Source organism: Camellia sinensis, chromosome 4 (assembly GCF_055761805.1).
Source record: "Camellia sinensis isolate YWXY chromosome 4, ASM5576180v1, whole genome shotgun sequence".
In the NCBI taxonomy this organism is placed as follows: Eukaryota; Viridiplantae; Streptophyta; class Magnoliopsida; order Ericales; family Theaceae; genus Camellia; species Camellia sinensis.
The window spans coordinates 64977005-65121183 of NC_138964.1; the positions used below are offsets into that span (position 1 = coordinate 64977005).

General features: G+C 38.6%; 1 protein-coding gene, 1 long non-coding RNA gene and 1 pseudogene across 5 annotated transcripts; 1 reads left to right on the forward strand and 2 right to left on the reverse strand.

The window, feature by feature from the left end:
• Positions 1 to 26892: 26892 nt before the first annotated feature.
• Positions 26893 to 86037, reverse strand: LOC145824692 (uncharacterized). Of its 2 annotated transcripts, XR_014366647.1 has the most exons (5): positions 85607 to 86037; positions 80628 to 80804; positions 80442 to 80554; positions 54223 to 54287; positions 26893 to 26989 (listed from the first exon to the last, which is right to left on the reverse strand). It is a non-coding gene; the product is annotated as an uncharacterized LOC145824692 (long non-coding RNA). The 2 variants fall into 2 exon arrangements; XR_014366648.1 differs by lacking the exons at positions 26893 to 26989; positions 54223 to 54287 and adding an exon at positions 80068 to 80215.
• On the forward strand, positions 49272 to 53904 carry LOC145824691 (receptor-like protein Cf-9). 2 transcript variants are annotated; one of them, XM_082925078.1, is made up of 3 exons: positions 49272 to 50379; positions 51368 to 51946; positions 53768 to 53904. In XM_082925078.1, the coding sequence occupies exons 1-2, from the start codon at positions 49335 to 49337 to the stop codon at positions 51916 to 51918; spliced, it is 1596 nt and encodes a 531-aa protein (XP_082781204.1). In that variant the 5' UTR covers positions 49272 to 49334; the 3' UTR covers positions 51919 to 51946; positions 53768 to 53904. The 2 variants fall into 2 exon arrangements, with proteins under 2 accessions (XP_082781204.1, XP_082781203.1); XM_082925077.1 differs by lacking the exon at positions 53768 to 53904 and having other exon boundaries at positions 51368 to 52114.
• A 51939-nt stretch (positions 86038 to 137976) lies between the features above and the next one.
• LOC114286988 (isocitrate dehydrogenase [NADP]-like) lies at positions 137977 to 140856 on the reverse strand (annotated as a pseudogene). The gene is made up of 4 exons (XR_014365900.1): positions 140722 to 140856; positions 138629 to 138732; positions 138397 to 138431; positions 137977 to 138303 (listed from the first exon to the last, which is right to left on the reverse strand). The product of XR_014365900.1 is annotated as an isocitrate dehydrogenase [NADP]-like (transcript).
• Positions 140857 to 144179: the final 3323 nt, after the last annotated feature.

A 144179-nucleotide genomic window follows, 5' to 3' on the forward strand; every position in this document is an offset into this window, starting at 1 on the left:
GTCGCAGGGTGGTGTGGCTAGATCGACCTTTCCAGTGCCGAGTGCAGGCTCCGGGAGAGGTAGTCAGGTGGATTTCACCTGTTACAAGTGTGGCCAGCTGGGTCACAAGGTTTCGGTTTGTATAGCGATCCCGGGTTTACCCTTGTTGTACAGTGATCCGGACATGTGTCCGTGGATGTTGGATGTTGTTTATTATCTTGTTTGCATCCTTTTTACTTTGTATATTGAGTATGGGATGTGTTGGGCAGGTTTGTTACAGGTTGGTTGTGTTTGGGAGCCTAGTGTTGCTGCCCAGATTTTTGGTCCTTCGCTCGAGCGAGGAGTCTGTCGCTCGAGCGAGAGTAGTGTTGCCCCGGTTCTGGACCTGAGAGTTGTAGTTTCTGGCTCGAGCGAGCTTTTCGTGGCTCGAGCGGTCTGGGTTTTTCTTCGCTCGATCGAGAACTTCTTGGCTCGAGCGAGAGTTTTCTGTGTCTGGTCGCTCGAGCGACCAATCCTTCGCTCGAGCGAGCGTGTTTTATATCAGCGGACAGCAGCGTCTAAAACATCACTTTTTCAGTCCTTTTCTTTGATTAAACCCTAAATCCGACACCCTCTCTCTCTAAACTTGCACTCTCTCTAAGATTTGATCTCCCTAGGGTGTGAATCTAGCCTAGGGCCTTTGTTAAAAAGATAGAGGGCGTTGAGAGCTTCGATTTAATCTGAAAAAGTTTGGATTTGGAGCAAGTTGATCTTGGAGTCTTCATCTCCTTTTGGGCTAAAACTTCGAGGTAGGGATATCCTACTCCTCTCTATGGGTTTTGTCTTTAAATTTTGGTATTTTGAGATGTTGGGCTTGGTTTGGTAATTTTGTGAAAGTTTGGGGCTTTTGTGTAATTTTACAAAAGTTGGGGTTTTATTCATAATAAACCTAGATGCATGTTTGGCATAGAAAAATAGAATGATTGTTGAATCATTGATGAAAATGGGACCTAAGGGTTGAAATGGTAATTATGGAAAATGGCCTAATTACATTGTTTAATTAATTAGGATAATTAATTGGTGAGAAATGAGGAAATGAAATGTTGATTGAATATCCATTTGTGCATTTATTTTCTGTTTTAGAAATAACTGCTTTGGGCTATCGGTGGAGGATAGTCGAGATTGTTGTAGACAATGCATGATGATTAAGTAAACGGAAACGAATCAATGGAATGTGTCATGGAACTTGACAGTTGATAGAATACATTAATTGTATGTATTGTGTGATTGTATATAGAACCAATGTGTTTATATACGTTATGTGTAGAGGAGGAGATAGGGGATGTACTCCGCGGTTTAGGGGAAGATAGGGGATGTACCTCTAAACCGGATAGGTATTGGGAGGAGATAGGGGATGAACTCCGTAGACAGAGCTCATATGCTTGTCTAGAGAAGTGAAGATAGAGCTCATATGCTTATCTTTGTGAAGTGAAGTGTGGATACAGCTTGTATGCTTATCTGTGGATATTGTTGATATACATATCTGTTGTAGAATGTGGATACAGCTTGTATGCTTATCTGTGGATATGATAATAGAGCTAGTATGCTTATCTATTGAAAAGGGAAAATGAAAAGTAATTGGGACTTGTAAGTCGTTGACATAAATATGTAATTTATGTGATTGTATCAGTGTTGACCAACTATCAATTGCTAATGTTTTAGCCATTGTCCATGGTTGGTTTAGTGTATTTCTACTGGGCTGTGGCTCACCCTATATGGGAATATCATTTTCAGGTACAGGAAGCATGCCACCTCCAAGGACATAGCTGGGAGGCTAGTGGCGGGCATAGTTTTGTCGTTTTACTTTTGATGTATTACATGTAATTTCAAGCCAAGGGCTTAATGTGTAAACGAGTTAGAACTCTTTGTTGTAACCAAGTGTTAACTTGGAAAGCTGTAAGCCCGTAGGGCATTTTGTTATGAGGTTAACATGTAATACTTATGTAATGGAACTCTAATGAATGAAAGAATGTGGTTAGTTTATATGTAAATGCATGCCTTATCTGATGGGTTTATTGTTATTATTTTGAGGGCGTTACAACTTGGTATCAGAGCGTACCGGGTTCGAATACTTTGGGTACGTGGGAAGTGATTAGGATCACAATGGGTTTGTCTCGCTTGATAGAGACTTAGATGTAGTATCATATGCTATGTGCTTAAATGCTAACATGCTTATGTGACTATGTGGGTATGGGATTTAATTTCTAGGATGTTGATTGGATCCTTGAGTTTCTGGGAGTCTTGTTGGAAAAGCACTTGATCAATGCTATTTCTAACCGGAACTCTAGTAACGCCTCGGGACTATCATTATCCGGAAATGAAATTCGTGAGTGCTTATGTGTTTATGTGCTTATGTGGAGTGAATTACAGTTGTCCACGCATTAGGACGTGAGTGTTTAGTTTCGGCACACCTATGAATGTGCTAACGTTCTGTGTTACCTTTATTAGGATGTCAGGACGAGGAAGAGGTGCTAGGCGTGGTAGACCTGCAAGGCAGGAAGTACCGTCACAGGGTGAGATTCCGGCAGTGCAGGAGGGAGTTGGGCAGGCCAATGTGGCCGAGCCAGTGGGTCAGCAGGCTATGGGTGCCTTGGCCAGAGAGATAGCGGGAGCTTTGGGTATTCTTAGAGCTGGGAATCAGGCAGCTGAGACAGGGCCTTCCTTCTTGAAGAGGGAGTTCTTTCGGTGTAATCCGGACGAGTTTATCGGGGATCCTAAAGAGCCGCTTAAGGCAGATGAATGGCTCGAACAGACAACGAAGACGTTTGAGATGCTTGGCATCGAGGACGGAGCACTGAAAGTGACCTTGGCATCCTTCCAGCTGAAGGGAGATGCGGGTCAATGGTGGAAGTACGAGAAAGCTCGTGTTGGTGGTACTTGGGTGGCGTTTGTGAATGCTTTTCAGGAGAGGTTTTTATCAGCAGCAGCTAGGGAGAAGCTGAGGGATCAGTTTAGCCGGCTTAATCAGCAGGGCTTGTCAGTGGCCGAGTTTGAGGCTACTTTTACCAGTCTGTCTAGGTTTGCACCTGAACTGGTGGCGTCTGAGGAACGCCGTTGCTATGAGTTTGAGCGGAAGTTGAGGCGGGGCCTCAAGTTGAGAGTTGGTGGGTCTTATATTCGAGACTATAGACACCTAGTGGATGCTGCAGCTCATATGGAGCTTATGATGCAGGAGGAGGATGAGGGTCAGAGAGGCTCCAAGAGGAGCCAGGATAGTCAGAGTGATGGCAGGAGACAGAAGGGTAATAACCCTCAGCAGTCTCAGGGTGCAGTCTCTAGATCGACCTTTCCAGTGCCTAGTGTAGGCTCGGGGAGAGGCAGTCAGGGAGAATTCACTTGTTACAAGTGTGGCCAGCTGGGTCACAAGGTTTCGGTTTGCCCGCAGAAGGGTGGGGGTCAGAAAGCTGCTTCTTCTTCAGCTAGACCGCAGAGTCAGAGTTTGGGCAGGGGGCAGCTCTTGACTTGTTATCAGTGTGGACAACCTGGGCACATGAAGAGGTTTTGCCCACAGTTGGGTGCCACTTCGGGAGCGTCTGGTTCTAGGCAGACGCAGGGTTTTCAGCCAGCTCAGTCTGTGCAGGCCTCGAGGGCCAATCCGGGAGCTTCGTCATCCCAGTCTGTGCAGCAGTCTTTTGCTCCGAGAGGTGAGCAGGTAGACCAGGGGCCTACGGGGCGCGTGTATGCTGTTACCGCGCAGGATTTAGTACCAGCTCCATCAGTAGTGAGAGGTACTTTTCTGTTTTGCAACTCAGTTGCTAATGTGTTGATAGACACGGGTGCATCTCATTCTTTTGTATCTGCTGCATTTGCATCTGTTTTGGAATTGGAGTTAGCACAGCTAGCATCTCCTATTTGTGTGGTATCGCCTTTGGGTGGTGAGTTGATCCTGAAACAGGGTGTTAGAGGATGTGATATAGAGGTCGCCGACTATAGGCTTCCTTTTCCGTTTGTTGTCATGCCCATGAAGGGTTTTGATGTTATATTGGGTATGGACTGGTTATCATCATATCGGGCTGTTATTGATTGCTACCGCCAGAGGGTTACATTGTGTACCTTGAGCGGGGAGTGGTTCCATTTCTTGGGAGACCGGGTTGGTAGTGTTTTACCACCGGGGTATGATTCGCGAGGGCGAAGTGAGCTTAGTAGTCTACTTGCTAGCTTTGAGAGTGGTGAGCGTGGTGAGACCCAGCATGTATTACCGAAGGTGGTTTGTGAATATTCGGATGTCTTTCCCGAAGATCTTGTTAGTTTGCCACCTCACCGAGAGATAGAGTTCTCTATTGATTTAGTGCCTGGTACGGCGCCGATTTCTATGGCACCTTACCGTTTTGCTCCAGCAGAGTTGGTTGAGTTGAAAGTTCAGCTCCAGGAATTGCTAGATAAGGGTTTTGTTCGCCCTAGTGTTTCACCGTGGGGAGCGCCGGCCCTCTTTGTTAAAAAGAAAGATGGCACCTTGAGATTGTGTATTGACTACCGGAAGTTGAATCGGGCTACGGTTAAGAATAAGTATCCTATGCCCCGTATAGATGATTTGTTTGACCAGTTGAAGGGTTCCCGTTGTTTCTCTAAGATAGACTTGAGATCGGGTTACCACCAGTTGAGGGTCAGGGATGAGGATATTCCGAAAACGGCATTCCGTACGCGGTATGGCCATTATGAGTTTCTGGTGATGCCATTTGGGCTTACCAATGCACCGGCAGTCTTTATGGACTTGATGAACCGGATTTTCCGGGAGTTCTTAGACCGATTTGTGGTCGTCTTCGTGGACGACATTCTTATTTATTCGCCTTCTGAGGAGGAGCACGAGGCACACTTGAGAGTGGTGCTTGAGTTGCTTAGAGTCCATAGGCTGTATGCCAAGTTTGGGAAGTGTGAGTTCTGGCTGAGGGAAGTCAAATTCTTAGGCCACGTGGTATCCGGGGAAGGGGTGTCTGTTGATACGTCCAAGGTTGAGGCAGTGCAAGGTTGGGCACAGCCTAAGAGTGTGTTTGAGATCCGCAGTTTTCTGGGATTAGCTGGGTATTATCGTCGGTTTGTGAAAGATTTCTCCAGGTTAGCGTCACCGTTGACTAGACTGACTCGGAAGGGAGTCAAGTTTGTGTGGAGTGAGACTTGTGAAAAGTCGTTCCAAGAGTTGAAAGTTAGATTGACCACCGCTCCGGTATTGATTATTCCGGAGAGAGGGTTGGGTTATGCGGTTTATTGTGATGCCTCACGAGAGGGTTTGGGTTGTGTGTTGATGCAAGAGGGGAAAGTGGTAGCTTACGGCTCACGTCAGTTGAAAATACACGAGAAGAATTACCCCACACATGACCTAGAGTTAGCAGCTGTGATCTTTGCCTTGAAAATCTGGAGGCACTACCTTTATGGTGAGAGGTTCGAGGTATTCTCGGATCATAAGAGTTTGAAGTATCTGTTTACACAGAGAGACTTGAATCTGAGGCAGAGGAGATGGATGGAGTTCATCGAGGATTATGATTTTGAGTTACATTATCATCCGGGAAAGGCCAATGTTGTGGCCGATGCCCTTAGTAGGAAAACCATTAGTGATGTAGCTTGTATAGCCATCCGGGAATGGGAGATGTTGGGAGCACTTGGCGAGTTTGATTTGCTACTGGGCGAATCTGTTGAGGCTGCGGCCTTGTTTTCTGTTGTTGCGCAGCCTACACTTGTGATTAGAGTGTTAGAGGCACAGAGAGGTGACCTTGAGGTAGAATCCCTCCGAGAGAAGATCTCTAGTGGGAAAGTTGAGAAGGGTTTGACGGTGTATCCCGACCTGAGTGTGAGATACCGAGACCGTTTGTTTGTACCGGAGGCTTGCCGAGAGGAAGTACTCCGAGAGTTTCACCATTCGCGCCTTGCGGTGCATCCGGGAGGTACTAAGATGTATCAGGATTTGGGTCGCCAGTTTTGGTGGCGGGGTATGAAGAGAGATGTGGCTGTTTTCGTATCGAAATGCCTTACTTGCCAGCAAGTGAAGGCCGAGCATCAGAGGCCAGCGGGTTTGTTGCAACCCTTGCCTATTGCCGAGTGGAAGTGGGAGCATGTCACTATGGACTTCGTTGTAGGTCTTCCGAGGACTCAACGGGGTAGTGATGCTATTTGGGTGGTTGTAGACCGGTTGACTAAGTCGGCGCACTTTATTCCTATGCGCGTGAGAGATTCGGTAGATCATCTTGCCGACTTGTATATTCGGGACGTAGTGAGATTGCACGGGGTCCCAGTGACGATTGTCTCAGATAGAGATCCTCGTTTTACTGCTAGGTTGTGGCAGAGTTTGCAGAGTGCACTGGGCACTAAGTTGACCTTTAGTACGGCTTATCATCCTCAGACTGACGGGCAGTCCGAGCGTACTATTCAGATCCTCGAGGATATGCTTCGGGGTTGTGTCCTGGACTTCAGTGGGACGTGGGAGAGGCACTTGCCATTGGTAGAGTTTGCCTACAACAACAGTTTTCAGTCTAGCATCGGTATGGCACCGTTTGAGGCCTTGTATGGCCGACCGTGTAGGTCTCCAGTTTGTTGGGCCGAGGTGGGTGATGCACCTTTGTTGGGTCCGGAGTTGGTTAGGGAGACGACGGAGAAAGTTGAGCTTATCCGTAGGAGGCTTGTTACAGCCCAGAGTCGACAAAAGAGTTATGCCGACCGTAGGAGGAGGCCTTTGGCGTTTGAGGTAGGTGATCATGTCTTTCTGAAGATATCACCTAGGCGAGGCTTGATGAGGTTTGGGAAGAGTGGAAAGTTATCCCCTCGGTTTATTGGTCCTTTTGAGATCCTTGAGAGGATAGGTGAGGTTGCTTATCGGTTAGCCTTACCGCCGCAGTTGTCCGGAGTACACGACGTGTTTCATGTGAGTATGCTTCGGAAGTATGAGCCAGATCCATCACATGTGCTGGATTGGACTGATTTAGAGGTAGATGAGGATGCCTCGTATGAGGAGAGACCGGTTCGGGTCTTGGATAGGCGGGATCAGGTCCTGCGTGGCAAGACCATTCCTTTGGTGAAAGTCTTGTGGAAACATCACGGAGTGGAAGAAGCCACTTGGGAACGTGAGTTGGAAGTCCGAGAGAAATATCCGGACTTGTTTGTTGATATGTAATCTTGTATTTAAATTTTACATTTTGTTGAACTTAAGAGCTTTTATATATGTCTTAAGTTGTGAAACATTGAAAATGTTTTAGTTATTGGAAGTATGTTTTGGAACTTGCCTCATATGGAAGTTGAATGTAACATTATAGGTGTTAAGTATATTGTTGACATTGGAAAGTTGGTGCATAATGTTGATGCATGTTGATAATACATATGTTGTTTACATATTGTGATATGTCTCTTGTTAAAGGGATGGGATGACTGGTAATGGGTCGAATTGTTGAATGTTAAATTGTAACATTGTTTAAAATGGAGGAAAACCTGTTTTTGAAAACTTGTGCTTAATTTCGGGGGCGAAATTCTTTAAGGGGGGGAGGTTATAGCGATCCCGGGTTTACCCTTGTTGTACAGTGATCCGGACATGTGTCCGTGGATGTTGGATGTTGTTTATTATCTTGTTTGCATCCTTTTTACTTTGTATATTGAGTATGGGATGTGTTGGGCAGGTTTGTTACAGGTTGGTTGTGTTTGGGAGGCTAGTGTTGCTGCCCAGATTTTTGGTCCTTCGCTCGAGCGAGGAGTCTGTCGCTCGAGCGAGAGTAGTGTTGCCCCGGTTCTGGACCTGAGAGTTGTAGTTTCTGGCTCGAGCGAGCTTTTCGTGGCTCGAGCGGTCTGGGTTTTTCTTCGCTCGATCGAGAACTTCTTGGCTCGAGCGAGAGTTTTCTGTGTCTGGTCGCTCGAGCGACCAATCCTTCGCTCGAGCGAGCGTGTTTTATATCAGCGGACAGCAGCGTCTAAAACATCACTTTTTCAGTCCTTTTCTTTGATTAAACCCTAAATCCGACACCCTCTCTCTCTAAACTTGCACTCTCTCTAAGATTTGATCTCCCTAGGGTGTGAATCTAGCCTAGGGCCTTTGTTAAAAAGATAGAGGGCGTTGAGAGCTTCGATTTAATCTGAAAAAGTTTGGATTTGGAGCAAGTTGATCTTGGAGTCTTCATCTCCTTTTGGGCTAAAACTTCGAGGTAGGGATATCCTACTCCTCTCTATGGGTTTTGTCTTTAAATTTTGGTATTTTGAGATGTTGGGCTTGGTTTGGTAATTTTGTGAAAGTTTGGGGCTTTTGTGTAATTTTACAAAAGTTGGGGTTTTATTCATAATAAACCTAGATGCATGTTTGGCATAGAAAAATAGAATGATTGTTGAATCATTGATGAAAATGGGACCTAAGGGTTGAAATGGTAATTATGGAAAATGGCCTAATTACATTGTTTAATTAATTGGGATAATTAATTGGTGAGAAATGAGGAAATGAAATGTTGATTGAATATCCATTTGTGCATTTATTTTCTGTTTTAGAAATAACTGCTTTGGGCTATCGGTGGAGGATAGTCGAGATTGTTGTAGACAATGCATGATGATTAAGTAAACGGAAACGAATCAATGGAATGTGTCATGGAACTTGACAGTTGATAGAATACATTAATTGTATGTATTGTGTGATTGTATATAGAACCAATGTGTTTATATACGTTATGTGTAGAGGAGGAGATAGGGGATGTACTCCGCGGTTTAGGGGAAGATAGGGGATGTACCTCTAAACCGGATAGGTATTGGGAGGAGATAGGGGATGAACTCCGTAGACAGAGCTCATATGCTTGTCTAGAGAAGTGAAGATAGAGCTCATATGCTTATCTTTGTGAAGTGAAGTGTGGATACAGCTTGTATGCTTATCTGTGGATATTGTTGATATACATATCTGTTGTAGAATGTGGATACAGCTTGTATGCTTATCTGTGGAAATGATAATAGAGCTAGTATGCTTATCTATTGAAAAGGGAAAATGAAAAGTAATTGGGACTTGTAAGTCGTTGACATAAATATGTAATTTATGTGATTGTATCAGTGTTGACCAACTATCAATTGCTAATGTTTTAGCCATTGTCCATGGTTGGTTTAGTGTATTTCTACTGGGCTGTGGCTCACCCTATATGGGAATATCATTTTCAGGTACAGGAAGCATGCCACCTCCAAGGACATAGCTGGGAGGCTAGTGGCGGGCATAGTTTTGTCGTTTTACTTTTGATGTATTACATGTAATTTCAAGCCAAGGGCTTAATGTGTAAACGAGTTAGAACTCTTTGTTGTAACCAAGTGTTAACTTGGAAAGCTGTAAGCCCGTAGGGCATTTTGTTATGAGGTTAACATGTAATACTTATGTAATGGAACTCTAATGAATGAAAGAATGTGGTCAGTTTATATGTAAATGCATGCCTTATCTGATGGGTTTATTGTTATTATTTTGAGGGCGTTACAGTTTGCCCGCAGAAGGGTGGGGGTCAAAGAGCTGCTTCTACGTCAGCTAGACCGCAGAGTCAGAGTTTGGGCAGGGGGCAGCCCTTGTCTTGTTATCAGTGTGGTCAGCCCGGGCACCTGAAGAGGTTTTGCCCGCAGTTGAGTGCCACTTCAGGGGCGTCTGGTTCTAGGCAGACGCAGAGTTTTCAGCCCGCTCAGTCTGTGCAAACCTCGAGGGCCAATCCGGGAGCTTCGTCATCCCAGTCTGTTCAGCAGTCGTTTGCTCCGAGGGGTGAGCAGGTAGACCAGGGGCCTACAGGGCGCGTATACGCTGTTACCGCGCAGGATTTAGTACCGGCTCCATCAGTGGTGAGAGGTACTTTTCTGTTTTGCAACTCGGTTGCTAGTGTGTTGATAGACACGGGTGCATCTCATTCTTTTGTATCTGCTGCATTTGCATCTGTGTTGGAATTGGAGTTAGCACCATTAGCATCTCCTATTTGTGTTATGTCACCTGTTGGGGGTGAGTTGGTTTTGGAACACGGATGTAGAGGTTGTGATATAGAGGTCGCCGACCGTAGGCTTCCTTTTGCTTTTGTTGTCATGCCCATGAGGGGTTTTGATGTTATTTTGGGTATGGACTGGCTATCGTCATACCGAGCTGTTATAGATTGTTACCGTCAGAGGGTAACTGTGTGTACTCCGAGCGGGGAGTGTTTCCATTTCTTGGGAGACCGGGTTGGTAGTGTTTTGCCACCGGGGTATGATCCGCGAGGGCGGGGAGAGCTTAGTGGTTTACTTGCTAGCTTTGAGAGTAGTGAGTGTGATGAGACCCAGGTTGTGTTGCCGAGGGTAGTTTGTGAGTACTCGGACGTCTTTCCCGAGGATCTTGTTAGTTTGCCACCTCATCGGGAGATCGAGTTCTCCATTGATTTAGTGCCCGGCACGGCGCCGATTTCTATGGCACCTTATCGTTTTGCTCCAGCAGAGTTGGTTGAGTTGAAAGTTCAGCTCCAGGAGTTGTTAGATAAGGGCTTTGTTCGCCCTAGTGTTTCACCGTGGGGAGCACCGGCCCTCTTTGCTAAAAAGAAAGATGGGGCCTTGAGATTGTGTATCGACTACCGGAAGTTGAATCGGGCTACGGTTAAGAATAAGTACCCTATGCCCCGTATAGATGATTTGTTTGACCAGTTAAAGGGTTCCCGTTGTTTCTCTAAGATAGACTTGAGATCGGGTTACCACCAGTTGAGGGTCAGGGAAGAGGATATTCCGAAGACCGCATTCCGTACGCGGTATGGCCATTATGAGTTTCTGGTGATGCCATTTGGGCTTACCAATGCACCGGCAGTCTTTATGGACTTGATGAACCGGATTTTTCGGGAGTTCTTAGACCGATTTGTGGTTGTCTTCGTAGACGACATTCTTATCTATTCGCCTTCGGAGGAGGAGCACGAAGAACACTTGAGAGTGGTGCTCGAGTTACTTAGAGCCCATAGGCTGTATGCCAAGTTTGGGAAGTGTGAGTTCTGGCTAGGAGAGGTGAAATTCCTAGGCCACGTGGTATCCGGGGAAGGGGTGTCTGTTGATGCATCCAAGGTTGAGGCAGTGCAAGATTGGGCACAGCCTAAGAGTGTGTTTGAGATCCGCAGTTTTCTGGGATTGGCAGGGTATTACCGTCGGTTTGTGAAGGATTTCTCCAGGTTAGCGTCACCATTGACTAGACTGACTCAGAAGGGAGTCAAGTTTGTGTGGAGTGAGACTTGTGAAAAGTCGTTTCAAGAGCTGAAAGTTAGATTGACCACCGCTCCGGTGTTGATTATTCCAGAGAGGGGGTTAGGTTATGCGGTTTATTGTGATGCCTCACGAGAGGGTTTGGGTTGTGTGTTGATGCAAGAGGGGAAAGTGGTAGCTTATGGCTCACGTCAGTTGAAAATACACGAGAAGAATTACCCTACACACGACCTAGAGTTAGCGGCTGTGATCTTTGCCTTAAAAATCTGGAGGCACTACCTTTATGGTGAGAGGTTCGAGGTGTTCTCGGACCACAAGAGTTTGAAGTATCTGTTTACACAGAGAGACTTGAATTTGAGGCAGAGGAGGTGGATGGAGTTCATCGAGGATTATGATTTTGAGTTGCATTATCATCCGGGAAAGGCCAATGTTGTGGCCGATGCCCTTAGTAGGAAATCCATTAGTGATGTAGCTAGTATAGCCATCCGGGAATGGGAGATGTTGGGAGCACTTGGTGAGTTTGATTTGCTACTGGGCGAATCTGTTGAGGCTGCGGCCTTGTTTTCTGTTGTTGCACAGCCTACACTTGTGACTAGAGTGTTAAAGGCACAGAGAGGTGACCTTGAGGTAGAATCCCTCCGAGAGAAAATCTCCAGTGGGAAAGTTGAGAAAGGTTTGACGGTATATCCCGACCAGAGTGTGAGATACCGAGACCGTTTGTTCATACCGGAGTCCTGTCGAGAGGAAGTACTCCGAGAGTTTCATCATTCGCGCCTTGCGGTACATCCGGGAGGTACTAAGATGTATCAGGATTTGGGTCGCCAGTTTTGGTGGCGGGGTATGAAGAGAGATGTGGCTGTTTTCGTATCGAAGTGCCTTACTTGCCAGCAAGTGAAGGCCGAGCATCAGAGGCCAGCGGGTTTGTTGCAACCCTTGCCTATTGCCGAGTGGAAGTGGGAGCATGTCACTATGGACTTCGTTGTAGGTCTTCCGAGGACTCAGCGGGGTAGTGATGCTATTTGGGTGGTTGTAGACCGGTTGACTAAGTCGGCGCACTTCATTCCTATGCGCGTGAGAGATTCAGTAGATCATCTTGCCGACTTGTATGTTCGGGACATAGTGAGGTTGCACGGGGTCCCAGTGACGATCGTCTCAGATAGAGATCCTCGTTTTACTGCCAGGTTGTGGCAGAGTTTGCAGAGTGCCTTGGGCACTAAGTTGACCTTTAGTACGGCCTATCATCCGCAGACTGACGGGCAGTCCGAGCGTACTATTCAGATCCTCGAGGATATGCTTCGGGGTTGTGTCCTGGATTTCAGTGGGACGTGGGAGAGGCATTTGCCATTGGTAGAGTTTGCCTACAACAACAGTTTTCAGTCTAGCATCGGTATGGCACCGTTTGAGGCCTTGTATGGCCGACCGTGTAGGTCTCCAGTTTGTTGGGCCGAGGTGGGTGATGCACCTTTGTTGGGTCCGGAGTTGGTTAGGGAGACGACGGAGAAAGTTGCGCTTATCCGTAGGAGGCTTGTTATAGCGCAGAGTCGGCAGAAATCTTATGCTGATCGTAGGAGGAGGCCTTTGGCGTTTGAGGTAGGTGATCATGTCTTTCTGAAGATATCGCCTAGGCGAGGCTTGATGAGGTTTGGGAAGAGTGGGAAGTTATCCCCTCGGTTTATTGGTCCTTTTGAGATCCTTGAGAGGATTGGCGAGGTTGCTTATCGGTTAGCCTTACCGCCGCAGTTGTCCGGAGTGCATGACGTGTTTCATGTGAGTATGCTTCGGAGGTATGAGCCAAATCCATCACATGTGTTGGATTGGACCGATTTAGAAGTAGATGAGGATGCCTCGTATGAGGAGAGACCGGTTCGGGTGTTGGATAGGCGGGATCAGGTCCTGCGTGGCAAGACCATTTCCTTGGTGAAAGTCTTGTGGAAACATCACGGAGTGGAGGAGGCCACTTGGGAACGCGAGTTGGAAGTCCGCGAGAAACATCCGGACTTGTTTGTTGATATGTAATCTTGTATTTACATTGTGATCTGTTGTTAAACTTAAGAGCTTTTATATATGTCTTAAGTTGTGAAACATTGAAAATGTTTGGTTTATTGGAAGTATGTTTTGGAACTTGCCTCATATGGAAGTTGAATGTGACACTATATGTGTGAATGTATTGTTGAAATTGGAAAGATAATGCGTAATGTTAATGCATGTTGAAAGTACGTATGTTGTTTACATATTGTGAGATGCCTCTTGTTAAATGGAGGGGATGACCGGTAATGGGTCGAAGTGTTGAATGTTAAAGGGTAACATTGTTTAAAATGAAGAAAAACTTGTTTTTGAAAACTTGTGCTTAATTTCGGGGACGAAATTCTTTAAGGGGGGGAGGTTATAGCGATCCCGGGTTTACCCTTGTTGTACCGTGGTCCGGACTTATGTCCGTGGATGTTGGTAGTTGATTTTTATCTTGTTTACATCCGTTCTTAATTTGTATTTGAGTTATAGGATGTGTTGGGCAGGTGTGTTGCAAGTTGGTTGAGTCTAGAAACCAAAACTTGTTGCCCAGATTTTGGCCTGTCCGCTCGAGCGGGGATTTTGGCGCTCGAGCGGGGAAAACAACCGTCCAGTATTTCCTGTGCAGTGTTGGACGCTCGAGCGTGAGATTGGACGCTCGAGCGGGAGTGTTGTGTGTGACGCTCAAGCAAGGGAAGTTGGCGCTCGAGCGAAGGCCTGGTTCTGTAAAAGTGCTGGGAGTATGTATCCGGCGCTCGAGCGGGAGTTTGGACGCTCGAGCTGGGGTCTGTGAGTGACGCTCGAGCGGGAGTTTGGACGCTCGAGCGGGGTGACTTTTATATAAGTCCGAGATCCGACTTTTGGATCACTTTTTCAAGATCTTTTCCCTCTCTTACTTTCCAAAAAGCCATTTTCAGAGCTTCTCACTCTAAACCGGCCCTTCTCTCTTAGATTTGATCTAGTAAAGATCGTTTGCTCACCTTTTGTCTTCACGAAAGTTGTGTTGATCGTCGAGGGCTTCCTTTTGATCTGAAAATTTCGAGATTTGGAGCATTTTGATTTTGGTCTTCATCTTCTTTGGGGCTCCGAATTTGAGGTAGGGATAACCTACTCCTTTCTATGGTCTTTGTCTCTAAATTTTAGTATTTTGAGATGTTGGGTTTGGTTGGGTAATTTTACGAGAGTTTGGGGCTTTTGTATAATTTTACAAAAAGTTGGGGTTTTATTTATAATAAACCTAGATGCATGTTTGGCATAGAGAAATGGAATAATTGTTGAATCATTGATGAAAATGGGACCCTAAGGGTTGAAATGTAAATTATGGAATTTGACCTATTTACATCATTTGGTTAATTGGGATGATTAATCGTTAGAGAAGAGGAAATGAAATGGAAATGATGATATGGGAATATACGGAGTTAAAGGGTGTAGTTGAATTACTCGTCACTCACCGAATTGTAATGTTGATTAAATGTCCATTGTGCATTTATTTTCTGTTTAGAGATAACTGTTTTGGGCTATCGGTGGAGGATAGTCGTGATTGTTGTAGTCAATGCATGATGATTAGGCAAACTAAAACTAATCGATTGAATGAGTCATAGTGTATGACGGTGAATTGAATACATTAAATTTATGTATTGGTTGATTGCATATAGAACCATTGTGTTTATATGTGTTGTGTGATAGAGGAGGAGATAGGGGATGTACTCCGCGGTTTAGGGGAAGATGGGGGATGTACCTCTAAACCGGATAGTGTTGGGAGGAGATGGGGGATGAACTCCGTAGACAGAGCTCATATGCTTGTCTAAAGAAGTGTAGATATAGCTCATATGCTTATCTTTGAGAAGTGTAGATATAGCTCGTATGCTTGTCTAGAGAAGTGGAAGATAGGGTTAACATGCTTATCTTTGTGACATGTGGATGTAGCTTATATGCTTGTCTGTGAATGTGGGATATTGTTGTTATACATATCTGTTGAAATGACGATAGAGCTAACATGCTTATCTGTTGAAAAGGGAAAATGAAAAGTAACTTGGACTCATAAGTCGTTTATCATATAATGTAATTTATATGGATGTATCTGTGTTGGCCATCTATCAATTGCTAATCTTTTAGTCATTGTTCATGGTTGGTTTAGTGTATTTCTACTGGGCTGTGGCTCACCCTATATGGGAATATCATTTTCAGGTGCAGATAGCATGCCACCTCCAAGGACATAGCTTGGGAGGCCAGAGGCGGACTTTTTGTGTTGTCTTTACTTTTGATGTATTACATGTAATTTCAAGCCAAGGGCTTAAATTGTAAATGAGTTAGAACTCTTTTGTTGTAACCAAGTGTTAACTTGGAAAGCTGTAAGCCCGTAGGGCATTTGCTTTTGTTGTTAACATGTAATACTTTGTAAGGATTATTTCTGATTAATAGAAGGATGTGAGTACTTTTACTTATCAATACATGTCTTTATTGTTGGGTTTAATGTTCTTATTTTGGGGGCGTGACAGTAACAAGTTAAACATGAAGATTTTTCTTTTGCAGGTAAATTAAAATGTCTCTTATCTAAATCTTATTCCTCAATTTTTATTACAACGTTTCTTACTAGTATTTTCCTTTTGTTTACCTATAACCAAACATGGGGCAATGTGACTCACATTTGGTTTGCATTAATTTTGGTATTTGAAGCTCACAGACACACAGACACTTGATTAATCTGATTTGGTTTTCCCTTGATCATGGCACATGTAATTGTTACTTTCTTTTATGAACAAATTATCAATAGTTCCTAGAAAGATACAGTACTTGTTGAGAAATGCAACAGTGTAGAGTTGTATTGGACATATTTTGTTATTTCAATACATCAAATCCAGAAAATGAAGAAATTGATTCAGACTCAAGAAAATGTTTTTGGCTAATGTAATGGCATCAGAAGAACAATCGTCATTGAGACAAATTATTGTGGTTAGGGGTGGAGCCATGATTTTTATGTTAAGGGGCCATATTAATACTATGTTATTAGGAGATTAAAAAATGAATGATATACATTTTAGGGTAAATTACATTGACCTCCATATGGTTTGAAGAAGATATCATAAGCCCTATAGTTTTGTTAGAAAGTTAGAATTATTAATTTTATAATTGTTATAATTTGAAATGTCAATTTTATTGAATAAGTGCTAATGGTTATTTTTTTTTTATAATTTTTTTTACAGATTGCTTTTGCATGGGCTATTGTGGATATTTATTTTTATTGTACGAAGAGCATTTGTTCAATATATGGACGACATTTATTTTTGTGCAATCTTTTGTTGTGGAAATCCAGTGTTTTTGGATGTAATATTTAATTTAGATGGATTATACGTAGTTGGTATGGATTTAAACGATATTTGGAATATGATACAAGTTAAAGTTTTTGGGTAGTTGATAATGAAATAGGTGTTATTGATAATAGATTTAGATTATAATTGATAGATGTATTATTTTGTATATGTAAAAATTACAGGCTGCATTGATAATTGATAATAGAATGCATGTAATTTAAAAATTAATAAAAATATTCAATTTGTGCGTTTTAAAAAAAATTAATAAATAGAGTTTTTGGCGACTAAACATTTAGTAGCTAAAAAATAAAAGAACTTATTGGTGACTAAATAGTTAGTAGACAAAAAAAATGAAAATTTCTTGTGACAAATTAGTAGCTAAAAAGGAGCACCATAATTTTAGTGATTAAAAAATTGGTAGCTAAAAAGTTGAATTTTTTTTTTTCTTTTTGGTGACTAAATATTTTCTTTTGAGTGACTAAATTTTTAGTTGCCAATTGATGACTTTGGCGATTAAAAAAAATTAGTCGCCAATTCTTTTGCCGACAATTTGTCAACGACCAAACAAGTGACCAAAAATTTTAGTCAGCAAAAATCTTTGGCAACTAAAAAAATGACTTTTGTCGACTAAAAATTTAGTCGCCAAAAGTGTAATTTGTTGTAGTGATCCAAGTGAAATTTCAGAAATATTATCATTATATTACGTAGTTGTAGAATCTTTTATAAAATGATGTCAGTTTTAGGGTTTGTTTTCATTTGTTACCAATTTTTCAGCTTGTCTTATTGTCACGCCCCACTTTTTATTGCTCGGAACTCATTACCAAAAACCATGATCATAAATTCCATTTCAGAGATAACACGCAGAAGCCCAATATATTTACTAGAAATACATCAATAAGAGTTCTCTCATTCGGTTACAAAATGAATGCATCATGAAAGTACAATTAATTAAGTTACCCGTTGGCTTACATCATTTAAATCAAGAGGAAAGGATTTAACCCTTTTACATCAATGGCACTCCACCTACACATAGAAAGGCCTTGTGGGCAACAAATAAGAAAGATCCATGACCTTGTAACACATCTCGCTATTCACCTGAAAAAGATTAGCAATGTGGGATGAAGATATAGTCTAGTAGGGATCTCAACATGATCCTAAACAATAACAACTTACAGATAGTTATGATCATGAAATGCTAATCTCATACCATACAATTAATGTGACATTTTATAGCCAAAGCATACATACATAATTACTTTTCTCGAAAACGTTCAATTTATCCAACAACACCAAGGTTAACTTTTACCACCCATTTCCCATCTAAACAATTATTACATGAGAACCATATTTTCCACTTATGACAAAACACCTCCCAATAACCGATTCATTTCTTTAAAAGAAAAGACACATTCACCCAATCCGATTTCCTTCACATTAGTAATACCCAATACACAACAAAATCTGTCTCCACCCGTTCCTCACATTTTTCAATCATTAAACTCGAAATTCAACGAGATACCTTTAACAAAATAATTCATGGTGGGAACTCCCTCAACCACTCCCTAGCACATCCAATTACTCATGAACACCTCTACTCAACATATTAGACAATTCAACCTTACAAAAATCATAATCGTCATGACACATGACGCACACAATCAAACTGAAACAACAATGATACATAATCTCTGCTCTACCTGCCTGAAGCATGGTAAGCCAATAGTACATCTCTCCACAATAACATGCCAATTTACCAGACACCAGTTGGAAGGGAATGGTACCTCTGCCAATTCTCCAGGCATTAATTGGAAGGGAATGGTACCTCTGATTCTTAGCGCAACACACATAGCCAATTCTCCCGGCGCTAACTGGAAGGTAATGGTACCTCTGATTCTCAGCGCGTTACACATTTTTTTCAGTCGTTACTTCACACAACATTCATAGATAAGACAAGTGTACTACAGACACATAATCATTTTATCATTCACAATGTCATCCTCCACCAAGGACAAAACCTTTAACGATGTATTAAACCTATATTGCCATTAACCAATTCTCATGAAACTTAGACCCAATTACAACAATAGTAGAATAAAATACATTTTTGATTCAATCTCAAGTTGATTTCCGAAATTCTCATAGTGTTGGCGTTTCATTCTTCCATTTCTAGATCAATTATATTACTCTTCCACATTAATATTTCTCCACCCTTGCCTCCATCCATTTATTTCATTTCACAAAAAGGATATGACCAACTTAATTTTTCCTTCATTTTAAATAAGGTATTTCCAATCATTGCTAACAAAGTGATACTTTACTCAATTTCTACTTAACGGCAATGTAACCCAATGATGTTCTAGTTTCATGGTTAATTCCATTCTCTTCAATGTACACATTATCAACTCATTACAATCAATTTGAACAACACAACACTAAGTCAATGTTAAGAATTTATGAGGCTCAATTAATCTCTAATAATTCAACAATTCATTATTTAAATACCTAAATTGATATCATGTTATTTCCACAATTAAAATTCTTTTTGTCAAATGAGCATCGTTGTTAGAAGTTAGGGCTTCACCTCTCCCTCTACATAAACAAATTAAACCATTACCCAAAATTAATCCTACAACAATGAATCTCCCAAATCTCAACCTCACACAACCCATCTTAGATCCCCATTCATGATTTTAAAAAAAAATATCCATCACCACATGGTTTTTATGCAATACAAACTTACCACATGTCTATCTATAGGTGAAGTATTGAAGAAAATAAAAAAATCCCTACCTTAAGAGAGAAGAGGAGAAGGAGCTCAAAAATCAACTTCGCCAGAAAACGATCTCCACCGGTCAAGACGAAGCCCTCGACATGCTCATCATTTTGATATAAGGGACTAGCATCAAAATCCCAATGGATTTTTGGGATCAAAAGGAAATGCAAGGTTTTGGAAAGTTTGGGTAGAGAGAGATGAGAGAAAAAAGAGAGAAATATTGTAGAGAGAGAGTAATATAATCAGGTATGGAGGAAAAAGGGCCAAAAAGTGCAAAATATAGCTGATAAGTACGAAAAACGGAGCAGAAAACGCGCCTGGCCGCACGTGCAGCGCCCACTCTCGCACGTGCGGAGCAGCCTCCCACATATGCGGCCACCACCTCCGCACATGCGGTCTCCCCCGCACTTCCATACATGCACCTGCCTTTTAGGCAGTGTGCACACAACACAAACCTCTCCTTCCCGCACGTGCGGCTTGACCTCCCGCACATGCGGCTTGACCTCCCGCACATGCGGCCCTAGCCCTCCAGTCCCGAAAAACTCTGGCTTCTCCCTCGACCCTCTGGTGCCGACCCCGCACCCTCTGAAACGAGTGAAAACTCTGACTTGGGACAACCACAACAAAAAATAATTTAGGAAAGAAAAAATTTTCAACGACAACATACTCGGCATCTTAACAATGGTAAATCTAACATAATCTCAAGAGTGCAAAGCAAAATACGCCCCGGTCATCACACTTATCCTCCCACATTGGTGTTTCACCTTGTCTTAAAATGAGGCAAAACTGTACTCATTTGTGTGGCAAAAAATGATAAGTTCATTATACTCCCCATAAGAGACTTGAACTATTAAATGATCATGAAGTCATCAAGTTGTGTGGTATAGCGATCTTGGTTTTTCCTCTCTTTATTTATTGTATTCCGGACTCAATTCCATGGAGGTGTTGTTGTCTCATTCTCATTTCCATCCTTTACTCATTGTATTTGAGTCTTGGGTTGTGTTGGGCAGGTTTGAAATAGGTTGGTTGTGCTTTGAAACCACAAGTTGATGCCCAGAATTTGGCCTTCACGCTCGAGCGGGGCTTTTGACGCTCGAGCGGGCCCTTTGTTGTTGCTTCTTCGCTCGAGCGGGAGTTTTGACGCTCGAGCGTGAATCTCCATCTCCCAGTATTTTTCTCTGCAGGTCTTCGTACGCTCGAGCGGGAGTTTTGACGCTCGAGCGTGACCCTTTGATTTTGTTTCTCTGCTCGAGCGGGGAGTTTGATGCTAGACCGAGGACCATCGCCTGCAAAACTTCTGTGAGTGTGCATCCGACACTCGAACGGGCATTTTGACGCTCGAGCGTGAGTCTGTGTCTAACGCTCGAGCGGGGGTTTCCACGCTTGAGCGGGGCGACTTTTATATCACTTCGGGATTTCACTTTTTGGATCACTTTTCAACATATTTTCTCTCTCTTACTTTTCGAAAACCACCATTTGAGAGCACCTCACTCTAAAACCTTAACTTCTCTCTAGGATTTGATCTAGTTAGAGTGATCTCTTACCCTTGAGCCTTTGCAAAAAGTGTAGAGCTTGGTGTGGGCTTCCTATCAATCCGAAAATTTCTTGATTTGGAACACTTTGGGATTTCTTCATCATCTCCTTTGGGTTTCATCTTTTGAGGTAGAGATAACTACTCATTCTTATGTGCTTTAACATAGATGTTGAGCTATTTGTATAGATGGTTTGATTTGGGAAGTTAGGGTTTGAGATGTGTTATATTGAAAAGAGGGGTTTTGTCTTTTTGACTCATATATTTGTATTTTGGGTCTTAAAATGATAGTATTGATGTTATTGAAGTTATTTTGGGCCTTTGGATCAATATTGAGAAAAGGGAGAAAAAGGCCTAAATTGTTATGACAAATTAATCCGTGTAATTAATTTGGGAAATTATGGAAACATGAAATTAAGTTAGAATCCATGAAATTGGCATAATATGAGATGGAATAGTGGAGTTGGATTTATTAATCACTCACCTTTGAAAATTGTTGATAAATTATCTGTTGATGTAATTATTTTCTGTTTAGAAATAATTGCTTTGGGCTATCGGTGGAGGATAGTCTTGATTGTTATAGACAATGCATGATGATTAGGCAAACTAAAACTAATCAATTGAATATGTCATCGATTATGACGGTTGGAATAATACATCAAATTTATGTATTGATTGATTATGTATATGATATGTGTTTATATACATTGTATTGTGTGGGAGGAGATAGGGGATGTACCCCACGGTTTAGGGGAAGATAGGGGATGGATTCCTAAACCAAATATTGTTTGGGAGGAGATAGGGGATGGACTCCATCGATACAGCAAATATGTGTATCTATTGAAGTATTGATACAACAAATCTGTGTATCATATATGAAGTACGGAAGTATTTTGTTTGAGATTGATACAGCAATTATGTGTATCTATTGTGAAGTAGGAATGTTTAATTTGAGTTGTTATCTCAATTGAAATGGAAGTACTGTTGATATGAGATGTAATCTCATTCAAATTATTTGGCCAAGTTCTGAGCCATAGTTATGAATTGAGAAATTGGATAAGAAATGGAAAGTGAAATGAAACATAGACACATTTGTCATGTAACTGAAATGGGATATGAATTGATTTATGTGAGTTAAACATTTATCAAATATTAATGTTTTAGTTATTGCTCATATTATGTTTAGCATATCTCTACTGAGCGTTGGCTCACCCTATATGGGACATCATTTTCAAGTATAGGTAGCATGCCACCTCCAAGGACGTAGCTTGAGAGGCTTAGTGGCTGGGACATCTTTTGTGATTACATTTTTGTATTACATATGTATCAAGCCAAGGGCTTATTATCTGTTTTGAGTTAGCACTCACTCTTTTTGTAACCAAGTGTTGGCTTGAAAAGTTGTAAGCTCGTAGGGCATTTACTTTTGTTGTTAACATGTAATACATTTTGTAATGAATACTCTGATGAAATGTAATTATGCTTTATTCTCTTATGTCAAAAATATATGATTGATGGGTTTATTTTGAGTGCGTTACATGTGGGACTGGTATGGTTCACGCTTCAATATAAAACAAAACAAAACAAAAAATAAATTGCTTTTGGAATTCATGAGAGAAGCAAACTTAGGACCTTTTTGCTTTGTAACCCACAAAAAGCTCCTATACCACACTCCCTCTACTTTTTAGCTAGGTAAGGAATCCCATGTCCCTACTATAATGTCTACTACTTAACCAAAAATAGAGGAAACCTGCTCCAAAAGCCTTTTTTTCAATTCTTTAGGCCCTTTTTTATATAAATGTTGTATATGAGAGAAACTAGGTAAAATTAAAGGTAAATCAAATATCTACAAAGCTTTACTTGCAAAGACTGACAGTTATCTTGTGATTCTTTATACATATTGCCAAACAATATTTCAATTGGTTTTGCTTTCATAAAAACAAAATCCACAAATAAAATTTAAGATGTGATAAAAGTAAATAGCAGGACAATAATGAATCAGGATCCTATAGTTTAAAAAAATAGTAAATAAATTTTCTATTTTGTGAGACAGGTAGTTTGACCATATCCAAGCTTATATATAGTAGATTTTAATAACTTTTAGGAACTAGATTGTTAATACTAGTAGTTCAAAGTGCTTTAGAGCAAAATTTTAAATAAACTAAAGCATAGCACAACCATCAGACTTGTCAATATCAAATTCATAAATATACTGGACTACTTTTGTTGCTTCTTCAAAGGCTAACCTTACCATTCAAATCACAATCAATCAACATCACAAAGATTATGAAACACACAGGGAACTTTGAAAATGTTTAATCATAGTGAAAATCAAATTCAAATCTAACTTGTAATGAAAAACACTATACAGATTGAAATTGTAATCAATATATACAAATTATAATGAAATCAAAACATACATTCACAATGTATGCTGTATTGAAATTAGAAAGTTGAGCAGAACGAAAACTATATAATTGATTCTTTGCAAATTATACCCAAATCGGAAGAAGAATGAAAGAGAGAAGGGGAAAACCTTGGCCCAAATCCACTGCTCTAAGAGAATCTCTCAATAAAACAAGCTTGTTGTTCTTCGTTGCTTCCACACTGGTTGAATGTTCGCTAGTGGAATACCTTGTGGAATTAACTCTGTTTATACGTTGAAGGTAAAATACTTCAAATCTCCATCAATATATTTATTATTCAGCAGGAGAGATCAAGCCTCTATATCAACCAAAAAAAATCCTAAATCTAGAACAAAAATCACAACCTATTTACTCGTTTCCCATAAATCAAACTCCTACAGCATTAAAAATCTCCTTAATGTATTTTTTTTCCAAACATAACACTTCAATCAATATAACACACAAAAAACTCATTAATATACTTTTTTCCAAACATTACACTCTAATATAACACTTCAATGTAACATCAGAAAATCACACTAATAGAAATGTAGATTTCAACACTCCACAGTTAATACTTTAGTCACCAATCTCTCCAAAAAGAATTTTGTACACCCCATCTTTCCATTCTCATCCCAAAAACGAATCAAATAATTTGATAAATGAATCACAAAAGGACATTTCCTTAAACTCAAATGGCACTAAATCAAATAAATATTACTTTCTAAATCAAAAAGGACTAATTGGTTCATAAGAAAACTCTTAGTATTACATGGATTAACATTCTCCCATATGTGATTTATGGGTAAAATTTTCAATTATTTAACATATATTATTATTATTGATGAATTTTTGTTTTATTTTACATTAAAAATAAAATCTTACAATTCTCAACATAATTTTTATGATTCAATCCAAGGGCCTCTCACAATGATTCGATTTTAACAGCGTTGGTCTACCGAGTTAACTAACCAATGGTGTTACATACACCAATTAATATATCAATTAGTGTATCAACGTATACTAAGACATTGTCATTTTAAAATTATAGATTTTATCCATTATTCAAACCATTAAGACTTAAAATCTCTAAAATTATATCAAATTATCTATTAATATACTAATTAATATATCAATTGATATATATAGTTTTGTTATTAACCACAACGTGCTTCAATAATCAAGGAGCACTTCACCAATAAGGCCGGCATTGAGCGAGATATGACATGTAAAACACATTTGGAAAGATCCTCTTCATACTTTATGAAAAGCTCTAGGTGGAAAGATCCTCTTTAGTCTTCTTTTTATATTGGAGAATGTTATTTGAATATGTGATGTCTGTTACGGATCTAATTTTAATTATTTGGATGGTTTATCTATTAAGTTATATTTAGTTAAAATTTTAACGGTAATATTATAAATTTAAACTTAATTACTCAAAAATTAGTTAAAATTTTTATCTTGTAGTTCATATTCATTCTACACATAAATCCCATACTACACAAATTTAATTTTCACCATATAATCACCCACCCAAAAAATTATGGGTGAATGTCTCGCACCATAACATTTTTTAAATTTTAAATTGATTTGATAATTATAATCATATAATTTCTTTATATTTATCTTAAAAAACAACTGTCATTCATTTTTAATAAATAAATAAATATGAAAAAATTATTTAAATATGATTATTGGATTTTTTTTTTTTTTTGATAGAGCATTTGACACTCCATAATGTGAATAATGGAGAAAACTAGTATAGTAGTATTATATTGATTAGGGTGGCGCTTACAGTCCCTACATTTTTTTTTAATTTTTTTTAATTTTTAATTTTTTATTTTATGGAATTCCATTTGTTTGAATCCGCATTAATAAAATTTAAACATTGACAAAATTTCTAGGACCCAACGTAATACCAAAACTATCCCACCTCTAAAACATTACAAACTACTTAGCTGCACACCCCATAATAATTTGGACAATCACTAAAATATAATCTAACAAATTCGTTGATTTATAAATAAAGGGGATTTTTCTCTAAAATGTAAATATTTTGATTTAGTAAAGAGGAAATGAAAATGATGTTGGGTTTTATGGAATTGAAATGATGATGATGATAATGATGAAGATTTGACTTTGAATTTATTGATTTATACCCCTTTGGGATGGACTTTCACCAATTTTCTCTAAATATATATATAGAAAACTAATGTCAAATCTTCTTTTTATAAGGCTTAAAATTGCACTCGAGTTAAGTGTTCAATTCATTCTCTTCCAAACTGCAGTTGACAACGTATTAGAAGAAAAAAAAAATTACACTTGGCACCTCTTATCTATGCAACCAATACAACATTCAATAAAGTTGTTGAATTGTATATGTTTTTTTTTTAAACTTTGTTACATGATTATAGGATTGGACACAACTCTTTTACATTAGGTGATATTTATATATTTTGGGTTTAAATTATAAATTTGGATAAGAATTTGAAAAAGAGAAGGAAAAATGTAAAAATAATGTGAATAAAATTTAAACTAATTTTTTTCCCCCATAATATTGTATTTGATTCTATAACTAATTCTATATAGCTAGAAGTTTTCATTTTTATTTGAATCAATTGAATAGGAAGCAATGTTAAATTTTAAGTTATTAATATGTGGATTAGTTAGACAAGAAACTTCATGGAATCACCATGTGAAACTTCTTGCCCTTCGGCATGGCAATAACCTGACCAATTATTAAATGTGATAGACTCAACTCAAAATTATAAATTCATTTCAATTTTATTTAAATTCACTTAATGTCACGACCCTAAACTGCCCCTAGTAGGATGGTGCCGTGATGGCCAGTAATCCGAGATTACCGAAGGCCAATTTTCAAAATCCACACACAACAGAGTATAAATATACGGGGCTCACAAGTACGGAAGCAATACATACAAATCAGATTAGTCCATGAGAGTTGTGCGTAAGTCAAATGAAATGGCAAACATCTTCACATGGGTTACAACTCAGTACAAATGAAGTAAAGTACTTAATACATCTTGATCAAAAGGCTTCTCAAGCCGACGTGTGCAAATTACAAGTATTACAAGTCGAGAAGCATAATTTTCAAGACTGCCGACGTGATTACAAGTCAAGCCGACATAACCAAAAATCCAAAACAAGCTCGCGAATCACATCTAGGCGTCACCGCCTTCTTGTTCATCACCTACATATATATAGAGAGGGTGAGCTTGGATACTCAGTGAATGGTACAAGTAATAAAGGGGTTTGCATGAATAATAGCCGAAGTCTTTTCAAAACGATACATATCAAAACTTTATATAACAAGGGATGAACCTCGTCCATCTAGCAAATCTTTAAAGCTTCAAGGGATGCTTACTAGCATCAACATATTACAAATGATAACATTCCGGACAAACAACCCACACGATAAACCGTCAGTGGCAAAACAAGACAAAGCAAAGGAGATATCTCAACAAGGGTGCTACAAAAGTTTAGAGTCCTCTACCACAAAGGACCTATGTTACAAAAGCCCGTAGCCCCCTAACACGAGAGTACCGCGAAAGTTTAGAGTCCTCCAGCACGAGGGACTTTCAAAACAAGATATGCAGTTGCATTATAGTCCCCTGGCACTAAGGACTTTCCGAGAATATCATCAAAACAAGATAGTGCTTGATATACAAAATAGGGACAATCATTCATGCTTAACAAATACTTTTCCAAAACGAGCAAGGCAAAACTTTATCAAAACTTAATAACATAACTTTATTAAAAATACCACTCACATAGTTCTTCAAACGTCGGGGTCAAGGCAAAAGTCCGAGTCCTACAAACACATGGCAAAGTCTATTAAACGTACTTTCAAACAAGATTCTCATGCAAACGGATGATCTCGGCGTTCATCAAAAACTAAGTTAAATCAAAACAAAACACTGTTTTTCATCTCGGGGAAATATGCTGGGCATCAACCAGGTCTTGGCCGAGGTCCCATACCTTCTCGCCGAGGTGTGGTTCCGACGGCCACATTCAAAAGCGAAGTCGGGAAAATCTGGGTTTCCCTTTGAGGAATATGAAGAACATGAAGATGGGGAAGATGAAGAACATGCATGCTAAAATCATAACTTGTTATTACAAAGTCTGAGATTTCGTGCTATGAGTTCGAAAACATGGACCTGGGCACCCATATTCAAAGGTCTTGTGAGAACAAACACAAAAACATGGTTCTAGATGCAAACTTTGGGATCAAAACAAGACTTTTCTTCAAGAACACAAGAACACTATTTTCTCTTACTAAAACCGACTTTAAATCAAGGCAAGGCGTGTAGAACAGGTTCGATCATGCAATGCAGCTAGATGACCAATAAGAATAACAAGAGTAGATTAAAATTCTAACCTCAAAACCCGAATTTAACGGTTCAAACTCCAACGATCAAGCTTGGAAGTTCACTCTCTTACTCAAAGGCTTCACCTTCTTCTTCCTAGAGTCTCTCTCTAAAAGGCAAGATTTGATACAAAATGATATGTTTCTCTCGACAGTCACTGACTTAACCCCCTGCTGGGACACGTGACATCGGCTGATTGGCTCTACTCAAAAAGGTGACTGGCTGACAAGACAAGACTATGACAAAGTGTATTCAACAAGCTAGACGACAAGAGCACTCCGGCAAGTGATGACCTCGGCTAAGGGCAAAGCCTCGGCAAGTAGGGTGACAACGACATCGGCTTGGAAGGACAACACTTGACTAAGTTGTGCCACACCTTGGCCTAGATGTGCCACACCTTGGTCTAGGTCATACCATTCCAGGAACAAAATCACTAAGTGCAAGGATCAGGGATCTAGAACGCCTAGATAACAGCATCTCGGCCTAGATGACGCACATCTCGGCCTAGGTGATGCACACCTCGGCCTAGATGATGACATCTCGGCCAATATGCCAGGGTGAAGGTGGAGGTCAACCGAAGTGGTTCCAAGATAGTTCTAAGTGTGGAAAGGTTCCAAGGTGTCTAGGCTTAAGATGACCTCGGCAACACACCAGGTAAGAACACAGCATGCAAGCAACACTCAAGCAAAACAAGATAGGATTTGCAAATGCACATAACAAAACAAGATCATACATAAGTGTATGCAAGTATGACTAAGTTGAAGGGAGGGTTGTTACACTTAAAATAATAATTTAATCTAACAAATTGCATCTTATAAATCTAATCAAAATTTAATTTAATCTTATAAATTTTACTACCGTTGTATATTTTTTTTTCTTTATTTATAAATTATGTCCTCTCTATTAAAAAATAAATAAATAATGTAATCCTTTCAATTTTTTGGATTGATTTATACGCAACTTCCATTACATCATAGTGATGTGATCATTCGCTAGCCCCAAAAATTTGCTTTTGTGTGGTTCCAAAATTGGAATATTTGAAAATTCTTTTAAACTATTATTTTTATAGAAATCCCAAAATTCTATTTCGCCTGGTTCCAAAATTGTAATACAAAACTTCTTTCAAACTATCACTTTGTACATCTTAATATTTAAATGAAGGATGTTTATAAATTTTATACATCTTAATATTTTAATTTAAAATTTATTTTCTTATTTGTAAGCAATATTAATAATTAAATTTTTTATACAATATTAATAATTAAATTTTTTTGTAAATAAATTATTAAGTGAATTAATGATTTTTAACGATATGAGAAATATTTTTTGATGAATAATTTTGATAATTTTATTGTTGCATAGGAGAGTAGTTAGATTTTTTTTTTTAAAGTTAAATTAAAAAATTAAACAAAGAGTAGTAATGATGAGAACTTTAAGTGTTTTTAACATTAAAAATTGAAATTCTTACTGATGAGTATATCATTGCAAAAATATTTATTTTCATGATATATTTTCATGATTTTTCTTGATTTGAATATGACAGAGCTATGTGAGTTGATCAAGATTAGGACTGCTTTGTGGATGAAACCATTATTAAAGCTGTTCAACTTTTCAGTCCAGAACTTTATTTTCAATCTGAGGCAGATCAAGATGTGTTTGGGGAGTAGAGTTTTAATCTGAAGTTGGGGTGGTCACAGTAGAGTTTTGATCTGAATGTGTGTTCAATCTGTTTCTTCGTTTTCTGTCTTTGTTGGTTTCTCACCAACATTTAAGGGGTGCTAGCATATGATCGGGTAGCCCTCGCGGTATAGCGACCCCGGTCTTTTCCCATCTGATTATTGTATCCGGACTTAGGTTCCGTAGATTCTGTCATTGTATATTGTTGTTGTTGTCCTTTATTTTTTCTCATTTGGAATTATGGGATGTGTTGGGCAGGTTTGTTTCAGGTTGGTTGGGTTTAGAAACCAAGTCTTGCTGTCCAGGTTTTTGGTTGTTCGCTCGAGCGAGGAGTTTGTCGCTCGAGCGAGATGTCTTTTTGGTTCTTCGCTCGAGCTGGGGTTTGGTCGCTCGAGCGAGAGTTGGCGTCCAGTATGGACCTGTAGCTTTGCGTTCTTGGCTCGAGCGAGATTTTATTCGCTCGAGCGAGTTAGTTCATCCTTCGCTCGAGCTATAATTCCTTCGCTCGAGCGTGTGTCTGGTTACAGACCTGAGGGTTTGAGTTCTTCGCTCGATCGAGCTTTCTTTCGCTCGAGCGAGCTTTTGGGTTGTTGGCTCGAGCAAGGCTTCCTTGGCTCGAGCGTGGTTTCTCTGTGTCTGGTCGCTCGAGCGACAAAGTCTTCGCTCGAGCGAGCCTGTCCAGTTTATATACACAGTAGCGGGATTTGATCAGTCTTTTTCATCTTATTTTGATTCCAAACCCTAGGTCCGACTCCTCTTTCTCTCTACTCACCTTCTCTCTTAGATTTGATCCATTTAAGGAGTGTTTCTACCCTAGATCCTTCATTAAAAAGATAGAGTGAGTTGAGGGCTTCCATTTAATCTGAATAGTTGGCGATTTGGAGCACTTTGGTATTTGGGGTATCATCTCTGTCTTCTCCATTTGGGTTGTTCTCTTCGAGGTAGGGATTTCCTACTCCATTTTATAGGTTTTGCTCTAAGTTTTGGTATGTTGATATGTTGGGTTTACTTTGGTAATTTTCGGGAAAACCCTGGTTGTAATATTGAATTAATTTGTATAATTAATTTAAGGGATTTGGGGAAATATGGCTAAATTCATGGTATTGGGGAAATTATTGAGTAAATGGTGTAGTTGGTTAGTTTAATCACTCACCTATGAAAATGTTGGAATTATGTTAGTTGATACAATTATTTCCTGTTTAGAAATAACTGTTTTGGGCTATCGGTGGAGGATAGTCGTGATTGTTGTAGACATTGCATGTGGATTAGGAATAACTGAAACTAATCATATTGGTTAAGTCGTTAATTTTGATTATTGCACTGATACAGAAAATACGTGTATTGATTGAGCATTGCATGTGCATTTGCATTTATATTGTTTTGTGTGGGAGGAGATAGGGGATGTACTCCACGGTTTAGGGGAAGATAGGGGATGGACCTCTAAACCGGATTTTGTTTGGGAGGAGATAGGGGATGGACTCCATTAGCATCACTTTTATGTGTGCTTATTATATAGAAGTGTTTTTATTGATACAACACTAAAATGTGTATCAATCTGGAAGTATGAAGTGTTGTGAATTGAGCTTGAGTCTCATTTGTTTGTTGATATTGGAAGGATGTGAATATGGTATATGTAATTCACTGTTGTAAGTTTGGCCAGGTTCTGAGCCATGTTGATAAAATTGGAAAGTAAATTGTATCTTAGACAATAGTGTCATGAGACTGTAAAATGACGTGGTTGATTATCTTGGTTAACCATCTGTCAAATACTATTGCTTTATTCATTTCTTATATGTGGTTTAGTATATTTCTGCTGGGCTGTGGCTCACCCTTTATGGGAACATCATTTTCAGGTTCAGGTGATAAGCTACCTCCAAGGACTTAGCTTTGAAGGACTTGGATTCTGAAGACTATTTTTAGTTGTTTGTTTTTGGTTGTTAGTACATGTAAACATTCAAGCCTAGGGCTTTTCTTGTATTGAGTTAGAACTCATATTTTTGTATCCAAGTGTTGGCTTGGAAAGATGTAAGCCTGTAGGTCATTTTATTCGATGTTACATGTAATGCTTTATTTAGTAATACTCTGATGAATGAATTAATAAATTGTCTTCTTTAATTAATGCATGTCAATGATATTTAATGGGTTAATTTTGAGGGCGTTACAACTTGGTATCAGAGCGTACCGGGTTTGAATACTTTGGGTACGTGGGAAGTGATTAGTATCACATTGGGTTCGTCTCGTTTGATAGAGACATAGTGTAATGTTATATGCTTATGTGATAACATGTTTATGTGATTATGTGGGTATGGAATGTAGTTTCTAGGATGTTGATTGGACCCTTGAGTTTCTAGTAGTCTTGTTGGAAAGGCACTTGATCACTGCTGCTTCCAATCGGAACTATAGTAACGCATTGGGACTATCATTATCCGGGAATGAAATTCGTAGGTGCTTATGTGATTATGTGCTTACGTGGAATGAATTATTGTTGTCCATTGCATTAGGATGCGAGTGTTTAGCTTCGGCACATTTATTAATGTGCTAATGTCTTTGTTTCCTTTATTAGGATGTCAGGACGAGGACGAGGACGCGGTAGGCGTGGTAGGCCGGGCAGGCAGGAGGTGCCTGTGCCAGAAGAGATTCCGGCTGTTCAAGAGGGAATTGGCCAGGGCAATGTGGCCGAGCCAGTAGGCCAGCAGGCTATGGGTGCTCTAGCCCGAGAGATAGCAGGGGCATTCAGGGAGTCAGTAGGTATTCTCAGAGCTGAGAATCAAGCTCAGGTTGTTGTTGCAGATGCAGGACCTTCCTTTCTGAAGAGGGAGTTCTTCCGGTCTAATCCGGATGAATTTGTGGGTGATCCTAAAGAGCCGCTTAAGGCAGATGAATGGCTCGAACAGACAACGAAGACGTTTGAGATGCTTGGCATCGAAGACGAGGGGTTGAAAGTGACCTTGGCATCTTTCCAGTTGAAGGGGGATGCGGGTCAGTGGTGGAAGTTTACTAAGGGGCGTATAGGAGGTACGTGGGAGGCTTTTGTGAATGCTTTCCAGGAGAAGTACTTATCTCCAGCAGTTAGGGAGAAGCTACGAGACCAGTTTTGTCAGCTTAAGCAGGCGAGTTCTTCAGTGGCCGAGTTTGAGGCTGCATTTACTAGTTTGTCCAGGTTTACACCTGAATTGGTGGCGTCTGAGGAACGCCGTTGTATTGAGTTTGAGAAAAAGTTGAGGCGTGGCCTCAAGCTGAGAGTTGGGGGAACTATGATTCGGGATTATGGGCGTATGGTTGATGCTGCAGCCCATATGGAGATTATGATGCAGGAAGAGGAGGAAGGACAGAAGGGCTCCAAGAGGAGTCAGGATAGTCAGAATGATGGTAGGAGACAGAAGGGTTTTAATCCCCAGCAGTCTCAGGGTAGCTTTGCTAGATCGACTTTTCCTGTACCGAGTGCTAGTTCGGGAAAAGGCAGTCAGGGAGACATTACCTGTTTCAAGTGTGGCCAGCTGGGCCACAAGTCTCCAGTTTGTCCTCAGAGGGGAGGAGTTCAGAGAGCAGCATCTTCTTCGGCTCGATCACAGAGCCAGAGTCAGAGTAGAGGTCAACCACTCTCGTGTTATCAGTGTGGTCAGCCAGGGCATATGAAGAGGTATTGCCCACAGTTGGGTGGCACACCTAGTGCATCTGGTTTGAGGCCGATTCAGGGTCAGTAGTCAGCTCAGTCGGGTCAGGCCTCGAAGGCTAATCAGGGGGCTTCATCGTCCCAGACAGTGCAGCAATCTTATGCTCCTAGGGGTGAGCAGGTTGATCAGAGGTCGTCTGGGCGCGTGTACGCTGTTACCGCGCAGGATCTTGTACCGACTCCATCAGTTGTGAGAGGTACCTTCTTGTTTTGCAACTCGGTTGCTAATGTTTTGATTGATACGGGTGCATCTCATTCCTTTGTGTCTGCTGCATTTGCATCTGTTTTGGAATTGGAGTTAGCACAGTTAGCATCTCCTATATGTGTAGTGTCACCTCTTGGGGGTGAAATGATTTTGAAACAAGGTGTTAGGGGTTGTGATATAGAGGTTGATTATCATAAAATCCCATTTTCCTTTGTAGTTATGCCTATGAGGGGTTTTGATGTTATTTTGGGTATGGACTGGTTATCGTCATACCGGGCAGTTATTGATTGCTACCGCCAGAGGGTCACTTGTTGTACCGTGAGCGGAGAGTATTTTCATTTTCTGGGGGACCGGGTTGGTGATGTGTTGCCACCGGGGTATGTTCCGCGAGGTCGGAGTGAACTTAGTGGTCTACTTGCTAACCTTTCGATTAGTGAGGGTGATGAGACTCAGATTGTGTTACCAAGGGTGGTTTGTGAGTACTCGGATGTCTTTCCCGAGGATCTTGCTGGTTTGCCACCGCATCGGGAGATTGAGTTTTCTATTGACCTAGTACCCGGCACGGCGCCGATTTCTATGTCACCCTATCGTTTTGCCCCAGCCGAGTTAGTTGAGTTGAAGACTCAGCTCCAGGAGTTGCTAGACAAGGGTTTTATACGTCCTAGTGTTTCGCCGTGGGGAGCACCAGCCCTCTTCGTTAAAAAGAAAGGTGGTGCTTTGAGACTGTGTATAGATTACCGAAAATTGAATCGGGCTACGGTTAAGAATAAGCACCCTATGCCTCGTATAGATGATCTGTTTGACCAGTTGAAGGGTTCCCGTTGTTTCTCAAAGATAGACTTGAGATCAGGTTATCATCAGTTAAGGGTCAGGGAGGAGGATATTCCGAAAACGGCATTCCGTACGCGGTATGGCCACTATGAGTTTCTGGTGATGCCATTTGGGCTCACTAATGCACCGGCAGTTTTTATGGATTTGATGAACCGGATATTCCGGGAATTTTTGGATCGTTTTGTAGTCGTTTTTGTGGACGACATCCTTATCTATTCGCCTTCTGAGGAGGAGCACGAGGCACACTTGAGGGTGGTGCTTGAGTTACTTAGAGCCCATAGGCTGTATGCCAAGTTTGGGAAGTGTGAGTTCTGGCTGAGAGAAGTCAAATTCTTAGGCCATGTGGTATCCGGGGAAGGAGTGTCTGTTGATACATCCAAGGTAGAGGCAGTGCAGGATTGGGCACAGCCTAAGAGTGTATTTGAGATTCGCAGTTTTCTGGGATTAGCTGGGTATTACCGTCGATTTGTGAAAGATTTCTCCAGGTTAGCATCACCGTTGACTAGATTGACTCGGAAAGGAGTCAAATTTGTATGGAGTGAGACTTGTGAAAAGTCGTTTCAGGAGTTGAAAGTTAGACTGACTACCGCTCCAGTGTTGATTATTCCAGAGAGAGGGTTGGGTTATGCAGTCTATTGTGACGCCTCACGAGAGGGTCTGGGTTGTGTATTAATGCAAGAAGGGAAAGTAGTTGCCTATGGTTCACGTCAGTTGAAAATTCACGAGCAAAATTACCCTACACATGATCTAGAGTTAGCAGCTGTGATATTTGCCTTGAAGATTTGGAGGCATTATCTTTATGGTGAGAGATTTGAGGTATTCTCGGATCATAAGAGTCTGAAATATTTGTTTACACAGAAAGACTTGAACTTGAGGCAGAGGTGGTGGATGGAATTTATAGAGGATTATGATTTTGAGTTGCATTATCATCCAGGAAAAGCCAATGTGGTGGCCGATGCCCTTAGCAGGAAACCTGTTGGTGTCATAGCTAGTATAGCTATCCGAGAATGGGAGATGTTGGGGGCACTTGGGGAGTTTGATTTACTTTTGGGCGAATCCGTTGAGGCTGCGGCCTTGTTTTCTGTTGTTGCACGGCCTACACTTGTGACACGAGTGTTAGAGGCTCAGAGAGGTGACCTTGAGGTAGAATCTCTCCGTGAGAAGATTTCCGGTGGGAAAGTTGAGAAGGGTTTGACGGTGTATTCCGACCTGAGTGTGAGATACCGAGACCGTCCGTTTGTGCCGGAGTCTTGCCGAGAGGAGGTACTCCGAGAGTTTCATCATTCACGCCTTGCGGTGCATCCGGGAGGCACTAAGATGTACCGGGATTTGGGTCGTCAGTTCTGGTGGCGGGGTATGAAGAGAGATGTGGCAGTTTTTGTATCTAAGTGCCTTACTTGTCAGCAAGTGAAGGCTGAACATCAGAGGCCAGCGGGTTTGTTGCAACCTTTGCCTATTGCTGAGTGGAAGTGGGAACACGTCACTATGGACTTCGTTGTGGGTCTTCCGAGGACTCAGCGGGGTAGTGATGCTATTTGGGTGGTTGTAGACCGGTTGACTAAGTCGGCGCACTTTATTCCTATGCGTGTGAGAGATTCGGTAGATCATCTTGCTGACTTGTATATTCGGGACATAGTGAGATTGCATGGGGTCCCAGTGACGATCGTCTCAGATAGAGATCCTCGTTTTACTGCCAGGTTGTGGCAGAGTTTGCAGAGTGCCTTAGGCACTAAGTTGACCTTTAGCACGGCTTATCATCCTCAGACTGACGGGCAGTCCGAGCGTACTATTCAGATCCTTGAGGATATGCTTCGGGGTTGTGTTCTAGACTTTAGTGGGTCGTGGGAGAGGCACTTGCCGTTGGTAGAGTTTGCCTACAACAACAGTTTCCAGTCTAGTATCGGTATGGCACCATTTGAGGCCTTGTATGGCCGACCGTGTAGGTCTCCTGTTTGTTGGGCCGAGGTGGGGGATGCACCTCTGTTGGGTCCGGAGTTGGTGAGGGAAACGACGGAGAAAGTTGAGCTTATCCGTAAGAGGCTTGTTACAGCACAGAGTCGTCAGAAATCTTATGCTGACCGTAGGAGGAGACCTTTGGTGTTTGAGGTGGGTGATCATGTTTTTCTAAAGATATCACCTAGACGGGGTTTGATGAGGTTTGGGAAGAGCGGGAAGTTGTCCCCTCGGTTCATTGGTCCGTTTGAGATCCTTGAGAGGATTGGCGAGGCTGCTTATCGTTTAGCTTTGCCGCCGCAGTTGTCCGGAGTACATGACGTGTTTCATGTGAGTATGCTTCGGAAGTATGAGCCGGATCCATCACATGTGTTGGATTGGACCGATTTAGTGGTTGATGAGGATGTCTCGTATGAGGAGAGACCGGTTCGGGTATTGGATAGGCGGGATCAAGTTTTGCGAGGCAAGACCATCCCTTTGGTAAAAGTTTTGTGGAAACATCATGGAGTGGAGGAAGCCACTTGGGAGCGTGAATTGGAAGTCCGTGAAAAATACCCGGACATGTTTATTCATTTGTAATCCTGTATTTAGATTTGTAATGTTGTTGAACTTAAGAGCTTTACATAAGTCTTAAGTTGTAAAATGTTGAGTATGTTTTGGTAAATGGGTGTATCTTGAAACTTACTTCATTATAGAAGTTTGGTATAGCATTGCATATGTTGATTACATTGCTGAGTGTGTTGTATATATCATGCGATTTAATATGATATGAGAATTGTTAACGTTGAAAGGAATAATGCATAATATTGATACAGGTTGAAATATATGTTATTTTGTATATGTTATGAGATGCCTCTTGATAAAGAGATGAAGTGACCAGCATTGGGTCAAGCTGTCTATTATTGTTTTATAATATCATTGGGAGTTGAGAAAAATCTGTTTTCAAAAACTTAAGCTTAATTTCGGGGACGAAATTCTTTGAAGGGGGGGAGGTTATAGCGACCCCGGTCTTTTCCAATCTGATTATTGTATCCGGACTTAGGTTCCGTAGATTCTGTCATTGTATATTGTTGTTGTTGTCCTTTATTTTTTCTCATTTGGAATTATGGGATGTGTTGGGCAGGTTTGTTTCAGGTTGGTTGGGTTTAGAAACCAAGTCTTGTTGTCCAGGTTTTTGGTTGTTCGCTCGAGCGAGGAGTTTGTCGCTCGAGCGAGATGTCTTTTTGGTTCTTCGCTCGAGCTGGGGTTTGGTCGCTCGAGCGAGAGTTGGCGTCCAGTATGGACCTGTAGCTTTGCGTTCTTGGCTCGAGCGAGATTTTATTCGCTCGAGCGAGTTAGTTCATCCTTCGCTCGAGCTATAATTCCTTCGCTCGAGCGTGTGTCTGGTTACAGACCTGAGGGTTTGAGTTCTTCGCTCGATCGAGCTTTCTTTCGCTCGAGCGAGCTTTTGGGTTGTTGGCTCGAGCAAGGCTTCCTTGGCTCGAGCGTGGTTTCTCTGTGTCTGGTCGCTCGAGCGACAAAGTCTTCGCTCGAGCGAGCCTGTCCAGTTTATATACACAGCAGCGGGATTTGATCAGTCTTTTTCATCTTATTTTGATTCCAAACCCTAGGTCCGACTCCTCTTTCTCTCTACTCACCTTCTCTCTTAGATTTGATCCATTTAAGGAGTGTTTCTACCCTAGATCCTTCATTAAAAAGATAGAGTGAGTTGAGGGCTTCCATTTAATCTGAATAGTTGGCGATTTGGAGCACTTTGGTATTTGGGGTATCATCTCTGTCTTCTCCATTTGGGTTGTTCTCTTCGAGGTAGGGATTTCCTACTCCATTTTATAGGTTTTGCTCTAAGTTTTGGTATGTTGATATGTTGGGTTTACTTTGGTAATTTTCGGGAAAACCCTGGTTGTAATATTGAATTAATTTGTATAATTAATTTAAGGGATTTGGGGAAATATGGCTAAATTCATGGTATTGGGGAAATTATTGAGTAAATGGTGTAGTTGGTTAGTTTAATCACTCACCTATGAAAATGTTGGAATTATGTTAGTTGATACAATTATTTCCTGTTTAGAAATAACTGTTTTGGGCTATCGGTGGAGGATAGTCGTGATTGTTGTAGACATTGCATGTGGATTAGGAATAACTGAAACTAATCATATTGGTTAAGTCGTTAATTTTGATTATTGCACTGATACAGAAAATACGTGTATTGATTGAGCATTGCATGTGCATTTGCATTTATATTGTTTTGTGTGGGAGGAGATAGGGGATGTACTCCACGGTTTAGGGGAAGATAGGGGATGGACCTCTAAACCGGATTTTGTTTGGGAGGAGATAGGGGATGGACTCCATTAGCATCACTTTTATGTGTGCTTATTATATAGAAGTGTTTTTATTGATACAGCACTAAAATGTGTATCAATCTGGAAGTATGAAGTGTTGTGAATTGAGCTTGAGTCTCATTTGTTTGTTGATATTGGAAGGATGTGAATATGGTATATGTAATTCACTGTTGTAAGTTTGGCCAGGTTCTGAGCCATGTTGATAAAATTGGAAAGTAAATTGTATCTTAGACAATAGTGTCATGAGACTGTAAAATGACGTGGTTGATTATCTTGGTTAACCATCTGTCAAATACTATTGCTTTATTCATTTCTTATATGTGGTTTAGTATATTTCTGCTGGGCTGTGGCTCACCCTTTATGGGAACATCATTTTCAGGTTCAGGTGATAAGCTACCTCCAAGGACTTAGCTTTGAAGGACTTGGATTCTGAAGACTATTTTTAGTTGTTTGTTTTTGGTTGTTAGTACATGTAAACATTCAAGCCTAGGGCTTTTCTTGTATTGAGTTAGAACTCATATTTTTGTATCCAAGTGTTGGCTTGGAAAGATGTAAGCCTGTAGGTCATTTTATTCGATGTTACATGTAATGCTTTATTTAGTAATACTCTGATGAATGAATTAATAAATTGTCTTCTTTAATTAATGCATGTCAATGATATTTAATGGGTTAATTTTGAGGGCGTTACACGCGGTGCCAACCTTGTTGGGATGGCGTGGGTCTGCTGTGACGCTTTTTGCTTTTTCCCTCTTTATTGATATATCTTCTCTGGTTGCTTGAATATTCATCAATAAAATTCTTTTTTGGTTGATCAAAAAAAAAAAAAAAATGAGAAGGTAGTGGATGAGACAAATATTGAACAGGCCATGGTAGTGAAATTATTAAAACATCTTCCTCATTAATCAAACCATCGAAAAGTTTAGACCTACAATTGCAAACTCATCGTGTTTGCACCCACTGCTAGTAATAATATAAAATTTACTTGCATTTTTATGGTAAATCAGATAAAATCAATTGTTTTACAAGTACATTATATATATATATATATATATATATATATATCTTTGTATGATCAAAACCAAACGATGTATAAATAAATAAATAATAATAATAAAAAAACCAGAAAGAGGAGGGTTTGAGGTAGAGATGAGAAAGAACAATTTGTCACACTTTTATAATAAAGTAGGCTTTGTATTGTCAAATACTTACGAATAATTACTTTAGTTGAAGATAATTATTAATTAGAAATTAATATAAACAAATGATATACATTGTCAGGCAGGTAGGCCGGTGATATAAAAATATGAAAAAAAAATAAGTGACAGACGCCAGTCTTTATTTAAGAATGTTACTTGAATTCACATTGTTTTTAAGAAAATTCTAGTATGTACCACCTTTATATCGTAACAAAAGCTGTACTAAAATAAACACCACCTATGCTCAACCTTTATAAAGCCAAGTCTTCCTTGACGAGTGAAAAGTTATGGAGTCCAGCTGTGTAAACATCAATGAAGACTGACTAGTCAAACTCACTTTACTTGTTTGCAGGCTTTGCATTGTGTAACGCCCTCAAATAAACCCATAATAACCATAACATTAACATGCATTTATAAAAGAAAATGAATCATTTGAGTTAGTCATCAGAGTATTCTTATTGAAAGACATCACATGTAACATCCTGCAACATCAAAAATAAATGCCCTAAGGGCTTACATCTTTCCAAGCTAACACTTGGACACAAAAAAGGATGAGTACTAACTCATTTACAAGTTAAGCCCTAGGCTTGAATGTTTACATGAAATCTCAAAATAGCAAAATAAAACCTATAACTAAAGACAAGTCTTCAAAATCCCAAACATCAAATCCTTCCAGGCTAAGTCCGTGGAGGTAGCTTATCACCTGAACCTGAAAATGATGTTCCCATAAAGGGTGAGCCACAGCCCAGTAGAAAAATACTAAACCAAATATAAGCATTGAATAAAGCCATAGCATTCAATAGATGGTTAACCAAGATAATCAATTTTATCATTAAACATGTCTAAGACACATTTCACTTTCCATTATTATCAACATGGCTCAGAACCTGGCCAAACTCACAACAGTGAATTATATATCATATTCACATTACTTCCAATATCAACAAAACAAATGAGACTCATGCTCATATCAAAACACTTCATACTTCCCATTTGATACACATTTTAGTGCTGTATCAATAATCATGTAAAAACACTTCAATATAATAAGCACACATAAAAATGGTGCTAATGGAGTCCATCCCCTATCTCCTCCCAAACAAAAATCCGGTTTAGAGGTCCATCCCCTATCTTCCCCTAAACCGTGGAGTACATCCCCTATCTCCTCCCACACAATATGCAAATGCAATGCTCAACCAATACACGTATTTTCAGTATTAATTCAATAGTCAAAATTAATGACTTAACCAATGTGATTAGTTTCAGTTATTCCTAATCCACATGCAATGTCTACAACAATCACGACTATCCTCCACCGATAGCCCAAAACAGTTATTTCTAGACTGGAAATAAATATATCAACAATTCAATAGGTGAGTGATTTAAATCATCCAACTACACCATTTAATCAATGAATTCATCAATTTCATGAATTTAACCAAATTCCCCCAATTCCCTTAAATTAATTTTACAAATTTATTAATAAATACAACTAGGGTTTTTCCCAAAATTATCTAAGTAACCCCAACATCTTAAAATACCAAAACTTAGAACAAAGCCTATAAAATAGAGTAGGAAATCCCTACCTTGAAGATCACAACTAAAATAGAGAAGATGAAGATGATGACCCAAAATCCAAAGTGCTCCAAATCCTCTCTTTTTCAGATTAAAAGAAAGATCTCGCGAAGCTCTACCTTTCTTCCAAAGGAACTAGGGTAGAAGACCACAAGGAATAGATCAAATCTTAGAGAGAAGGTGAGAGTAGAGAGAGAAACTCTCAAATGGCGGTTTTTAAAGGTTAAGAAAGAAAGGGTAGGTCAAAAAGTGATCCAAAAAGTGAAATCACGGACTGATATAATCGACTCTACGCTCGAGCGTAGAAAGCCCCGCTCGAGCGTAAGACACAGAATCATGCTCGAGCGTGAAGAAAGCCGCTCGAGCGTCATTTGCACCCTTCCAGAAGTTTTGCAGGCGCTGGTACCCGCTCGAGCGTCAAACTCCCCGCTCGAGCGGAGGAGCAAAAACAAGGGATCACGCTCGAGCGTAAAAACTACCGCTCGAGCGGAAGAACTGCAGAGCAAAATACTGGGGGATGGAAAATCACGCTCGAGCGTCAAGATTCCCGCTCGAGCGGAGAAGCAACAACGAAGGGACCGCTCGAGCGTTAAAACTTCCGCTCGAGCGTGAAGGCCAAAATCTGGGCATCACCTATTGGCATCCAAAATCAACCAACCTGTAACAGACCCGCCCAACACAACCTATACTTCAAATACAAAGAGATTAAAGGACAACAACAACCAATAAGTAATGACAGGATCCACAGAACCTAAGTTCGGATACAATAATTTAAAGAGAAAAGACCGGGGTCGCTATAACCTCCCCTCCTTAAAAGAATTTCGTCCCCGAAATTAAGCACAAGGTTTCGAAAACAAGTTTTTCTCAAATTCCAACCATATGATAACTCACTAATAAACAACTTGACCCAATACCGGCCATTCCATCTCTTAACAAATATATTTCAACCTGCATTAACACTATGCAATTTTCTTTCAATTTCAACAATTTTCAATATATTCAATATATACAATGTTCCATTAAACTTCCATTTCGAGGCAAGTTCCAAAATATTTCCGTTAACCAAAACATTCTAAATGTTTTACAGCTTAAGACATATATAAAAAGCTTTAAAGTTCGACAATATTACAAAATCTAACTACAAGATTACAAATCAATAAACATGTCCGGATATTTCTCGCGGACTTCCAGCTCACGTTCCCATGTGGCTTCCTCCACCCCGTGATGTTTCCACAAAACTTTCACTAAAGGAATGGTCTTGCCTCGCAAGACTTGATCCCGCTTATCCAAGACCCTAACCGGTCTCTCCTCATACGAGACATCCTCATCAACTACTAAATCGGTCCAATCCAATACATGTGATGGATCCGGCTCATACTTCCGAAGCATACTCACATGAAACACGTCATGTACTCCGGACAACTGCGGCGGTAAAGCTAAACGATAAGCAGTCTCGCCAATCCTCTCAAGGATCTCAAAAGGACCAATGAATCGAGGGGACAACTTCCCGCTCTTCCCAAACCTCATCAATCCCCGTCTTGGTGATATCTTCAAAAAGACATGATCACTCACCTCAAACACCAAAGGTCTCCTCCTACGGTCGGCATAAGATTTCTGACGACTCTGGGCTGTAACAAGCCTCTTACGGATAAGCTCAACCTTCTCCGTCGTTTCCCTCACTAACTCCGGACCCAACAGAGGTGCATCACCCACCTCGGCCCAACAAACAGGAGACCTACACGGTCGGCCGTATAAGGCCTCAAACGGTGCCATACCGATACTAGACTGGAAGCTGTTGTTGTAGGCAAACTCCACTAATGGCAAGTGCCTCTCCCATGACCCGCTAAAGTCAAGAACACAACCCCGAAGCATATCTTCAAGGATCTGAATAGTACGCTCGGACTGCCCATCAGTCTGAGGATGATAAGCTGTGCTAAAGGTCAACTTAGTACCTAAGGCGCTCTGCAAGCTCTGCCATAATCTGGCAGTAAAACGAGAGTCCCTATCGGAGACGATCGTCACTGGAACCCCGTGCAACCTCACTATGTCCCGAATATACAAGTCGGCAAGATGATCTACTGAATCTCTAACACGCATAGGAATGAAGTGCGCCGACTTAGTCAACCGGTCTACAACCACCCAAATAGCATCACTGCCCCGCTGAGTCCTCGGAAGACCTACAACGAAGTCCATAGTGACATGCTCCCACTTCCACTTGGCAATAGGCAAGGGTTGCAACAAACCCGCTGGCCTCTGATGTTCGGCCTTCACTTGCTGACAAGTAAGGCACTTAGACACGAAAGCTGCCACATCTCTCTTCATACCCCGCCACCAAAACTGGCGACCCAAATCCCGATACATCTTAGTACCTCCCGGATGCACCGCAAGGCGTGAATGATGAAACTCTCGGAGTACCTCCTCTCGATGAGACTCCGGCACAAACAGACGGTCTCGGTATCTCACACTCAGGTCGGGATACACCGTCAAACCTTTCTCAACCTTCCCACCAGAAATCTTCTCACGGAGGGATTCTACCTCAAGGTCGCCCCTCTGAGCCTCTAACACTCGAATCACAAGTGTAGGTTGCGCAACAACAGAAAACAAGGCCGCAGCCTCGACGGATTCGCCCAGAAGCAAATCAAACTCTCCAAGTGCACCTAACATCTCCCACTCTCGGATGGCTATACTAGCTATGTCACCAACAGGTTTCCTGCTAAGGGCGTCGGCCACCACATTGGCCTTTCCCGGATGATAATGCAATTCAAAGTCATAATCCTCAATAAATTCCATCCACCTCCTCTGCCTCAAGTTCAAGTCTTTCTGTGTGAACAGATATTTCAGACTCTTATGATCCGAGAATACCTCGAACCTCTCACCGTAAAGATAATGTCTCCAAATCTTCATGGCAAATATCACAGCTGCTAACTCTAAATCATGCGTAGGGTAATTCTTCTCGTGAACTTTTAACTGACGTGAGCCATAGGCAACCACTTTCCCCTCTTGCATCAACACACAACCAAGACCCTCTCGTGAGGCGTCACAATAAACTGCATAACCCAACCCTCTCTCCGGAATAATCAAGACTGGAGCAGTGGTCAGTCTAACTTTCAACTCCTGGAACGACTTTTCACAAGTCTCACTCCAAACAAATTTGACTCCCTTCCGAGTCAAACTAGTCAAAGGCGAAGCTAATCTGGAGAAATCTCTTACAAACCGGCGATAATACCCAGCTAATCCCAGAAAACTGCGGATCTCAAACACACTCTTAGGCTGTACCCAATCTTGCACTGTCTCTGTCTTGGATGTATCAACAGACACCCCTTCCCTAGAAACTACATGGCCTAAGAACTTTACCTCCTCTAGCCAGAACTCACACTTCCCAAACTTAGCATAAAGCTGATGGGCACTAAGTAAATCAAGCACCACCCTCAAGTGTTCCTCGTGCTCTTCCTCTGAAGGTGAATAGATAAGGATGTCGTCCACGAAGACGACTACAAAACGATCTAGAAATTCCCGGAATATCCGGTTCATCAAATCCATAAAAACTGCCGGTGCATTGGTGAGCCCGAATAGCATCACCAAAAACTCATAATGGCCATACCGCGTACGGAATGCCGTCTTCGGAATATCCTCTTCTCTGACCCTCAACTGGTGGTAACCCGATCTCAAGTCTATCTTAGAGAAACAACGGGAACCCTTCAACTGGTCAAACAGATCATCTATACGAGGCATAGGATACTTATTCTTAACCGTAGCCCGATTCAATTTCCGGTAATCTATACAAAGTCTCAAAGCACCACCTTTCTTTTTAACAAAGAGGGCCGGTGCTCCCCAAGGCGAAACACTAGGACGTATAAAGCCTTTATCTAGCAACTCCTGGAGTTGGATCTTCAACTCAACTAACTCAGCTGGGGCAAAACGATAAGGTGCCATAGAAATCGGCGCCGTGCCGGGCACTAAGTCAATAGAGAATTCAATCTCTCGATGCGGTGGCAAACCAACAAGATCCTCGGGAAAAACGTCCGAGTACTCACACACCACCATTGGCAACACAATCTGAGTCTCACCGTCCTCACTAATCGAGAGGTTAGCAAGTAGACCACTAAGCTCACTCCGTCCTCGTGGAACATACCCCGGTGGCAAAACATTACCAACACGGTCCCCCAGAAAATGAAAACACTCACCATTCACGGTACAACAAGTGACTCTCTGGCGGTAGCAATCAATAACTGCCCGGTATGACGATAACCAGTCCATACCCAAAATAACATCGAAACCTCTCATAGGCATAACTACAAAGGAAAATGGGATTCTATGGTAATCAACCTCTATATCACAACCCCTAACACCGTGTTTCAAAATCAATTCACTCCCAAGAGGCGACACCACACAAATAGGAGATGCTAACTGTGCTAACTCCAACTCCAAAACAGATGCAAATGCAGCAGACACAAAGGAATGAGATGCACCCGTATCAATCAAAACATTAGCAACCGAGTTGCAAAACAAGAAAGTACCTCTCACAACAGATGGAGCCGGTACAAGATCCTGCGCGGTAACAGCATACACGCGCCCAGATGACCTCTGATCAACCTGCTCACCCCTAGGAGCATAAGATTGCTGCACCGACTGAGACGATGAAGCCCCCTGATTGGCCCTCGAGGCCTGACCCGACTGAGCTGGCTGTTGACCCTGAATCTGCCTCAAACCAGATGCACCAGGTGTGCCACCCAACTGTGGGCAATACCTCTTCATATGCCCTGGCTGACCACACTGATAACACGAGAGTGGCTGGCCTCTACCCTGACTCTGGCTCTGAGATCGAGCCGCAGATGATGCTGCTCTCTGCACTCCTCCCCTCTGAGGACAAACTGGAGACTTGTGGCCCAGCTGGCCACACTTGAAGCAGGTAATGTCTCCTTGACTGCCTTTCCCCGAACTAGCACTCGGCACAGGAAAAGTCGATCTAGAAAAGCTACTCTGAGACTGTTGGGGATTAAAGCCCTTCTGTCTCCTACCATCACTCTGACCATCCTGACTCCTCTTGGAGCCCTTCTGTCCTTCATCCTCCTCCTGCATCATGATTTCCATGTGTGCTGCAGCATCAACCAAACGCCCATAATCCCGAATCATAGTTCCCCCAACTCTCAGCTTGAGGCTACGCCTCAACTTCCTCTCAAACTCAATACAACGGTGTTCCTCAGACGCCACCAATTCAGGTGCAAACCTGGACAAACTAGTAAATGCAGCCTCAAACTCGGCCACTGAAGAACTCGACTGCTTAAGCTGGCAGAACTGGTCTCTCAGCTTCTCCCTAACTGTTGGAGATAAGAACTTCTCCTGGAAAGCATTCACAAAAGCCTCCCATGTACCTCCTATACGCCCCTTAGTGAACTTCCACCACTGACCCGCATCCCCCTTCAACTGGAATGATGCCAAGGTCACCTTCAACCCCTCGTCTTCGATGCCAAGCATCTCAAACGTCTTCGTTGTCTGTTCGAGCCATTCATCTGCCTTAAGCGGCTCTTTAGGATCACCCACAAATTCATCCGGATTAGACCGGAAGAACTCCCTCTTCAGAAAGGAAGGTCCTGCATCCGCAACAACAACCTGGGCTTGATTCTCAGCCCTAAGAATGCCTACTGACTCCCTGAATGCCCCTGCTATCTCTCGGGCTAAAGCGCCCATAGCCTGCTGGCCTACTGGCTCGGCCACATTGGCCTGGCCAATTCCCTCATGAACTGCCGGAATTTCCTCTGGTACCGGTACCTCCTGCCTACCCGGCCTACCACGCCTACCGCGTCCTCGCCCTCGTCCTCGTCCTGACATCCTAATAAAGGAAACAAACAAAGACGTTAGCACATTAATAAATGTGCCGAAACTAAACACTCGCGTCCTAATGCATTAGACAAAAATAATTCATTCCACGTAAGCACATAATCACATAAGCACCTACGAATTTCATTCCTGGATAATAATAGTCCCGAGGCGTTACTATAGTTCCGGTTGGAAGCAGCAGTGATCAAGTGCCTTTCCAACAAGACTACTAGAAACTCAAGGGTCCAATCAACATCCTAGAAACTACATTCCATACCCATATAATCACATAAACATGTTAACACATAAGCATATAACATTACACTAAGTCTCTATCCAACGAGACGAACCCAATGTGATACTAATCACGTCCCACGTACCCAAAGTATTCAAACCCGGTACGCTCTGATACCAAGTTGTAACGCCCTCAAATAAACCCATAATAACCATAACATTAACATGCATTTATAAAAGAAAACGAATCATTTCAGTTAGTCATCAGAGTATTCTTATTGAAAGACATCACATGTAACATCCTGCAACATCAAAAATAAATGCCCTAAGGGCTTACATCTTTCCAAGCTAACACTTGGACACAAAAAAGGATGAGTACTAACTCATTTACAAGTTAAGCCCTAGGCTTGAATGTTTACATGAAATCTCAAAATAGCAAAATAAAACCTATAACTAAAGACAAGTCTTCAAAATCCCAAACATCAAATCCTTCCAGGCTAAGTCCGTGGAGGTAGCTTATCACCTGAACCTGAAAATGATGTTCCCATAAAGGGTGAGCCACAGCCCAGTAGAAAAATACTAAACCAAATATAAGCATTGAATAAAGCCATAGCATTCAATAGATGGTTAACCAAGATAATCAATTTTATCATTAAACATGTCTAAGACACATTTCACTTTCCATTATTATCAACATGGCTCAGAACCTGGCCAAACTCACAACAGTGAATTATATATCATATTCACATTACTTCCAATATCAACAAAACAAATGAGACTCATGCTCATATCAAAACACTTCATACTTCCCATTTGATACACATTTTAGTGCTGTATCAATAATCATGTAAAAACACTTCAATATAATAAGCACACATAAAAATGGTGCTAATGGAGTCCATCCCCTATCTCCTCCCAAACAAAAATCCGGTTTAGAGGTCCATCCCCTATCTTCCCCTAAACCGTGGAGTACATCCCCTATCTCCTCCCACACAATATGCAAATGCAATGCTCAACCAATACACGTATTTTCAGTATTAATTCAATAGTCAAAATTAATGACTTAACCAATGTGATTAGTTTCAGTTATTCCTAATCCACATGCAATGTCTACAACAATCACGACTATCCTCCACCGATAGCCCAAAACAGTTATTTCTAGACTGGAAATAAATATATCAACAATTCAATAGGTGAGTGATTTAAATCATCCAACTACACCATTTAATCAATGAATTCATCAATTTCATGAATTTAACCAAATTCCCCCAATTCCCTTAAATTAATTTTACAAATTTATTAATAAATACAACTAGGGTTTTTCCCAAAATTATCTAAGTAACCCCAACATCTTAAAATACCAAAACTTAGAACAAAGCCTATAAAATAGAGTAGGAAATCCCTACCTTGAAGATCACAACTAAAATAGAGAAGATGAAGATGATGACCCAAAATCCAAAGTGCTCCAAATCCTCTCTTTTTCAGATTAAAAGAAAGATCTCGCGAAGCTCTACCTTTCTTCCAAAGGAACTAGGGTAGAAGACCACAAGGAATAGATCAAATCTTAGAGAGAAGGTGAGAGTAGAGAGAGAAACTCTCAAATGGCGGTTTTTAAAGGTTAAGAAAGAAAGGGTAGGTCAAAAAGTGATCCAAAAAGTGAAATCACGGACTGATATAATCGACTCTACGCTCGAGCGTAGAAAGCCCCGCTCGAGCGTAAGACACAGAATCATGCTCGAGCGTGAAGAAAGCCGCTCGAGCGTCATTTGCACCCTTCCAGAAGTTTTGCAGGCGCTGGTACCCGCTCGAGCGTCAAACTCCCCGCTCGAGCGGAGGAGCAAAAACAAGGGATCACGCTCGAGCGTAAAAACTACCGCTCGAGCGGAAGAACTGCAGAGCAAAATACTGGGGGATGGAAAATCACGCTCGAGCGTCAAGATTCCTGCTCGAGCGGAGAAGCAACAACGAAGGGACCGCTCGAGCGTTAAAACTTCCGCTCGAGCGTGAAGGCCAAAATCTGGGCATCACCTATTGGCATCCAAAATCAACCAACCTGTAACAGACCCGCCCAACACAACCTATACTTCAAATACAAAGAGATTAAAGGACAACAACAACCAATAAGTAATGACAGGATCCACAGAACCTAAGTCCGGATACAATAATTTAAAGAGAAAAGACCGGGGTCGCTATACATTGCACCTACATTTGCCTATAAAAGCATTTGGCCTCTCCCCTGTTAACAGTCAGCAAGCATTACAACCTTTGTTTTTGAATCTAGGAGCAAAGATGGTCTCTAACAATCAACTCTTTCACCTCTTTTTGTTTCTTTGTTTTTTCCAGATTACATGTTTGCATGCCCAACTCTGCAGTCAAGAACAGACCTCTGCATTGCTCCAATTTAAGAAACAATTTTCCTTCAATAATGATGCTTCCTACGGTAACTGTGCTTATTACGGAATCGATTCTTACCCGAAGATGGAGTCGTGGAAGGAGGGTTCTGATTGTTGCTCATGGGATGGGGTCGAGTGTGACAACAACACAAGTCAAGTAATTGGCCTCGACCTCAGTTGCAGCTGGCTCCTAGGCACCATCCACCCCAATACCACCATCTTCTACTACTTTCCTCACCTCCAAAGCCTCAACCTTGCTTTCAATGACTTTGGTATGTCTCCAATCTCATCTGAATTTAGTCGATTCACCAGATTGACACACCTCAACCTCTCATGGTCTAGTTTTTCTGGCAAAGTCCCTATAGAAGTCTCCTCTCTGAGCAAATTGGTCTCGCTTGATCTCTCTTACAATGATGGTTTGAGGTTGGAAGAACCTGGATTTGAATTACTTGTTCAAAACTTAACCAAGGTAAGAGAACTTAATCTTGGAGATGTAAACATATCTTCAATGGTCTCGAATTCCTTGCTCAATCTCACTTCTTTAACACATCTCGATCTTAGTCGGTGTGGATTGCTTGGAAAATTTCCTGACGGAATATTCCAATTACCACATCTGAATAAGCTGAGTATATTGTATAATCTTGCTCTCACTGGTTATTTTCCCGAGTTTATAAACTCGAGCAGTCCTCTCCAGCACTTGGACCTTTCACACACTAATTTCTCTGGAGAACTACCTGACTCAATTGGGAATTTGAAGTCCTTGAAAGTGTTGAATGCCCGTGGTTGTAGACTTTATGGATCCATCCCTACGTCACTCGGAAACCTTACGGAAATGACTGACTTAGTCATCAGATGTAACAATTTCACTGGCATGCTCCCATCTTCACTTTCAAACCTTGGAAATCTCGTCTGCTTGGGAGTTCGGTGTAATAATTTTGAAGGTAAAATCGCAGATTTTTTACGTAATGTAAAAAGTCTTCTTTATTTATATATTAGTTCAAATAACTTCAGCGGTCCATTCCCATCTTTGGTTGCAAACCTAACAACACTTGTTGGCTTAGAGTTGTCAAATACTCAGCTAACAGGACCCCTTCCATCTTGGGTCTTCAGCTTACCAGCATTGAATTACTTCAACCTACATGGTAGGTTTCCAAGAGTTCAAATCCACTCATTTAATTGTTGTTGATTTGAGCAATAACAACCTACATGGTAGGTTTCCAAGTTCAACCTTCAAACTCGTGAATCTTACTACTCTCATTCTTTCATCAAATAATTTCAGTGGTGAATTAGACATGCTCTGTCATGCAATTTCCCTTGAAATTCTTGTCCTGTCTAGTAATAACTTTAATGGTTCTATTCCACAATGTTTAGGAAATTTCAGCATAGGTTTCTCTGTGCTTGATCTGCGGAAGAATAATTTTTTTGGCACCATTCCTGATGCATTTGTAAAGGGAAATTCCTTCGAAACAATCAACCTTGATGGAAATGGATTTGAGGGCCCAGTACCAAAGTCTCTAGTCAATTGCAAAATGCTACAAGTGCTAGACCTTGGACATAACAAGTTCTCCGATAAATTTCCATATTGGTTGGAAAATTTAACTTCGCTACAAGTTCTAATTTTGAGATTTAACAAATTCCATGGACCTATTCCGAACTCAGAGTGCAAATTTCCCTTCCCCAACTTGCGAGTTATGGATTTATCAAACAATTATTTTACTGGTCCATTGCCAAGAAAATATTTCAAGAATCTCAATGCTATGATGAATGTCGATGAAGCTAGTTTTGAATTGAAATACTTAGGGATGCCTGGTAGTTCAATGTATTACTATAATGATTGTTTGACTATAGTAATCAAAGGATCAACCATAGAAATGGTAAAAGTCCTAACCATTTTCACTGCAATTGATTTATCGAGAAAAAATTTTGAAGGTGAGATTCCAAAGATCATTGGAAGGCTAAATTCAATCCGAGGGCTCAACTTATCTCACAACCACCTTACAGGTCATATACCAGCAGCTCTTGTTAATTTGACAATGCTCGAATGGTTAGATCTCTCTTCCAACAAACTCACTGGAGAGATCCCTCAACAACTAAGAAATTTGAAATTCCTTGAAGTCTTTAACCTTTCGCAGAATCAACTAATAGGACCAATACCACAAGACAACCAATTTGGTACATTTTTAAATGATTCCTACATTGGCAACTTGGCATTATGTGGACCTCCATTGCTTAATACATGCAATCCAAGGACACCACAACCACCACCCTTGATGTTTCAACAAGAAGACAATACTTCAAGTGGATTCAATTGGGAAGTCATATTACCGGGTTATATATGTGGGCTTGTGTGGGGACTTGTTATGGGATATCTTATGTTCTCTAGAGGAAAACCTCAATGGCTTGTGAGGATCATTGAAGGTGAACGAAACGAAAGCAGAAAGAGATTTAAAAAGCATGCTCACAAGAACAGAGGAAGGTGAAATTAGCCAATGCAAATGGTGTCCTTTGGTAAGTATTACAATGAATTTCTGCATCCTTTTGCTTGATCATGAAAAATTATGGCTTGGTTATGGTTGTTATCTAGTCTATTTTTAGTTTCTTAGCAGTTTATTTGTATCATACATAATAAAGCTAGTTTATTTCCTTTGATGTTTATACAAAGCACTTGATTGGAAATCATCATGCGAAAAATTAAAAAATAAAATCATGGACGTAATAAATGAATAGTGAAAATAAAGGTTTGTTATTGACTCTAATAGCTGCAATTGACAAAAGGTACAAGACTTGGACACTTTTTTAATAGTTTTTCATTTTCTTTTTAAATTTACTTTTATACCCTAAACTATAGTCACTTTTTCTACTTCATTTTTATATTATTAATTGCATCTATTTAGTCTTTATTGTTCATGATTTCAGTTCATATGGGAGACAATTTGTCCAAATCATTAATGCTAAATATCTAATCTAATGGTTAAAAAAATAATTTTACAATTTAGACAACCAAAAACCCAGATTTCTCTCTGCTTCAAATAATGAATAAGAAAATGACTGCCCTCCTAATTATAGTGGGTTAACACTTAGCTTATTTTTATTAGTAATTCATTAGTTATATGAATAAAAAAATAATATGTTTACCTTGTTTGGTTTAATTCACTTTTCAAAAAATTGAGGTTTTTTTTTTTTCCTTTTTAGTGAATTTTTTTAAAAATATTTTAGGCAATTTTTTTATTTATTAAATATATCTAATTTAGATACACTTAAAAAGTATAATATTTATAAAATAAAAAATTCACCAAAAAAAAAATACAAATATATATATATATATATATATTAAAATTCAATACATTTTTATATTTTATTATACAGTAAACTATAGTCGCATTTTTTTTACTTCATTCCTAATTTATTAGTTGCATCCATTTATTGTTTCTTATTTCAGTTCATATGGTTTAATTGGATACAATATCCGCAAATCAGCAATAGTGAAAATTTAATCTAATGGGTAAAAAAAATAATTTAAGAATTTAGAAAATTTAAATGGTACAACTAACCCCTATTTTTTTTCTTATTCACACTTACTAGACAGCTCACCCTTTACAACTAAACACTTATATTCCTCTCTACCTCTGATCTCAAATAATGAATAAAACAAATATGTTTTTGGTTGTACAGTTTAGAGTAAATTACATAGGTCTCCCTTAATATTTGAAGAAAACAAGCCCTCTTTTATGTTTTGCTTTCTATTATTAATATGGGAAAGAGTTTTGTCTAATTTGCTATTGAATTACGAGTGTGATAATCGGTTCGTAAGATACATTATAGATCTTATTTTGATGATCTGAATCGTACAATTTGTAAAAATAAAATAAAATTGTGTAGACCATTTAGGATAAAATTTAGATTAATGCCATATTTATATCCATACAATTTTTTTCATATTGGTCTTTAAAAAAATGAATGGACAATTTCAAAATTATACTTGTCATTCATTTTTTTAAACAAATATAATGAAATCATATAGTTATGAATATAATGAATCTATTTTTTTTTTTTAAATTATCAAAATAGGATATGCGGTGGCTCTATAAATCCCAACAACACCCCTCTAGTAAAATTGTGGATGGGAGAGAATCCTTTCCCATTAAAATTGAGCAACACCGAAAGTGTTTTCATTGTTTTCATTTTTTTTTCATTGTTATCATACATTAATTGAAGCTATCTAATCAGCATATACATGGTTTTCAAAATATATTTGGGTGACATGCATGTCAAATCCAATATGCTCAGGGAATTCAGTAACTGTAACAATCTTTGATTTGTGTCATGTAGTTGCGTTGCATTTCAATTTGATCCAAGTGGCATAGCTTTTTGGAGCCATGGCAAATTTTGGTCAAGCTGATGCATTACACAATGTTGGGAAGTTGCAGATACAATATCAAAGATTAGAATGTATATGTATGTTAGTGAGCGTGTGTCTACTTGATAAGTGTGCTGTTAAATTTGTAAAATATAAATTTTAATTTTGATTTAAAAATGAGTATGTTGTGTGCTATTATTAAGTAGTAAAGATATTGTTTCCCATACTGAAGATCTAGGATTGGAACTTTTTGCATGGTTTGTATTTTCTCATGTTTGGAATAATGGAAAACGAAAATCAATGAAAAATATTTTTTATTATCAACAAAAAAACAAAGTCAAGTAATTGGCCTCGATCTCACTCAAAGAAGCATTTTGCAGGTAGAACATTGAGGCTGAAACACTGACAGTGGTAGAGGGTCACTTACCTCAAGTGCTAAAAGAATCCCAAAACTAACTTCAAAATACCACGATCCACTTCAATCTCATAGTCCTAATAAATATAACACCACATAAATAATTATAGAAGGATTACACTCCAGTGTATTTATAAATAAATAAAAAAATTATAAATACATTAAAATCTATAATTTTAATTATTAATATTCATAAACTTTGACTACTAATATGTAATTATTTTTCTAAATTTACACTGATATATAATTTCCCCAATAATTATCAAAGAAAACATTGCCTAATGTGTGTTCATGCAAAGTCTAGGATTGTTCATTGTCCACAACAGTCATCTATTCTATCTACTTCAGGTCTTGCAAACGCCCTTAACCCATACCCACTTATAATAATCCAATCACCTTTGCCGATTAATATTAATGCCCATACACTCACCAGTTTGATTAAGCAATTTCATTCGTAAGTTCCTTTTTCAGTTTTTCTATTTTTTTCTTTTTTTTTTCAACTATGGTTTCTATGATATCCAACCAGCCATATATATATAGAAGCAAGTGATATGAATCCCACACAACACACCTTGGCTCCTTGCTTCTTGCACCGACCCAAGCAAGGTACAAATGTTGCCATGCTCTGCTACCTCAGGCACTTCTCACGGGTTAATTGCCAAAAACTACCCAAACATCATACATAATTTGTGGGCTCTAGCCAAACCCTAAAGAAATTTAACCCGAAATTGAAATACAATAAATAATAGAAAGGAGGAGAGGTTGTACTAGAGTTCTTACCTTTAAGAACAAATAGATTGACCTAGTACCAAGAATTGATTCTTCAACCTTTTTTTGTTGGAACCCTCAAGAGATCCCCTTCTTTGGACTTTTTGAGAATAACTATAAAACCTAGCGAGGTTATTAACCTAATTTTTTTAAAATTACAAAGTTACCCTCTTCATATATTAGTTACATGCATGTCTTGGGTATTACATTAGGTTTTAAGTCTACCATTTCTTTTGAGATCACAAATTAACACTCAAGAGAAAGCTGGTGATGATACTTTTAAGATGGTGTATAAATTTTGAAGGGGCTTCAGCTTAAATATTTTTCTATTTCTAGTATGTATACTCTGAATTTAAGTTAAGATGTTCATAATTTATTATTAAACTTTACTAAAAACCAAAAAAAAAAAAGGAAAAGAAAAGAAAATTTATATTAGTCATCGTCACAACATGAGTTAAAAATGCGTTGATGCTCAACTTCTAATTGCACTTCGGCTTATTTGCTCTGGGTTCTAGGTAGGTTTTCTCTTTCAATTTACCACCATTTTAATGGAGGTACTAATTAATTGTTAAGAAGGTATGGTTACTAGTTACTAGTCAACCCTTCCACTTTAGTCATAAAGTATTTGAGTTACCAATTCTTTTTTAGTATATATAAATTATGTTATATGATCAAATCTTATTTTTGTCAAAAATAACTTGCATATCACTCTGGAAGTGGTCATAGGAATCTGTTACTTTGATAATCAGTTTGGTGGCTTACTGATCTTTGAAATTTCAATCTCTTCACAGTATTGATGACAATGTTGGCTTACTGACTGGAGCTAATTTTGAAGACATAACTATGATCAACCATAGTGGTAAGGATAGACGCAGGAATGGGGTAGGAATCATAATTGCCAAGGGTCTTGTGGAAAGTATAGTGGCGGTCACTAGGAAAGGAGATATGATTATGCTAGTTAAACTAGTTATTAGAGGGAATATAGTGAACATTATTAGCGCATACGCCCCTCAAGTAGGGTTAGATGATCAGACTAAGAGGGATTTTTGAGAGCAAATGGATGAGATCTTACAGGAGATACACGTAGGAGAGAACCTGGTTATAGGTGGAGATTTTAATTGCCATGTGGGCATAGATAAACTAGGTTATGAAAGGGTGCATGGTGGATATGGTTTTGGTGACAGAAATGAGGCTGGAGAGAGTATCTTAGATTTTGCGTTGGCTTCTGACCTGGTGGTGGCCAATACTATGTATAAGAAGAGGGAGGAGCATTTGATAACCTTTAAGAGTGGATTAGTTAAGAGTCAAATAGATTACTTCTTAGTGAGAAAAGTGGACCCCCCAAAATGCAATAATTGTAAGGTGATTCCTAGAGAGAGTCTGGTCTCTCAACATAGGATTTTGGTACTAGATTTATGTGTTTAGAGGACAATACCAAGCTAAGAAGGCTGGTGGGCGTCGTAGGACGAGATGGTGGGACCTAAAAGGGGATAAACTAGAAATATTTAAGAATCGAATGGATAAGGAAGGTACTTGGGACTTAGAAAGTGATGCTAACACTATGTGGAACTCGATGGCCAATTGTATGAGGAGTGTAGCACTTCAGCCCTTTAAAGCTTTTGGTAAATGTATTTGAACCCTTTACTTTATTTTGGGAATCTTTGGTGTTGTTGTACCTCAGTTTTGGAGGTGTACAAATTGATTTAAACTTGTTGGGTTTGGTTGTTCGCACTTATTCTTGTCAAAAGTTCTTTGGAGACTTAGAAATTCCATTCTAGGGTCGACACCAGCCTTCCTAGGGTCGACCCTTACCTGTTGATGAAGTTTTGGAGGTGTTGCTGGAACATAGGGTAGACACTAGTCTGGGATGGTGTCGACCCTCTTCTGCCTGTGTGTTGGTTGCTGGAAGATAGGGTAGACACCAGTCTGGGATGGTGTCGACCCTCTTCTGTCTGTGTGTTGGTTGCTGGGAGATAGGGTAGACACCAGTCTGGGGTGGTGTCGACACCTGAAGTGCAGTCAGCTTTCCCAGATTTTGTTTTCCTCTTTGGTGTCGACACCACTGTTGCCGGGGTCGACACCTGCGACTTTTTTCCAGATTTTTCTCACGGTTTGGACCTACTTTTTGGGGATATTTTGACTAGATATTTTGAGTTGACTTTGGGGCTTATATCTATTTTTGACCTAGTACTATATAAAGGCCCTCACTTAACCTTTTCTTTCACTTTTTCTTCCATTTCCTCTCTCTAAACCGTGAAACACCTTCTCTCTCTCTCTCAAAAAGCACTTTTTACTCAAAGATCCTTAGATCTACTTGGTTGAAGACCTCTACTCATCTTGCTCCTTTGAGATAAAGTGTAGAGCTTGTTGAGGGCTTCATTTTGATCAGAGCAAAGCTTGGTTTCTCTTCCGTCGACTTTTGGGTTTTTCTTCCTTCTTCCCCTTCTAAACTTGAGGTAGGGATTTCCTACTCCATTCTATAAGTTTTGTTCTAAGTTTTGGTATTTTGATATGTTGGGGATACTTTGGTAATTTTGGAAAAACCCCTAGTTGTTATAATAAATTAATTTATATAATTAATTTAGGAAAAATTGGGGAATTTAGTTGAATTCATGGAATTAATGAATTTATTGATTAAATGGAGTAGTAGGTTAGTTTAATCACTCACCTATGGAAAATGTTGGAATTATGTTAGTTGATACATTTATTTCCTGTTTAGAAATAACTGTTTTGGGCTATCGGTGGAGGATAGTCGTGATTGTTGTAGACATTGCATGTGGATTAGGAAAAACCGAAACTAATCACATTGGTTAAGTCATTGATTTAGACTATAGCGACCCCGGTCTTTTCTCTTTAGATTATTGTATCCGGACTTAGGCTCCGTAGCTCCTGTCATTATTTATTGGTTGTTGTTGTCCTTTAATCTCTTTGTATTTGAAGTAAAGGTTGTGTTGGACGGGTCTGGTACAGGTTGGTTGAATTTTGATGCCAATAGGTGATGCCCAGATTTTGGCCTTCACGCTCGAGCGGAGGTTTTAACGCTCGAGCGGGCCCTTCGTTGTTGCTCCTCCGCTCGATCGGGAGTTTTGACGCTCGAGCGGGATTTTCCATCTCCCAGTATTTTGCTCTGCAGTTCTTCCGCTCGAGCGGTAGTTTTTACGCTCGAGCGTGATCCCTTGTTTTTGCTCCTCCGCTCGAGCAGGGAGTTTGACGCTCGAGCGGGTGCAGCGCCTGCAAAACTTCTGGAAGGGTGCAATCGACGCTCGAGCGGCTTTCTTCACGCTCGAGCATGATTCTGTGTCTTACGCTCGAGCGGGGCTTTCTACGCTCGAGCGTAGAGTCGACTACATCAGTCTGTGATTTCACTTTTCTGATCACTTTTTGACCTACTTTTCATCTCTTAACTTTTAAAAACCGCCCCTTGAGAGTTTCTCTCTCTACTCTTACCTTCTCTCCAAGATTTGATCTATTTCCGGTGGTCTTCTACCCTAGTTCCTTTGGAAGAAAGGTAGAGCGTCGCGAGAGCTTTGTTTTAATCTGAGAAACTTGGGATTTGGAGCACGTGGGTCTTTGGTCTTCATCTTCCGTCTTCTCCATTCGGGTTATTTTCTTCGAGGTAGGGATTTCCTACTCCAATTTATAAGTTTTGTTCTAAGTTTTGGTATAATGATATGTTGGGGTTACTTTGATAATTTTGGGATAAACCCTAGTTGTGTTAATTAATTAATTTGTATAATTAATTTAAGGGAATTGGGGAATTTGGTTAAATTCATGAAATTGGGAAAGTTATTGGTTAAATGGTGTAGTTGGATAATGTAAATCACTCGCCTATTGAATTGATGGTATATTTATTTCCAAATCTAGAAATAACTGTTGTGGGCTATCGGTGGAGGATAGTCATGCTTGTTGTAGACACTGCATGTGGATTAGGGATAACTAAAACTAATCATTGATTAAGTCATCAATATTGACTGCTGAATTAATACAGACATTATGTGTATTGATTGTGTGTTGTATATGTTATGTGTATGCATACATTGTTTTGTGTGGGAGGAGATAGGGGATGTACTCCACGGTTTAGGGGAAGATAGGGGATGGACCTCTAAACCGGATTTTGTTTGGGAGGAGATAGGGGATGGACTCCATTAGCATCACTTTTATGTGTGCTTATTTTTATTGAAGTGTTTAATTGATACAGCACTAAAATGTGTATCAAACTGGAAGTATGAAGTGTTTTGATTTGAGCCTGAGTCTCAATTGTTTGTTGACATTGGAAGAATGTGAATATGATTTATATAGTTCACTGTTGTAAGTTTGGCCAGGTTCTGAGCCAGATTGATAATGTTGGAAAGTAAAACGTGTTTTAGACATTAGTGTCATGAGACTGGATAGTAATGTAATTGATTATCTTGGTTAACCATCTATTAAATACTAATGCTTTATTCAATGCTTATATTTGGTTTAGTATATTTCTACTGGGCTGTGGCTCACCCTTATGGGAACATCATTTTCAGGTCCAGGTGATAAGCTACCTCCCAGGACTTAGCTTGGAAGGATTTGGATTTTGAAGACTAGCTTTAGTTGTTTGCTTTTATTTGATGAATAATCAAGCCTAGGGCTTTATTTGTATTTGAGTTAGAACTCATATTTTGTGTCCAAGTGATGGCTTGGAAAGATGTAAGCCCATAGGGCATTTAATTTGATGTTACATGTAATGTTTTTATTTAGTAATACTCTGATGAATGAATGAATAAATTGTTTTCTTTAAATAATGTATGTCAATGATATACATATAATGGGTTTATTTTGAGGGCGTTACAACTTGGTATCAGAGCGTACCGGGTTTGAATACTTTGGGTACGTGGGAAGTGATTAGTATCACAATGGGTTCGTCTCGTTTGATAGAGACTTAGTGTAATGTTATATGCTTACGTGATAACATGTTTATGTGACTATGTGGGTATGGAATGTAGTTTCTAGGATGGTGATTTGACCCTTGAGTTTCTAGTAGTCTTGTTGGAAAGGCACCTGATCACTGCTGCTTCCAACCGGAACTATAGCAACGCATTGGGACTATCATTATTCAGGAATGAAATTCGTAGGTGCTTATGTGATTATGTGCTTACGTGGAATGAATTATTGCTGTCCCATGCATTAGGACGCGAGTGTTTAGTTTCGGCACATTTAATAATGTGCTAACGTCTTTGTTTCCTTTATTAGTATGTCAGGACGAGGACGAGGACGCGGTAGGCGTGCTAGGCCGGGTAGGCAGGAGGTGCCTGTGCCAGAGGAGATTCCAGCAGTTCAGGAGGGAGTTGGCCAGGCCAATGTGGCCGAGCCAGTAGGCCAGCAGGCTATGGGCGCTCTAGCCCGAGAGATAGCAGGGGCATTCAGGGAGTCAGTAGGCATTCTCAGAGCTGAGAATCAAGCTCGGGATGTCGTTACAGATGCAGGACCCTCCTTTCTGAAGAGGGAGTTCTTCCGGTCTAATCCGGATGAATTTGTGGGTGATCCTAAAGAGCCGCTTAAGGCAGATGAATGGCTCGAACAGACAACGAAGACGTTTGAGATGCTTGGCATCGAAGACGAGGGGTTGAAGGTGACCTTGGCATCTTTCCAGTTGAAGGGGGATGCGGGTCAGTGGTGGAAGTTCACTAAAGGTCGTATAGGAGGTACATGGGAGGCTTTTGTGAATGCTTTCCAGGAGAAGTTCTTATCTCCAGCAGTTAGGGAGAAGCTGAGAGACCAGTTCTGCCAGCTTAAGCAGTCGAGTTCTTCAGTGGCCGAGTTTGAGGCTGCATTTACTAGTTTATCCAGGTTTGCACCTGAATTGGTGGCGTCTGAGGAACGCCGTTGTATTGAGTTTGAGAGGAAGTTGAGGCGTGGCCTCAAGCTGCGAGTTGGGGGAACTATGATTCGGGATTATGGGCGTATGGTTGATGCTGCAGCCCATATGGAGATCATGATGCAGGAGGAGGAGGAAGGACAGAAGGGCTTCAAGAGGAGTCAGGATGGTCAGAGTGATGGTAGGAGACAGAAGAGTTTTAATCTTCAGCAGTCTCAGAGTAGCTTTTCTAGATCGACTTTTCCTGTGCCGAGTGCTAGTTCGGGGAAAGGCAGTCAGGGAGACATTACCTGTTTCAAGTGTGGCCAGCTGGGCCACAAGTCTCCAGTTTGTCCTCAGAGGGGAGGAGTGCAGAGAGCAGCATCATCTTCGGCTCGATCTCAGAGCCAGAGTCAGGGGAGAGGCCAGCCACTCTCGTGTTATCAGTGTGGTCAGCCAGGGCATATGAAGAGGTATTGCCCGCAGTTGGGTGGCACACCTGGTGCATCTGGTTTGAGGCAGATTCAGGGTCAGCAGCCAGCTCAGTCGGGTCAGGCCTCGAGGGCCAATCAGGGGGCTTCATCGTCCCAGTCGGTGCAACAATCTTATGCTCCTAGGGCTGAGCAGGTTGATCAGAGGTCATCTGGGCGCGTGTATGCTGTTACCGCGCAGGATCTTGTACCGGCTCCATCTGTTGTGAGAGGTACTTTCTTGTTTTGCAACTCGGTTGCTAATGTTTTGATTGATACGGGTGCATCTCATTCCTTTGTGTCTGCTGCATTTGCATCTGTTTTGGAGTTGGAGTTAGCACAGTTAGCATCTCCTATTTGTGTAGTGTCGCCTCTTGGGGGTGAATTGATTTTGAAACATGGTGTTAGGGGTTGTGATATAGAAGTTGATTACCATAGAATCCCATTTTCCTTTGTAGTTATGCCTATGAGAGGTTTCGATGTTATTTTGGGTATGGACTGGCTATCGTCATACCGGGCAGTTATTGATTGCTACCGCCAGAGGGTCACTTGTTGTACCGTGAGCGGAGAGTATTTTCATTTTCTGGGGGACCGGGTTGGTAATGTGTTGCCATCAGGGTATGTTCCGCGAGGACGGAGTGAGCTTAGTGGTCTACTTGCCAACCTTTCGATTAGTGAGGATGATGAGACCCAGGTTGTGTTGCCAAGGGTGGTTTGTGAGTACTCGGACGTCTTTCCCGAGGATCTTGTTGGTTTGCCACCGCATCGAGAGATTGAATTCTCTATTGACCTAATGCCCGGCACGGCGCCGATTTCTATGTCACCTTATCGTTTTGCCCCAGCCGAGTTAGTTGAGTTGAAGATTCAGCTCCAGGAGTTGCTAGATAAGGGCTTTATACGTCCTAGTGTTTCACCGTGGGGGGCACCGGCTCTCTTTGTTAAAAAGAAAGGTGGTGCTTTGAGACTTTGTATAGATTATCGGAAATTGAATCGGGCTACAGTTAAGAATAAGTACCCTATGCCTCGTATAGATGATCTGTTCGATCAATTAAAGGGTTCCCGTTGTTTCTCGAAGATAGACTTGAGATCGGGTTATCATCAGTTGAGAGTCAGGGACAAGGATATTCCGAAGACGGCATTCCGTACGCGGTATGGCCACTATGAGTTTTTGGTGATGCCATTTGGGCTCACCAATGCACCGGCAGTATTTATGGATTTGATGAACCGGATATTCCGGGAATTTTTAGATCGTTTTGTAGTCGTTTTCGTGGACGACATCTTTATCTATTCACCTTCAGAGGAAGAGCACGAGGAACACTTGAGGGTGGTGCTTGATTTACTTAGAGCCCATCAGCTTTATGCTAAGTTTGGGAAGTGTGAGTTCTGGCTAGAGGAGGTGAAGTTCTTAGGCCATGTAGTTTCTAGGGAAGGGGTGTCTGTTGATACATCCAAGACAGAGGCAGTGCAAGATTGGGTACAGCCTAAGAGTGTGTTTGAGATCCGCAGTTTTCTGGGATTAGCTGGGTATTATCGCCGGTTTGTAAGAGATTTCTCCAGATTAGCTTCGCCTTTGACTAGATTGACTCGGAAGGGAGTCAAATTTGCTTGGAGTGAGACTTGTGAAAAGTCGTTTCAGGAGTTGAAAGTTAGACTGACCACTGCTCCAGTCTTGATTATTCCGGAGAGAGGGTTGGGTTATGCAGTCTATTGTGACGCCTCACGAGAGGGTCTTGGTTGTGTGTTGATGCAAGAGGGGAAAGTGGTTGCCTATGGCTCACGTCAGTTGAAAGTTCACGAGAAGAATTACCCTACGCATGATTTAGAGTTAGCAGCTGTGATATTTGCCTTGAAGATTTGGAGACATTATCTTTATGGTGAGAGGTTCGAGGTATTCTCGGATCATAAGAGTCTGAAATATATGTTCACACAGAAAGACTTGAACTTGAGGCAGAGGAGGTGGATGGAATTTATTGAGGATTATGACTTTGAATTGCATTATCATCCGGGAAAGGCCAATGTGGTGGCCGACGCCCTTAGCAGGAAACCTGTTGGTGACATAGCTAGTATAGCCATCCGGGAATGGGAGATGTTGGGTGCACTTGGAGAGTTTAATTTCCTTCTGGGCGAATCTGTTGAGGCTGCGGCCTTGTTTTCTGTTGTTGCACAGCCTACACTTGTGACTCGAGTGTTAGAGGCTCAGAGGGGCGACCTTGAGGTAGAATCCCTCCGTGAGAAGATTTCTGGTGGGAAGGTTGAGAAAGGTTTGACGGTGTATCCCGACCTGAGTGTGAGATACCGAGACCGTCTGTTTGTACCGGAGTCTTGTCGAGAGGAGGTACTCCGAGAGTTCCATCATTCACGCCTTGCGGTGCATCCGGGAGGCACTAAGATGTATCGAGATTTGGGTCGCCAATTCTGGTGGCGGGGTATGAAGAGAGATGTGGCAGTTTTCGTATCTAAGTGCCTTACTTGTCAGCAAGTGAAGGCCGAACATCAGAGGCCAGCGGGTTTGTTGCAACCCTTGCCTATTGCCGAGTGGAAGTGGGAACATGTCACTATGGACTTCGTTGTGGGTCTTCCGAGGACTCAACGGGGTAGTGATGCTATTTGGGTAGTTGTGGACCGGTTGACTAAGTCGGCGCACTTTATTCCTATGCGTGTTAGAGATTCAGTTGATCATCTGGCCGATTTTTATATTCGGGACATAGTGAGGTTACACGGGGTTCCAGTGACGATCGTTTCAGATAGAGATCCTCGTTTTACTGCCAGGTTGTGGCAGAGCTTGCAGAGTGCCTTAGGCACTAAGTTGACCTTTAGCACAGCTTATCATCCTCAGACTGACGGGCAGTCCGAGCGTACTATTCAGATCCTTGAGGATATGCTTCGGGGTTGTGTTCTTGACTTTGGTGGGTCGTGGGAGAGGCACTTGCCTTTGGTGGAGTTTGCCTATAACAATAGTTTCCAGTCTAGTATCGGTATGGCACCATTTGAGGCCTTGTATGGCCGACCATGTAGATCTCCTGTTTGCTGGGCCGAGGTGGGTGATGCACCTTTGTTGGGTCCAGAATTAGTGAGGGAAACGACGGAGAAAGTTGAGCTTATCCGTGAGAGACTTGTTACAGCCCAGAGTCGTCAGAAATCTTATGCCGACCGTAGGAGGAGACCTTTGATGTTTGAGGTGGGTGATCATGTTTTTCTGAAGATATCACCAAGGCATGGATTGATGAGGTTTGGGAAGAGCGGGAAGTTGTCCCCTCGATTTATTGGCCCTTTTGAGATCCTTGAGAGGATTGGCGAGGCTGCTTATCGTTTAGCTTTACCACCGCAGTTGTCCGGAGTACATGACGTGTTTCATGTGAGTATGCTTCGGAAGTATGAACCGGATCCATCACATGTATTGGATTGGACCGATTTAGTAGTTGACGAGGATGTCTCGTATGAGGAGAGACCGGTTAGAGTTTTGGATAAGCGGGATCAAGTCTTGCGAGGCAAGACCATTCCTTTGGTTAAAGTTTTGTGGAAACATCATGGTGTGGAGGAAGCCACTTGGGAACGTGAGTTGGAAGTCCGCGAAAAATATCCGGACATGCTTATCGATTTGTAATCTTGTATGTAGATTTTGTAATATTGTCGAACTTTAGAGCTTTATATATATGTTTTAAGCTGTAAAACATTGTGAATGTTTTGGTTAATGGAAATATTTTGGAACTTGTCTCGAAATGGAAGTTTAATGGAACATTGTATATGTTGAATATATTGAAAATCCTTGAAATTGAAAGAAAATTGCATAGTGTTAATGCAGGTTGAAATATATGTTTGTTTTGCATATTGTGGCATGCCTCTTAGTTAAGAGATGGAATGGCCGGTGTTGGGTCAAGTTGTTTATTAGTGAGTTATCATATTGTTGGAATTTGAGAAAAACTTGTTTTCGAAACCTTGTGCTTAATTTCGGGGACGAAATTCTTTTAAGGGGGGGAGGTTATAGCGACCCCGGTCTTTTCTCTTTAGATTATTGTATCCGGACTTAGGCTCCGTAGCTCCTGTCATTATTTATTGGTTGTTGTTGTCCTTTAATCTCTTTGTATTTGAAGTAAAGGTTGTGTTGGACGGGTCTGGTACAGGTTGGTTGAATTTTGATGCCAATAGGTGATGCCCAGATTTTGGCCTTCACGCTCGAGCGGAGGTTTTAACGCTCGAGCGGGCCCTTCGTTGTTGCTCCTCCGCTCGAGCGGGATTTTCCATCTCCCAGTATTTTGCTCTGCAGTTCTTCCGCTCGAGCGGTAGTTTTTACGCTCGAGCGTGATCCCTTGTTTTTGCTCCTCCGCTCGAGCGGGTGCAGCGCCTGCAAAACTTCTGGAAGGGTGCAATCGACGCTCGAGCGGCTTTCTTCACGCTCGAGCATGATTCTGTGTCTTACGCTCGAGCGGGGCTTTCTACGCTCGAGCGTAGAGTCGACTACATCAGTCCGTGATTTCACTTTTCTGATCACTTTTTGACCTACTTTTCATCTCTTAACTTTTAAAAACCGCCCCTTGAGAGTTTCTCTCTCTACTCTTACCTTCTCTCCAAGATTTGATCTATTTCCGGTGGTCTTCTACCCTAGTTCCTTTGGAAGAAAGGTAGAGCGTCGCGAGAGCTTTGTTTTAATCTGAGAAACTTGGGATTTGGAGCACGTGGGTCTTTGGTCTTCATCTTCCGTCTTCTCCATTCGGGTTATTTTCTTCGAGGTAGGGATTTCCTACTCCAATTTATAAGTTTTGTTCTAAGTTTTGGTATAATGATATGTTGGGGTTACTTTGATAATTTTGGGATAAACCCTAGTTGTGTTAATTAATTAATTTGTATAATTAATTTAAGGGAATTGGGGAATTTGGTTAAATTCATGAAATTGGGAAAGTTATTGGTTAAATGGTGTAGTTGGATAATGTAAATCACTCGCCTATTGAATTGATGGTATATTTATTTCCAAATCTAGAAATAACTGTTGTGGGCTATCGGTGGAGGATAGTCATGCTTGTTGTAGACACTGCATGTGGATTAGGGATAACTAAAACTAATCATTGATTAAGTCATCAATATTGACTGCTGAATTAATACAGACATTATGTGTATTGATTGTGTGTTGTATATGTTATGTGTATGCATACATTGTTTTGTGTGGGAGGAGATAGGGGATGTACTCCACGGTTTAGGGGAAGATAGGGGATGGACCTCTAAACCGGATTTTGTTTGGGAGGAGATAGGGGATGGACTCCATTAGCATCACTTTTATGTGTGCTTATTTTTATTGAAGTGTTTAATTGATACAGCACTAAAATGTGTATCAAACTGGAAGTATGAAGTGTTTTGATTTGAGCCTGAGTCTCAATTGTTTGTTGACATTGGAAGAATGTGAATATGATTTATATAGTTCACTGTTGTAAGTTTGGCCAGGTTCTGAGCCAGATTGATAATGTTGGAAAGTAAAACGTGTTTTAGACATTAGTGTCATGAGACTGGATAGTAATGTAATTGATTATCTTGGTTAACCATCTATTAAATACTAATGCTTTATTCAATGCTTATATTTGGTTTAGTATATTTCTACTGGGCTGTGGCTCACCCTTATGGGAACATCATTTTCAGGTCCAGGTGATAAGCTACCTCCCAGGACTTAGCTTGGAAGGATTTGGATTTTGAAGACTAGCTTTAGTTGTTTGCTTTTATTTGATGAATAATCAAGCCTAGGGCTTTATTTGTATTTGAGTTAGAACTCATATTTTGTGTCCAAGTGATGGCTTGGAAAGATGTAAGCCCATAGGGCATTTAATTTGATGTTACATGTAATGTTTTTATTTAGTAATACTCTGATGAATGAATGAATAAATTGTTTTCTTTAAATAATGTATGTCAATGATATACATATAATGGGTTTATTTTGAGGGCGTTACATAGACTGTTGAATTAATACAGAAAATACATGTATTGATTGTGTGTTGTATATGACGAGTGTTTAATACATTGTATATGCATTTTTGTTTGGGAGGAGATAGGGGATGTACTCCACGGTTTAGGGGAAGATAGGGGATGGACCTCTAAACCGGATTTTGTTTGGGAGGAGATAGGGGATGGACTCCATTAGCATCACTTTTATGTGTGCTTATTTATATAGAAGTGTTTTATTGATACAGCACTAAAATGTGTATCAAACTGGAAGTATGAAGTGTTTTGATTTGAGCTTGAGTCTCATTTGTTTGTTGACATTGGAAGAATGTGAATATGATATATATATATATAATTCACTATTGTAAGTTTGGCCAGGTTCTGAGCCATATTGATAATGTTGGAAAGTGAAACGTGTCGTTGACAATAGTGTCATGAGATGGGATAACGATGTAATTGATTATCTTGGTTAACCATCTATTGAATGCTATTGTTTTATTCAATGCTTATATTTGGTTTAGTATATTTCTACTGGGCTGTGGCTCACCCTTTATGGGAACATCATTTTCAGGTTTAGATGATAAGCTACCTCCAAGGACTTAGCTTGGAAGGACTTGGATTTTGAAGACTATTTTCAGTTGTTTGCTTTTATTTGTTATTACATGTAAACACTCAAGCCAAGGGCTTAACTTGTAGTTGAGTTAGTACTCATATTTTGTGTCCAAGTGTTGGCTTGGAAAGATGTAAGCCCGTAGGGCATTTACTTGATGTTACGTGTAATGCTTTTCAATAAGAATACTCTGATGAATGGTATAATGGTTGGTTTTCTTTTATTAATGCATGTTAATGTTATATATATTATGAGTTTATTTTGAGGGCGTTACAGGAGAATCTCAAGGGAAGTGCTTCGAGAGTCGAAAGGAACGGGACCCAGTTCTAAGGAAACTTGGTGGTGGAGGAAAGAGGTTTAAGCAGTAGTTAAGGAAAAAAAAGAGTGCTTTAAAAAGTGACAGAATGATAGAACTGAGGAAAACCTTAAGAGCTATAGATTAGCTAATAAGGAGGTCAAGAAAGTAGTAAGAGAGACCAAGTTGAAAGTATATGATGACCTATACACTAGACTAGATAGTAAGGAGGGAGAAAAGAGGGTATACAAACTTGCTAAGATACGAGAGAGGAAAACAAGAGATTTTAATCAAGTAAAGTGCATCAAGAGTGAGGATTCTAAGGTATTGGTGAAGGATGATGAGATTAAGGAAAGATGGAAGAATTATTTTGAGAAATTATTAAATGAGGAACATGGAGGTACGACAATAAGGGAAGAAATAGCCAATAATACGATAAACTAAGACTATAGGTTCTATCGCAGGATTAGGAACTTTGAAGTATAAATTGCACTTAAGAAAATGAAATCAAATAAGGCTTTAGGACCCGATGATATCCCTATTGAAGCTTGGAAGTGTTTGGGTAAAAAGGGAGTTGGTTGGTTGACTAGGTTGTTTAGCAAAATTTTGTTGACTAGGAACATGCCAGATGAGTGGAGGAATAGTATTTTAGTGCCAATCTATAAGAATAAAGGTGATGTCCAGAATTATAACAACTATAGAGAAATCAAGCTAATGTGTCATATAATGAAAGTGTGGGAGAGGGTGATGGAACGCCGATTGCGAGATGTTACAGAGGTGTCAGAGAATCAATTTGGGTTTATGCCTGGTAGGTCAACAATGGAAGCGATCTATCTTTTGAGGAGAGTAATAGAAAAGTATAAAGAAAAGAAAAGAGACATGCATATGGTGTTTATCGACCTTGAGAAAGCATATGACAGAGTGCCCCGGGATATAATATGGTGGGTGTTAGAGAAGAAATGGGTGACAAAAGGTTACATTAACGTGATTAGGGACATGTATGAAGGGGTGGTGACCACCATTAGATTGCCATCTGGAGAGACAAATGAATTTCCTATCATTGTAGGGTTACACCAAGGATCTACCTTAAGTCCTTATCTTTTTGCTTTAGTTATAGTTGAGTTGATGATAAATATTCAGGATGACGTGCCATGGTGCATGCTTTTTGCAGACGATATTGTGCTAGTGGATGAGACTAGAGAAGGAGTTAACACAAAGTTAGAGATTTGGAGAAAAGCTCTTGAATCTAAAGGATTTCGGATAAGCAGAACTAAGACAGAATACATGGAGTGTAAATTTAGTAATAGTAACAATGAAAACAGAGGAGAAGTGAAGATTGAGAATCAAGAATTGCCTAAGAGTGAACATTTTCGTTATCTAGGGTCGATTATCACAACAGGGGGAGAGATTGATGCAGATGTGGCCCATAGGATTAAGGTGGGATGGTGTAAGTGGAGAAGTGCGTCTGGGGTATTGTGCGATAAACGAATACCCACTAGACTAAAAGGTAAGTTTTATAGAATGGCTATTAGACCAGCTATGTTGTATGGGACGGAGTGTTGGGCAACCAAGAAACAGCGTGTAGATAAGATGAGTGTGGTTGAGATGAGGATGCTAAGGTGGATGTGTGGTAAGACTAGACAAGACAGGATTAGGAATGGGTGTATTCGGGAATGGGTAGGAGTAGCACCGATAGAAGATAAGTTGAGAGAGAATCGTTTGAGATGGTTTGGTCATATTCAACGGAGACCAACAGAGGCAGTAGTGAAGAGATGCGATACTGTAACGATAGATGGAAGTGTTAGGGGACGGGGTAGGCCTAGATTAACGTTGACTAGCATTTTAAATAGAGATATGAATCTACTTGATTTGACTAATGATATGGCCTTTGATAGGGCCGCGTAGAGAAGAAGGATTCATGTAGCCGACCCCATTTGATGGGACTTAAGGCTTGGTTTGGTTTGGTTTGGTAACTATGATCAACCATAATAATAAGACAGGCAGATGGATTTCTTCATTCAGGTATAGTTTTTTGTTTGTTGTCATGCTGTTGTGATTAGGTCTGGAACAATCAGCTCACTGTTCTTTGGTAAAACTGATTTAGATTTGTGGGTGTTTTCTCATCTAAACTTAAACTGGATTTATGTGCTTTTGTAACTGATTCACTTTGCAAAATCTACCTTGACTCAGAACTTTTAGATTAGACTCAGAATAGACATCCATGTATAGATTATTAGATACGAAGCATTCACAATTTTTTTTTATGCTGGTTGTTCATTACCATTTCTATTTAGCCTTACATGTTTGTAATGAAAGAATAAAATGAAAAATGAATCATCATCCTACCCATGCAGATGTATATTATAGCGATCCCGGGTTTACCCCTGTTGAACAGTGATCCGGACATGTGTCTGTGGATGTTGGTAGTTGATTATTATCTTGTTTACATCCTTTTACTTCGTACTTAAGTTATAGGATGTGTTGGGCAGGTTTGTTACAGGTTGGTTGAGTTTAGAAACCAAAACTAGTTGCCCAGATTTTGACCTGTCCGCTCGAGCGGGGGTGTTGGCGCTCGAACGGGAATTGCACCCATCCAGTATTTCCTGTGCAGTGTTGGACGCTCGAGCGTATGGTTGGCCGCTCGAGCGGGGTTGTGTGAGTGCCGCTCGAGCGGGGAGTTGGAAGCTCGAGCGGAGACCTGGTTCTGTAAAAGTTCTGGGAGTGTGTATCCTCCGCTCGAGCGGGATTGTTGACGCTCGAGCGGGAGTCTGTGAGTGACACTCGAGCGGGGTGTTTGACGCTCGAGCGGGTCGACTGGGTTTAAGTTCCGTGTTTTGAATTTTCAAATCACTTTTTCACTTTCTCTTCTCTCTCCTACTTTTCCAAAACCACCATTGTTGAGCCTCTCACTCTAGAACTCTACCTTCTCTCTAGGTTTTGATCTAGTAAGAGTGATTTGCTCATCTTTGGCCTTTACAAAAAAGTTGTTGATCGTCGAGGGCTACATTTTAATCTGAAAATTTCGAGATTTGGAGCACGTTGGGTTTTGTCATCTTCTCCCTTGGAGCTCCGAATTTGAGGTAGGGATATCCTACTCTTCTCTATGGATTTTGTCTTTAAATTTTGGTATTTTGAGATGTTGGGGTTGGTTTGGTAATCTTGTGAAGATTTGGGGCTTTTGTGTTATTTTACAAAGGTTGGGGTTTTATTTATAATAAACCTAGATGTATGTTTGGTATAGAGAAATGAAATAAATGTTGAATCATTGATGAAAATGGGACCTAAGGGTTGAAATGGTAATTATGGAAAATGACCTAATTACATTGTTGATTAATTGAGATAATTAATTGTGAGAAATGAGGAAATGAAATGGAATTGTTGAGATTGGGAGTGCAAGGGGTTAAAGGGTGTAGTTGAATTGTTTATCACACACCGAATTGAAATGTTGATTGAATATCCATTTGTGCATTTATTTTCTGTTTAGAAATAATTGCTTTGGGCTATCGGTGGAGGATAGTCGTGATTGTTGTAGACAATGCATGATGATTAGGCAAACGGAAACTAATCAATGGAATGTGTCATGAAAATTGACGGTTGTTAGAATACATTAACTGTATGTATTGAGTGATTGTATATAGAACCAATGTGTTTGTATACGTTATGTGTAGAGGAGGAGATGGGGGATGTACTCCGCGGTTTAGGGGAAGATGGGGGATGTACCTCTAAACCGGATAGTGTTGGGAGAAGATAGGGGATGAACTCCGTAGATACAGCTCATATGCTTGTCTAGAGAAGTGAAGATAGAGCTTATATGCTTATCTTTGTGAAGTGTGGATACAGCTTATATGCTTATCTGTGAATGTGGGATATTGTTGTTATACATATCTGTTGGGAATGTGGATATAGCTTATATGCTTATCTGTGAATGTGGGATATAGTTTTATACATATCTGTTGAAATGATGATAGAGCTAACATGCTTATCTGTTGAAAAAGGGAAAATGAAAAGTAACTTGGACTCATAAGTCGTATGACATAAATATGTGATTTATGTGAATGTATCAGTGTTGGCCATCTATCAATTGCTAATCTTTTAGTCATTGTTCATGGTTGGTTTAGTGTATTTCTACTGGGCTGTGGCTCACCCTATATAGGAATATCATTTTCAGGTACAGGTAGCATGCCACCTCCAAGGACATAGCTTGGGAGGCTAGAGGCGGACATACTTTTGTCGTTTTATTTTTGATGTATTACATGTAAATTCAAGCCAAGGGCTAAATATGTAAATGAGTTAGTACTCTTTTGTTGTAACCAAGTGTTAACTTGGAAAGCTGTAAGCCCGTAGGGCATTTTGCTTTTGTTGTTAACATGTGGTACTTTTGTAATGAAACTCTGATGAATGTAAGGTTGTGGGACTTTTATATATCAATGCATATTTATTTGATGGGTTTAATGTAGTTATTTTGAGGGCGTTACATGTATATTATCTCCTATTTGTTTTTAATGTGTTCATGTTCCCACTTTTGTCATGTAGTTGTTAGAATCAACGGTCATGCATAGATGGATGCGAATCTATAAGTGAATCTATTGTGGAATAGAATTTACAATAAATCTTATGATTCACACACTACCATAAAAACAAATAAAGATCACACTTTTTTTTTTGTGTGATCTATGCTATTTAATCACACTTTTTAAATTTTGTCAAAGTGATCTTTGAGAGTGTGATTAAAAAGAGTCATTTTTAATTACACGTTTTAAGTATGATTAATAACGTTTTTAATCACACCTTTCAAGTGTGATTAATGACATTTAGATCACATCTTTTAAATGTGATTAAAAACTAATAAAACCTGTGATAATTAACATTTAGATCACATCTTTTTAGTGTGATAAATAACATTAAATCACATCTTTTAAGTGATTAATAACTAATAAACCTTGATAATTGTCACGCCCCAATTTTTATTACTCGGAAACATTACCAAAGCCTTAAAATTAGGTCCATTTTTTTTTTTTTCATAAACAAATATCTATTACACTTGGGTAATAGGAATACCATGATACATGCTCTTTCTCTCTCAATGAACATTACAATGACAATCATACATGTCAAACTCTTATTGTGCTACAAATAAATAAATACAAATATAAAATCCACTTCCTTTACACCTACTATGAAGTCATACAAATGGACTCAAGAACTTCATACATCTTCAATCAAATAATCCAAACATTCTTCCGGTAAAAAGATAAAACAACGGGGTGAGCACTAATGCCCCAGTAGAAATCTCATAGTCCTCAATCAATAACTAACACACAGATAGAAATGATCATGCATGCAGGGCGATACCATATAGTAGAGTGACATTTCATAATCTCAAAATATCATAAGTAAGGTATCTTTTTCTCAAAAAAAAGTATTTAAACACTTTTAAGAAAAACCTTCAGCCATTAAAATCATCCCTTAACTTTAGAAAACCATAGATCCTTGTAAAACAACCATATTTAAGACACAACATCATTTAAAGGTTATTAACCAATTCCCAAAAGATTTCTCATTTAATTTTCCATTTTAATACTTCTCTTTTCCTTTCATTCTTCTTTTCTACTCTTCATTTTTAATTTAAAATCCCATAACTTCAAGTTCAGGTTCCTTTTTAACTCACCAACAATTCTCCTATACTCAATTCACATCGTTAATTACACCCGCAAAGTTTCATTTCAAGATAACACAATGTTAATAACCCCTTTCAATTCAATCCTTTATTTAATTATAGAACAACGCTTACAATTTACTTCTATTAACACCACTACTTCATTAAGTTTACCATCAGTCTATAATCCTCATATCTTTTTTTTTTTTTTTTCCGTTATTTACAAATAATGCCTATGCACATTTCCTCTTTAAACCAAATTATCCATCAATATGTAATTTCGCAAATTCATCACAAGCAACAATAACATCATCAACTCAACACATAGTTCAACACAATCCACCTTTTGCCGACTTACAACGGCGGGATAGCGGGCACCCAATTCATTTCGAAAACCAACCATTTTTGTAATTAATTTCCATGTTCTGTAGAGAATTCTCACAAGATATATATATAGTTATGCTTTTTCCTCAACACAAAAGTAAATGTAAATGCAATGCCATGCCAAGGGAAATCAATGAGGAAAAATATTCAGTTCAATACATTGTTTCAAGTCGCCATGTTCTCAATATTATCATATGATTTCATCAATTTCAAACTTCCAATATTAATTCAATAGGGGCGGTAAATACGATACTGGTAATCCCTAGGCTGGTGTCTGCAAGTAGGCTCAACAAGCACTACCAAACTGTCATTTTTACCGGTGCTAACCGGAAGGCTCGATACCTATCTGCGCGGCTTTCGGGTCTTTCACCTTGGACACTCAGGCCAACTTATCAAATTCATCTACACCCCCTATCTGGACTTACCAACGTATTACGCCATACACATTTCCATATTTCTCATACAAACCATTTTCTGTCATGAATGCAAATCTCCTTGATTTAGAACCACCATGCACAATAATAAATGAAATGATATGCGATTGCAAAAATTTCCATGGTTCATAACATTCCTTCTCAAGTCAACCATATACCAACAACTTCCTCATTTCACAAGTCATAGCAACATGGTCTCATCCAGGACTACACATGAATTTTTCAAAACCATTTCTCTAACTCAATATATTTAAAAGATTACCATTCTTTGCAAAACACATTATGAAATTTACACCCATTCATCTTTTATTCAAAGAAAGAAAGAAGTTTTATGAACATTCCCATGTTCCCCAAAATCTCTAAATTTCTAGTATTTTCACAAAAAACCAAACATTTCCCATCCCCATAAAGAAGCCCCATTGAATCATCCTCTTGAGTTGAATGACTAAACAAGCCCACTAGGAATTTAATAAAATGATTTGAGATTAAGCCCATTTTTGGAAACTCTACATCTTAGATCACAAAACCAAAATCAACATAATCAATACAATTCCACGTAATCATCACAATTCAACATAAGCAACATGATTCAACTTGATTCAACTCAACATCATTAAATATAGGGGAATTGACTAGTAAATCCTATTTTGTGGACTTGTAATTCATAAGGTCCTGAATGTTTTCTTAGTGACTGGATGGTCCCTTAATTTGTTTGTTGACAATTTTGCCACTGCTAGTATTACTGATTGACATTTGCTGTGGGTTTGTGTGGGAGAAGATGAATGGGTGTTTGTGTGTCATGCTGATCGAAAAAGTACACTAATACTTTTTTTAATTTAGTAAGTGTGTAACACTCACAACATGAGACGTGGGTTGTGACGTGAACAGAAGTAAGTTGACACTTTTTTTTTTTTTTTTTTTTGTGAACCAAGTAATTTGACACAGTTTGAACAAGCAATTTAATACGTGTAACTGTGTCACGTTTCAACTTCTCCACAGTTTGACACTTTGTTTTTCAATTGCCATTTGTGACGTTTCGACGTGAACCAAATCATTGGTTGGGTTCACACATAATCCAATCCACATCGTACTGGAAGTCGACCCTGTGACCCACACGTTGGTGGGTCAAAACATTTTGGAAAGCCACGTTTGGAAAGCAGACTTCATTTTTCATAACCACAAATTGGTAGACCACATCAGTTTGTTGAACCACTTTTTGATGGCCCGCGTCAATTTGTTGAACCACATTTTGGTTTCCCACTTCATACTGCAAGTCCATCCCGTGAAGTCCCACATTTTAATAACTCAACAATGTCGAAGCCTTTCAAGTCTTCTTCAATGGCTGGCTAGTTCGTCATAGAACGAATCGAAGAAGAAGAAGATGAATTCAGATTTAGAGATCTAATCGCTCGAGTCTCTGCTCACTACAAACAGTACTATGCCGAAAAATCGAGAGCAATTCGACAGAACGTGTTCATCGTTTTGTCCCCGACTTGGTTGAGCTCGCTGGAGCGCTCGTTCCTGTGGATCGCGGGGTTCAAACCAGGACTCGTTTCTCAACTCGTTGAGAAGTACGTGGTGGATCTATTGACGGAGCAGAGGAGGAGATTGGAAAGATTGGCGGCGGAGGTAGGAGGAGAAGAGAGGGAATTGGAGGAGGAGGTGGTTAGGGTTCAGGCGAGGATGGCGACGCTGGTGGTGGTGGAGGCGGCGAGGACGGCGGTGAACGGAGATGCGAATCACGTGGAATTAGTGATCGGGAGGCTGAGATCGGCCATGGAGGAGCTTGTGGAGTGTGATGATAATCTGAGAGTGAAGACAGCGATGATGGTAATGGGGATTTTGAATGACAGATCCGAATTGCCAAACGTAGATTAGGAAACGTATCCCACAAAATTTGCATTCAATCCCATATATACACCTGTAGAGAAAAAACAAAATAGGGTTAAATCCGTCTACACACATCACATAAATTTAAAACGGGACTTGATTGTTCACAAAACATATCAAACAGGACTTGTCCATCCAAGAGAATAAACGTGGGACCAGATGGAGTAACAGATTGATAAATAGGACTTTCTGATAATTTCCCCTTAAATATAATTCAACATAATTCAAGAGAAATTCTTAAATCCCATTTCAACATTTCATAATCGAGTTTATGTCATCTATATCATTAATAAATCATTTCCCCCAATTTCCTTTCTCATTATAACATGATTTACAACGCTCATAACAAAGTTCATTCGCAAATTTTAAACATAATTTTCAAACATAACCAAATTCCAATTAAACTTGTACATATATAATTCAACCTACCAATTTCATGATTCTACTTTCAATTTGGGCCAAAATATTGATTATTATCATAAATCAACCTAGGGTTTCAGGAAAAATCTAGAAATTTCAAAAAATATCCAAATTTCTTAACCCATTACTTTTTATTCCAATCTTCCCATTTATCATACACCCTAGGTCCATAATCCATAAACCATAATCTAAACCCAATAACAGAACCCCAACATTTCAAATCCTAACCCCAAAATTTCATAATTTACACTATATGCTCAAAATGTAGATTTTGCATTTATATACTCCAAAATACTACAAATCTATCTATCAATGTAAGCATTGAAGGAGAACTAGGACCCCTACCTCTTGAAGCCAAGAGATGACGACCCAAACATCAATGGCGACGAAGCCACGAACCAATCGGACCAAGAGGAAGCTTCTGATGAGATCTACACTTTGCTTAAGGGACCAAGGTGGAACAATCACTCTAGGTGAGTAGATCTAGAGGTTTTGGTGCCAAAAGCTTGAGTTTAGAGAGAGAGAGAGAGGAGCACTCACGGTTTAAGAGAGATGAAAGAAGAGAAGAAGTGGAATGAAATGTATTTGGAGCCTATTTACAGCTGTAGACAAGTAGCCCCAAGGTCAATAAAATAATATGCCCAAAACCCCCCCAAAGGTAAGGCCCAAACCAGCCCAAAAATCTGAAAAAAAAACACGCGGGTGTCGACCCTATTTTCCCGCCACCAACATACACAGATTCGGCAACACAAGAGGGTCGACCCTTTCCCAGACTGGTGTCTACCCTTGTGGACAGCAACAAGAGGCAGGTGTCGACACCACCAAGGCTGGTGTCGACCCTATATTCCAGCACACTTCCAGAAACATTACAACATGCAAGGGTCGACCCTTAGGAAGGATAGTGTAGACCCCAAGGCAAAATTTTTAAGTTTCCAAGGAACATTTTGACAAGAACAAATGCAAACAAACAAATCCAACGAGTTTAAATTGGATCATACTCCTCCGAAATCAACATGCAACAATTCCAAAGACTCCCAAAAGAAAATAATTGAATTAAATACACACTCCAATGGATTAAAGGACACGGGTTTTACAAACTCCCCACCTTAGGAAATTTCGTCCCCGAAATTTGCATCCGTTCTAACAAAAATAGCAACAACCTTATGCTCACCAATTCTTAACAACTCCTAGTTCACAACAAAGCATGAGCACCCATACATAACCACCAAACCTTGACTACTTTCAATTACACCTCACTTCAATTCTAAACCCAAGAATACAAAGTGTTGTAATAATAAATATTTAGATCACATCTTTTAAGTGTAATTAATTACTAATAAAACCTGTGATAATAAATATTTAGATCACAAATTTTAAGTGTGATTAATACCTAAAAAAACCTATGATTAATAATGAAATAAGATCACACGTTATATACATTTCTCATCACAGTTAACGCGTGTGATAAAAAAAGAGTTCAACATATTTGCAGAATAATCAATATTATTTTTGTACACGCATTTCAATAATGTAATACACGCTATATACTATACTTTGAATCACAACCATATTGAATAGAATAACGTCATATATTTCATAAATGAAAGTTAAATATGTTCAAAAGTATATACAAAAGAATTAAATAAAAAGTTTTAAACTGTGCTTACATATATTAAAAAATGAAAAAGCTTGAAAAATTAAGTTCTTGAATTCTTTGACCATATTTTGCATCCCTCCAAAAAATTTCTAACCTGAAAAATAAAAACATAAATTAATTCAAAAACCACTAAAAGTATATGAATAAACTAACTATGAAGTAAGCAAAAAAAACTAATATCCATACACCAAACAACCTGCATATTAACTTTCATCCTCAACTTCTATCATATCAAGCTGATAACAGCCTCAAACATACAAACCAAAAAAAGTATCCAAATCATAAGATTCACTAATCTCTAAAATACGACTTTAAACATCCAAAAAGTATAACTACAAATCGTAAATCAATTAGTCTAATATTTAGTCCAAAAGAATGAATTAACTAGGTCATGCAACTGGACTTCCTATTGCATCTTGAAGATCATATATTTCTTGAAGCTTATGAATTGACTAGGCCATGGAACTGTATGATTTAAACCTGAGTGTTTCTAATCCTATCATATTAACACATGTATTATTACAATAAGCCATATTATGCAAAATATGACATGAATGAGCTGGTAACCTAAGTTTGTATGCCAGCGAAAAGAAAAGAAAGTGATACATCATCAGGCTATTCAAATCCCTATCATCCATGAATAGCACTCACAGGCCACAACTCTATTATATTGACTTAATCTCAAGCACAAAAAATGTGCAATATATTAGTACTTCAAGCATGTGTCAGATAGTTCTGTAACTATGAAGTGAACTTGCAATTACTTGCACAAGTTAGTTTAAACCTCATTAACTAGCACCACTACTCCACTCACATTGACTTATTCCCAAGCACATAAAAATGTGTAATATATCAATCAGTACTTTGAGCATGCTATCATATGCTACTGCACAAATTAAAGGAAAAACCTATAATGTATTTGAGATTTTGCATAAACCTGAGCGTTTCTAATCCTAGGCTACTGCACAAATTAAGGGAAAAAAGGAATTCCAGAAGTAATGTTTCAGAGGCTAAAATAGAAAAAGGTTACACAAAAAATACACCAAGAGTCTACAACATTAGATGTCACAGACCCAAAACAAAGCTAGTTGGGCATTAAGAGAGCTAAAACACAACCAAAATGACCAAGAGATGTTCACAGAGATCACAGTGCAGCCATGCAGAGCACAAAATGCTAGAAAAGGCAGAGCAAAACTCTCTCTCACGCGCGCACACATGCAGAAAGACCCAAAAAGAAAAACAAATAAATAAAGAATACAGCAAGACTACTACTTTCAGACAGAAATGGCAGAAGAATTTCCAGAAACAAACCCAAGTGAACACATCAATTTTGAATTCTCTTCTAAGCTGTCTTTCCTATGTCAATTTTCTTTTAGTTTACTGGATGCTTCTTAATGAAATAATCTACATTGATAGTGCTTTTTAAATAATCTTTATAAGCCAAACAATAGAAATGAAAAGGATAACAGAATCCAACAAGTGTTGAATATCCAAAGGAGTTGTATATGTGACAAAACACATGCCTACTAGTAGGGGAAAGTAAAACCTGGATGTTATTTGATACAATATTCTGACAAGTCTAGTTTCTGCTCAAAACTCTGTTACATTGTGGCAAATCCAATAAGAAGAGGTTCGAGAAGCCCAACAAGACAGCTCTTTATCTAAACCCCCTTTTCTGTTTCAGATTTATCTTTGTTAGGTTTGTGAGCAACAATCGATCATTCAATGCACCAAACAGCATTGTACAGAAGTTCATCTTGATGGCTCAGAAATGCAGTGGTATAGTACAAAGTTGCAATTGTTGATACATAGATCAAACAAGAGTAGAGAAAATAACATGATGCTGAGGAACCTCAAATATGAAAGTAAAAATTTTAACTAACTGAAACGATGTATGATACCTGCATTGGGCATACTAATGGAAAGAATTGTCCTCACTTTTCCATCCCACCCAAGCATGCTGATTGCAGTGGCAGTTGAAAATAGAAGTGCAGGTCCAACCCAGAGAAGGGATCTAAAGTAATCATAAGTTAAGGACCCAAACAATTTTAATAACTATTAATCATGTCATATAACAAAAAGTGTACCTATTAGAAAAGTAGCCAATATGCAATAAGTTTTCCATCTAAGGATATTAAAGGAAGTTCCTTATCAAATTTTGTAGAACTGCTAGCCAATATATCTAGATCTGCTGAAACAATTAGAACCCTTTGAGTTGTTAATACTCCTGCGACATAGCCTCATAGAGTTTCTTGCTAGTGAACCTGGAAAAGAGAGTCAGAAGAAACAAGAAACAGTTTTCTAATTATTTGTACATTCAATTCCAAGGGAAAAATTAATAGAGAGAGAGAGATAGAGAGAGAACAGCTGATCAGAGTAGATCCACATGGACGGTCAATTAGTTGAAAGCTCACTTTCTAGTCAGTGGTAACTAATTCATGGTATTTGGAAAGCTATATGACCAGCCATAGTAGCTATTTTATATTAATAAGAAAAAAATTATAAGAAAAAATTCTGAGGACCCCATAGGAGCTATTTTATATTAATAAGAAAAAAATTATAAGAAAAAATTCTGAGTACCCCATGCTAAAGTCACTGATATTCTGCAGCACAATGGTGTAGTTAGTAGTGTTAAAATTTGATATAGGTACAAGAATTAGATTTGGAATAGCAAAGCCCAAAAGGCCAACTCTGATCTGAGCTATATGACCAGCCATTAGAGGGGAACATTATACTCAACAAATCCACTCTATACAAAATTTCTTTAAAACTAGAACAGGTAAAGGAGAAGGAAGAGGAATGAGAGCATCCTTTAAAGAACTTACGATTGAAGCAAAGAGAACAAATTATCTGACAGAAGACGGTGTCTACTAAAAGAAAGCAGACAGAACAGAAATGCAAAAACAGGAGCAATTATGAAAGAAAAAGTGATTACATCTAAATAATCTCTGCAACTTTTTTCTAATTCTAAGCCCTAGACAATGGACAACCCCACAATTATGGAATCTTTCAAGCCTCATCCTATCCAACATGATAAAGATCATAAGCAACTTTACTTTTTCTTTTTAACAAAAACCAATAGAATTTTTGGGAATATATTATTTCGCAATAATCATTAAAAAAACTCTCAATGTCAATGACATCATACTTATATAGGAAGGTGTATTTGTAAGCATCCATGTTAGAAAACTGTTAAGATGTTTCTAAGCCATAGCTGACCCTATTTCTGCAAGAATGCAAACAATGATTTGGAAGTTCGCATGTGTGACCCATCTTCAACCTCACCGTGAAAGACAAGCAAATAATCTTCATAAGCAAACAATGATTTGGAAGTTCGAATTTTTGAAGAAACACTCACTGTCTTCAATATCACCTGAGAAGTAAGACTTTTTTTGTGGGTTTTGATGATTATTACAATTGATCCAATTACATGAAAATGCCCTGCATCACTATACCACCAACTTGGAATTTTCTATTTCTTCCAAGTTTGAATGGAAAATCCATAACAGCAAAATGGGAAACACCAATTTATAAAATACTTATACAAATCTCAATCACATCCAATCTTTATGGTTTTTAAAATTTTACTAAATTTGAACAAAATATAATTCTTAAAATTTAATGATTTGATTCATTCTTAATTTCATAAAAAAATTATTTTTTAATTTACCATAAGTTTCAAGAAAAGATTTTTTTTAAATTTATTTTTTTAACTACAAATTTGAATTCAAAGAAAAAAGTTGTGAAGGATTGCTCTTACAAATCAACATCAGAGGAAGGTCATATGCAAATTCTATGGTGGTTCAATCAAAGATGATGTAAACTAGCTTATAATGATAAAACATAGATCAAATCCCCAGTCACCAATTCTCTCATCTTATCATGTTTAGAGAAACTCATGATGTAGTTAAAATAATTTGAGGCATCAGGATAATGGATAATTGGGGTATAATCCGATAGAGCATTATGTGTGAACATAGCAAACCCACTTTGCAAAATGCCGCTGTAATTTGCTAAAAATAGATTAATAATACGGAAAAAATAAATAATAAAGTACTATGTTAAGTGGCGTTTGGCAAATGCTTTTTCAATGGCCAAACAGGGGCAGATTAAAGAGATCCATGTATGTGTGTTATCATTGCTACCATGATTCTCACAATAAAGCAGAGACAATTGGTAGTTTATTAAGAGGGAGTTAAAGCTTCAAGTCAATTATTGGAATCTCTATATACAAGTCTTAAAGTCAAGCGCAACTTGCTAAGAGCATCTATGGTAACTTCTGTTTAAAAAAAGAAAAAATCAAAGTTGAACAGGTAACAACTGTAGGACAGATATGTCTATGTAAAAATATATAGAAAAGATGAGTTGCTAAGATTGCCGGTGAAGGTGAAGTCTGATGATGATCTAGCAGCAGCTGCTGCTGAAGCTGTTGATGGAAGGCCAGGCTACTGCAGAGATAGGTTTTATCATGTTTGAAACACTTTCCTAGTTTGAAGAATTATATACGAAAAAATTGGTCGTATCTTATCTTCTTTTTTTGTTTTTTTTTTTGTTTTTTGGAAGAATTATATACCTTTTGTTGCAAGAGTAGTCTGTGTTGCCTAACAGAATTTGCATCGATTTAGAATAGGTTAGATGTAAAATTAGCATCTTTAACAACCAGAAGCATTCTGATTAGGTTAGTGTGTGCTTTCTAGCTACTCCCTATTGTGATTCGATGTAACTAGGGATTTGATGCTTCCCCAACCAAAAACCTGAGTGATCCAAGGTAATGGTTGAGTATAATTGTTAGATACTTCGTGATTTAAGATTATTTTATTTATTGATTTTAAGATTATTTTATTTATTTATTTCTATTTTTTACAAGTTAAAGGCTTAAATTATCCAGAAAGATACATTCTTACTTTAGGGAAGGGATAAAGAATCTCTGTTAAATTCCATGTCCTAAGATGAATGCAAAAGTTCAGATTTGGCTTTCATAATATGTAAAACAATTAGAAAGAAATGGCATGATTAAATTGAAAATGCAAAACAATAAGTTGCTTTTCAATGTCACTTTTTAGATTGTTCAACTTCAACACATTCTTTTTATCTTACATTTATTCTTGGATTGTTTTAAAAAATGCACCTTTCCACTTGATTGAAGGTGGTTTTGTTTTGGAAAAACAAATGCTAGATGATAAAAGATTCCCAAAAATGCATCTCGACTTACAGCAAAAGGTCCCCATTAACCATATCAAACAAATGTAAAAATGATATGAATTTCTATGAGATCCTCATCCCTCCCAAGGTTTGTTTTGGGATGAGGACTTGATTGAAGGTGGTTTTGTTTTGGAAAAACAAATGTAAGATTTTTTTTTTTTTTTGATAAATAACCATTAACTCAAATACAATACTTCCCCACCCCCATTAACCCCAAATCTAGCCACCAAATAGGCCTTATTCCAGCCTTCCTAACAAAGTAGATCCTGCAATCCATCAACAAAATCCAAGGCTGAATCATATCATCAAGAATAATAGCCACACTCTGGTCCATTTCCCTATTCACATTAAACATATTCACCACACCCTGCAAATCAACTTCTACAATAATAGAAGGAAACCTCAACTCCCCAGCCATCCTTATCTCGTCACAAATGGTTACATTTATATTGAAATGAGGGTATATTAATTAATTTAACATGTTTATGATTTAAATGTAAAAAATACTTCCACAAATGAACATAAACATTTATATTCAAAAACATAAGTTTATATTCAAAACATGTTTCTTAAATTTATGAACATAAGTTTAAGAAACATAAGTTTAATATAAACTTATGTAAAAACTTATTAAACATATTTAATATTAAAAAACATAAGTTTATAGATAAATAAATAAATAAACATAAACTTAAGTTTATATTCAAAAGTTAAATATTAAACATAAGTTTAAGAAACATAAACTTAAGTTATTAAATAAGTTATTTAAATATAAACATAAGTTTAATATTTAATAAATATTAAATATTTAAGTTTAATATTTAATAACTTATGCTTATGTTCATAACTTATGTTTATTAAGTTTATAAACATAAACATAAGTTTATAAATAAACATAAGTTTAATATTTAACATAAACTTATGTAAACTTATGTTTATAACTTATGTTACGATGAGAAGGATAAACATAAACATAAACATAAGTTTATAAATAAACATAAGTTTAATATTTAACTTATGTAAAAACTTATTAAACATATTTAATATAAACTTATGTTACGATGAGAAGGATAAACATAAACATAAACATAAGTTTATTAAACTTATGTTTAAACTTAAGTTTAATATAAACATAAACATAAACTTAAGTTTATGAACATAAACTTATGTTTATTAAACTTATGTTTATTTATATTTAATAACTTATGTTTAACTTATGTTTAATAAGTTAAGTTATGTTTATGAACATAAACTTAAGTTTATATTAAACTTAAGTTTATAAACTTATGTTTATTTAACTTATGTTCATAAACATAAGTTCATATAAGTTTATAGATAAATAAATAAACATGTTTATGATTCAATATAAATGTAAAAAATACTGCCACAAATGGTTCCAGATGAGGGTATATTAATTAATTTAATATAAACTTATGTTTTTGAATATAAACTTATGTTTAAGAAACATGAACATATGTTTTTTAATATGAACATATGTTTAATATAAACTTAATGTAAAAACTTATGTTTCTTAAACATGTTTCTTAAATGAACATAAACTTATGTTTCTTAAATTTAATATAAACTTATGTTTCTTAAACTTAAAACTTCAAACAAATGAGGGTATATTAATTAATTTAACATGTTTATGATTTAAATGTAAAAAATACTGCCACAAATGGTTCTCCAAAGATAGAAATATACATGATAGATGAAAATGTATGAAAATTTTATTTTATTTATTTATCTATCTCTTCTTCTTTTTTTAATGTTTCTTAAATATGAACACGAACAAAAGTGATTCTCTAAAAATTGAAAATGCACATGAATAAATTAATGTTCACGGAGGTAATTTTTTCCTCACCTAAATGCACCACATAAAATGGAGAGGAAAATTAGGGAAAAAATGAACCGTCCATCCTCCAATTTCGTTTCTGAGGCATTAATGTGCCCGCCGCCTGATCCTTCTCATCGTAATCAGCCCGTTCGAGATCGCCATTCTGACGAGTCCGGTGGTAGTCCTTTGTAGATAAAGGTTCTGAAACAGTTGAGAGGAGTGTAGGGTCTGGATTTGAACATATGGCTTGTAGAGGAATTGGAGAACATCGAATGTAGGGTTAGGGTTTTGGAACCGATGACGAGAGTGGAGAAGACGAAGTAGACGACCAGTGAAGATCGGTGAAGATAATAGGAGGAGAGAGAGAGGGCGGTGAGAGAGGAGGTGGTGGCGGCGGCAGTGGTGGTCGCCGGTTGCGCCACCAGAGGTGACGACGTAGGAGGCGGAAGAGATAAAGACAGGAGAATAAAAGGGAGTCTTAGGTTAGGGTCTACCCTCTGTATAATATATATATACTAGCGTATGCCCGTGCCGGAAGGCACGGTGTAAATAATGTTAGGATTATAATATAATTGTAATCGCAACACTATTTAAATTTAAGATAAAAATGTAATTATAAAAATATATTTAATAGACTACACTCTACAATTCAAAACAAATCAAATATAAAAAAATAATAATAATAAATATCTAATAATGCACACAAACCAGTACTCTGTAATTTAAAAGAAATTAAAATTAAAATACACACCAGTTAGTATTACTGCTGCCAATCAAATTCTAACTACATAAGAGAAACAAACATACGAGTCTTTATAAACAACAAAGACCAAAGCTTGGATCTAATACTTAATGCACCCCTCAAATTAGATTTACTGACAATTTTTCTACTTTAAAAATGTTGTCACTAATAAATTTTTATTTATTGACAGATTACAAAAATATGTTTTATAAAGATGCTTTGAGATATTACTTATCATCTCAAAAACATATGTTATAAACAGATGCTCATTATAAAGATGCTTTAAACATACTTTTATAAACAGCTGTAATTTTGAACAGAAGTAATTTTTACTTCTTATAAAAACATGTTTTATAAAAATGGATATTACATGGAGTGCAGTAATTTTTGATCAGATGTTTTAAAAATGAGCAAATGTTTTGTAAAAATTCAAAATTTCCAAAGTAATATTACTTCAAAATTTTGAATTAATGGATTCTGAATTTTTATAAAACAGATGTTTTGAATTCAAAAATTAAAATTTTGAAATCAAAAATTAATGAGATGGAGTGCAGTAATTTTACAAAAACATCATCACGTGTAGTAATTACATCTGCTCCATTTTTGTTCAAAATTACTCCATTTTCAAAATTACTCCATTTTTGTTCAAAACATCTGCTCAAAATTACATCTGTAAAATCAAAATTACAGATGTTTTTATAAAAAATTTTGAATTCAAAATTACTGCACTCCATTTTTATAAAAACATCTTCAAAACATCTGCTCATTATAAAAATTCAAAATTCCCAAAGCATGTTTTACTTCTTAAAAATGGATTCTGCAATGTCTTGATTTTCATTGATAGACAATCAGCTTGTTGATAGACAATGTCTTGATTTTCATTGAAACAGACCCATGATATTCCTGCCTCTCCATTTTTGCACTTCCATGCTCCATCTACCACACATGTATATAACTGGAAAACAGAATTTAAAGATAGGTTATTAGCAAGAAGACCACAATTCTCTGTATTTCCATCTTTTTCCAAAGATATCAGTAAGACATTCTAAGATATTATCATTGGAAAACATGAATGCACAGTTAGTCCAACGTTGATGAATCTCATTAGCAATTGAAATAGTTCTGCTCTATTGTCATCTTTTCATTATGGAAGACCACACTATTTCGCTGCCTCCAAATTGCCCATAGCAAGGCAATAGATTGAACAATCATGTCCTCTTCTTTAATCATTGTAACCCAATTGATCCACCATGTTTAAAGCAAACTGGGTGGCCACAGGTAAAGTCCAAGCCCCTAGAAGTACCTCTCCAAATTCTTTGTGATACATGACATTGAAAAAAGAGATGTTCAATGGTTTCGGCCGCATTCGCAAATCAATCACACTGGATTGGGAATATCTCTTATCTTTAACTATCATCTCACAGATACTATATTATGAAGACACTTCCACACGAATACTGCCCATTTAGAGGGAATTCAAGATTCCCAGAGTTTTTTCCAAACACAAAAAACAGTTGCATTCACACCACGTAAATCTTATAATCCTTATTTATCTCCGTACCTCAGAACTCAGAAAAAATACTTTCCATATACAAAATAAAAATAGAGCAGATTGTTTGAATACAAAAATAAAGCAGATTGTAAAAATAAGGCAGATTGTTTGAATACAAAATAAAAAAATCAAACTTTGAATATTTTCATAATATTCCTTTAAACCATGGTTGCTATATCCACCAAAACTATTCCTTTAACATAACCTATGACCACCAAAACATTCAATTAAGATTCTAATAATAGATTCACCCATAGATTTGTATCAATATAAGCATGAATTGCAAATCGAATCATGACCTGAATCGCAAACCGCAAGATTCTAATAATAGAGCAAGCATCTAATACAAAAGTCAAACTTTTGAACAACAAAAAACATGAGTTGGACAAAAAAAATGCAAATAAATAAAGTGGCTTACATAAAGGACAATTGACAAAAAATTAAAATTTACAAAATATTATCTAACTGGATCCAAAGTATCAATTCCAACAGATGTTGGACTCGAATGAGAAAGGATTAAGAGGATCATGGAATTGATGTGAGGGGTCAGGTATGGATATATTTCTAGGAGATCCAAAGGAGTCTTCCAATGTATAGTTATGGGTCCAATAGAATTCATAGGTACTGGGAAAAAAACCCCTATCAAAAGATCACTTCAAGACCACCACACTAAACACATCTAAATTCAAATAAAAATTAGGAAAAGGCAATACTTACACGTTCTATGGCTTCACGCTCCTCAGGTGTAACTGTTACAGACTGGCATTGCTGCAGCAAGCTGTCCCAGTACGTTACTGATAACATATTAACAGCAAATTAGGACCGTGAACATTCATAACTATCATTTAAATGAATATAACCAACCAGAGAACATACCCCTCTCCACCTTCAACAGGTTCATTGATCAGGCGAACAAAATCAGCCTGGTGCTCCTGAATAAGCCTCATCAGGTGAGGGTTTTGCTTCCCTAGCTCCTGAAGCATGGGCTGTCAATAAGAAGAGTAACTGAGGCTGTTTAGGGTGGGTTTTTTTCTTCTTTTTTTTTCAGAAGAAAAATGAAAAATAAAATGTTCACATTTTTAAATGTTAGATGGACAAACAAAAAGACTGGCTGCAGAGTGGCGGATAAGAACCTGCAAAATTTGTGGATTGGCCTGCACCATAGCTCGCAAAGCTTGGAACTGAAATAGGAAATTGAAATGTTTATTAGTTTGATTTATTTGTTAATACAATCAGTGTTCATAAAATTTTTTGGTGTGTTTAAAAAAAACAAAATCAATGTTCTTAAATTTTCTGTGTCTTCATTTTGTGTGTTTAAAAACTGTGTTCTTAAATTTTTGGTGTGTGTTTAAAAAATTCAATGTTCTTCAATAATTCAATGTTCTTAAACAGTTTGGGATTTTTTCTCATCTCACTTTGTTAAGCTTTTTTTTTTTGTGTGTGTATAAATTCAGTGTTTTCAATGGTAATACCATCTTGAACCCGAACCAGAAAACCCAGCAGCACAAACCCATGAAATGGATAGCTCAAGAAAACCCAACTGTCGATTCAGTTAAAAAATGGAAGAACATCTCAGACCCATTCAAACAAACACGTAATGGGTGTGACTTCTAATTCTCAATGATAGAGTCTTTTTCCCCTTTTTCTTCCAAATTTCTCAGCAACCAAACTTATACTACACAAAAGAAATAAATAGAATGAACGACATAAACTCATTCAGAATAGATTTCAGAATAAATCTGGAAAGCATAGATTTCAGAATAAACAACTATGTTAACCACTCAAGAACTCGAGGAGGCTTATAAGATTTCCATGAAAAAAATGATTCAAAAATTTCAAATCAAAGGGTTGCGAATTGAAGCCAGTCGGAGAGAAGGGAGAGATAAAGAAGAGGAACAAAGAGGGATTGAGATAAATAGAAATGAGAATCTCACCTAAAATATTTTTCTGCTTTCTTCGCAAGCCTTTGAAGGCAAAATCTGAAATCGCAATTCAAAGCAAAGGGTTGCGAATTGAAAGAATATTAAAAGAATAACAATAAAAATAGCAGCGATATCAAGAACAAAGTGGCTGGCAGCTTAAATTTGTAAGCAGGACCACTGAATGGTCCAGCTAAGATAACTTCATCATACATAAAGAGTAAGGTAAAGATTTAGAAATGAGAAGACTTTAACCTAAACCACTTAATAGAAAATCATTAGTTCATAACTGAATTTAAACCAGTAACAGACAATTTTAACCATCCACCAATTTCTTGATGATTAAAGAGAAGATTCAGTAATGCTCAAGGATATGCAAATTAATTACACCTGAGACATATGAGATGGGTTCTGAGGCAGCTGATGAAAAATCAAGTCCTTCACCACCAGCCATGATTCCAATCATTGCAATCTTAACCTGCAGAAGACAAATAACAAATTATTACCAACCTGCAGAAGACAAAATGCCTTGAATCTATTTCTTTTCTTTTTATTTTCCAATAAGTTACTTGTTCATTCAAATGGATGCAACCATAAGCAAGCAAACCTAGGATAATCACATAAAAATTAAGATATCAAAAAGGATGTGCACATAACATGTTGCACTAACTCCAGCAGAATGTCAGTTTTTAACAAATAACTGATTATGCTGTCTACACAATGTTCAAACCCTCCAAAATGACTATTAAGCTTGTAAACATCATAGTAGGGTACATCATATTTGATTGTACAATGTGTTTGAGAATTAGTATTTGATGGTGGGGTAAGGCTGTGAAGACGAAAATTAAGCCACCATAGTAGGGTAAACTAAAAAGATGGGGAAGATGTGATAAAAGGGAAAGTAACAAATTCTTTAATGGTGACAGATTTTGAAGGCATTATACCTCAAACTCACCATGATAAATTCATACCTTCAAATAAGATTAATAAAATCCATTTTATTTTAAAACGAAACTCTATAAGAGGCCATCATAAATAATTTTTAAAATCTCAAAAAAATGTGTACTAAAAACCAAAAAACCATTATTCAACCACTATTCAGAGCAGTTCTATCTCCAGCAACAAACCACTGTTCAGCAAAGCAGTTCTATCTCCAGCAACAAACACTAACAATCCATTATTCAACAAACCACTACTCAACTGATTTGATAAAATAGTTCTATCTTATTTTATGTTCTATCTACAACATAAAATTTGAACAAAAATAAAAATTACAAATAACAGAAATTAGAGAGTTGTAATTCATAAAATTTTATGTTCTAGCGTATGCCCGTGCCTGAAGGCACGATATAAATAATTTTGTGATCAACATACAGTTGTAATTCATACGTATCATATTAAAATTTATTATGAAGTCTGTAATTTTTTTGACAAAAATATTGAAAAAATATAAAGAAATACTATTCTTTTTAAAAAATTGTAACAATTTTACTTGTATCTTAAGTTTTATAAAACTCAAATAAAATAACAACGAAATAATCCAAAACTCCGGTGAAGTAAGTCACAAAGAAGCACCGAAATACTCCCACAGCCGGCAAACAAATAATTATTCTATTATTTATATCCATTGGTGTAACGCCCTCAAAATAAGACAAGCATTTACATATAAACTAACCACATTCCTTTATTTCATTGAGTTTCATTACATAAGTATTACATGTTAACATCAAAACAAAATGCCCTACGGGCTTACAGCTTTCCAAGTTAACACTTGGTTTCAACAAAAGAGTACTAACTCGTTTACACATTAAGCCCTTGGCTTGAAGTTATATAGCGATCCCGGGTTTACCCTTGTTATATAGTGATCCGGACATGTGTCCGTGGATGTTGGTAGTTGTATATTATCTTGTTTACATCCTTTCCTACTTTGTATTTGAGTTATAGGATGTGTTGGGCGGGTTGGTTACAGGTTGGTTGAGTTTAGAAACCAAAACTAGTTGCCCAGATTTTTGGCCTGTCCGCTCGAGCGAAGGTGTTGGCGCTCGAGCGGGGAATACATCCATCCAGTATCTTGTTGTGCAGTGTTGTGAGCTCGAGCGTAGGGATTGGGAGCTCGAGCGGAGGCCTGGTTCTGCAAAAGTGCTGGGCGAGTGCATTCTGCGCTCGAGCGGGAGATTGACCGCTCGAGCGGAAGTCTGTGAGTGGCCGCTCGAGCGGGGTGTTTTACGCTCGAGCGGAAGACTGGGTTTAAGTCCCGAAATTGTGACTTTTCAAATCACTTTTTCACTTTCTTTTCTCTCTCTTACTTTTCCAAAATCACCATTGTTGAGCCTCTCACTCTAGACTCTACCTTCTCTCTAGGTTTTGATCTAGTAGGAGTGATTTACTCACCTTTGGCCTTTACAAAAAAGTTGTTGATCGTCGAGGGCTTCATTTTAATCTGAAAATCTCGGGTTTTGGAGCACGTTGGGTTTGTCGTCTTCTCCTTTGGAACTCCGAATTTGAGGTAGGGATATCCTACTCCTCTCTATGGGTTTTGTCTTTAAATTTTGGTATTTTGAGATGTTGGGCTTGGTTTGGTAATCTTGTAAAGGTTTGGGGCTTTTGTGTAATTTTTACAAAGGTTGGGGTTTTATTCATAATAAACCTAGATGCATGTTTGGCATAGAAAAATGGAATGATTGTTGAATCATTGATGAAAATGGGACCTAAGGGTTGAAATAGTAATTATGGAAAATGGCCTAATTACATTGTTTAATTAATTGGGATAATTAATTGGTGAGAAATGAGGAAATGAAATGTTGATTGAATATCCATTTGTGCATTTATTTTCTGTTTTAGAAATAACTGCTTTGGGCTATCGGTGGAGGATAGTCGTGATTGTTGTAGACAATGTATGTTGATTAGGCAAACTGAAACTAATCAATGGAATGTGTTATGGAACTTGACAGTTGCTAGAATACATTAATTGTTTGTATTGTGTGATTGTATATAGAACCAATGTGTTTATATACGTTATGTGTAGAGGAGGAGATAGGGGATGTACTCCGCGGTTTAGGGGAAGATAGGGGATGGACCTCTAAACCGGATAGGTATTTGGAGGAGATAGGGGATGTACTCCGTAGACAGAGCTCATATGCTTGTCTAGAGAAGTGAAGATAGAGCTCATATGCTTATCTTTGTGAAGTGAAGTGTGGATACAGCTTGTATGCTTATCTGTGGATATTGTTGATATACATATCTGTTGTAGAGTGTGGATACAGCTTGTATGCTTATCTGTGGATATTGTTGATATACATATCTGTTGAGAATGTGGATATAGCTTTTATACTTATCTGAATGTGAGATATAGTTTTTATACATATCTGTGGAAATGATAATAGAGCTAGCATGCTTATCTGTTGAAAAAGGGAAAATGAAAAGTAATTGGGACTTGTAAGTCATTGACATAAATATGTAATTTATGTGATTGTATCAGTGTTGACCAACTATCAATTGCTAATGTTTTAGTCATTGTCCATGGTTGGTTTAGTGTATTTCTACTGGGCTGTGGCTCACCCTATATGGGAATATCATTTTCAGGTGCAGGAAGCATGCCACCTCCAAGGACATAGCTGGGAGGCTAGTGGCGGGCATAGTTTTGTCGTTTTACTGTTGATGTATTACATGTAATTTCAAGCCAAGGGCTTAATGTGTAAACGAGTTAGAACTCTTTGTTGTAACCAAGTGTTGACTTGGAAAGCTGTAAGCCCGTAGGGCATTTTGTTATGAGGTTAACATGTAATACTTATGTCTTGGAATTCTAATGAATGAAAGGAATGCATTTAGTTTAAATGTAAATGCATGTCTTACCTGATGGGTTTATTGTTATTATTTTGGGGGCGTTACAACTTGGTATCAAAGCGTACCGGGTTCGAATACTTTGGGTACGTGGGAAGTGATTAGGATCACAATGGGTTTGTCTCGCTTGATAGAGACTTAGATGTAGTATCATATGCTATGTGCTTAAATGCTAACATGCTTATGTGACTATGTGGGTATGGGATTTAATTTCTAGGATGTTGATTGGATCCTTGAGTTTCTGGAAGTCTTGTTGGAAAAGCACTTGATCAATGCTGTTTCTAACCGGAACTCTAGTAACGCCTCGGGACTATTATTATCCGGAAATGAAATTCGTAAGTGCTTATGTGTTTATGTGCTTCTGTGGAGTGAATTACAGTTGTCCATGCATTAGGACGTGAGTGTTTAGTTTCGGCACATTTATGAATGTGCTAACGTTCTGTGTTACCTTTATTAGGATGTCAGGACGAGGAAGAGGTGCTAGGCGTGGTAGACCTGCGAGGCAGGAAGTACCGTTACAGGGTGAGATTCCGGCAGTGCAGGAGGGAGTTGGGCAGGCCAATGTGGCCGAGCCAGTAGGTCATCAGGCTATGGGTGCCTTGGCCAGAGAGATAGCGGGAGCTCTGGGTATTCTTAGAGCTGGGAATCAGGCAGCTGAGGCAGGGCCTTCCTTCTTGAAGAGGGAGTTCTTTCAGTGTAATCCGGACGAGTTTATCGGGGATCCTAAAGAGCCGCTTAAGGCAGATGAATGGCTCGAACAGACAACGAAGACGTTTGAGATGCTTGGCATCGAGGACGGAGCACTGAAAGTGACCTTGGCATCCTTCCAACTGAAGGGAGATGCGGGTCAATGGTGGAAATACGAGAAAGCTCGTGTTGGTGGTACTTGGGAGGCGTTTGTGAATGCTTTTCAGGAGAGGTTTTTATCAGCAGCAGCTAGGGAGAAGCTGAGGGATCAGTTTAGCCGGCTTAATCAGCAGGGCTTGTCAGTGGCCGAGTTTGAGGCTACTTTTACCAGTCTGTCTAGGTTTGCACCTGAACTGGTGGCGTCTGAGGAACGCCGTTGCTATGAGTTTGAGCGGAAGTTGAGGCGGGGCCTCAAGTTGAGAGTTGGTGGGTCTTATATTCGAGAGTATAGACACCTAGTGGATGCTGCAGCTCATATGGAGCTTATGATGCAGGAGGAGGATGAGGGTCAGAGAGGCTCCAAGAGGAGCCAGGATAGTCAGAGTGATGGCAGGAGGCAGAGGGGTTCTAACCCTCAGCAGTCTCAGGGTGCAGTCTCTAGATCGACCTTTCCAGTGCCTAGTGTAGGCTCGGGGAGAGGCAGTCAGGGAGAATTCACTTGTTACAAGTGTGGCCAGCTGGGTCACAAGGTTTCTGTTTGCCCGCAGAAGGGTGGGGGTCAGAAAGCTGCTTCTTCTTCAGCTAGACCGCCGAGTCAGAGTTTGGGCAGGGGGCAGCTTTTGATTTGTTATCAGTGTGGACAACCTGGGCACATGAAGAGGTTTTGCCCACAGTTGAGTGCCACTTCGGGAGCGTCTGGTTCTAGGCAGACGCAGGGTTTTCAGCCAGCTCAGTCTGTGCAGGCCTCGAGGGCCAATCCGGGAGCTTCGTCATCCCAGTCTGTGCAGCAGTCTTTTGCTCCGAGAGGCGAGCAGGTAGACCAGGGGCCTACGGGGCGCGTGTATGCTGTTACCGCGCAGGATTTAGTACCAGCTCCATCAGTAGTGAGAGGTACTTTTTTATTTTGCAACTCGCTTGCTAATGTGTTGATAGACACGGGTGCATCTCATTCTTTTGTATCTGCTGCATTTGCATCTGTTTTGGAATTGGAGTTAGCACAGTTAGCATCTTCTATTTGTGTGGTATCGCCTTTGGGCGGTGAGTTGATTCTGAAACAGGGTGTTAGAGGATGTGATATAGAGGTCGCCGACTATAGGCTTCCTTTTCCGTTTGTTGTCATGCCCATGAAGGGTTTTGATGTTATTTTGGGTATGGACTGGTTATCGTCATACCGGGCTGTTATTGATTGCTACCGCCAGAGGGTTACGTTATGTACCTTGAGCGGGGAATGGTTCCATTTCTTGGGAGACCGAGTTGGTAGTGTTTTGCCACCGGGGTATGATTCGCGAGGGCGAAGTGAGCTTAGTAGTCTACTTGCTAGCTTTGAGAGTGGTGAGAGTGGTGAGACCCAGCATGTATTGCCGAGGGTGGTTTGTGAGTATTCGGATGTCTTTCCCGAAGATCTTGTTAGTTTGCCACCTCACCGAGAGATAGAGTTCTCTATTGATTTAGTGCCTGGTACGGCACCGATGTCTATGGCACCTTACCGTTTTGCTCCAGCAGAGTTGGTTGAGTTGAAAGTTCAGCTCCAGGAATTGCTAGATAAGGGCTTTGTTCACCCTAGTGTTTCACCGTGGGGAGCACCGGCACTCTTTGTTAAAAAGAAAGATGGTGCCTTGAGATTGTGTATAGACTACCGGAAGTTGAATCGGGCTACGGTTAAAAATAAGTACCCTATGCCCCGTATAGATGATTTGTTTGACCAGTTGAAGGGTTCCCGTTGTTTCTCTAAGATAGACTTGAGATCGGGTTACCATCAATTGAGGGTCAGGGAGGAAGATATTCCTAAGACGGCATTCCGTACGCGGTATGGCCATTACGAGTTTCTGGTGATGCCATTCGGGCTTACCAATGCACCGGCAGTCTTTATGGACTTGATGAACCGGATTTTCCGGGAGTTCTTAGACCGATTTGTGGTCGTCTTCGTGGACGACATTCTTATCTATTCGCCTTCTGAGGAAGAGCACGAGGAACACTTAAGAGTGGTGCTTGAATTGCTTAGAGCCCATAGGCTGTATGCCAAGTTTGGGAAGTGTGAGTTCTGGCTGAGGGAAGTCAAATTCTTAGGCCACGTGGTATCCGGGGAAGGGGTGTCTGTTGATACATCCAAGGTTGAGGCAGTGCAAGATTGGGCACAGCCTAAGAGTGTGTTTGAGATCCGCAGTTTTCTGGGATTAGCTGGGTATTACCGTCGGTTTGTGAAAGATTTCTCCAGGTTAGCGTCACCGTTGACTAGACTGACTCGGAAGGGAGTCAAGTTTGTGTGGAGTGAGGCTTGTGAAAAGTCGTTCCAAGAACTGAAAGTTAGATTGACCACCGCTCCGGTGTTGATTATTCCGGAGAGAGGGTTGGGTTATGCGGTTTATTGTGATGCCTCACGAGAGGGTTTGGGTTGTGTGTTGATGCAAGAGGGGAAAGTGGTAGCTTATGGCTCACGTCAGTTGAAAATACACGAGAAGAATTACCCCACACATGACCTAGAGTTAGCAGCTGTGATCTTTGCCTTGAAAATCTGGAGGCACTACCTTTATGGTGAGAGGTTCGGGGTATTCTCGGATCACAAGAGTTTGAAGTATCTGTTTACACAGAGAGACTTGAATCTGAGGCAGAGGAGGTGGATGGAATTCATCGAGGATTATGATTTTGAGTTGCATTATCATCAGGGAAAGGCCAATGTTGTGGCCGATGCCCTTAGTAGGAAGACCATTAGTGATGTAGCTTGTATAGCCATCCGGGAATGGGAGATGTTGGGAGCACTTGGCGAGTTTGATTTGCTACTGGGCGAATCTGTCGAGGCTGCGGCCTTGTTTTCTGTTGTTGCGCAGCCTACACTTATGATTAGAGTGTTAGAGGCACAGAGAGGTGACCTTGAGGTAGAATCCCTCCGAGAGAAGATCTCCAGTGGGAAAGTTGAGAAGGGTTTGACGGTGTATCCCGACCTGAGTGTGAGATACCGAAACCGTTTGTTTGTACCGGAGTCTTGCCGAGAGGAAGTACTCCGAGAGTTTCACCATTCGCGCCTTGCGGTGCATCCGGGAGGTACTAAGATGTATCAGGATTTGGGTCGCCAGTTTTGGTGGCGGGGTATGAAGAGAGATGTGGCTGTTTTCGTATCGAAATGCCTTACTTGCCAGCAAGTGAAGGCCGAGCATCAGAGGCCAGCGGGTTTGTTGCAACCCTTGCCTATTGCCGAGTGGAAGTGGGAGCATGTCACTATGGACTTCGTTGTAGGTCTTCCGAGGACTCAACGGGGTAGTGATGCTATTTGGGTGGTTGTAGACCGGTTGACTAAGTCGGCGCACTTTATTCCTATGCGCGTGAGAGATTCGGTAGATCATCTTGCCGATTTGTATATTCGGGACGTAGTGAGATTGCACGGGGTCCCAGAGACGATTGTCTCAGATAGAGATCCTCGTTTTACTGCTAGGTTGTGGCAGAGTTTGCAGAGTGCCTTGGGCACTAAGTTGACCTTTAGTACGGCTTATCATCCTCAGACTGACGGGCAGTCCGAGCGTACTATTCAGATCCTCGAGGATATGCTTCGGGGTTGTGTCCTGGATTTCAGTGGGACGTGGGAGAGGCACTTGCCATTGGAAGAGTTTGCCTACAACATCAGTTTTCAGTCTAGCATCGGTATGGCACCGTTTGAGGCCTTGTATGGCCGACCGTGTAGGTCTCCAGTTTGTTGGGCCGAGGTGGGTGATGCACCTTTGTTGGGTCCGGAGTTGGTTAGGGAGACGACGGAGAAAGTTGAGCTTATCCGTAGGAGGCTTGTTACAGCCCAGAGTCGACAAAAGAGTTATGCCGACCGTAGGAGGAGGCCTTTGGCGTTTGAGGTAGGTGATCATGTCTTTCTGAAGATATCACCTCGGCGAGGTCTGATGAGGTTTGGGAAGAGTGGGAAGTTATCCCCTCGGTTTATTAGTCCTTTTGAGATCCTTGAGAGGATTGGTGAGGTTGCTTATCGGTTAGCCTTACCGCCGCAGTTGTCCGGAGTGCATGACGTGTTTCATGTGAGTATGCTTCGGAAGTATGAGCCAGATCCATCACATGTGTTGGATTGGACTGATTTAGAGGTAGATGAGGATGCCTCGTATGAGGAGAGACCGGTTCGGGTCTTGGATAGGCGGGATCAGGTCCTGCGTGGCAAGACCATTCCTTTGGTGAAAGTCTTGTGGAAACATCACGGAGTGGAGGAAGCCACTTGGGAACGTGAATTGGAAGTCCGAGAGAAATATCCGGACTTGTTTGTTGTTATGTAATCTTATATTTAAATTTTACATTTTGTTGAACTTAAGAGCTTTGATATATGTCTTAAGTTGCGAAACATTGAAAATGTTTTGGTTATTGGAAGTATGTTTTGGAACTTACCTCATATGGAAGTTAAAAGTGACATTATATGTGTTAAATATATTGTTGAAATTGGAAGGATAGTGCATAATGTTGATGCATGTTGAAAATACATATGTTGTTTACATATTGTGATATGTCTCTATTTAAAGGGATGGGATGACCGGTAATGGGTCGAATTGTTGAATATTCAAGTGTAACATTGTTTAAATTGGAGAAAAACTTGTTTTTGAAAACTTGTGTTTAATTTCGAGGACGAAATTCTTTAAGGGGGGGAGGTTATAGCGATCCCGGGTTTACCCTTGTTATATAGTGATCCGGACATGTGTCCGTGGATGTTGGTAGTTGTATATTATCTTGTTTACATCCTTTCCTACTTTGTATTTGAGTTATAGGATGTGTTGGGCGGGTTGGTTACAGGTTGGTTGAGTTTAGAAACCAAAACTAGTTGCCCAGATTTTTGGCCTGTCCGCTCGAGCGAAGGTGTTGGCGCTCGAGCGGGGAATACATCCATCCAGTATCTTGTTGTGCAGTGTTGTGAGCTCGAGCGTAGGGATTGGGAGCTCGAGCGGAGGCCTGGTTCTGCAAAAGTGCTGGGCGAGTGCATTCTGCGCTCGAGCGGGAGATTGACCGCTCGAGCGGAAGTCTGTGAGTGGCCGCTCGAGCGGGGTGTTTTACGCTCGAGCGGAAGACTGGGTTTAAGTCCCGAAATTGTGACTTTTCAAATCACTTTTTCACTTTCTTTTCTCTCTCTTACTTTTCCAAAATCACCATTGTTGAGCCTCTCACTCTAGACTCTACCTTCTCTCTAGGTTTTGATCTAGTAGGAGTGATTTACTCACCTTTGGCCTTTACAAAAAAGTTGTTGATCGTCGAGGGCTTCATTTTAATCTGAAAATCTCGGGTTTTGGAGCACGTTGGGTTTGTCGTCTTCTCCTTTGGAACTCCGAATTTGAGGTAGGGATATCCTACTCCTCTCTATGGGTTTTGTCTTTAAATTTTGGTATTTTGAGATGTTGGGCTTGGTTTGGTAATCTTGTAAAGGTTTGGGGCTTTTGTGTAATTTTTACAAAGGTTGGGGTTTTATTCATAATAAACCTAGATGCATGTTTGGCATAGAAAAATGGAATGATTGTTGAATCATTGATGAAAATGGGACCTAAGGGTTGAAATAGTAATTATGGAAAATGGCCTAATTACATTGTTTAATTAATTGGGATAATTAATTGGTGAGAAATGAGGAAATGAAATGTTGATTGAATATCCATTTGTGCATTTATTTTCTGTTTTAGAAATAACTGCTTTGGGCTATCGGTGGAGGATAGTCGTGATTGTTGTAGACAATGTATGTTGATTAGGCAAACTGAAACTAATCAATGGAATGTGTTATGGAACTTGACAGTTGCTAGAATACATTAATTGTTTGTATTGTGTGATTGTATATAGAACCAATGTGTTTATATACGTTATGTGTAGAGGAGGAGATAGGGGATGTACTCCGCGGTTTAGGGGAAGATAGGGGATGGACCTCTAAACCGGATAGGTATTTGGAGGAGATAGGGGATGTACTCCGTAGACAGAGCTCATATGCTTGTCTAGAGAAGTGAAGATAGAGCTCATATGCTTATCTTTGTGAAGTGAAGTGTGGATACAGCTTGTATGCTTATCTGTGGATATTGTTGATATACATATCTGTTGTAGAGTGTGGATACAGCTTGTATGCTTATCTGTGGATATTGTTGATATACATATCTGTTGAGAATGTGGATATAGCTTTTATACTTATCTGAATGTGAGATATAGTTTTTATACATATCTGTGGAAATGATAATAGAGCTAGCATGCTTATCTGTTGAAAAAGGGAAAATGAAAAGTAATTGGGACTTGTAAGTCATTGACATAAATATGTAATTTATGTGATTGTATCAGTGTTGACCAACTATCAATTGCTAATGTTTTAGTCATTGTCCATGGTTGGTTTAGTGTATTTCTACTGGGCTGTGGCTCACCCTATATGGGAATATCATTTTCAGGTGCAGGAAGCATGCCACCTCCAAGGACATAGCTGGGAGGCTAGTGGCGGGCATAGTTTTGTCGTTTTACTGTTGATGTATTACATGTAATTTCAAGCCAAGGGCTTAATGTGTAAACGAGTTAGAACTCTTTGTTGTAACCAAGTGCTGACTTGGAAAGCTGTAAGCCCGTAGGGCATTTTGTTATGAGGTTAACATGTAATACTTATGTCTTGGAATTCTAATGAATGAAAGGAATGCATTTAGTTTAAATGTAAATGCATGTCTTACCTGATGGGTTTATTGTTATTATTTTGGGGGCGTTACAAGTTACATGTAATACATCAAAAGTAAAACAACTACACTATGTCCGCCTCTAGCCTTCCAAGCTATGTCCTTGGAGGTGGCATGCTTCCTGTACCTGAAAATGATATTCCCATATAGGGTGAGCCACAGCCCAGTAGAAATACACTAAACCAACCATGGACAATGACTAAAACATTAGCAATTGATAGTTGGTCAACACTGATACAATCACATAAATTACATATTTATGTCAACGACTTACAAGTCCCAATTACTTTTCATTTTCCCTTTTTCAACAGATAAGCATGCTAGCTCTATCATCATTTCCACAGATATGTATAAAAACTATATCTCACATTCAGATAAGCATAAAAGCTATACCCACATTCTCAACAGATATGTATATCAACAATATCCACAGATAAGCATACAAGCTGTATCCACACTCTACAACAGATATGTATATCAACAATATCCACAGATAAGCATACAAGCTATATCCACACTTCACAAAGATAAGCATATGAGCTCTATCTTCACTTCTCTAGACAAGCATATGAGCTCTGTCTACGGAGTTCATCCCCTATCTCCTCCCAATACCTATCCGGTTTAGAGGTACATCCCCTATCTTCCCCTAAACCGCGGAGTACATCCCCTATCTCCTCCTCTACACATAACGTATATAAACACATTGGTTCTATATACAATCACACAATACACACAATTAATGTATTCTATCAACCGTCAAGTTCCATGACACGTTCCATTGATTAGTTTCCGTTTACCTAATCATCATGCATTGTCTACAACAATCTCGACTATCCTCCACCGATAGCCCAAAGCAGTTATTTCTAAAACAGAAAATAAATGCACAAATGGATATTCAATCAACATTTCATTTCCTCATTTCTCACCAATTAATTATCCCAATTAATTAAACAATGTAATTAGGCCATTTTCCATAATTACCATTTCAACCCTTAGGTCCCATTTTCATCAATGATTCAACAATCATTCTATTTTTCTATGCCAAACATGCATCTAGGTTTATTATGAATAAAACCCCAACTTTTGTAAAATTACACAAAAGCCCCAAACTTTCACAAATTTACCAAACCAAGCCCAACATCTCAAAATACCAAAATTTAAAGACAAAACCCATAGAGAGGAGTAGGATATCCCTACCTCAAATTCGGAGTCCCAAAGGAGAAGACGACAAAACCCAACGTGCTCCAAAACCCGAGATTTTCAGATTAAAATGAAGCCCTCGACGATCAACAACTTTTTTGTAAAGGCCAAAGGTGAGTAAATCACTCCTACTAGATCAAAACCTAGAGAGAAGGTAGAGTCTAGAGTGAGAGGCTCAACAATGGTGATTTTGGAAAAGTAAGAGAGAGAAGAGAAAGTGAAAAAGTGATTTGAAAAGTCACAATTTCGGGATTTAAACCCAGTCTTCCGCTCGAGCGTAAAACACCCCGCTCGAGCGGCCACTCACAGACTTCCGCTCGAGCGGCCAACCGCCCGCTCGAGCGCAGAATGCACTCGCCCAGCACTTTTGCAGAACCAGGCCTCCGCTCGAGCTCCCAACCCTACGCTCGAGCTCACAACATTGCACAACAAGATATTGGATGGATGTAATCTACGCTCGAGCGCCAACACCTCCGCTCGAGCGTACAGGCCAAAAATCTGGGCAACTAGTTTTGGTTTCTAAACTCAACCAACCTGAAACAAATCCGCCCAACACATCCTATAACTCAAATACGAAGTAAAAGGATGTAAACAAAATAATAAACAACTACCAACATCCACGGACACATGTCCGGATCATGGTGTAACAAGGGTAAACCCGGGATCGCTATAATTGGTATATATAATACTACCAAATATATAGCGATCCCGGGTTTACCCTTGTTGTACAGTGATCCGGACATGTGTCCGTGGATGTTGGTAGTTGTTTATTATCATGTTTGCATCCTCTTTACTTTGTATATTGAGTTATAAGATGTGTTGGGCAGGTTTGTTACAGGTTGGTTGTGTTTGGGAGCCTAGTGTTGCTGCCCAGATTTTTGGACCTTCGCTCGAGCGAGGAGTTGGTCGCTCGAGCGAGAGTGAGGTTCGTGCGAGTGTTGCGTCTGGTTCTGGACCTGAGAGTTGCCTTTCTTGGCTCGAGCGAGCTTCCTTCGCTCTAGCGGTCTGGGTTTTTCTTCGCTCGATCGAGAACTTCTTGGCTCGAGCGAGAGTTTTCTGTGTCTAGTCGCTCGAGCGACAAAGGCTTCGCTCGAGCGAGCGTGTTTTATATCAGCGGACAGTAGCGATTTTGAACTTCAGTTTTTCACTTCTTTTTTTGATCAAACCCTAAATCTGAGACTTTCTCTCTCTAAACTTACACCCTCTCTAAGATTCGATCTCCCTAGAGTGTGAATCTAGCCTAGAGCCTTTGTTAAAAAGATAGAGGGCGTTGAGAGCTTTGATTTAATCTGAAAAAGTTTGGATTTGGAGCAAGTTGATCTTCGAGTCTTCATCTCCTTTTTGGCTTAAACTTCGAGGTAGGGATACCCTACTCCTCTCTATGGATTTTGTCTTTAAATTTTGGTATTTTGAGATGTTGGGCTTGGCTTGGTAATTTTGTGAAAGTTTGGGGCTTTTGTGTGAATTTTACAAAAGTTGGGGTTTTATTCATAATAAACCTAGATGCATGTTTGGCATAGAGAAATGGAATTGATGTTAAATCATTGATGAAAATGGGACCTAAGGGTTGAAATGGTAATTATGGAAAATGGCCTAATTACATTGTTTGATTAATTGGGATAATTAATGGTGAGAAATGAGGAAATGAAATGTTGATTGAATATCCATTTGTGCATTTATTTTCTGTTTAGAAATAACTGCTTGGGCTATCGGTGGAGGATAGTCGTGATTGTTGTAGACAATGCATGATGATTAGGCAAACTGAAACTAATCAATGAAGTGTGTCATGGAACTTGACGGTTGATAGAATACATTAACTATATGTATTGAGTGATTGTATATAGAACCCATGTGTTTGTATACGTTATGTGTAGAGGAGGAGATGGGGGATGTACTCCGCGGTTTAGGGGAAGATAGGGGATGTACCTCTAAACCGGATAGTGTTGGGAGAAGATAGGGGATGAACTCCGTAGATACAGCTCATATGCTTGTCTAAAGAAGTGAAGATAGAGCTCATATGCTTATCTTTGTGATGTGGGGATATAGCTTTTATGCTTATCTGTGGATATTGTTGTTATACATATCTGTTGGGAATGTGGGTAGTGCTTATATGCCTACCCGTTGAAAAAGGGAAAATGAAAGGAAACTTGGACTCATAAGTCGTATGACATAAATATGTGATTTATGTGATTGTATCAGTGTTGGCCATCTATCAATTGCTAATATTTTAGTCATTGTTCATGGTTGGTTTAGTATATTTCTACTGGGCTGTGGCTCACCCTATATGGGAATATCATTTTCAGGTACAGGTAGCATGCCACCTCCAAGGACATAGCTGGGAGGCTAGAGGCGGACATACTTTAGTCGCTTAACTTTTGATGTATTACATGTAACTTCAAGCCAAGGGCTAAATGTGTAAACGAGTTAGTACTCTTTTGTTGTAACCAAGTGTTAACTTGGAAAGCTGTAAGCCCGTAGGGCATTTTGTTTTGATGTTAACATGTAATACTCATGTAATGGAACTCTGTTGAATAAAAGAATGTGGTTAGTTTATATGTAAATGCATGTCTTATCTGATGGGTTTAATGTTGTTATTTTGAGGGCGTTACAAAATAAATAATTATTATGTTGTTTAAGAATTTCAATTTAGTAGTTTGTCCAACAAACAATAAAAGCAAAATAAATTAAGATTTTAAAAATAAAAATAATAATAAACACAATGAATTTGACTATAGGAATAAAGGAACACAATAATAGAGGAAAACTCAATAACAGAGGAGACAACACATTGTATCTAACTAAAAAAAATACAACAAAGAGTAATCAAGATAATTCGGAAAAAAATTCTGAAATCAACAAAGAGTCAAACAGACAGAATAGGGAGATAGCTTCCAAGGACTCACATGAGTTATTGAAATTATGAAATTAACATGAGATAACACATGAGTTATTGAAATTCTGTTTCCTTTATTTTAGCATGAGTTATTAACATGAGTTATTTAACAGGAAATCAACACCTTGCACACCATGTATCGAGCAACAATTGTATTTATACCCGTAACGCTAATTATAACTGCCATTTATCTTTCAGTGAATATTTAAACATGAGACCATGTTATCTTGAAGAGAAAAATCTACAGATGATGGTTAGTTTGTTACAAAACAATTACTTACCAAGTCAATGTGTTTTGTTTTATTCATTGTTTAATTACTAATTTTATTATTGGTGCTTTTCTGCGTTTGCATTGTGATTTGTAGGATGTATAATATGAAAAAATTGATAAGGAAGTTTCCACACAATAAATGGTAAAACAGGGGGTAAAAAGGAAAATGTGACGTTTGAATTCTAGAGTCATTAACTTCTGTGCAAAATAAAATCCTTGACTGCAGAAACTAAGAATGGGAAGATTATGAATTAAAAAAACTTAGGAAACTGAGATCACATAATGCAATAGCAATATAGCATTAACCAGTTTAGTTTGTTATCTATTGAAAGGAAAGCACAAAATAAATTCACTTGTTATCATGCCAGCCACCAAAGTGGTTCATACAAATATGAATAGCCTCCAACACCTGTAAAAATAATTAGCAAATATAATAAACGTATGTTCATCCAACTTCAAAGTGGAAAATTGAACAATTTAAGGCAGACTATACAATAAGTGACACTTAAAAAAAAAGAAAAAAAAGATTATACAATAAGGCAGACTAAACATAATCTATGTTTTGGCCATTACCGTAGCCAAAAAAAATGACAGAACATAACAATATATTGAGAATGGAAAAAGAGCTCTCTCTCTCTCTCTCTTCTTTTGTGGTTGTTCAGGGGACCAAGAGAATTTGAGCAAAGCTCACACTTCAATGATTGTGTCAAATCAGTGATGAAGTTATGATTTTCCACTTAAATAAACTTTGCCTTTTAGTAATGGAAACACAGATTTTAACACAAATTTGACTGAGTTACACCGTGTGTTCCATTGATTTTGTGTTCGATTGTGTTCAAATTGACTGAGTTACACCGTGTGTTCCATTGTGTTCAAATTGATTTCAGAATTTGATTCAGAATTTGATTACAGGAAGTCAAATTTGATTTCAGAATTTCATGACTACAGGAAGTCAAATTTGATTTTGTGATTTCAGAATTTGATGACTATAGGAAGTCAAATTGTTATATATAATACTATGCGTTCCAATTCCCCACACATTTAACTCCAGTTGCGGTTATAATTTATAGCGATCCCGGGTTTACCCTTGTTGCACAGTGATCCGAACGTGTGTCCGTGGATGTTGGTAGTTGTTTATTTTCTAGTTTGTACCCTCTTTACTTTGTATATTGAGTTATAAGATGCGTTGGGCAGGTTTGTTACAGGTTGGTTGCGTTTGGGAGCCTAGTGTTGCTGCCCAGATTTTTGGTCCTTCGCTCGAGCGAGGAGTTTGTCGCTCGAGCGAGCGTTGTGTTGCACCTGGTTCTGGACCTGAGAGTTGTAGTTTCTGGCTCGAGCGAGCTTTTCGTGGCTCGAGCGGTCTGGGTTTTTCTTCGCTCGATCGAGAACTTCTTGGCTCGAGCGAGCGTTTTCTGTGTCTGGTCGCTCGAGCGACCAATCCTTCGCTCGAGCGAGAGTGTTTTATATCAGCGGACAGCAGCGTCTTAAACATCACTTTTTCATTTCTTTTCTTTGAGCAAACCCTTAATCCGACACTCTCTCTCTCTCTAAACTTGCACTCTCTCTAAGGTTTGATCTCCCTAGGGTGTGAATCTAGCCTAGGGCCTTTGTTAAAAAGATAGAGGGTGTTGAGAGCTTTGATTTCATCTGAAAAAGTTTGGATTTGGAGCAAGTTGATCTTGGAGTCTTCATCTCCTTTTGGGCTAAAACATCAAGGTAGGGATATCCTACTCCTCTCTATGGGTTTTGTCTTTAAATTTTGGTATTTTGAGATGTTGGGTTTGGTTTGGTAATTTTGTGAAAGTTTGGGGCTTTTGTGTAATTTTACAAAAGTTGGGGTTTTATTCATAATAAACCTAGATGCATGTTTGGCATAGAGAAATGGAATGATTGTTAAATCATTGATGAAAATGGGACCTAAGGGTTGAAATGTTAATTATGGGAATTGACCTAATTACATTGTTTAATTAATTGGGATGATTAATTGAGAAGAATGAAGAAATGAAATGTGGATTTAATATCCATTGTGCATTTATTTTCTGTTTAGAAATAACTGCTTTGGGCTATCGGTGGAGGATAGTCGTGATTGTTGTAGACAATGCATGTTGATTAGGCAAACTGAAACTAATCAAAGGAATGTGTCATGGAACTTGACAGTTGATAGAATACATTAATTGTTTGTATTGTGTGATTGTATATAGAACCAATGTGTTTATATACGTTATGTGTAGAGGAGGAGATAGGGGATGTACTCCGCGGTTTAGGGGAAGATAGGGGATGTACCTCTAAACCGGATAGGTATTGGGAGGAGATAGGGGATGAACTCCGTAGACAGAGCTCATATGCTTGTCTAGAGAAGTGAAGATAGAGCTTATATGCTTATCTTTGTGAAGTGTGGATACAGCTTGTATGCTTATCTGTGGATATTGTTGATATACATATCTGTTGTAGAATGTGGATACAGCTTGTATGCTTATCTGTGGATATTGTTGTTAAACATATCTGTTGAGAATGTGAGATATAGTTTTTATACATATCTGTGGAAATGATGATAGAGCTAGCATGCTTATCTGTTGAAAAGGGAAAATGAAAAGTAATTGGGACTTGTAAGTCGTTGACATAAATATGTAATTTATGTGATTGTATCAGTGTTGACCAACTATCAATTGCTAATGTTTTAGTCATTGTCCATGGTTGGTTTAGTGTATTTCTACTGGGCTGTGGCTCACCCTATATGGGAATATCATTTTCAGGTGCAGGAAGCATGCCACCTCCAAGGACATAGCTGGGAGGCTAGTGGCGGGCGTAGTTTTGTCGTTTTACTTTTGATGTATTACACGTAATTTCAAGCCAAGGGCTTAATGTGTAAACGAGTTAGAACTCTTTGTTGTAACCAAGTGTTAACTTGGAAAGCTGTAAGCCTGTAGGGCATTTTGTTATGATGTTAACATGTAATACTTATGTAATGGAACTCTAATGAATAAAAGAATGCGGTTAGTTTATATGTAAATGCATGCCTTATTTAATGGGTTTAATGTTATTATTTTGAGGGCGTTACATAATTCATTCAACAACACTTTCTTTGTCTTTCTCTTAGCATAGCATGATTTCAGAATTTAACACACATTTAACACGTGATTTCAGAATTTAACACACATTTAACTCCAGTTGCGGTTATTTTAGCATGAGTTATTAACATGACTACTCTTTAATTTTTACTCAAGGCATGGTGTAAAAAACAGGAAATCAGTCAACCTGAGTCAATTTTATTATTCTGAAATTCATCTCTGGAGTGATAAACTAACCCAGCAGAATTTTAAGGCACAAAGTCAGAATTCAAGGCAGCAGAGTTTTAAGGCACAAAGTCACAAATGTATGAGTTTTAACCCAGCAGAAATCACCTGAGATATGAAACTAAAAACTAAGAAACAATAAGGAAATTATTTACACTTGAATAGAGAGAGGGGAGAGAGAGCACAATGTAGGCCCCCAAAGGCTCAAATGTTGAAGAAATGAAGCCCCTTTCCACAATTACCAGAAAATCCTTCAATGATCAACCTAGAATAAACAATGAAAAAATACAAATGAACAAATAATGGAAAAATACATTCACATTCATGATCTGTCTATCTCTCGCATCTAAATCTTCCTCAATTTTCAATAACATCTCTCAACCCTAACCCTAATTCCTTATTTATCCATTTCCCAGATCCCCAATTTCTCTCTCTCTCCCTCTCTCTCTCTCTCTCTCTCTATATATATATATATGTGTGTGTGTGTGTTTGTACCTATCAGTTTTGGTCGTGGTGGTTATGGCGTGTGTGAAGAGGGTTAACAGATCGGCGTCGATGGCGTTCGCACCGGACCCCCCCATACATGGCGGCGAGGACGATGGCCTTCGTCGGTGAATCTCGAGATCTTCGAGGTCGATTTCCAGTCCGACAATCGTGAGCTCCCCGTTGTCGGCGATTTAATCGGAAGAATAAGCCACACTATCATTTGCACAAACAGAACCAGCAAGAAATCTATCAGACAAAAACCTCACAACCCGACAGAGAGAGAAGGAGAGAGGTAGATATCAAGGACTGGGAGCAGCGTCGGGAGCTAGCGAAGATGGAGGGTAGGAAAGAAGAAGAACCGTTGGATGAGAGAGGAAAGGGTAAGGGATTTAGGCAGACGTGAGAGAGAGAGCAGAAATTGTTTGGGCGGTAAAAAAATTAATGACAACCGTTGGATATTGATTGGGGATTATCTCAGCCATTGGATTAAAATGTATCTCACATACATTTTAAGTCATTTTCAAAAAACCTCTTAGCTTATTATATAGATTTAACAGTTTATATTTTGTAGTTGTAAATATAAGTTAATTTTTGACTTATAAATTAAGTTTTTTTTCCCTTAATTAAAGAATAAGTTGATTTTTAACTTATAAAAAGTTATAAACTGTATTGTTAAGTTAAATTAAACACATCAAAATAACTTAAATTAAGTTAAAAACTGAAATAAGTTAGAAATAAACCCTACCAAGCAGGGCAAAAGAGAGAGGAGAGTGAGAGGGAATGTTAGGTTAGGATTTATCCTCTGTATAATATATCTATCTATCTATACTATATATTAAGGAAAAGGGATTTTTAACTCAAATCTTGTGGGAGTTCTAATCTCTCAAATTAAATTTCTTGATTTTTTTATTTAAAAAAAACAAAAAACTTATCATATATTAACTTCTTCTAACCCCCAAGTCTTACCCTCATAATAACACTTTAATGCATTAAGAACAAGCATAAAAAAAATTCTTTGAAATCCAACACATATGAATTCTTTGAAAATCTATCTATCTATCTATACTATATATTAAGCAAACGGGAGATTCTAATTTCAAACCTTGTGAGAGCTCTAATCTCCCAATCTAAATTTCCTGATTTTTTTATTTAAAAAAAAATAAAATCTTAACATTTATTAACTTCTCCCAACTCCCAAGTCTTACCCTCATAATAACACTTTAATGCATTAAGAACAAGCATACAAAAAATTCTTTGAAATCCAACATATATGAATTTTTTGAAAAGTCCCAACACATATGATTATTATCTCTCATAATAACACTTTAATGTATTAAGAACAAATATAAAAAAATTCTTGAAAAGTCTAACACAAATGATTATTATCAAAATATTAAACTTTAATATAATATAATAATAATAAAAAGACATTTAATTCCTTAAAAAATCCAACACATATAATTATTATCAAAATAATAAACTTTAATATAATATAAAAAAGGGAAAAAAAAGACATTTAAAAAATAAAAATAAAAACATTTAAAAATCACAATTCACATATATAGATAATTGTAAACACAATCCGTGCATAGCACGGGTGATATGCTAGTACTATATATTAAGCAAATGGGGGGTTTTTAACCCCAAGCCTTGTGGGAGCTCTAATCTCTTAATCTAAATTTCCTGATTTTTTGATTTTAAAAAAAAAACCTTAACATTTATTAACTTCTCCTAACCCCCAAGTCTTACCCTCATAATAACACTTAATGCATTAAGAACAAGCATAAAAAAAATTTTTTTAAATCCAACACATGAATTCTTTGAAAAGTCCCAGCACATATGATTATTATCTCTCATAATAACACTTTAATGTATTGAGAACAAGCATAAAAATAATTTCTTGAAAAGTCTATCATATCTGATTATTATCAAAATATTAAACTTTAATATAATATAATAATAAAAAAAGACATTTAATTCCTTAAAAAGTCTAACACATATGATTATTATTAAAATATTAAACTTTAATATAATATAAAAAAGGAAAAAAAGGAAGACATTTAAAAAAAATTAAAAATCGCAATTCACATATATAGATAATTGTAAACACAATCTGTGCATAGCACGGGTGATATGCTCGTATATATATATAAGGATATGGTGGTTAGGTTAGAGTTTAGACATGTGTGATTAAAAAAAAAATATTATCTCACTCATTAAATTATGTGTGCTTAAAAAATTATTTTAATTTTTTCAATCACTTTTAATAAAAGTAAGATATTTTAAATTTTTTTCATGTGATCTTTAATCACATGTTAATTAGAATGTGTGATTAAAAAATATATATATAATCACACTTAATTGAAAAATGAGATAAAAAATAAATATTATCACACTTAATCAAATCAAGTGTGATTAAAATATTAATTTAATTTTTTTTATCACACTTTTAATAAAAGTGAGATATTTTGTCAAAGTATGATCTTTAATTGTTTTTATAGTAGTGACAATTCGATTAACACTACAATTCATATGATTTTTGAACTGTCGAGTTGGATAGATTTTGTACCCCTTTTTCCTTCTTTTTGTGAAAACTTCACAATACAAATTCTAAGAGTATTTAGTGTGAAAATAACCAATACTCGTGCACGATTTGTTGTTCTTTTGGTGATTAAAAGATTTAATAGGATAAATTAATCTCGACCTTTTGGATCTTCATTTTAACGCAAGAAATTTGTATATAAAACTTTGTATCTATCTATATAAGATGGGATTGATCGCTAATAGAGCTTCTTCTTTTTGTTGAAAAAGCAGAGCAATATGGGGTTGGGATGATTCATATCTCTTCATTGGTAATATGAAAAGAGAAGTTCATGTTATCTCCACGGCTAGGAGAGTACGTGTTGCGCCTATACAGAGCCCAAATTTGTCTGCAATTCCATGCCGCTTTGATACACACCCTTACCAGATTGGGATGCTTGCAGGAGCCACAAGTGGAGGCCAGGTTTACACATGGACAACAACAACTTGAGCTTCTCTTTTTCAACCACCATGGTTGTAATTTAACTTAAAATTAACTTGTTGATGAACAATCAATTCAGTTTATATGTATGCTACTTCATTTGGTAAGTTTTAAATATATTTATGGTTTTGCCTCCAACTCTTACTTGCTCGGCCATTTCTGCAAAAATTGTATGTGAACCAGTTTAGATTATTGCTTTGGCACTTCTTCATTTCTAACTGAAAAACATTAATGAGGTGACCCTGTGTGTTTGCCATTCCAATATACCACATTAGCTAAATTACTCTATCTTTTAAAATTTATTACTTATAATCATTATGGGTTTTATATCAGCACTTAAGGTGAGGCTGACTATTATTGTTAGTGTCTCTAAAGTTAGTTAACTCCATAAATTTGGAGTAATTTGCAGTGAATTAGAGTGATTGTGCTGGGGGGAGTAATGATTTTGAAATTCCTAGATCTATTACCACAAAAAAAATTGAAAGAAGAAAGAAGAAAAGATTGGTAGATCCATACCGAATATCACGTGTCCAACTTGAAATTTTTTAGAAGTATAAGCAATATAAATTTTTATTTTGGTTATGTATGAACACTAATTTGAACAGCCCAAATTCTGTTATTAATAAATATAAAATATATAACAAACATGAATTTAAGTCATTGTTGAATATTCTATATATATATATATTGAGCTAGATTGTTGAATTTAATATAATACAGCTTATTTTCTCACTGTTAAATTTTAGTCATTGTAATGTAATTAATTCTACTGTTTGATATGTATAATTCAAATTAATTTTTTTCTTGCATTTCATGTTTGAAATTTTACAGGTAATTTTTATTTTTTATTTTTATGAGGTGTAATGCATTGATTCAAAACAAGATAACTTTCTTTTGTCAAATTTGAATACTTCATACCTAATCCTAATTTTGTGATAAACTTGAGCTTTACGGTTGGATAATTCTTAGATATGCAAGGCATATATGAATCCTCATATATTTTTATTGTTTGGGATACATACATTTTTGTTAAAACTCCTACATTTTTGTGTTAGAAAATTTAGGGTAAACTATCAATATGTCCTAATAGTTGGACTTAATTTCTATCAAGTCGTATTGAAAATAGGTCTTGGTAAAATTGTCACTAAAAATTTTTTTTTTTGGTGACAATTTTTTATATATGTCGCTAAAAATTGACAATTATTGATTTTTTTTGTCATGATTTTTATAAATTGACACTAAAATTTACAATTAGTGACTTTTTTTTATGACAACTTTTTCTCATAGGACCTATTAAATAATAAGTCCACTTATTAGGACCTACACGTAAGTACCCCTAAAATTTATATATTGTTGGCCTGCTAAGTAGGTCAACTTACAGGTAAACATATAAAAATAATATATTACACTATATACGTGTAAGTATTTTCACAAAAATGCGTAAATTTATTCTAAAAAATTTAGAACAATACAAAATACGTAAGATTTTACAAATCATGTAGGTGACAAAAATGCGTAAATGAACACAAAAATGCGTAAGTATGTTCTAAATAATGTAGAAGAAGACAAATATGCTTAACTGAACAAAAAAAAATGCATAATTTTATTTCTAAAAATTTAAAACAACACAAAATGCGTAAATTTTTACAAATCACATAAATGATATCTAAAAAAATGCGTAAGTTTACATAAAACAGGCAAGTTTATTCTCAAAAATTTAGAACAACACAAATGGCATAAGTTTTCACAAATCACGTAATTGATTTCACAAAAATGCATAACTAAACACAAAAACGCATAGGTTTGTTCTAAAAAATTTAGAATAACACAAATTGCGTAAATTTTCACAAATCACGTAACTGATTTCACAAAAATACATAACTGAACACAAAAATGTGTAAGTTTGTTGCCAAAAATTTACATTAACACAAAATATATAAGTTTTCACAAATCATGTAAGTGATTTCACAAAAATACGCAAGTGAACACAAAAATGCGTAAGTTTGTTTTAAACAATTTAGAACAACACAAAATGCGTAAGTTTTCACGAATTACGTAAGTGATTTCACAAAAATGTGTAAATTTGTTCTAAAAAATTTAAAACACAAATATGCATAAGATTTCACAAATCAAGTAAATTATTTCACAAAAATGCGTAACTGAACACAAAAATGCGTAAGTTGTTCACAAAAATTTAAAACAACACAAAATGCATAAGTTTGTTCACAAAAATTTAAAATAACACAAAATGTGTAAGTTCTCATAAATCATGTAACTGATTTCAAAAAAATGTGTAAGTTCACCAAAAAAATGCGTAAGTTTTTTCCCAAAAATTTAGAACACTGTAACACCCCGAAATAAACACAATATACCCGTCTCATAATAACTAATAAATAGCAACATAAATGAAATGATAAGCTTTCATTAATCAGAGTTTGATATACAAAAGATGACACATGCGATATACATTCATAAACAGTATATCCTGAATCTACAGCATGTGTTACAAGATAGTGAAAAGAAATGAAGGCTAAACAGATAACCATAAGCTCTCACTCCAAGTCCTCCAAAGCTATTGCCTTGGCGGAGACATATCATCAGTATCTGAAATGTTTTTCCCACATAGGGTAAGCCAAAGTTCAGTAAAAATAATCCATCACAATATATGAATCTTAACAAAGCTATAAGGTGAATGCATATGTAATGCATGTGTTAAAACATTTTATATCTCTTTCCAAAACCATGTATTACAAAATCAATATCATGGTTCATACATCATTTCCTTTACAATAGAAAACAGGGTAGTGAATCACACCTTTGAAATTTCAAAACAATAAAACCTTTCCTAGAAATTTTGTCTGGAGGAAATCGTAAGCCAGGACCCATGTAAATGTAGACTATACAAGCACTACTATTGCCATTTCATGAAAATTTCATCCGAGGGATCGACACCCATGTATACGCGTGGTTTTCGAAACTTTCACCTTGGACACACAAGCCAACTTATTTGATATAACAACAATACTTTTCCTAGATTTACCCATTTTCTCCAAACAGTAACATTTCGAATGTATAAGTGTGTGATAATGCTCAATGCAAATAAATGAGAAAAATAGTTTCAATTATTTTAATTCACATGCAATTTCTATAACACTCTGATAGTCCAAAATAGTTATTTCTAAACAGACAAACAATCACGAATAAAGATGAACTCTCCAAATTTTCAAAAGGTAGGTAATAATACATATCTAACTCCATCATTCTCATCAACGTCAGTCCAATTTCACAATTCCAATATCAATCCCATAATTTATATAAAATCAACATTTGAGGCATGTAGGGCAAAATCCATTTTCTTCCCAAAACCAATAATAACATTCAAAATCAACGATTCATTCCCAACTCAACATCATCTTCCATAACAAAATCATTTTCAAGGATCCATTTGAAAAACCTCTCTTTTGATTTTTATTCAAAACCCTAGATTGTTCCAAATCTCCCAAAGATCTCAATATGGCTTAGAAATAATAAATAACTAACTTAACTCATAGAAAGAGCGAAAATATCCCTACCTCAAGCTTAAAAGATAATTGAAGGAGGGATGGAAATTCAAAGATGTCGAAATTCAACTTTGCTCTGGTTAGAACGAAGCCCTCATCAAACTCTACCTTTTTCACGAAGGCACACAAGTGAAAAGATCGACAGATTTAGGTGTATTTGAGGGAAAGAGACAAGTTTTAGAGAGAGTGAGAGATATTATGGTTTTGAAATGTCTAAAGAGAGAGAGAGAGAGATGAAAAAGTGACTAAGAAAAGTGTTTTTACGAACTGATATACGTATAGTTCGCTCAAGCACAACATGTGTCGCTCGAGGGACTAGACACAATAAGTTGTTTCGCTTGAGTGCAAGAAGCTTTGCTCGAGCGAAGAATACAAACTCCCAGTAGTTTTGCAAACTTGCAAAAATACTAGATGTTCACAAAGACCGCTCGAGCGAATGAATGAAAATCTGGGCAACAAAAGTTTGAAAAACAAGCTATCAACCTGTTTCAAACGCAATCAACACAACCCAATAGCTCAACTCAAGGAGAAATAGTAGGAAACAAGGCAAAAACAACTATATAAGGAAAAGAAAACTGAATCCAAAAGTCAAATGGGCCGGGCTTAAACCAGAAATGCTATGACCTCCCCCCTTAAGGAATTTTTTCACTGAAATTTAAACCAAACATTTAAAACCATGTTTTGACCAATTACAACATTGATAATAATTTCAAATCATCACCATGACCCATCCACCGGTCATCTATCCTTATCAACAAGATAAATATTTGTTCATAACTGGATATACGATTCATATTTTTAAAACATATACAATGTTTATATTACATTAACATAATAATGTCTTAATGCATGTTCAAACATCAATAAACAAGTCCGGATATTTCTCACAGACATCTGCCTCACGTTCCCAAGTGGCCTCCTCAACCTCGTGGTGTTGCCACAACACTTTTAGCAAAGGAATCGTCTTGCCTCGAAAGATTTGGTCTTAAGTATCTAAAACTCTAACCAGTCTCTCTTCATACGAGGCATCCTCATCAACCTCTAATTCAGGCTCATACTTCTGAAGTATACAGATATGGAACATGTCATACACCCAGAAAGCTATGGCGGCAAGGCCAAACGATAAACTATCTCCCCAATCCGCTCTAGGATCTCAATAGGCCCAATAAACCTAGAAGACAACTTCCTGCTCTTTTCAAACCTCATCAAACCACATCTAGGTGATATCTTCAGAAAGACGTGATCTCCCACCTCAAAAGACAATGCCTCCTCCTACGATCGGCATAGCTTTTCTAACAACTCTAAGCTGTGACCAACCTCTTACGGATAAGTGAAATTTTTTTCATCGTTTCTCGGACTAACTCTGGACCCAACATAGGTGCATCACCCACCTCAGCCCAACACACAGAGGACCTACACAGTCGGCCATACAAGGCCTCAAACGGTGCCATGCCAATACTCGACTGGAAGCTGTTGTAGGCAAACTCCACTAAGAGCAAGTGCATCTCCCATGACCCCTTAAAGTCAAGGACACAACCACGAAGCATATTCTCAAGGATCTGAATAGTACGCTCAGACTGCCCGTCAGTCTAAGGATGATAACCTAGTGCCCAAGGCATTTTGTAGGCTCGGCCACAATCGAGCCATAAAACGTAGATCTCTATCCGAAACAATAGTCACAGGGACCCCATGAAGTCGAACTATGTCCCTAATGTAAAGGTTAGCTAGATAATCTACCAAGTCATTCGTGCGCATAGGTATAAAGTGCGTTGCGCTGACTTGGTCAATTGGTCAACTACCACCCAAATAGCATCATTACCTCGTTGAGTCCTCAGAAGACCCACAACAAAATCCATCGTGATATGTTCCCATTTCCAGTTGCCTATAGGCAAGGATTGCAACATACCCACTAGTCTCTGATGCTTGGTCTTCACTTGTTGATAAGTAAGGCACTTCGATATGAACATGGCTACGTCCTTTTTCATCCCCTTCTACCAAACCTGACGACTAATATCATGATACATCTTTGTGCCTCCTGGATGCACCGCAAAACGTGAATGGTGAAACTCTCGAAGTACCTCCTCTTGAGAAGACTTTGGTACAAAAAGACGGGCAAGGTACCTAACACTCGAGTCAGAGTACAGTTCAAGCCTTTTTCTACCTTTCCACTTGAGATCTTCTCTCGAAGGGTTTCTCCTCAAGGTCACCCCCATGTGCTTCTATAAGTTAGCTTACAAGTGTAGGTTGTGTAACTACCAAAAACATGGCTGCTGACTCAACAAACTCCCCAAGATGTAAGTCAAACTCGCCAATAGCACCCAACATCTCCCATTCTCGAATGGCAATACTCGCTACACTACTAAAGGACTTTCTACTCAAGGCATCAACCACTACATTGGCTTTCCCCGGATGATAGTGCAACTCAAAGTTATAGTATTCTATAAACCCCATCCACATCCTTTGCTTCAAATTTAGATCTTTCTGTGAAAATAAGTACTTTAGACTCTTGTAATCAGAAAATATTTCAAACTTCTCAACATAAAGGTAATGTCTCCAAATTTTCAAAACGAAGATCACATCTGCTAATTCTAAATTATGGGTAGGGTAGTTTTTCTTATGTGTTTTCAACTGATGTAAGCCATAAGCTACTACATTTCCTTCTTGCAGCAAAACACAACCCAAACCATCCCGTGAAGCATCACAATACACGGAATAGCCCAAACCCTTCTCCGAAATAATCAACATTGGAGCAGTGGAAAGTCTAGCCTTAAGCTCTTGAAAAGACTTTTCACGAGTCTCATTCCACGTAAACTTGATTCCCTTTCTCGCTAGTCTAGTCAAGAGTGAGGCTAACTTAAAGAAGTCCTTCACAAACCAACGATAATATCCAGCCAACCCCAAGAAACTACGGATCTCAAAAGCATTATTGGGTTGTTTCCAATCTTGCACTACTTCTATCTTTGAAGAGTCTACAGTCACTCCTTCCCTGGATACTATGTGGCCTAAGAGCTTAACTTCTTTCAACTAGAATTCATACTTCCCGAACTTAGCATTCAATTTGTGGGCTCTAAGCAACTCAAGCACAACTCGCAAGTACACCTCGTGTTCCTCCTTGAAGGGTGAGTAAATCAGAATGTCGTTAACGAAGACGATTATGAAACGATCTAAAAACTCACGGAATATTCGATTCATTAGATCCATAAACACGGCTGGTGCATTGGTTAGCCCAAAAGGCATCAGTAGGAACTCATAATGGCCATACCACGTACAAAATGTCGCCTTCTGGATATCTTCCTCCCTTACCCTCAACTGGTGATAACCCGATCTCAAGTCTGTCTTCGAGAAACAATAAGACCCCTTCAACTGGTCAAAGAAATCATCTATGCGAGACATTGTGTACTTGTTCTAAATAGTTACCCGGTTCAACTTATGGTAATCTATACAAAGTCACAACGCACCATCTTTCTTTTTGGCAAAGAGAGCTGGTGCTTTCCAAGGTGAAATACTAAGGAAAATAAAACCCTTATCTAGCAATTCTTGGAGTTGAATCTTCAACTTACTCAACTAAGCGGGTGCAAATCTATACGGTGCCATAGAAATCGGTGTCGTGCCAGGCATTGAGTCAATAGAGAATTCAATCTCACGGTGAGGTGGCAAATTAGTGAGATCCTTGGAAAAAAAAATCGGGATATTCGCAGACTACCCTCGGCAACTCAACTCAAACCACATCACACTCACTACCTAAGAAGGTTGCAAGAAGGCAACTAAGCTCACTCCGACCACGCGGATCATAAACTGACGACAAAACTCTATCAGCCCGATCTCCCAAGAAGTAAAAACAATCACCACTTGAGGTATATACAGTAACTCTCTGACGATAACAATCAATAATAGCCTGGTATGAAGATAACCAATCCATATTCAATATAGCATCAAAACTCAACATATCAATCAATACAAATGCAAAAGGAAGTCGGCGACCAGCAATCTCTATCTCACAACCCCGACACCCCTGTTCCAAAGCAATCTTACCACCAATGACTCTATACTAAGTGGAGATGCTAACCGGGCCAATTCTAACCCCAATGCCGATGCAAATGCAGACAAGATGAATGAATGGAATGCACCCGTATCAATTAACACATTGGCAATATAATTACTCAACAAGAAGTTACCTCGCATTACAGAAGGTGCTGGCACTAAGTCTGGTGTGGTAACATCATACACACGCCTTGTAAGTCTCTGCTCCACCTGCTCACCCCTTGGAGCATAAGTCTGATGCACTGACTGAGCTACAGAGGCTCCCTGATTAGCCCTCAAGGTCTGTGCTGACTATACAGGCTGATGGCTCTATGTCTGTCTCAAACCAAACGCACCAAGTGTGCCACCTGACTGATGGAAAAACCTCCTCACATGCCCTAACTGCCCACACTGGTAACAGGTAGGCAGCTGCCCTCTCCCTTGACTTTGGCTCTAAGAACGAGCGGCTGTCGGTGTAGAGTGTTGCCCTCCTTTCCACGGGCAAGTTAGAGACTTGTGACCCAACTGGCCACACTTGTAACAAGAGAAACCTCTCGAATTACCTCTCCCTGGACCTGAACTCGGCACAGGGGACGTGGATCTACACTGTACAGCTTGGGATTGCTACAGAGCAGGACCTCGCTACCTTTTACTGTCCCGACTCTCCTCCTAAACCTCCTGACTCTTCTTGGAGCCCCTCATTCACTCCTCATCTACCTGAACTACGATATCAAGATAAGCCATTGCCTCCACAAGTCGTTTGTAGTCCCTAATCATCGACCCAACTACTTTGAAAAGATGCCCGGTCCTCAGTCTCTTCTCGAACTTGATACAACAGCGTTCCTCTGTCGCTACGAGTTCTGAGAGGCTTGTGAAAGCTGTCTCAAACTTGGCTATTGGCAAACTAAGTTGCTTGAGCTTCAGAAACTGGTCTTTCAACTGCTCCCTAGCAGTGGAAGGCAAGAACTTGTCCTGGAAGGCGTTGATAAAAGCTTCCCAAGTCACTCTAATGTGCCCACGCGCATACTTCCACCATTGACCCGTATCGCCCTTCAGCTGGAACGATGCCAAGGTCACCCTCAATCCATCGTCTTCGATGGCAAGCATCTTAAACGTCTTCACCATCTGCTCGAGCCATTCATCCGCTTTCAAAGGCTCTTTAGGATCACCTAAAAACTCGTCCGAATTAGATCGAAAGAACTCCCTCTTCAAGAAAGATGGCCCTACTTCAGCTACTTGGGCCTAGACTTGATTCTCAACCCTGAGAATGTCCATGGATTCCCACAAGACTCCGGCCATCTCACGAGGCAAAGCACCCATAGCCTGCTGACCATCTGGTTCAGCCACATTGGCCTAACTAACCTTTTCCTCTTGCGCCGAAATCTCATCCGGTAAAGGCACCTCATGCCTTCTAGACCTACCACGTCTACCACCACCACGTCCACGTCCACGTCTTAACATCCTAATGAAGGTAACAAAAGAGATTAGCACATTTACAAATGTGTCGAAGCTAACTCACTTGCGTCCTAATGCGGTGGACAACAGTTATTCACTCTACATAAGCACCTCGTCACATAAACACATATGAATTTCCTTCCCAAATAATGACTGTCTCGCGGTATTGCCAGAGTTCCAATTAAAAATAGTAGTGATCAAGTGCTCTTCTAATTGGACTTTTAGAAACCCATAGACCCAATCAACATTCCAGGAAATAAATCCCATACCTATATAACCACATAAGCATGTTATCACATAGGCATACCATACCTACAAATATCTCTGTCAAGTGAGATAAACCCATTGTAGTAATAACCACTTCCTACATACCCAAAGTATTCAAACCCGGTACGTTCAGATATCAAATTGTAACACCCCAACATAAATGCAATATACCCAACTCATAACAACTAATAAATAGCAACATAAATGAAATGATGAGCTTTCATTAATTAGAGTTTGATATAAAAAAGATGACAGATGCGATATACATTCATACACAATACATCCTGAATCTACAATATGTGTTGCAAGATAGTGAAAAGAAATAAAGGCTAAACAGATAACCATTTATGACCTAATGGCTTGCATCTTTCCAAATCAATGCTTGATTACAACAAAAGTGAGTCTTAAGCTCAATACAAATAAAGCCCTTGGCTAGTACAAAAGTAAACACAATAAATACACAAAAGAAGCTCTCGCTCCAAGTCCTCCCAAGCTATTACCTTGGCGGAGGCATATCATCAGCACCTAAAATGTTTTTCCCACATAGGGTGAGCCAAAGTCCAGTAGAAATAATCCAGCACAATACATGAATCTTGACAAAGCTTTAAGGTGAATGCATATGCAATGCACGTGTCAAAACATTTTATATCTCTTTCCAAAACTATGCAATACCAAGTCAATATCACGGTTCATAAATCATTCCATTTACAATAGAAAATAAGATAATGAATCACACTCTTGGAATTTCAAAACAATACAACCTTTCAAAAATTTCGTCCAGAGGAAATAGTAAGTCGGGACCCATGTAAATGTGAGCTATACAAACACTACTATTGCCATTTCACAGAAATTTCATCTGCGGGATCGGCACCCATGTATACGCGTGGTTTTCGAAGCTTTTACCCTCGACACACAGGCTAACTTATTTAATATAACAACAATTCCTTTCTCAGATTCACCCATTTTCTTAAAACAGTAGCATTTCCAATGTATAAATGTGAGATAATGCTCAATGCAAATGAATGAGAAAAATAGTTTTAATTTTCCTAATTCACATGCAATTTCTACAACACTCATAGCTATCCTCCACCGATAGCCAAAGCAGTTGTTTCTAAACAGATAAACAATTACCAATAAAGATAAACTCTCTAAATTTTCAAGATGTGAGTGATAATATATATCTAACTCCACCATTCTCATCAACATCAGTCTAATTTCACAATTCCAATATCAATCTCATAATTTATATAAAATCAACATTTGAGGCATTTAGGGAAAAATCCTTTTTCTTTCCAAAATCAATTTCAAAATTCAAAATCAACGATTCATCCCCAACTCAACATCATCTTCCATAACAAAATCATTTTCAAGGATCCATTTGAAAACCCCCCCTTTTTTTCTTTTTTTTTTTTATTCAAAACCCTAGATTGTTCCAAATCTCCCAAAGATCTCAATATGGTTTAGAAATAACAAATAACTAAGTTAAAACTCATAGAAAGAGCGGAAATATCCCTACCTCAAGCTTAGAGGATGATTGAAAGAGGGATGAAAACTCAAAGATGTTGAAATTCAACTTTGCTCTGGTTAGAACGAAACCCTCATCAAGCTCTACCTTTTTAACGAAGGCACATGGGTGAAAAGATCGACGAATCTAGATGTATTTAAGGGAAAGAGACGAGTTTTAGAGAGAGTGAGAGATATTAGGGTTTTGAAATGTTTAGAGAGAGAGAGATGTGAAAAAGTGATTCAGAAAAGTGTTTTTACGAACTGATATACGCACAGTTCACTCGAGCACAAGATGTGTCGCTCGAGCGACTAGACACAATAAGTTATTCCACTCGAGTGCAAGAAGCTTTGCTCGAGCACAGAATACACACTCCCAGTAGTTTTGCAGACAGAGATCGTCACTCGAGCGCAAGAAGTTTCGCTCGAGCGAAGAATACAAACTCCTAGTAGTTTTGCAAACCTGCAAAAATATTGGATGTTCGCAAAGACCACTCGAGCGTAAGAAGCTTCGCTTAAGTGAAGGAACAAAATTTTGGGCAACAAAAGTTTGAAAAACAAGCTACCAACTTGTTCCAAACATAATCAACACAACTCAATAGCCCAACTCAAGGAGAAATAGTGGGAAACAAGGCAAGAACAACTATATAAGGAAAAGTGTAACGCCCTCAAAATAATAACATTAAACCCATCAGATAAGACATGCATTTACATATAAACTAACCGCATTCCTTTCATTCATTAGAATTCCAAGACATAAGTATTACATGTTAACCTCATAACAAAATGCCCTACGGGCTTACAGCTTTCCAAGTTAACACTTGGTTACAACAAAGAGTTCTAACTCGTTTACACATTAAGCCCTTGGCTTGAAATTACATGTAATACATCAAAAGTAAAACGACAAAACTATGCCCGCCACTAGCCTCCCAGCTATGTCCTTGGAGGTGGCATGCTTCCTGCACCTGAAAATGATATTCCCATATAGGGTGAGCCACAGCCCAGTAGAAATGCACTAAACCAACCATGGACAATGACTAAAACATTAGCAATTGATAGTTGGTCAACACTGATACAATCACATAAATTATATATTTATGTCAACGACTTACAAGTCCCAATTACTTTTCATTTTCCCTTTTTCAACAGATAAGCATGCTAGCTCTATCATCATTTCCACAGATATGTATAAAAACTATATCTCACATTCAGATAAGCATAAAAGCTATATCCACATTCTCAACAGATATGTATATCAACAATATCCACAGATAAGCATACAAGCTGTATCCACACTTCACCAAGATAAGCATATGAGCTCTATCTTCACTTCTCTAGACAAGCATATGAGCTCTGTCTACGGAGTTCATCCCCTATCTCCTCCCAATACCTATCCGGTTTAGAGGTACATCCCCTATCTTCCCCTAAACCGCGGAGTACATCCCCTATCTCCTCCTCTACACATAACGTATATAAACACATTGGTTCTATATACAACCACACAATACACACAATTAATGTATTCTATCAACCGTCAAGTTCCATGACACATTCCATTGATTAGTTTCCGTTTACCTAATCATCATGCATTGTCTACAACAATCTCGACTATCCTCCACCGATAGCCCAAAGCAGTTATTTCTAAAACAGAAAATAAATGCACAAATGGATATTCAATCAACATTTCATTTCCTCATTTCTCACCAATTAATTATACAATGTAATTAGGCCATTTTCCATAATTACTATTTCAACCCTTAGGTTCCATTTTCACCAATGATTCAACAATCATTCCATTTTTCTATGCCAAACATGCATCTAGGTTTATTATGAATAAAACCCCAACTTTTGTAAAATTACACAAAAGCCCCAAACTTTCACAAAATTACCAAACCAAGCCCAACATCTCAAAATACCAAAATTTAAAGACAAAACCCATAGAGAGGAGTAGGATATCCCTACCTCGAAGTTTTAGCCCAAAAGGAGATGAAGACTCCAAGATCAACTTGCTCCAAATCCAAACTTTTTCAGATTAAATCGAAGCTCTCAACGCCCTCTATCTTTTTAACAAAGGCCTTAGGCTAGATTCACACCCTAGGGAGATCAAATCTTAGAGAGAGTGCAAGTTTAGAGAGAGAGGGTGTCGGATTTAGGGTTTAATCAAAGAAAAGGACTGAAAAAGTGATGTTTTAGACGCTGCTGTCCGCTGATATAAAACACGCTCGCTCGAGCGAAGGATTGGTCGCTCGAGCGACCAGACACAGAAAACTCTCGCTCGAGCCAAGAAGTTCTCGATCGAGCGAAGAAAAACCCAGACCGCTCGAGCCACGAAAAGCTCGCTCGAGCCAGAAACTACAACTCTCAGGTCCAGAACCGGGGCAACACTACTCTCGCTCGAGCGACAGACTCCTCGCTCGAGCGAAGGACCAAAAATCTGGGCAGCAACACTAGGCTCCCAAACACAACCAACCTGTAACAAACCTGCCCAACACATCCCATACTCAATATACAAAGTAAAAAGGATGCAAACAAGATAATAAACAACATCCAACATCCACGGACACATGTCCGGATCACTGTACAACAAGGGTAAACCCGGGATCGCTATAACCTCCTCCCCTTAAAGAATTTCGCCCCCGAAATTAAGCACAAGTTTTCAAAAACAGGTTTTCCTCCATTTTAAACAATGTTACAATTTAACATTCAACAATTCGACCCATTACCGGTCATCCCATCCCTTTAACAAGAGACATATCACAATATGTAAACAACATATGTATTATCAACATGCATCAACATTATGCACTAACTTTCCAATGTCAACAATATACTTAACACCTATAATGTTACATTCAACTTCCATATGAGGCAAGTTCCAAAACATACTTCCAATAACTAAAACATTTTCAATGTTTCACAACTTAAGACATATATAAAAGCTCTTAAGTTCAACAAAATGTAAAATTTAAATACAAGATTACATATCAACAAACAAGTCCGGATATTTCTCTCGGACTTCCAACTCACGTTCCCAAGTGGCTTCTTCCACTCCGTGATGTTTCCACAAGACTTTCACCAAAGGAATGGTCTTGCCACGCAGGACCTGATCCCGCCTATCCAAGATCCGAACCGGTCTCTCCTCATACGAGGCATCCTCATCTACCTCTAAATCAGTCCAATCCAGCACATGTGATGGATCTGGCTCATACTTCCGAAGCATACTCACATGAAACACGTCATGTACTCCGGACAACTGCGGCGGTAAGGCTAACCGATAAGCAACCTCACCTATCCTCTCAAGGATCTCAAAAGGACCAATAAACCGAGGGGATAACTTTCCACTCTTCCCAAACCTCATCAAGCCTCGCCTAGGTGATATCTTCAGAAAGACATGATCACCTACCTCAAACGCCAAAGGCCTCCTCCTACGGTCAGCATAAGATTTCTGCCGACTCTGGGCTGTAACAAGCCTCCTACGGATAAGCTCAACTTTCTCCGTCGTCTCCCTAACCAACTCCGGACCCAACAAAGGTGCATCACCCACCTCGGCCCAACAAACTGGAGACCTACACGGTCGGCCATACAAGGCCTCAAACGGTGCCATACCGATGCTAGACTGAAAACTGTTGTTGTAGGCAAACTCTACCAATGGCAAGTGCCTCTCCCACGTCCCACTGAAGTCCAGGACACAACCCCGAAGCATATCCTCGAGGATCTGAATAGTACGCTCGGACTGCCCGTCAGTCTGAGGATGATAAGCCGTACTAAAGGTCAACTTAGTGCCCAAGGCACTCTGCAAACTCTGCCACAACCTAGCAGTAAAACGAGGATCTCTATCTGAGACGATCGTCACTGGGACCCCGTGCAATCTCACTACGTCTCGAATATACAAGTCGGCAAGATGATCTACTGAATCTCTCACGCGCATAGGAATAAAGTGCGCCGACTTAGTCAACCGGTCTACAACCACCCAAATAGCATCACTACCCCGCTGAGTCCTCGGAAGACCTACAACGAAGTCCATAGTGACATGTTCCCACTTCCACTCGGCTATAGGCAAGGGTTGCAACAAACCCGCTGGCCTCTGATGCTCGGCCTTCACTTGCTGGCAAGTAAGGCACTTCGATACGAAAACAGCCACATCTCTCTTTATACCCCGCCACCAAAACTGGCGACCCAAATCCTGATACATCTTAGTACCTCCCGGATGCACCGCAAGGCGCGAATGGTGAAACTCTCGGAGTACTTCCTCTCGGCAAGACTCCGGTACAAACAAACGGTCTCGGTATCTCACACTCAGGTCGGGATATACCGTCAAACCCTTCTCAACTTTCCCACTGGAGATCTTCTCTCGGAGGGATTCTACCTCAAGGTCACCTCTCTGTGCCTCTAACACTCTAATCACAAGTGTAGGCTGCGCAACAACAGAAAACAAGGCCGCAGCCTCAACAGATTCGCCCAGTAGCAAATCAAACTCGCCAAGTGCTCCCAACATCTCCCATTCCCGGATGGCTATACAAGCTACATCACTAATGGTTTTCCTACTAAGGGCATCGGCCACAACATTGGCCTTTCCCGGATGGTAATGTAACTCAAAATCATAATCCTCGATGAACTCCATCCATCTCCTCTGCCTCAGATTCAAGTCTCTCTGTGTAAACAGATACTTCAAACTCTTATGATCCGAGAATACCTCGAACCTCTCACCATAAAGGTAGTGCCTCCAGATTTTCAAGGCAAAGATCACAGCTGCTAACTCTAGGTCATGTGTGGGGTAATTCTTCTCGTGTATTTTCAACTGACGTGAGCCGTAAGCTACCACTTTCCCCTCTTGCATCAACACACAACCCAAACCCTCTCGTGAGGCATCACAATAAACCGCATAACCCAACCCTCTCTCCGGAATAATCAATACCGGAGCGGTGGTCAATCTAACTTTCAACTCTTGGAACGACTTTTCACAAGTCTCACTCCACACAAACTTGACTCCCTTCCGAGTCAGTCTAGTCAACGGTGACGCTAACCTGGAGAAATCTTTCACAAACCGACGATAATACCCAGCTAATCCCAGAAAACTGCGGATCTCAAACACACTCTTAGGCTGTGCCCAACCTTGCACTGCCTCAACCTTGGACGTATCAACAGACACCCCTTCCCCGGATACCACGTGGCCTAAGAATTTGACTTCCCTCAGCCAGAATTCACACTTCCCGAACTTGGCATACAGCCTATGAGCTCTAAGCAACTCAAGCACTACTCTCAAGTGTGCCTCGTGCTCCTCCTCAGAAGGCGAATAGATAAGAATGTCGTCCACGAAGACGACCACAAATCGGTCTAAGAACTCCCGGAAAATCCGGTTCATCAAGTCCATAAAGACTGCCGGTGCATTGGTAAGCCCGAATGGCATCACCAGAAACTCGTAATGGCCATACCGCGTACGGAATGCCGTCTTAGGAATATCTTCCTCCCTGACCCTCAACTGATGGTAACCCGATCTCAAGTCTATCTTAGAGAAACAACGGGAACCCTTCAACTGGTCAAACAAATCATCTATACGGGGCATAGGATACTTATTCTTAACCGTAGCCCGATTCAACTTCCGGTAGTCTATACACAATCTCAAGGCACCATCTTTCTTTTTAACAAAGAGGGCCGGTGCTCCCCACGGTGAAACACTAGGGCGAACAAAGCCCTTATCGAGCAATTCCTGGAGCTGAACTTTCAACTCAACCAACTCTGCTGGAGCAAAACGGTAAGGTGCCATAGAAATCGGCGCCGTACCAGGCACTAAATCAATAGAGAACTCTATCTCTCGGTGAGGTGGCAAACTAACAAGATCTTTGGGAAAGACATCCGAATACTCACAAACCACCCTCGGTAACACAACCTGGGTCTCACCACTCTCACCACTCTCAAAGCTGGCAAGTAGACAACTAAGCTCACTTCGCCCTCGCGAATCATACCCCGGTGGCAAAACACTACCAACCCGGTCTCCCAAGAAATGGAACCACTCCCCGCTCAAGGTACATAACGTGACCCTCTGGCGGTAGCAATCAATAACAGCCCGGTATGACGATAACCAGTCCATACCCAAAATAACATCAAAACCCTTCATGGGCATGACAACAAACGGAAAAGGAAGCCTATAATCGGCGACCTCTATATCACATCCTCTAACACCCTGTTTCAGGATCAACTCACCACCCAAAGGCGATACCACACAAATAGGAGATGCTAACTGTGCTAACTCCAATTCCAAAACAGATGCAAATGCAGCAGATACAAAAGAATGAGATGCACCCGTGTCTATCAACACACTAGCAACTGAGTTGCAAAACAGAAAAGTACCTCTCACTACTGATGGAGCTGGTACTAAATCCTGCGCGGTAACAGCATACACGCGCCCCGTAGGCCCCTGGTCTACCTGCTCACCTCTCGGAGCAAAAGACTGCTGCACAGACTGGGATGACGAAGCTCCCGGATTGGCCCTCGAGGCCTGCACAGACTGAGCTGGCTGAAAACCCTGCATCTGCCTAGAACCAGACGCTCCCGAAGTGGCACTCAACTGTGGGCAAAACCTCTTCAGGTGCCCAGGCTGTCCACACTGATAATAAGTCAAGGGCTGCCCCCTGCCCAAACTCTGACTCGGCGGTCTAGCTGAAGAAGAAGCAGCTTTCTGACCCCCACCCTTCTGCGGGCAAACCGAAACCTTGTGACCCAGCTGGCCACACTTGTAACAAGTGAATTCCCCCTGACTGCCTCTCCCCGAGCCTCCACTCGGCACTGGAAAGGTCGATCTAGAGACTGCACCCTGAGACTGCTGAGGGTTATAACCCCTCTGCCTCCTGCCATCACTCTGACTATCCTGGCTCCTCTTGGAGCCTCTCTGACCCTCATCCTCCTCCTGCATCATAAGCTCCATATGAGCTGCAGCATCCACTAGGTGTCTATACTCTCGAATATAAGACCCACCAACTCTCAACTTGAGGCCCCGCCTCAACTTTCGCTCAAACTCATAGCAACGGCGTTCCTCAGACGCCACCAGTTCAGGTGCAAACCTAGACAGACTGGTAAAAGTAGCCTCAAACTCGGCCACTGACAAGCCCTGCTGATTAAGCCGGCTAAACTGATCCCTCAGCTTCTCCCTAGCTGCTGCTGATAAAAACCTCTCCTGAAAAGCATTCACAAACGCCTCCCAAGTACCACCAACACGAGTTTTCTCGTACTTCCACCATTGACCCGCATCTCCCTTCAGTTGGAAGGATGCCAAGGTCACTTTCAGTGCTCCGTCCTCGATGCCAAGCATCTCAAACGTCTTCGTTGTCTGTTCGAGCCATTCATCTGCCTTAAGCGGCTCTTTAGGATCCCCGATAAACTCGTCCGGATTACACCGAAAGAACTCCCTCTTCAAGAAGGAAGGCCCTAGGGGTGAGCATGGTCCGGATTGGACCGGATTGGGATAAAATCAGGACCAATCCGTTATCTACGGTTCCTGAAAAATTGGAACCAATCCAATCCGTTTAAATCATGGAACCAATCCGAACCAATCCATTTAAATACGGATTGGATCGGTTTAGGACCACGGATTCACATAATTAAATAACAAAAAATATATATATATATATAACACTTTAATTTCATAAAAATATAAACATAGCGCTATATCAATTCCATAATAGCAACATGTTTTTCTATAATAGTGACATACTGTTCTTGAATTTAAACAATCATAAGAAAATACAAACAAAAGTAATAAAATAAGATATTATACGGTTTTAGGTTTGAGTTTAGATTTTATATAGAATAAGAGAAGATACTATGGGGGATGATGTATAATAAAAATATAGACTATTTGTATACGGTTCGGATCGGTTCCAATCCGGAACCGTGGAGTTCAATCCGGAACCAATCCGTGGACTACGGATTTTTAATTCTTCAATCCGGAACCGAACCGCGGATTCAAAAAACCAATCCAAACCTATCGGATTGGACTGGACTGGATCGGATTACGGATTTCACGGATTCCTTGCTCAGCCCTAGAAGGCCCTGTCTCAGCTGCCTGATTCCCAGCTCTAAGAATACCCAAAGCTCCCGCTATCTCTCTGGCCAAGGCACCCATAGCCTGCTGACCCACTGGCTCGGCCACATTGGCCTGCCCAACTCCCTCCTGCACTGCCGGAATCTCACCCTGTAACGGTACTTCCTGCCTCACAGGTCTACCACGCCTAGCACCTCTTCCTCGTCCTGACATCCTAATAAAGGTAACACAGAACGTTAGCACATTCATAGGTGTGCCGAAACTAAACACTCACGTCCTAATGCATGGACAAGTGTAATTCACTCCACATAAGCACATAAACACATAAGCACTTACGAATTTCATTTCCGGATAATGATAGTCCCAAGGCGTTACTAGAGTTCCGGTTAGAAATAGCATTGATCAAGTGCCTTTCCAACAAGACTCCCAGAAACTCAAGGATCCAATCAACATCCTAGAAATTAAATCCCATACCCACATAGTCACATAAGCATGTTATCAATTAAGCACATAGCATATGATACTACATCTAAGTCTCTATCAAGCGAGACAAACCCATTGTGATCCTAATCACTTCCCACGTACCCAAAGTATTCGAACCCGGTACGCTCTGATACCAAGTTGTAACGCCCTCAAAATAATAACATTAAACCCATCAGATAAGACATGCATTTACATATAAACTAACCGCATTCCTTTCATTCATTAGAATTCCAAGACATAAGTATTACATGTTAACCTCATAACAAAATGCCCTACGGGCTTACAGCTTTCCAAGTTAACACTTGGTTACAACAAAGAGTTCTAACTCGTTTACACATTAAGCCCTTGGCTTGAAATTACATGTAATACATCAAAAGTAAAACGACAAAACTATGCCCGCCACTAGCCTCCCAGCTATGTCCTTGGAGGTGGCATGCTTCCTGCACCTGAAAATGATATTCCCATATAGGGTGAGCCACAGCCCAGTAGAAATGCACTAAACCAACCATGGACAATGACTAAAACATTAGCAATTGATAGTTGGTCAACACTGATACAATCACATAAATTATATATTTATGTCAACGACTTACAAGTCCCAATTACTTTTCATTTTCCCTTTTTCAACAGATAAGCATGCTAGCTCTATCATCATTTCCACAGATATGTATAAAAACTATATCTCACATTCAGATAAGCATAAAAGCTATATCCACATTCTCAACAGATATGTATATCAACAATATCCACAGATAAGCATACAAGCTGTATCCACACTTCACCAAGATAAGCATATGAGCTCTATCTTCACTTCTCTAGACAAGCATATGAGCTCTGTCTACGGAGTTCATCCCCTATCTCCTCCCAATACCTATCCGGTTTAGAGGTACATCCCCTATCTTCCCCTAAACCGCGGAGTACATCCCCTATCTCCTCCTCTACACATAACGTATATAAACACATTGGTTCTATATACAACCACACAATACACACAATTAATGTATTCTATCAACCGTCAAGTTCCATGACACATTCCATTGATTAGTTTCCGTTTACCTAATCATCATGCATTGTCTACAACAATCTCGACTATCCTCCACCGATAGCCCAAAGCAGTTATTTCTAAAACAGAAAATAAATGCACAAATGGATATTCAATCAACATTTCATTTCCTCATTTCTCACCAATTAATTATACAATGTAATTAGGCCATTTTCCATAATTACTATTTCAACCCTTAGGTTCCATTTTCACCAATGATTCAACAATCATTCCATTTTTCTATGCCAAACATGCATCTAGGTTTATTATGAATAAAACCCCAACTTTTGTAAAATTACACAAAAGCCCCAAACTTTCACAAAATTACCAAACCAAGCCCAACATCTCAAAATACCAAAATTTAAAGACAAAACCCATAGAGAGGAGTAGGATATCCCTACCTCGAAGTTTTAGCCCAAAAGGAGATGAAGACTCCAAGATCAACTTGCTCCAAATCCAAACTTTTTCAGATTAAATCGAAGCTCTCAACGCCCTCTATCTTTTTAACAAAGGCCTTAGGCTAGATTCACACCCTAGGGAGATCAAATCTTAGAGAGAGTGCAAGTTTAGAGAGAGAGGGTGTCGGATTTAGGGTTTAATCAAAGAAAAGGACTGAAAAAGTGATGTTTTAGACGCTGCTGTCCGCTGATATAAAACACGCTCGCTCGAGCGAAGGATTGGTCGCTCGAGCGACCAGACACAGAAAACTCTCGCTCGAGCCAAGAAGTTCTCGATCGAGCGAAGAAAAACCCAGACCGCTCGAGCCACGAAAAGCTCGCTCGAGCCAGAAACTACAACTCTCAGGTCCAGAACCGGGGCAACACTACTCTCGCTCGAGCGACAGACTCCTCGCTCGAGCGAAGGACCAAAAATCTGGGCAGCAACACTAGGCTCCCAAACACAACCAACCTGTAACAAACCTGCCCAACACATCCCATACTCAATATACAAAGTAAAAAGGATGCAAACAAGATAATAAACAACATCCAACATCCACGGACACATGTCCGGATCACTGTACAACAAGGGTAAACCCGGGATCGCTATAAAAAGAAACCTGAATCTAAAAGTCAAATGGGTCGGGTTTAAACCAGAAACACTATAAACACAAATTGAATAAGTTTTCACAAATTATGTAAGTGATTTTACAAAAATAAGTAATTGAACACAAAAATGAGTAAGTAGTTTCACAAAATTTAGAACAACACAAAATGCATAGGTTTTCACAAATCAAGTAAGTAGTTTCACAATAATGCGTAAGTTTTTCTCACAAAACGTGTAAGTTTGTTCTCAAAAATTTAAAACAACACAAAATGCGTAAGTTTTTTACAAATCACGTAAGTGATTTTAGAAAAATGCGTAGTTTTACACAAAAATGCGTAAGTTATTCTAAAAAATTTAGAACAACCCAAATTGCATAAGTCTTCACAAACTACGTGATTTCACAAAAATGCGTAACTGAACACAAAAACGTGTAAGTTTGTTCCCAAAAACTTAGAACAATACAAAATTGCATAAGTTTTCACAAAAATGTATAAATTTGTTCCCAAAAATTTAGAACAATACAAAATGCATAAGTTTTCACAAATCACATAAGTGATTTCAAAAAATGCACAGCTGAACACAAAAACGCATAAGTTTTTTCTCAAAAATTTAGAACAACATAAAATTCGTAAGATTTCCCAAATCACGCAAGTGATTTCACAAAAATGTGTAACTGACCACAAAAATGCATAAGTTTGTTCCAAAAAATTTAGAACAATACAAATATGAGTAAGTTTTCACAAATCACGTAAGTTATTTCACAAAAATACTGAAGTTTTCACAAAAATGTGTAAGTTTGTTCCAAAAAATGTAGAACAATACAAAATGCGTAAGTTTTCACAAATCACGTAAGTGATTTTACAAAAATTAGTAAGTTTTCACAAAAACGCGTAACTTTGCTCTCAAAATTTTAAAACAACACAATGCATAAGATTTCACAAATCACATAAGAACTACCCTAAACGGAGTCCAGACAAGAGAGATATACCTATTTCAAATTTGCAAATCTGTACTGTGAGCGTAGTGCGCTCGAGTGTACAACGCAGAATAAGATTTTTAAAAGTCACTTTTTGGATCAAACCCCTTCACTTTGCACTCATTTTTGATTTCTCAAGCTTTTTAGGCTTGATTTCATATATTTCTATACATCTTTGACCCCTAGTTCCATATACCAAAACGTAGAGCGCGACGAGGGCTTCCATTTAATTTCAATAGATCGTCATTTCGTCGCCAGTGATTTTTTCGACTTGTTTCCTTCTTGCTTCAAAAGGTAGGATCTATTTCTTAAACTCAATATGAGTTCGGTAGTGTATTTGTGGTGTATTTTAAATATATAGATTCCATTGTTCTTGAATTGATTTTTGAAAATTTGTTTTGTAAGTGAGGGTTAGTTTCAAATGGGATTGTTGAGCTATGGTTTAGCTACAAAAGTTTATTTTCCACTTACAAAAATGCACATGAGTTTTTAAAAGTGAAAAGCCTTAATTTGAAGAAACCCTAAAATGTTGATCTTTCGGGGAAATTGTTTGATTATTAAATCAAAATATAAATGAGGGATTTTCAAATGTTTTCTTGAAAAAGGTTGTGATTATGAAATTGGAGTTGATATATGTTGAAATGAGATATTTCTTGCATTTAAATGGATTTTCAAAAAGGAAAGGGATTATGCCCTAAAATGTAAGTGTTGAGATTGTAAAGAGGAAATGAAATAAATGTTGAGAAATGTAAAATTGAAATGATGATTAATGATGATGGTGGAGTTTGATATGTATTATTACTCTCATTTGAGATTTTGGAAAAGAGTATCTTTAATGGAATTTATTCATCTGTTTAGAAATATTTGTTTTGGGCTATCAGTGAATAATAGCTATGATTATTGTAGAAATTGCATGTGGACTAGGCAAACTGGACTATTTATAAATCATGCAGATCATGGAGCATGTAATGGATTTTGAGAATTTAAACTGTATGTTTTGGAAAGAGATTTTGAAAATTCTTGTGCTATGTTTTAAGAGCATTTATTCATTTTGAAAATCATATTTTTGATCACATGTATTGTGCTATTTGGAAAGTGTAAATAAAATGGTAAATCTGGGAGAAGGAAACCAATCTCTTACCCGTTGTCATTGAATATGGTTATGTTTTAATACATTGTAAATGTATGATGTTTGGGAGAAAAAAAAGGGGATGTACTCCATGTTTGGGAGAATAAATGGGATGGACTCCATTGAATTAAGTTGGCCTGTGTGTCCAGGGTGAAAATCCCAAAAAACACGCGTATACATGGGTGTCGATTCCCGTGGACGAAAATTCCATAAAATGGTAAGATAGTGCTTGTATAGCCTACGTTTACATGGGTCTCGTTTGAGGGTTTCCCGCGGACGAAATTTCTGTGAAAAGTTGTATTAGTTTTGAAGATTTACCCATTTTATTTATTATTATTTTGGTTTTGGAAAGAAATGATTTTAAAATAGTTTTTGCAATGTATTTGCTATTGGTTAACAATGTATTCATATTGGAATTGGCAATGAAATTGCTAGTTGGTATTGAGATACCTGAATTGACTTGTGAAAATGAATTTTATATCAAACTAATGTATTGAATTCGGAAAACATTTTGAATAAACGAAAGGTTTTGAAAACTAGGAAGAAAGGGTTTTTATTGAGAAAGCAAGTGGATTTGAGAATGCATTGAGCATATTATATTTGTATGTATTGCATTCATGATCATTTACATTGGTGGAGCATATTTAATTTTTGAAATATTTCCTACTGAACTTTATACTCACCCTACATAGCTGAAAATATTTTTCAGGTATGCTTATGCGGATGTGGACTGAGACGTTAAAATTGTGTTTAGAACCGTGTAGGGTGGTTCCTTTATTTATCGGCCAAGGGCCATTTATGTATTTGTTTGCCGTGTGCTATTCTTGCAAGGGTTACACATTTTGTATATGATGTATGCCTTTGGGCATCTTTATTTGATTATAACATCTTTGTATGTTTTAGTTACAGAGCATTCATTCGACTTAGATGTTGTATCTAAGAATGTATAAAATTGGATGAACAAAATAATTTTGTTCAAATAAATATAATTGAACATTTTATAAATGTTCATTTATGGTTCTCTGAATACATGACGAACAAAAAGTCATCTTCTATATGTATGAGATAAATAAAAAAGTAAACTGACCTTTTCATTATTATATTGTTCCAAATCAACAATATCATCCATGGTGTGCAAATCTTGAAATCAAAATCGATTGATTTCAATATTCTTAAAATCCTAAATCTTTAAAGGCAATAATATTTTAAATTGGGAAAATAATGATGAAAATTATAGTGGCAAAGATGATGAGTGTAATGTTAGATTATAATGGTGAAGATGATGAGTGTACTGTGTTAGATTATAACAGTGAAGATAAACAATGTTGAATGAGTGTTGGAAGAGAGATTTGGTCCAAATATAGTGTATAGATGATGGTGTGTAAACAAAGATTTGTACTTTCATATGTGAATTACTTAAATGAGTACATATACATCCATATTGTTTTAAGGGCAGTCCCACCTGGGACTGGAGGGTGCTGTTGGGCCCATAGGGGCCCACCACAGATCTTATTTCAATAATCCGAACCGTTTAATATGTAGAACTTGTTGAATACTATATGCTTGTAAAATATTACGTTGATCGGACATCGATAGTTACGTGATCATATCAATTTTGTATAAAAAAAATAAACGGTTGACAAAAAACTGATCCGATGAGATAGCTATTGATATCCGATCGATGTGATGTTTTACATGCATATAGTATATTTCCAAACCAATCTTAAAGTTAACTTTGACATTTGATTTATATATATACTAGTGTATGCATGTGCCTGAAGACACGGTGCAATTAATGTTAAGATCAAAATGTAATTATAATTTATACGTATGAAATTTGTGAAGTTTATGTCATTTTTTGATAAAGATATTAAAAAAAATAAACTAACAAATATAGTATTGTCATTTTTTAATGTCATTTAGTGCTAAAATTTTGGAATTTATATTTTAATATTTAAGATAGCAGTATATTTTCATTTATAACATTTACAAAATGCCATTAAAATCATAAACATGCTTAATTTTTAACAACAATTGTAAGCTATTAAAATTAGAATAAATGATATAAAAAATATAGTGTTATCACCTAATACTATTTTATTAGAAAATGCTGTAGATGTGTCATATTTGATAGCAAATATAAAAAAATGCTATAAAAAATGTTATTAAAAATACTTTTTGTTGTAGTAATTGCTTCCAATTTTTGAGTCAAATCCAACAGTTTAAGATCAACATGGCTATTTTCAATCCGAGGTTGCAAGGCAAACTAAATTTAAGTCTAGGAAGATCTAGAATAGCATAAACCAGCAGTAGCACTTAAAACCAAGCCATAACAATCTCACACCTGTGCGCAAGTCCTGTTGACCAAGCAAAAATAAATGCTACGCTATTTGTGCTAGTTTCACCTCCTTTCTGATGAACCCTATAATGGCGGGTGACTATGCCATGGGCTGCCTCAGCTTCAATGGTCTTTCCATCTGGCCACACCTGCAGCCCATCCATATCCTTAAACACTTAGTGAGGAAGCACATAAAAGAATGCATTTGAAGAGAAACACAAAAATTGACACAACAGATATACCAGCACTGATGCTATCAAACCAAGAGAACCAAAACCTGTGACAATGGGAAATAAAAGTCCGAGGGAAATTAGGTAATTTGAACTTTGATTAGAATAAATAATCTGATCTATGGCATTGCCTCAGCTATGATGTTCCCAAAACAAAAAATTAAACATTCAATTCCACAAGCAGCATTAATATTCACAAATAACGAGAGCTTACTTGATAATCATTACCACAAAATTAACTAACCTTGTGCTAAAAGATCACTCTGAACATCTCCATCATTATTCTTACATGCCCACACATAATCCTTCACTCTTAAGAGCATAAGCAACCATATCATCAAAACATAGCTATTGCAGAAAATGTAAACATGCGAACTTCAATTACTCAATTGTTCTTCTTTTTTTACTCAATTACTCTTCATTTTTTTATTTTTTTTTTCGCAGAAAATGTGAACATAACTATTCCAGAAATGAGAGCCCAAAACAAATAGAGATAGAGAGAAAAGGAGAGAAAGAGAAATCAAATTACCAAACACAAAAATTGACACAGCAGATATACCGGCACTGCTGTCATTAAACCAAGAGAACAAAAACCTGTGACAATGGGAAACAAAAGTATGAGGGAAATTAGGTAATCTGAACTTTGATGAGAATAAATAATCTGATCTATGACATTGCCTCAGCTATGATGTCCACAGAACAGAAAATTAAACATTCAATTCCACAAGCAGCATCAATATTCACAAATAACCAGAGCTTACTTGATAATCATTACACAAAATTAACTAACGTAGTGCCAAAAAATCACTTTGGAAGCAAAAAACTGAAGAACTGAAGTACCTGTGTTTTGGGGTTTGAACAGACACATCCACAAATTAGAAAACAAAAAAATGATCATTCTATTTAATAAAAAACAGAACCAGCCTACTATTTACCCCAATCTATCAAATATCTAGATTTTTAATTTCAACCCACCCTAATTCAACCCAATAATCACCAGTTGACCAAAAAATATATTCACCATACAAACTAAAATCAAAATAAACAATTCATCATAACCACTTCAAATCAAAATCACAATTGTCCATTACAAATCACACCAGATCGAAGCCGGCCCTATTAACCCACCCTAATTCAACCTAATAATCACCGGTTGACCGAAAATTCAAGGCGTAAAAACAAAACCTAAAAACATCTAACAGATAGAACCAAATGTGGAAGTAAAAACCTGAACTGAAGCGACAAAGAACAGACACAACCACACACACACACACACACACACAAAAAAAAAAAAAAAACTGAGAGGAAAAAAATGTGATGCCCAATTTCACAATTTATTTACAATTTCTGCCACCAAAGAATGCTGAAAAACAACCTGTTTGAAAAACAGAAAGAGGAATAGACATAGCCATCAAACAACGCTGAAAAACGGAACCAGCCAACAAAACCCTAAAATAGCCTGTTTGAAGTGGGGGAAAAAAAAAACTTACCGTGCGAGCCGAGTTCGAGAGCAGCGAGTGGGATGGACAAAATTTAAATACAATAAAACTACAAAAACATCTAATAATTTATTTTCTATAATAAAGTCAAGCACGATAGGTTCTTGTGAAGGACAAATTAATATGTCTGCACTAAATAACAGAAAACAATTTTGGGAAGTAAACAATTTTTCCTACCTTTCCCTCGTAGAAAACAATAATAGATTTTCTATAAACTGATAAACTGAAGCAATAAATTGATACAGGGAAGTAATAAACTGATAAACTAAAGCACATAGGGAAGTAATAAATTGAAGCACCCAAGAATTCCATGACTAAACCTTTGGATTATACAGGGAAGTGAAAAACAATTTTGTTTTCCCTGTATTATATGTAGTGATTGAACAAATCTATGGTGCTTTCTTTTTTGTTTGTCTGGTTAGTTTTTTTGTTAGTTTCCTTATTTTGTTTTGCTTCAACTGAGCTTTGTATATTTTTAGGTCTTGGGGTATGCCCCTTGTATTTGGGGTATGCCCCAAGAATTCCATGACTAAACATAATCAACTTAATCAACAGCGATCGGGAAAAAAAATACTAAAATTACTAACTGAGTGCGAGTTCGAAGGGAGCAGCGAAAGGAGCAATGTCAGTACTATAATTTGTGAAGTTTGTGAAGGACAAAATTTAAATAAAATAAAACAACAAAAACATCTAATAATTTATGTAATAAACTCAAGCACAATAGGTTCTTGTGAAGGACAAATTAATATGTAGAAAAATAGGTTATTGTGAAGGACAGATTAATATGTCTGCACTAAATAACAGAAAACAATTTTGGGAAGTAAATAATTTTTCTTACCTTTCCCTCACAACAAACAATAACAGATTTTCTATAAACTGATAAACTGAAGCAAAAAACTGATACAAGGAAGTAATAAACTGATAAACTGAAGAACACAGGGAAGTAATAAACTGAAGCACCCAAGAATTCCATGACTAAACCTTGGGATGATACAGGGAAGTAAAAAACAATTTTGTTTTCCCTCACAGAAAACAATTTTCCCTGTTATTTCCCTCACAAAAAACAAACCCAGCCATACCCAACACAGCCAAAAACAAAAATAGCCATAATCAACAGCCGAGTTCGAAGGGTTGTAAGGGAAGAAGGAGGAGAGAAACAACATAATCAATATAATCAACAGCGACTGAAAAAAAAAATAGTGAAATTACTAACCGAGTGCGAGTTCGAAAGGAGCAGCGTCAGTACTGAAACAACATAATCAACAGACTGGCAGTGAGTGTATTCAAATAAAGTTAACAAAAGAAGAAGACACATCAATGTAATTTACACCATTTCTCGAAAAAAATGTAATTTACACCAAGCAAGAAAATAAGACCTGTTTGCACTCTAGTTCTGCTTACAGTACATTGATCAAATCTGACTTAGTACGGTATAATCACTGAGAATGTAAAGAAATTAAACAAAAATCAAATTCAGTTCCACACAAACAGACCTTCATTTCATGGTTATGTCAAAGCACAACAGAAACGTACATACAATTCAGCAAATAACAGCCTTGCCATCTTTAAGTATGAACATTACATTACATTACATTACATATATGATGCTATATAAATCTTCAAATCACTATAAACAATTCCCCGTCTTCATGGTCAGAAATAACAGGAAACTTAAAAACCATGAAAATGGTCAAACCCAAATCGTTATATCTTTACAACCACAAAGAATATGACAATCAAAGTCTCCTATTACCTTTCTTTTCCATGTCCGCGGCTATCAAGTCCATTCCTCTGTTTCCACTTTAGACTACATATCTCTTCAATCAAAAACTCTATAACCTCATTACGTTTCTTTTTATTCAAAAATTAAACAATTAATGTACAGATAAACTAATTTCTTATTCAATGGGTTTAATTAATTGTAAATATTAAAACAGACACAACCACAAAAACAAAAACAGAGAGAGAAGAGGAGAGGCTTCAATCTTACCTTGCAAGGGTGGGTGTCGATGCTGAACAACAAAACAACAATGATTTCGTAATTTCTGTTTCCAAAACAATCAAAATCAAAACAAACAATCTTACCTTGCCAGTTCGAAGGGAAGGAGGAGAAGAGGACTGAAGTGATGAAGGGGGGTGAGGAAAGAGGGAGGAGGATAGGAAATAGGGGGTTCGGGTTTGGGTCTCTGGCAATAGCGGTGGTCGGCGCAAGGAGAGGTGGGTTTTTGTTGTTTGCTGATCTTCCTTTTCAGTGGTGAGCGGCGTTGAGAGAGAGAGGATTGTACAGTTTTTTTTGCGATCGGAGGAGTATCGAATGATCGTCGGCGATTGGCCATAGTCGTGGGCACCGGTTGGTGAAGGATGAAGAAAGGGAAATGTAAGAACAGTGGCTTCCATTGCCGCTTCTATTTCTTTTGCTTCCGCCAATGATCGCAGAGAGAACGTGAGAGACGTGAGAAATAGAACCTGATCTCTGATACATTTTGAAGAGACGTGAGAGAGAACGTGTAGAGAGAGAGAGTTGAAGAGACATCAGCGCGAGAGAGAGCAGAAAGTGTTTGGGCGGAAAAAAAATTGATCTCAATGGTTAGATATTAATTGGGATTGATTTAAACCATTTAAATGAAATATATCTGATACATTTTATATATTTTTAAAAATTATTTTACTTTATTATACAGATATATATAATTATTTTTATTGACTTAATTTTAATTTTAATCTTACTCCACGCACTCTCCCTAGTCCGACCATTCCATGATATTTTGTAAATTAAAAAAATCTCCTTTAACTTTAAAAATAACCACTTGATGATTTTTTTTTTATAAAAAAATTTAAAACTACATTTGATGATGTTATTCACAAAGAGTTAGTTAGTTAATCGGGCATAGATCGGAGAATATAGGCAGGAGCTGTAGCAAATTGTTGAGTTGGGTTGAAAGTCATAAAGGTGGCTGGAGAAGGGCATTAGAAAAAAAGGTGGCTGACTAAAGAGACTAAAAAAGGCAATTAAAAGCGGTGAGAAATTAGTGAAATAATTTATAGGTAGTGGAGGAAAATGGGTCAGTACTACTTAACTTTCTTTCATTTGATTCCCTAATTTGAGTTTCAATATGTCATTGTAAATTAAAAGTTATACAGCAGTGCTGCATATCCCCAGTGGGGGTCGCACCCCAGTGACGTGTCGCGCCCCCACTGGTTGAAACTTAAAAAAAAAAAAAAAAAAAAAAAACAGTTTTTTTTTTTGCCAATAATGGAGTGCCACCTCACTGGAGGTCGACCCCCAGTGGGTGTATGAGCCATTTTTCAAAGTTATACGTTGCTATGGACAAGAAATTGACTTAAAACAATATATTTACTTTTAATTTTAAATGAAATTTTTTTGTTGCTTTAATATTTATGTGTACTTTAATTAATTCCAGAACATACGTAACGTGCCTCTATCACGTGAATTGGACAAATCTCAGGCAAACCCATAAGCGTACTTCTAAGGATTTAATAGCACCTAATGAGAGTTGAATCTAACAACTGAGGAGAATACACTCACAGACCCCAAGTTACACCCAATAGGCCAATCCCTTGGGGTTGTTAGATAATACTTAAAATATAACATTAATTGTAACACAGTTAAAATATCATTTGAGTGTAGTTCAAAAACAACTTAGTCCTCGTTTGGCAAGTGGTGATTTTAGGTAAAAAGTTAAAAAGTTATTAAAAAAATTAAAAAGCCAATAATCTATACCAGAAAGTCAAATATTCTTCTTTTTTTCTCTACTTTTTGTACATCTTTTCATAAAAAATCAAAAAATAATCCCAAACATATCAGTTTTTTTAATATCATATTTTAGCTAAAAAGTCAAAAAATTACTAAAAAAACATATTCTCAAACGAGGCCTTAATTTAAATGATTTTAACCATTTAACTTTAACTTTTAAAGTTGTTACTATTTAAATTCAAAAATAAAATTTTAATTATTTGTTTAAGACCGTGCATAATACGGGTTTCACATTAGTATCAATATAAAAAAAATAAATTATTTTGATCGAAAATGCTATGAATTTTAAAATTATAATATCAAAAAAAAAATTACAATGTAAAAAATTATTAAGGGCCATAATTAAAATTTTCACTTTGGGTTTTGTGCTATAAATGTTGCAAATTATTTGTGACAAATAGTACTATGAATCATTTTGATGAAAAAAAATTAAATATATTATAGTGTTTGTTACCTATCATTATAAAATTATATTTTGCATGTTGAAGTGTTTGTTGTAGATGGTTAATTTGTTTTTTTTT

Bases quoted from the DNA above. Each gene is read 5' to 3' on its own strand.
- LOC145824691 (XM_082925078.1), top strand. From the start codon at position 49,335: ATGGTCTCTAACAATCAACTCTTTCACCTCTTTTTGTTTCTTTGTTTT. The intron at 50,380-51,367 runs GTAAAATCGCAG...AAAATTTTGAAG, and splicing joins TCGGTGTAATAATTTTGAAG to GTGAGATTCCAAAGATCATT.